The 130,073-nt window shown below is 42.1% G+C and overlaps 1 protein-coding gene across 3 annotated transcripts; it reads left to right on the top strand.

Moving 5' to 3' along the window:
- Positions 1–12,179: 12,179 nt before the first annotated feature.
- LOC105475100 (uncharacterized) lies at positions 12,180–103,604 on the top strand. Of its 3 annotated transcripts, none has more exons than XM_071097888.1 (6): positions 12,180–12,349; positions 89,753–89,927; positions 92,376–92,439; positions 93,500–93,550; positions 95,385–95,535; positions 102,085–103,604. In XM_071097888.1, exon 6 carries the CDS (start codon positions 103,073–103,075, stop codon positions 103,589–103,591), a length of 519 nt encoding a protein of 172 aa, XP_070953989.1. In that variant the 5' UTR covers positions 12,180–12,349; positions 89,753–89,927; positions 92,376–92,439; positions 93,500–93,550; positions 95,385–95,535; positions 102,085–103,072; the 3' UTR covers positions 103,592–103,604. The 3 variants fall into 3 exon arrangements, 2 of the variants coding, with proteins under 2 accessions (XP_070953989.1, XP_024646542.2); XR_003016496.2 differs by lacking the exons at positions 12,180–12,349; positions 102,085–103,604 and adding exons at positions 89,113–89,202; positions 101,424–101,996; XM_024790774.2 differs by lacking the exon at positions 12,180–12,349 and adding an exon at positions 89,113–89,202.
- Positions 103,605–130,073: the final 26,469 nt, after the last annotated feature.

Below are 130,073 nucleotides of genomic sequence, written 5' to 3'. Positions count from 1 at the left end.
GAGCCAATAATATGGAATCATAATTGGAATTATTAGTTCCTTAACTATTTATCTAGTTAAGGGCCCTTAACTAGACAAATGGCATAATGGAATATTCCATAATTAATAGACTATAATTATATTCCATAAATAATGGAATATTATATAGCTTTAGAAGGGAATATATACATGCTTTATACAGAAATATAATATATAATAATATATAATATTCCTTATATATAAAATAATATAATGGAATATTATTTAGCCTTAAAAAGGAAGGACATTCTGGCACATGTTACAACATGGATGAACCTTGTGAGGACATTGTGCTAAGTGAAACAAACCAGTCACAAAAAGACAAATCCTGCATGATTCTACTTACAAGAGGTATTTAGAGTAGTCAGACTCATTAATAGGGACAGAAAATAGAACGGTAGTTGCCAGCATCTGGACAGAAGAGGCAAGGAGGCAATGGGGAGTTGTTATTTAATGACAATAGAGTTTCAGTTCTGCAAGATGAAAGTTCTGGAGATTAGTTGTACAACAATGTGAATATAGTTAACACTAATGAATTGTACACTTAAAAATGGTTACGATAGTAAATTTTGTGTTTTGTAATTTAAAAAATTTTAAAAAGAAGTCCCTTCCTCCTTCTTTCCTTCCTTCCTTTCTTCCCTACTTCTTTCTTTATTTTCCTTCCTTCCTTCCTGTTCTTTCTCCTTCCTTCCTGCTCCTTCCTTCCTCCTTCTTTTCTTTCTCCTTCCTTCCTTCCTGCTCCTTCTTTCTTCTTTTCTTTCTCCTTCCTTCTATATCTCTCTCTCATTACACAAGTAAAATATGAATGCAATCTTATGGGTAAAATATTTTTGCAAAATGTAAGTTATCCTCCTTCATTCCTCTCCCCAGGGATAACTACTTTGCCATTTGATGTGTATTTTCCAGCCTTTATTAGGAAATTTACATACATTTTCATTCATGTACACACAGACACATGTATGTATACCTACATTCTTACATATATAACATACACACACACACACATATATATATGTAAAATTTTAAATGGGCTTGAACTTTATTTATTGCTCTGGGGCTGGCTTCTTTGCTTGAAGAAGACATTTAAGGTTTGTTCTATTCTATAGGATTTCTTCAAGATACAAGAGGTCCCCTTCATCTCACTCTGGTGACTCCACTGTGGCTGCATATTCTGGGGCAGAGTACATCAATTGTTTCCAAAGGTGCTTGCTGGCTCCACAGGTAGAAAGAACGCAATGGCTGCTATCACCAAACTTCAGGGCTGAGCTGGAACTTCAGAGCCCTTGTGCTCAGCAGCGCCGCCCCGTCACCGCCGGAACCAGATCATTGGCAACAGAAGGATTTTCTGTTGGAAGCTACCCATTTCCATCAGTGCAGTGGGCTCCAGCACAAAATGTTGTCTCCTACCACATGTGGTGGTGGGGACTTTGGGAAATGATAATCAGAGACAGGGAACAACTGGGAGGCAAAGGGCAAATCGTATCTGGGAAGAATTACCAGATAGGCTTTACCACGTTTATAAAATATGAACAACTGTATTGATCTGAGAAAAAATCCTCAGCCTTTTAGCCTCTTCTAAATTGAGATGATAGCACTGTTATGCATTAAAAGATGTTATCAGTCCCAAAGAGCAAGTATGGTCTTATACCAACTAATATCTGCTAAAATGTACCTGACTGCATTGGAAATGTTGCAGCAGATTGGTATAGCCGGGAATAATGAACCGCTGCACCCCATTGAAATGTAATTACACAGCCCTCTTGTTCTTAAACCTATAAGGTGAAAGAAAGATGAATAGTGAAAGTAAAAACCGCTGACCCTTCAAACTTTAATTTACGTTATGCATTTGCTCGCCCTTCTGATAGGTTTTAGAAAGGTCATAATTTAGGGTATTTTGCAGTTGATAAATGATCTGTATGTTTGTGTTCACACGCACCGATTGATTTGTTATAGCCAAAATATTGTTTCTATAACAACCCAAGGGCCCTTAACTAGACAAACGGCAAACCGGAATCCAAGGGGAGGCAAAGGGAAATCTAGGCCTGCCCAGAAGGGGCTGGCCTTTGCCCGGGGACTCTAGGATGATGGAGTGGAGTGTATGGGTGAGGATGCAGGGGTGAAACTGTGGGAGGGGGAGGTGGTGGTGGAGCAGATGGAGCAGCGGCTTTGATTCTTGGCAGGCCTGCGGTCGTGGTCTCTCCAGCCCGGCGTGGGTGGCTTCCACTGTAGCCAAAGCAAGTCTTGTCAAGACTTTCAAGTTGAGCTCCCTTTGGTGCAGAGTGGGCCAGTGGGGTTGTTAGGGCAATTTTCCCGCCTTTCCAGCCTTGGAAGAGGCTCCCGTTTCTGGGCCCAGTTGATGCATTATGCATCAGGGCTGCCTGCAACTGACAGCCCCTCAGCCAACGTCGACTTGAAAAGCAATGGTGCTAATCAAAGCCGACACATTTGAATGTCCAGACACACACACAGAGAAATTTACTAATCAAAAAGTGTATTTCCTAGGGCTGTCTCCAGAGAAATCCGCGGGAAGAAATTGGAATAATTTATTAGCTTACAAGTTTTCGTTGACAGTTAGCCCAAAGCTATTTATCTCTGTAATAGAGAACGTCTCCAATGTGGCAAAATTGACCAAATCAAACAGCTTTGATCAGAAAATGAATCTGGCAAGCCTGCCTGTCGGAGGGTCCCAGGAGAAAGGGGGGAAACAAACAAAAAGATTTAACAAGTGGTCAATAGGAAAAAGAGAGCGAGAGAAAGATTTAGGAGAAGAAAAGAACGAGGGAGAAGGAGGCAGAAAAACAAATTTTGCAAAACCATGGCCCCAGCTCTGGACTGAATTGTTGAAGAAATAAATGATGTTTCACATCATAACATTTAACGTGGTGCTTGTACATTTTCTGAGCCCTGCAGCCCAGACTGAGATGTGATTTTTATGGTAACAAGATGATGACAAACTGCAGAGGGATGGGGCTTGCTGCTGGTGGTGGTGATGGCGGTGAGGAAATAAGCACAGGAAAATCCAGAGAAATGGTTCTGCCTCTCCTGGACCCAGGATCAGCATTAGCCCATTAGAAGCAACAATCATACTAACTATCCAGTCTGCCTCAGCGGGTGTGAGGTGCTTGCCCATCTAGTGCTAAGCTGGCTTCTGTGAGAGGCACTGTAACCACGTGTGAGTTTGAAGATAGGGCCTGTTCAGAGGCTCCTCTCCATCTTCTCCCATGGGCAGTGCCAGGGAGACTGTAGTGGGAAGACCTATTCGATGGGAGAGTGGACCTGGGGTGCCCTGCTTTCTACCTTAACCTCTTCTTTCAAAATGTGCAGGTATACACAGTGCAGTCAAGGGAGGCCACCAAATACAGCTTTGAAGCCCACTGTTAGATGGATTGATGAGATAAGAATTGTAAAGTAGGAAAATACCTCAAATCATCATAACATTACTTTCCATACTAACCATGGTCTTTCCCTATCATCCTGGTCAACCAACTAACCAGTCTCAGACATCCTCTGCCATGGGCAACAACTCCACACGCTAATACCCCAGTGCATTTACTGGCAAGAGAGTTTCTGTATCCAACAGTCAAATAATTAGAAGGATGCTCCTGCAACCAATATATTTGTCCCCAAAACAAGTGCTGAAAAATCATCATCAACATCACCACTTACTTTATTCTACAGAAGAGTTTGTGGGAGCTTTTTACATTGAAATACATTTAGAAAATCATGATGGAAAGCTGCCAAGACTGTCAATAAAGAAAAATAGTAAAATGTGGAGGAAGGCTTTCACCACAGCACCCTCTGAGTTAGAATTATTTAGTGAGGACATTGTTGGATGAAGGCTTGAGAGGGTCAAGTTGACTTGAAAGGGAGCACCAACTCTGAAGTCTGAGGACCCAGGTGATTCCTTGTGTGTCTCGGGACCCACTTTCTTTCTCTCTGGAAACCCCAGGCTTTGGCCCTGATGATCATTCCTGGCATTGCAGGGGTTGTCATGGGAATTAAGAGAGACAGTTACCAGAAAACACTTTGTCAAATAATTAAAGCACTAGACAAATAGTAGAGATTATGACTACTGTTTTGTCCTGGTAGGAAGAGAATGATCAGCAACTTAGCTTGATCAACCAAATTCAACTTAATTGCAGAAGATCCATGTCAGGAAACCAAGCTACGCACTCCAAGAGCTCACCTACCAGCCATGATTTTGGCATTCTCCTTAGTAACAGGCATTATGCCTCTTTTTTTCTTTTTCTTCCCCCAGAGAACTGAGTCACAATCTCACAAGAAGAGGCTGGTCAAATATCCAGGGCTTCTAGGGACTATCCCTTTCTGGCCACACGCCCTTCCTCAGACATTTGCAGGAGATGGAGTTGGCTTTAAATCCTTTCGAGCTCCCAATTCAGGTTTAAGTCCCCATGTCTGATCCATATGTCTGTGTATTCTTGGAGCTATAACCCCTGGCTAATTGAGTACTAAAGGTGGATCTGCAATTTCACTTGATCAACCAAGGCCAACTTAATCTGCTTTGTAAAGGACTTAGTGGATGGTATCTGAAAGTGAAACTGTATCTAAACCATTCAAACAAAGACAACTAGGTTTTGTTGATATTTTATACAGGCACAGGGAGAATAACATTTTAGCCAGTCTCGTTTTTTTGTTTGTTTGTTTGTTTTCCTATGACAGCAAGTAAGGCAGTTTAGCTTTATTTGACTAAAATTTTCAGCCTGTATGTCTACATCGTACAGGGTAATGGGTTAGCTTGAGTGTTCGGATCAGGTCCTCCTGTGAACGCATCAAAATTGACTCTCATTTACAAGAATTACATTTTAATACCCATCCTGACACCGTGATGGCCACACACTACAGATCTGCACAGTGTCTCCTAGCAGTTTCCCTTGGAGCTGCTCTCCAAAGCAATCATGCCTGTGATCCATGTTTTATGCTCTGCCTGGGAATGGGAGCAACACACTGCCCCTTCGCCCTAGTCCCTCAGCAGCCCCGCATCTCGTCTAGTTGGGACCCCTGCAGTGTTGATGAGTACTCTTTTGTTGTTGTTTTGTTTTGCTTTGCTTTTTGAGACAGGGTCTTGCTCAGCTGCTCAGGCTGGAGTGCAGTGGCATACTCACAGCTCACTGCAGCCTCAACCTTGTGGGCTCAAGTGATCCCCCCACTTTAGCCTCCCAAGTAGCTGGGACTACAGGTATGCACCACCTGGCCTGGCTATTTTTTTGTTTGTGTGTACTCTTCTCTTTGGCAAAACAAAGCAGTCAAGTTCAGTTTAATGGCCTTTCTGTGTAGTGTGGCTGAGGACATGACAGGGAGCTTCTACAGCACATCAGGTCTAAAATGGGTTAAAAAGGTTCAAGATTTGTCACAGCCAGCTTTCTTCCTCCTCCACCTCAATGTATTCTGAATTGTGTAAAAGCCATTGGCTTACCAAATAAGGAAACAATTTAAATGATTCCTAGTATGAATTCATTTTTTTTTTCTCTTGTGTAACAAGTAAATTATCTATTATTAGAGGCCCGGAATGAAGGCCTCAAGATTTTGTGGAGGAAAAAGCTACAGCTCTCTTACTCAAGGCATTTCTGAAATCTTGGCCATGCAATTCTGTTAAATCTTTGCCTAAGGAGGAAACAAAGCTTAGGGGACCTGAGCTTGGTCTTAGGAACTAAGCACTTGAACTAGTAATTCAGGAATTTCCATCTTGGATTCTGAAGTTCTAGAAATGCTAAGTTTTTCGAAAACTACCTTAATGCTGCCTGTTATTCAGAGTTAAAGGAAAGGAAGGAGATTAGAAGGTAAGGAAGGTTAAGTGGGAGAGAGCCAATGATTTGGGAAACCATTTTTCTTAGAAAACACAATTTGACTTTTTTGTCCCACAAACTTTTTCCCCTATAAATTCCATCTTCCTGTAGAATTGGATTGAGATTGGAATTGTAGCATTTTCTTCCGCTTAAAATTTAACTGAAAGCTATAAATGACATTCTCAAAATCCTGATCTCCCTGACAAACTTCACCTGTTTTGTTAAAGCATTATCATATATATATAATATGTATATATATATTCCACCAGGACTTTAACTAGATTCCAGGTGTTCACATTTTTTTGACCTTAAGGATTCTATTTCAAAGCTATTAAATTAACTACAATGTGTAAATGGCCTACGTTAGCTTTAATTATATAATTATATAGTCAGTAGGAAATGAATCTGTATGAATAAGAACCTAATTGAAAGAAAGTACCCATTCTAAAGCTTGGCATGGATGAACACTTTGAAAGATACCACGGGAAAACTTACCTCTGCCTCTTTAATAGGGTAAATCGACTCTTAAAAATGACAGCAATGCTTTCCACAAATTTTGACTATATTGGGGATCACTGTAAATAAACAACTGAGCAGAGACTCTTCTCTGGATCAGGGCATTCTTGTAGGGAGATCCTTACAGTTTATCAACAACTATGTTCTGAATAAAAGAAGTTCACCCCCAAATCTTGCTTCTGACCCTTCAAATGAAGTACCTTTTAAAAGCTTGGTTCACAAAGAATCTTCCAGTTTCTAACATTCTCCTAATCAGAAAAAAAAAAAAAAAAAAATACTAATTCTGCTCAATCATCACCCGCCTTCTTCATCTTCTTTTTACTCTCACAGTTAAGCATGTCCAGTGGGGACTGAGAAAGTGAAGAAGATCCACTCTAATACCTCACATCTACTATGAGAAACCTGAGTTTCACAGAATCCCTAATGTATGGGCTCTCAGGCCCCATGAGATTCTTTTTCTTTTTCTTTTTTCTTTTTTCTTGAGATGGAGTCTCACTCTGTCACCCAGGCTGGAGTGCAGTGGCGTGATTTCGGCTCACTGCAACTTCCACCTCCCAGACTCAAGTGATTCTCCTGCTCCAGCCTCCCGAGTAGCTGGGATTACAAGTGTGCACCACCGTGCCTGTAATTTTTGTATTTTTAGTAGAGATAGGGTTTCACCATGTTGGCCAGGTTGGTCTCAAACTCCTGACGTCATAATCCCCCGCCTCAGCCTCCTAAAGTGCTGGGATTACAGGCATGAGCCAGTGCGCCTGGCCTTGGCCCCCGTGAGATTTTAACATAATTCCTTCAAAGATGGCCTGAGGGGCTGAGTAAAGGCTGTACAGGAATTTTAGGGTTTTCTTTTCCTTTTTTTTTTTTTTTTTTTAATGTCTTTGGGCAGGACTCTGCATGTGGGATACACCAACGAACGTTACTCCCCCAACAGACATTTTTGAGTTCTACTGTGACCTCTGTCAGAAAACTGACACTCACAACAGGCCTGCGAGTATGAACTTGTTATCCCTGCTTCACAGATAAAGGGGCTGCCTCACAGGAGGATTCACTGATGCAGCCAGGATCGCATCACCAGCTCAGAGAGGTCAGTGAGGGAAACCCCACTCTCTCTGACTCCAAGTCCACTCTGCCGGGGGCTGCTGGGGGACAGGAAAGAGGTCCTGCCTTTTTTTTTTTTTTTTTTTTTTTTTTTTGAGACAGAGTCTTGCTCTGTTGCCCAAGCTGGAATGAAGTGGCATGATCTCAGCTCACTGCAACCTCCACCTCCCAGGATCAAGCAATCCTCCTGCCTCAGCCTCCCAAGTAGCTGGGATTACAAGCATGCACTACCATGCCTGGCTGATTTTTGTATTTTTAGTAAACATGGGGTTTCATCATGTTGGTCAGCCTGGTGTCAAACTCCTGACCTCAAGTTATCCGTCCACCTTGGCTTCCCAAAGTGCTGGGATTACAGGCGTGAGCCACTGTGCTGGGCCAGCTTATTCTGAGTGAGTTATTTAGCTCTCCTCTTTGCCATAGTCACAAACACTACTCTGCACCTTGGTCCATCCTGTCACAATGGGCACTAGCAATAGTCAGGATGAACTAGTTAACTAGTTACACCATGAAACAAGTCTTATTCATATGACACACCCAAAGCAGATTGGCTAGGAGGCTCTACTAATCCTAGTCACTCAGGGACTCAGGCAGACAGAGACTCCACCACCTCATTATTAGATCTTAAGTTAACATCACAGTACAATGCTTCAGGATCCACCATCGCACAGAAAGAGGGCATGAAAAGTTACAATATGGCTCTTAAATATGCTTGCCCAGAAGTGACATAAATCCCCTTAACTTTCTTTTTTTTTTTTTTTTTCTTTTTGAGACAGAGTCTTGTCTTGCTCTGTCACCCAGGCTGGAGTGGTGCAGTGGCATGATCTTGACTCACTGCAACCTCCACCTCCTGAGTTCAAGTGATTCTCGTGCCTCAGCCTCCCGAGTCACTGGAACTACAAGCACGCACCACCACGCTCAGCTAAGTTTTGTTTTTTTAGTAGAGATAGGGTTTCGCCATTTTGGCCAGGCTGGTCTTGAACTCCTGGCCTCAAGTGATCTGCCCACCTAGGCCTCCCAAAGCGCCGGGATTACAGGCCCCCCTCACCTTTCACTGGCCAAGGTGAGTCATATGGCCACACCTGACTTAAAGCCAGCCCTCCCATATGCCTGGAGGAAGAAGTGAACTGAAAATCTTAGAGAGCTGCAGTCATGTCTACAATAGTACTCTTGATCACAAGGAGGAAGGAGCACTGAGTTGAGAGTCACAGGGCCTTTATCATAAAACTGGCTGTGCCGCTGTATAAACTCCATGGCCTTGTCCTCTCTCTTAACCCCGTGGCTCCTGCATCCTGCTCTGCTAATGATGGCTTGAGATAGATGGTTACCTCTCCGATTCTGCACCAGAACAAATCTATTACCTTTGCTAGATTTCAGGTCCCACATGCTTGGGAGCAGGTCTGTGAGGTCATCTCCAATGAAAGCCAACAGCGCAGAGAGGATGATGCGGGTCCTCGTGGAAACAGACTCCTTGGTACACATGATAAGGAAGCTGGCTAGAGTCCACCAGCTCTGAGTTTTGAGATAGTCCACACCAGCACGATGAATGTGTCAAAGATTCCATGTCACACAATAGACTTTGTTAACTCGCTTTGACAAAGGCATTTTACTTTTAACTGCTTGTGACAGCAGCTCACAGTTTACTCGTAAATGTGCCTCCCATACAGGTGTTTCCCACTTCATATAATAGATATGTTCCTTTAAAAAAAACAGGGTGGAAATTTTAAAACCAGAAAATCACTGCTTGAGTTTATGGAGAATCACATTAGTTACAGGAATCCAATGACAAAAGTTTTTGAGAAAGGATGAAAAGATCATTGTCGTTTTACTTTTTCTCTTAAGTCATTGCTTCTGATAATACCGAGAGTTATCTGGCACAGTACACAAAGCACAGTAAAGGCATTCAATGATATTTGTGAATGAATGGATAAAACTCAGTTTTCTAACTGTGATTGAGCTGCATTTTCATAGAATGATACTTGTATCTGTATCACACTTTCTAGTTAACAAGCCTCATATTTACAGGAGAAGAAAGAGCATAAACTTTGGTGTCAGACTGGCGTTCTCATTGTGGGTCTGTTTCTTAGCAGCTGTGAGCTTAGACACATTACTTCACCTCCTGGAGCATCCATCATTTTATTTGTAAAATATGAGTGATGCTAGCTTCTCAGGATTGTTGAAAGAGTGTGATGAGAGCCTTATGGGTTTTTTCTTTTCTTTTTTTTTTCTTTTTAGAAATGGCATCCCGCTTTGTTGCCCAGGCTGGTCTCAAACTCCTGACTTCAGACAATCCTCCTGTCTCAGCCTCCCAAAGTGCTAGGATTTCAGGCATGAGCCACTGCACCCTGCCCGGAGCCTTACGTTAACATGTCTATTACAGGACCTGACATGAAGAAGAGACTTAATAAAAGATGATTGTCCTTCCCTTTTCTATGAAGCAGGAAGGGGAGCTATTATTATATTCATTGTACAGAAGAGAAAGCTGAGGCTCAGGGAGATAAAGTGGCTTGCCCAAAGTCTCACAAATACAGGATTGGAGCCCCAACTTGTGCCTAGCTCTTTAACACGCTACCTCACCAGCCCACACAGGAAGACGATGACTGTGCACTGCAGATATTTGTACAGGATGAGTATATTATATGACTTAGGGCTGACACAACTTGTCTTGCACATATTGTTTTATGTAACTTTACTCTGCTTTCTGCCTGTGCTGACCATCTCCCAAGAACTGGGGTCAGGCCTTGTGCCCTTGCAGAATCTGCCTCTGCAGCTCAGTGGTAGTTGCTCAGCAAGTGCTGATCCACTAGCCCATTTCTTTCCTTCCTTCCTTCTTTCCTTCCTTCCTTCTTTCCTTCCTTCCTTCCTTCTTTCCTTCCTTCCTTCTTTCCTTCCTTCCTTCCTTCTTTCCTTCCTTCCTTCCTTCTTTCCTTCCTTCCTTCTTTCCTTCCTTCCTTCTTTCCTTCCTTCCTTCCCTCTTTCCTTCCTTCCTTCTTTCCTTCTTTCCTTCCTTCCTCCCTCCCTTCCTTCTTTCCTTCCTTCCTTCCTCCCTCCCTCTCTCCCTCCCTTCTTTCTTTCCTTCCTCCCTCCCTCTCTCCCTCCCTCCTTTTCTTTTTCTTTCTTTCTTTCTTTCTTTCTTTCTTTCTTTCTTTCTTTCTTTCTTTCTTTCTTTCTTTCTTTCTTCTTTTTTCTTTCTTCTTTCTTTCTTTTTTTTTTTTTTTTGTCAGAATCTCACTCTGTGGCCCAGGTTGGAGTGCAATGGTGAGACCTCAGCTCATTGCAACCTCTGCCTCCCGGGTTCAAGCGATTCTCCTGCCTCAGCCTCCTAAGTAGCTGAGATTACAGGTGCACGCCACCATGCTCAGCTAATTTTTGTATTTTCAGTAGAGGCATAGAGGTGAAATTTCATCATGTTGGCCAGGCTGGTCTCGAACTCCTGATCTCATGACCCACCCGCTTCAGCCTCCCAAAGTGCTGGGATTACAGATGTGAGCCACCTTGCCCTGCCGCCCATTTTCAAGTTCTTGCAAATCTGTCCACCCAGAGAGGACATAGTAGCACATTTAATAATTAAGAGAAAATTTGGTTTTCAGGAACTTTATCATCTGAGTTTGATAATTACAAAGGGTATAAGAATTCATTTTATGGTATGGTAGGAAAAGAATAACACTACCTCAAATGCTCAGATGATTAATTAAGTGTTCATATTTGTAGGGACAGCCTCCTATTTTTCTCTCATGTGATGTCCAGCAGGCGGTTCTGACCTGACTAGTACACATTCTTTAACAGCTAGAGACAGAGCACTGCTAGGCGGCAGACACAGACCTACGCCCCAGGCCGTAATGGTGAGACAAGCATAATCCCTGCTCATGGAACCTATGGGGACAAGGCAGTCAACAGTTAAATACACACAATATTTATAATTTACAGTAAATTAAACAAAGGAAAAGACGAGGAACTAAGAGACAGCCTAATTGGAGGATCTCATTTAGATTGGGAGGCTGGGGAAAGTCTCCGTGAAGAAGTGTTATCTACACTGAAACCTGAGAAAAATCGGTAGAAGTCAGGCCAAAAGTGGGAGAAGGAGCATGTCAGACAGAGGGATCAAACTTGTGGACGCCCCGTGGTGGGAGAAAGCGTAGAATTGAAATGATGTTAGGGGCCACCGCAGGGAAACTGGAGACACATAAGTGATGGGAGCTCGGCTAGGACCAACTTCCCATAGGCATTCCATTTGCAATTGCAATTTACAAGTTTTTGGCAGACAAATCACATGGTCGAACTTAGGTCCTAACACCTCTCTACTGCTAAATAGAAGAATGGGTGCCACTTAAGAACGGATTCAGTGTAACGAGGGCAAAAGTAGACGTGAGGAGACCAGCTGTGAGGCTATTGCAGTGGTCCTGGTGTAGGATGCGGGTGACTTGGACTTAGGTGGTGGCAGCAAATTGAGAGACCTGAGTGAAACTGTGAGATGTTTTAGGAGTAGAATTGATAGGACGTGCGGATCAAGTGTATATACAGAGTGAGAAAGGGAAACGGGACTCTCATGTTTCAGGGTGTCTGAATTGGTTTACTGATATTTGGGGGGATCAGAAGAGTTCAGGTCTGGCCAGTTTGCAATTGAGTTGCATCTGAGGCATCCAATAGGAGGACATCATTGGATACAGGAGTTAGGAGCTTAGATACACACTTGGGAGAACTCGGCACAGGTGGTATGAAAGTGGTGGGCTGGTGAGATTGCCTAGGGAGAGAAAACACGGAGAGGAGTCCCAGGGCTGAGCCCAGACCTCTGAACAGAAGATGGAGTCATGGAGAAACCCAGAAGAGTGAGGTGTCACAGGCAAAGAAAAATTGGATGCTTGGGAAGGAGAGGGGTCTGTCTCACGAAGAGAGATAAAAGCAGCTGGGACCACATGGAGGTAATTGTTGATGCTGATGAGAGCAGAGGGCAGGGAGTGGAAATGGAAGGGAGCCACTGAGCTGAGAATGGAATACAGGAAAGAAACAGCGTTCTGTGGTCAGCCTGGTGAGAAACGTGGCTCTCAGAGAGCACAGAGAGAACAGCTAGGGGAGCGCATGGGCACGGGGGGGTGTCTGACTGGTTGTGTTTACTGTTGGAAAATATCAGAGCTCCTCTGTGTGTTAGGGAAGGGTCAAGTAGAGAGGGCAAGGGAGAAGATGCTGGAGTGAGGAGAGCCAAGGCCCTGAGGCCACCTGATCTTGACACTACCCAGGACCTGCAGCCTAGACACTTTCTAAGCAAGCCTCTTGCCTGGGGAATAAAGAGCTGAATTTTCCAGTGACTTCATGGGCACTGGGGTCCTATGGCGCCTCTAAGGGGAAGCGGCAAGAGAAACAGATGTTCTTTCTTCACTGTAGAGGGAGGAAGAGGGAAGAAAAAGATGAAAAAAGGAAGAGAGCAGGAAGGAAGGAGAAAGTAGAAAACAAAGACGGCCAGTTTTCTCCCCTCCTCAGGTGGTCGGGATAACAGTGAGGCTGAATCCCAGATGATATGGGGGTGCTGCAGCCTCTCAGGAGGGCCATCTCCTCCAGGAAAAGCCTAAGACTTACCCAGACTTAGGAGGTTGTCATCAAGCCTTGTCTTTCCAGCAGACCTCAAAGTCTTGTCAGTCCAGAGAAACTTCAAGGGCAGCAGCCAGAATCCTAGGGCTGAGAAACCTGACTTTCCTCTCTTTGTACCTCTCAATTCCCCACCTAGTTCCTGAGTCACAGGGGATTGTGTGATTTCAATGAGCTATGGCAAGAGCATTTTCCCTTCCCATCAACTCAGTCGTGTTTCCTGTAGTGGAGATGTGAGCATGGGGAGGGAGGAGCGGGAGAAAGAAGGCTTGCCCTGGCAGTATTCATTCACTCTCTGAGTCATGATATTTGATTACCAGTCTTTTTAACATGCATGACAGCAAATGCTAATATTTGCCACAGAATTATCTAGCCCTCTTTTAAATCCGTCTACAGTGTTAGGCTCTTTGACCCCTAGAGGTAGGGAATGCCACAGGCTGACTTCATGCTACTGAATGTTGTTGCTTCCTCTATAGCAATAAAGCTTTGCTTGAAATATAAAGCATAAGAACAAAGAAAATTCCAGATTTTTGGGAGTAAATACTACAGTTCATTAAAGCACCTGCTTACTTCATACAACAAGCTAGCAATGACTCTCCAGTCTCCCACGTAAAACTCCAGTTAGTCTTCTGTGCATGAGATGTCTTTTCTATTGTGATTGCCATTCTTGGCTCATTGTTCTAAAGGGGATATTACAAATAAAAACAACAACCATCCCTGGTTAATATGCTTATTACTTTACACATCTTTCTCAACTTTTTCCAAACTTACTGGTAGACTAGAAAGAAATCTAACTTCTTTTAGGCTTGAGTTACATTGTCTAAAGGTATGACCATTTTCTTTCTTTCTTCTTTTTTCTTTTCTTTTCTTTTTTTTCAGATGAAGTTTTGCTCTTTTTGCCCAGGCTACAGTGCAGTGGTGCAATCTCAGCTCACTGCAACCTCTGCCTTCCAGTTTCAAGTGATTCTCCTTCCTCAGCCTCCCGAGGAGCTGGGATTACAGGCACCTGCCACCAAGCCCGGCTAATTTTTGTATGTTTAGTAGAGACGGGGTTTCACCGTGTTGGCCAGGCTGGTCTCAAACTCTTGACCTAGTGATCTGCCCACCTCGCCCTCCCAAGGTGCTGGCATTACAGGCGTGAGCCACTGCGCCCGGCCAGGCATGACTATTTTCTACTGTTTAGGAGGCAGGGAGCTTGGGGTCAGTATCTAAAACTGTCGGTCGGAAGAGGGGCAATCTTGAAGTTCAAAAGCAGGAGGCACCCCGGATCTCCTTCTCCAGAGCTTTAACATCCCACCTCTCACTGCTTCTTGTAATATCCATTAGAGTTGTAAAAACCATTATCCAGTATAATATCTTTTAAATTGTTATCAAGGAGTCACTTTAGAAGAGTGGGCTCCCTCTGCTCCCTTTCTGCCCCCTCCCAGATGGACCGGTGCTGTTTGTTAGGACGGCTTTGTTCCTCGTTGTTCAACTACACCTGGCATAGTGCTTTGCTCTGTCATAAGGCCATTTCAAAACACTCTCTCTTTGTAACATAAGCTTTGCTCGTGCTGAAACCTTGCCTTTCATTTGCTCTCCACAGCACTTGTCACACTGCATAATATAACCTAGACAATAGCGGCATACAAAGAAATAACAACTGAACATAAGCATCCACTATGGAACCACTAATGAGTGCTCTACCTTTTGAAGGCTTCTCACAAACTAATGTGTAGACAAGGATAAAGGGCAAGGCTGCAGGAAAAGTCAATAGAACCTCACAATGTGAAGACTTAACCTCTGTCGCTATCAACTCAGATTTTCGAGTTGTATCAACAGCCAGAACCTTCTCTAGAACCAAGTGCCACATCAGAGCCTGGCAAAAAAAAAAAGAAAGAAGAAGAAGAAAAAAAACAAAAATTGCTTTTTCTTCATGCTGAGTGAAGATATAAACTTATACGTCATAGTTCATATTGAAGGTTGTTTCACATTTTCTAAATACTAAGAAGACATTAAAATCAGTATGGTCACATGAAATCAGCTCAGTTTCATAAATGTGTAATGAAAAGAATCAATTTTGTTGTAACCATTTTTTAAAATTACACAAAGATAATATCTATGGTTTATGCTATTTCTGCCACTTTGATTAGTATTTTTATTTCTTGGTATATTAGGTTAATGTTTAAGATCCATTCTGTGTTTCAGCTTATGAAATTAATGTCTAAGTGCCAGCATGAGGCAAAGCAAACCTTACATTGGAGTCTCCCTTGCTTCCAGTGACTGGAATCAACATATCCAGCCATTCACACAACACTTCTCAAATGTCAAAATAATGGCATTTGTTCTTCTAATGTTTGTTGAGGGCTTACTATACCAGGCATTGCCCTAAATGCTTTGATGCACTAGTTTTATCCTCATGATAACTTCATGAAGTAGTAAATATTAGTAGCCCCCGATGGTTAGATGAGGGAACCAAGCTCGGAGATGGTAAGCAAGTTGTCCAAGGTTGTAGCATGATATTGCCTTCAGAGCCCAGGCTCATCTTGACTGATCCCCAGCACTGCCTCCACGACAGATCTGTGCTGGAATGGAGGAATAACCTGAGAAATTACTGGTGACACATGGAGAATATTGAAATTACATGGCTATCAAGAGGTTGATAGTTACAAATAATTGCAAAGCCAGATTTGTAGACAAATTTCCCAGTTCTGCCTACTGAATGTCTGTGTTCCTAGCAGGTTCTCCTCCTGGAGACAAAATGCACTCCTCTCTCCACACATCCCTAATGTGGTTATTGAAGGCCTCAACATACTCACAGGACCCAACACCTCACTTCCTGCCCTGGCTACAGGATTTGGGGCCACGGACGAGCACCTTCACTATTTCATTTAGCAAATATTTAGCTGTTGGTGTGAGGGACAGCCAAGGGAGCAGCAAGAGATGCTGCTGAGGGGGCTTGGCTGGGGTTGCGAGACCCTAAAGGGCCTATAATTCAGTTTTGCCAATTTCGCATCTTTAACCCAGGGCCAGGCATGAACGCAAAACTCGAAATTTATATTCAACTTTCTAGTATGATTTCATAAAGCAAAACAAAACCGAAGCAAAAAATCTCATTTAAGAACATATAAGAAATTTTCTTATATGCAAAGTATCTTGAAGTAGAATATTAACTAGAACAGAAGTTTTTTTGGTAGTTTTTTTTTTTTTTTTCTTTTTTTTATGGAGTCACACTCTGTCATCCAGGCTGGAGTGCATTGGCGCGATCTCAGTTCATGGCAACCCCCGCCCCCCGGGTTCACACCATTCTCCTGTCTCAGCTTCCCGAGTAGCTAGGACTACAGGGGCACACCACCATCCTTGGCTAATTTTTAGTACAGACGGGGTTTGGCCACTTTGGCCAGGCTGGTCTTGAACTCCTAACCTCAGGGGATCCCCCTGCCTTGGCTTCCCAAACTGCTGGTATTACAGGTGTGAGCCACTGCGCCCAGCCAATTAACTAGAACAGAAATTTTATTACCTTCTATGAATATGCCTCTTTTTACTGTAAGGCAAATTCATAGCTTTGCTGCAAGTTCAGAACAAAATTTTGTAGAAAGGGCTCCTGATAGCTAGCTATCAATCCCTCTTTTAAAAATGCTTCACAGGGTCGTCTTCTACATCCCCTGGCTGCCAACGACTAGACAAGTGAGGGCTTCTTGGGCAGTGAAGGGCTATGCATTGAGGTACCTAGAACTATCCATACACTATTCATTTAGTAACATTGGTTCTGCTGGGAGAGATCCAGAGAAAAGCAAGGACCTGTTTCCTGCCTACAGGCAGTAGATGGGAACACAAGGTAGGCTTTTGTGGCCTAACTAGAGAACAATTCCAAAACAACATATATGATTAAGAGTGTTTGGTTCTGGCTTTTAGTGGATTCAGGGTTAGAGGAGTACTTTAGGCATGAAAGTTGCTTAAAGACAGGGATATAATTCTTGGATGATTATACTAAATATCTATCTTTAGCAAGAAAGTTGAGTAATTTTACTTCCTACATTTGGGAAGAGTGTGGACAGGGTGAATTGGCTCTTTGTAAATCAGCTAAGGGCACTGGGAATGATTTACCATGTACTCAAGGCAAGCTCATTTCCCCTCTGGGCCTCAGTTTCCTCATCGGTAAAAGATGGATTTCAACTGGAAAATTTTGTGGGTTTCGCCACCTCTGCCATCCTGAGGACAGGTACTCTGGCTGTGTCTCCATGCACAGCAGTAGGCCAGGTCTGCAAACTGGTCCCGTTTTTGGAAGAATCTACTCCGCAGAAGAGGGTGTACACTGACTACGCCCTGACAGGCAAGTGATAAGGACATTTTTCAGCCAAAGTTCCTGGGGTTATTTTCATATAATGCTTACAGCAACCTTTCCTTCCCTTGGTACATCTTCCCTGAGGGGCTTCATCAAATTTCAGGACAGATGGCATCCCTCACTTTTGCTAATTTGAAATCCTAGCAACATCTTTACGTTCTCTCTGACTTTTAAGTTGGATTTGATGGAGTTGCCTAATTTTCTTTCTAAACTCATATGATCTCATTTATCTATTTCCCTAGGATCTCTGTCTCTCAAATTCAGATTGAGTTACACAATCAGTTTTATTATCCTCCACTCTCCACTCGACTAAAACCTAAATTTTATAATCAAAGTATTTCTGGGAGATATTAATAATATGTTATATTATAACATATATATTATAATATGTTATAACATATTATAATATATATGTTATAATATATTATATTATTATTATATTATTATATTATAACATATAATATGTTATATATATTATAATATGTTATATATATATTATAATATGTTATAAAAGTTAAAGTCATTTTTTTTTTCGAGGCAGAGTCTTGCTCTGTCTCCCAGGCTGGAGTGCGGTGGCATGATCTCGGCTCACTGCAACCTCTGCCTCCCGAGTTCAATCGATTCTCCTGCCTCAGCCTCCAGAATAGCTGGGATTACAGGCACCCGCCACCACTCCTGGCTAATTTTTGTATTTTTAGTAGAGACCAGGTTTCACCATGTCGGCCAGCCTGGCCTCGAACTCCTGATGTTATAATCTGCCTGCCTTGGCCTCCCAAAGTGCTGGGATTACAGGTGTGAGCCACCGTGCCCGGCCAAGTTAAAGTCGTTTTTCATTAACAACATACTATGCTCATAATTCTATTTTCCATAAAGTTTGTTAAGCTTATGAAATCCTAATCAAAAGCAGAGTGTGGACACTTTTTGTTGTACTTTTTCCAGATTCTAATATGATAGACCTCTCCCATTAATGAGGTATGTTCTGTAGCTGCTTTTTCTATGAAACTAGGAGAAATAATATTGATACATTTTAGCATTTCCCAAGTATATCCCAGATAACACCACGCAAATACAGAACAAGGGGAGTCATAATTTCTGTAGTAATTTGTATGCAATATTTGATATTGGGAAACAAGTTTCTAGGATTACACTAATTAATTCAATTCATGAAATATCATATAGTTAAGGTACAGGTCTCTGTCCTGTTAGTTTAGTTCAAAACCACAACATTTAGTTTTAACTAGCATGAAAGTCATAGGCAACAATTTCTCAAAACACATCCCTTTTAGACAGAAAACTACTCCGTTTATGCAGTCCGAGAGCTTATTTGCTGATGAAGATGTGTTTATGGCTGCTGGAAAAAGGATGAGAATCTTTATGCTGCAGGGAAGATTTACCCAAATCCATTTGGCTCTTTTGACCGACTTCAAGGGTCAAGTCAATAAGGAAATATCAAGTCAACCAAAAAACTGCTTAATATATTTGTAAACCAAGTTAACAATCAAATGGGCTAAAACCATAAGCCATTTTAGGTTTGTGGACAGTCTCTGTTTAAATCCCAATAGAAGAGAAGCTGCTCATCACTCCCCATCACTGCAAATAACAACAAAGCTTGGCCCAAGCTGCAGCAAACTTCAGAGACGAAGCTTCCCGTCTAACACGGGGTCTAACACAGGAGAGGATCCTAAGCGCCTGGCAAGGAACAGTGTGGGGGAGCTGGAGGAGGGTCCCTGTCTCTATTAGCTTCAGGGCACCATCAACCTCAGGCCTTCCTAAGGGCACCTTTTGATTCAGAGGAGTGAGTTGCTGAAAGGAGGGGAGGCATTTCTGAATCTTAACATCTCTGTTTGGTGAATGTTTTCCAAATAAATGCTCTATTCTCTTGTCCAGTAATAATTCCACAGCCCTTGTATATACTTGTGAACAATCACACCTGTTGACACTTCGATAGTCACAAGAAAAACCCTGAAAGATGGAAGGAGAAGCCATTGAATTTGTTTGTGCTTTTAGTTATTTCTGAGAGAAAGGCGGCATTGCAGCAATCCATTAATGCCACGTACCACATCAAAGCTAAAAAGCTGTCACATAAAAGCACCACCTGTAGCCACTCCTTTGAAAGGAAAGTCCTTGGCAAACGATGGCCTGAGTGAGCCAGTTTAATCAGGCAGGAGTCAAGACCACTGAGACATAAATTAAGCATTCATCCTTGAGTAGCAGCCAAGCAGCCAAAGCCCCCATAATCCCAATTAATCCCATTTCGTGCCGTTGCCCTTGGGCCAAGGGCAGAGGGGAAGGGAGTCTGCACACGCTGGTTCCGCATCAGCTCTTTACCTTTACAGGGGGTGGGGCTGTAATAAAGGAGAGCACCTATGCAAGTGTTCCTGTTCTGACGTTGGAGCAATCAGAGCCTTCCCCCGCCCCGCTTCTGTGATCTGTCAGCAAGAACTTACTTCAAGGGCATCCTACACTTTTGGAGTTAGGTGCTTGGGCTCCTTTGAAGACACACATGACTCTGTTCCATTCTCCTTTGTTTGTACAACTAAACTGACTTCCCATCATGCACTCCTGCAGTCAGACTGAATGAACAAATGCTCTACAATCTCCCTGGAACTCATTTTTGCCATTGATCCTCTGTTCTGGTAGAAAAGTTACCTAGCTTCCCAGGGATAGGAAATTTCCTTCCAGAGAGCAGCAATTCTGTCTGCGGAGTCAGCCTGGTGAGGCTGCTGCTTACTTCTCTCACACCTTGTGGGAGGGACATGGCAGAGTCTGAGCTCTGAAAGCACACCTCCCCTGGGCTGCAGATTCACTGTGCTCAGGCCCTCGGGTCCCCTTCCCACTTTATGAGAAGCCCTCACAGGTACCAGCAGAGTGCTAAGGGCTCTGTGGTGGAGACTGCTGCATAATTGGTCACTTCTGGCCACCAGAAATCTTCCCTTCTGTGGCCACACTAGTAGGCCTTGTCTCCCAGATTTCCTTGTAGTTGGAGGGAAATAAGATGACATGAAACTAGGTTTTCCCGGTAGAGTGTGAGCATGAGTGATGTGTACCACCTCTGGCTTGGGCTCATAAAGTCCTCCTGGACATACTCATCCATGCGCTTTCCCCCTTTCTGTCTAACTGAGATGGAAATGCCTCCCCTTCTCTGCCCTCCTCCAAGTGTTCTCCTGGAAGACAGATTTTAAAGGTCCCCATCAGCCTGAGTCCCAGGGTGACTGTCTGGAGCAGAGCCCTCCCTCCCAGCCACATCTCTGTTTCTCTACATGATTTTTCAATTCCACTATAATGTGAGGTGAGCAAGAAATAAACTTCCATCGTGCTGAGAAACTATATGTTTGGGTCTATTTATTGCTTCAGGTTGACCTATCCTAACCATACAGGCTCAAAACGCGTCGGTCTCCTGACCCTCTGTGGGCTCTACCTCCAGACCACCAATCCCAGGACACAGGTCAGGAGAAAAGGAAGAGAGGCCAAGGTGACCAGGGCTTCTGAGCCCAACAGAAATTTTTGCACTCTGGGCTTTAGCATCTCCCTGATGACAAGGGGCCTCTATTCTAGTAAGTCTCTGTCCACAGTGACCCTTCCTGGATATGAGTACTTTGGTTCTTGGCGGGCTGGCTCTGAGGGTTCTCCATTCAGAGGACAGTCCTCTTTGGCAGTAGGCTCTGCTGAGTCACACATGACTCAGGCCTATGAGTAAGCCCACTAAGACTGATGGAGAGAAGTAATGACTCTTTGCAGGAATTGGGGCTGAGAAGAAATCTGCATGCATCCTACTCACTTCTGGAAAGATGGAAAAGCACTGCAACTTTTCACTCCAAATCAAATTTAGGAGAATGAGGGTCTGTGGGCTCTTGCTTTCACTGCAACGAGTCCTTGTCACTTGAAGTTTGTTTTGTGAGGAGTGTCAAATTTAATTTCCAGACTTCAGTTGTTTAAATAAATTTGATAAAAATGAACAAAAATTGGCTGGGCATGGTGGCTCATGCCTGTAATCCCAGCACTTTGGGGGGCCAAGGCAGGTGGATCACCTGAGGTCAGGAGTTCAAGACCAGCCTGGCCAACATGGTGAAACCCTGTCTCTACTAAAAATACAAAAATTAGCCAGGTGTGGTGGCACAGGCCTGTAGTCCCAGCTACTCAGGAGGCTGAGGCAGGCGAATCACTTGAGCCTGGGAGGCGGAGGTTGCAGTGAGTCGAGATCACGTCACTGAACTCTAGCCTGGAGACAGTGCAAGACTCCATTTCAAAAAAATAAAATAAAATAAAAATAAAAATTATGTCTCCCATTATATTTATCTTTGAAGATGCCAGGCATTACATTTTAAAAAAGAAAAAGAAATAGATAATATTAACAGTCTCATGACCAATATACTGGCATCATGAGATGAGATTTAGGAAATCTAATTAGCATCAAGAATAGGACAAATAGGATATTGTGCACTTCCATCAATGTTAAGTTCAAAGAAAAACCACCTGTATTTCAAGTAGATAGGGCTGTTTTCTTTGAAAGAAAAAATATATACTATGATTTGAAAGAATCAGACTCGTTAACAGGCAATATAGAGAGGATACACGTACGATAAAAATCATCATTTAAGAAGAAAGTGTTTTACTCAAACTCATTGTTGCTCATTTTAGAGTTTTTCCAAACTCCGCAGTTGTTGATTAGAAGTTAGAAAGTAAGGAGAGAGGCAGTCTGCTCCTACAGAAAAGTCAGCTCCCTCTAGATACATAATCCAGTTAAAATTGAGTTTCTTCTGGGTATCTTGTAACATTGCTGGTGGAAATGTAAGTTTGGCAGTTTCTAAAAAAAAGTATATACTTACCATATTACTCAACAATTGTACTTTGAGCATTTATCCCAAATAAATAAAAACTGATGTCCACACAACAACCTGTATACAATTGTTCACAGCAGCTTTACTTGCAATAGCTAAAAGCCGGAAACAACTAAAATGTCCTATAATAGGCAAATGATTAAACAGACTGTGGTACGCCCCTACCATGGAATACTACTCAGTAATAAAAAGAGAACCAACTATTGATACATGACACAACTCAGATGAATCTCAAGGACGTTATACTGAGTGAAAAAAGTCAATCTTGAAAGTCAATGTTATTGTACGAATTTGCTGTATGAATACTGTATGATTCCATGCATATAACATTCTCAGAATGACAAAATTATACAGATTAAGAATAAACTAGTCATTCTAGGGGTTAGGGATGTTGGGGGATGGGGTAAACTTGCAGAAAAAAATGAGTTCCTAATTTCCATTTCACATGCCACAGGTAATTTTTAAATTAAACTCTTAATTATTTCTAACTCTGCATTTTCATGTGTGATAAATGTCTTTGAAAAAGAGTAACCAGCTGGGCACAGTGGCTCACGCCTATAGTCCCAGCACTTTGAGAGGCCGAGGTGGGTGGATCGCTTGAGTTCAGGAGTTTGAGACCAGCTTGGGCGAAACCTTGCCTCTACAAAAAATACCAAAATTACCTGGGCATGGTGGCCCATGCCTGTGGTCCCAGCTACTCAGGAGGCTGAGGTGGAAGGATCACTTGAGCCCAGGAGACGGAGCTTGCAGTGAGCCGAGATTGCACCACTGCACTCCAGCCTGGGCAACAGAGTGAGATCCTGTCTCAAAAAAAAAAAAAAAAAAAAGAGTAACCAACATCATTTTCAGAATAATAGCAATGCAAAACATTTTTTCCTATGTGAAGGAGTAGTCAAATTATCTCTTTTATTTGGGGAATTCAAAAGTGAGACAGACACTCCCAAGGATAAATAAGACAATCTGTTGGAGAGTGGGAGAGAAATAGTAGAATGCCTGTTTCTATTTATTGCATATCCTTTGTGTTTAAAATATCTCAGAGTCGGCCGGGTGCAGTTGCTCAGGCCCATAATTCCAGCACTTTGGGAGGCCGAGGCAGGCGGATCACCTAAGGTCAGGAGTTCGAGACCAACCTGATCAACAAGGTGAAACTTTGTTCTCTATTAAGAACAAAGCTGGGCATGGTGGTGGGGCCTGTAATCCCAGTTACTTGAAGGCTAAGGCAGGAGAATCACTTGAATCTGGGAGGCAGAGGTTGCAGTGAGCCGAGATCACTCCACTGCACTCCAGCCTGGGTGGCAGAGTGAAACTCTGTCTCAAAATAAATAAACAAATAAATAAATAATATATATACACACACACACACATCTCAGAGTGTGTTTTATAATATATATGATTTGTTAGCTTCATAGTACCAGGATAACATTGACACATGTGAATATGGGGATACAAGCTAAAAAATGTTTTCCTAATGGGAATGTGTGAGCCAAGGAGTGGTGTGCCTAATGCCAGCCATCAGCCCATAGGATCTAGCTCAACCATCTCATTTTTTGATTTGTATGGTCAGCATTTGATAGCTTAAGCCTTTTCAAATATTCTCTGGTAGAATGTAGATTGCTTTTTTTTTTATCTGGAGGGAAACTGTACATGTAAGTTAAAACGGGCAGCAATGTGTTTGGAAAATGTAAGACAACTGGGTCTATATTCTTTATCTCCAACTCACCCCAGAGACCCTCCAAGTGGGAGAGAAACAGATGTTGTTTCTGACATCTAAATAGTCAACCGTCTCTCACTAATTTATTTACAGATAAGAAAGCATCACTTCTTTCATTAGAAAATTCAACATTTGGACAAGCACAGTGGCTCACGCCTGTAATCCTAGAACTTTGGGAGGCCAAGGCGGGTGGATCACCTGAGGTCAGGAGTTTGAGACCAACCTGGCCAACATGGTAGAACCCCATCTCTACTAAAAATACAAAGTTAACTGGGCATGGTGGCAGGTGCCTGTAATCCCAGCTACTTGGGAGGCTGAGGCAGGAGAATGGCTTGAACCTGGGAGGCAGAGGTGCAGTGAGCCGAGATCGCCCCATTGCACTCCAGCCTGGGTGACAAGAGTGAAACTTGGTCTCAAAAAAAAAAAAAGGAAAAGAAAATTTAAGATTTTTTCCTTTAAATATCTGTATTATTATTATTATTATTTAGAGCAAGGCGAAATTGCCTTTGAATATCTTATGGCGAATTGCTATGGCTGTTGCTTTAAATCTAAAGGAGAGAATATTCCCTGTAAAGATGTAAGGAAAGCTCTGTCTGTTGGTCCTCTGTTTGCCCTCAACTGTTGGTATATGTGGCAGGGAGTCCTGCTTTTGGTCTTTTTTTTTTTTTTTTTTTTTTTTTTTGAGACGGAGTCTGGCTCTGTCGCCCAGGCTGGAGTGCAGTGGCCGGATCTCAGCTCACTGCAACCTCCGCCTCCCGGGTTTGCGCCATTCTCCTGCCTCAGCCTCCCGAGTAGCTGGGACTACAGGCGCCCGCCACCTCGCCCGGCTAGTTTTTTGTATTTTTTAGTAGAGACGGGGTTTCACTGTGTTAGCCAGGATGTCTCGATCTCCTGACCTCGTGGTCCGCCCGTCTCGGCCTCCCAAAGTGCTGGGATTACAGGCTTGAGCCATCGCGCCGGGCCTGGTCTTCTTTTCTTCTCACCCAGCTTGCATTTCCTAGGTACTCTCATCAATTTTTATAGTTGTGACTGCTTCACTATGATAAAAGGGTAAGGCTCTGTCTCCAGACAGATCATGCTCCTGAGCACTCCTCAAATGCAATTGCCCACAGAGCATGTTCCATCAGTATGGCCCCAAGAAGCAAGCACACCTCCACACTCAGATTGAGCTCACTATCTTTCAGGCCTCCTCATTTCAAACCTTCTCCTTCTACTATATTCCTCATCTTTGTCTGTAATTTACATGTTCATCCTAGCCAGAAATATGGTGGTGATCTGAGATTTTTTTCCTCTCTCTTGTATTTTACATTGTTAAATTTTACTTTTTTATTATCTCTAAATTCCTCTATGCATTAGACCTATGTATATCAACATGGATAAATCTCAAAAACATAATACAAAGAATGCAAGTTTCAAAAGCATACATGGGATGATATGTAAAATTCTAAATATACAGAAGAGTAGTGTATTTTGTTTGTGGATACATACTGCGTCTAAAAACTAAAAATCATGTATGGAGGCCAGGCGCAGTGGTTCACGCCTGTAATCCCAGCACTTTGGGAAGCTGGTCAGGAGTTCAAGACCAGCCTGGCCAATATGGTGAAACCCTGTCTCTACTAAAAATACAAAACTTAGCTGGGTGTGGTGGCATGAGCCTATAATCCCGGCTACATGAGAGGTTGAGGCAGGAGAATCACTTGAACCCAGGAAGCGGAGGTTGCAGTGAGCCAAGATTGTGCCTCTGCACCCCAGCCTGGGTGACAGAGTGAGACTCCATCTCAAAGAAAATAAAAATAAAATAAAAATAGAAATCATGCATGGAAATAATACACTCAACCTCAGGACAGTGATGGCCTCTAAGGAGGAAGGAGAGGAGTAAGAATTGGGGATAAGGCTATATCTCTTTTTAAAAAGTGGAAACACGTTGACGCGTTAATTCTTGGTTATAGTCACATAGGTGTTAGGTATGCTGTTTTGTGAATTTTTCTGTATGTTTGAAATATTTCAGAATTAAAACTATTTTAAGGGCAAAAAATCTTAATTCCTCCCCTCACCTCCCTATCCATGGCCAAAGGGCCTCGTTCAAGTCCTCACATTTCTCCTTGGATTACTACAATAGTCACACTGTTTTCCCAGCCTCCCTTTTCACTTCTTTTTAACCTATCCATCACATTCAGATAAAATACACATTGTAAAACAAAAATTGGAGCATGTTATACCCATTTGTGGCCCTTTAATGGCCTATATTCATTAGCCAAATCCATAAAAATGCTGCAGAACAAAAGACCACAAAAATCTCAAGTGCATGCAACAATAAGCATTGAGTTGGCCTATGAATCTGAATGGTCAGCTGAGCTGACCTAGACTGCGCTTGGCAGGGGTGAGTTGACTCTGGTCCACAGTGCTGTTATCCTGCTAGCCTGGGCAAGCTCCTCTAGTGGTGACGGCACACATGTAACTAGGGAAATGGAAATGCACAAAGCCTCTTAAGGCCTAGGCTTGGAGCAGGCACACCAACACCTACACCTCATTGTATTGGTCAAAGCTAGTTACAGGCCTGTTGGGAACAGTTGCTCACACCTGTAATCCCAGCACTTTGGGATGCCGAGACAGGTGGATCACTTGAGGCCAAGAGTTCGAGACCAGCCTGGACAACATGGTGAAACCCCATCTCTACAAAAATTACAAAAATCAGTCAGGCGTGGTGGTGTGCGTCTGTAGTCCCAGTTACTCTGGAGGCTGATGTGGGAGGATTGCTTGAACCCAGGAGGCGGAGGTTGCAGTGAGCCATGATCACACCACTGCACTCCAGCCTGGGTGACAGAGCAAGACCCTGTCTCAACAAACAAACAAACAAACAAAACCCCAAACCCCAAAGTCAAGAAGCAGGGCAACATATTCCATTTCTTTAGTGGTAAAAACTACAAAGTCACACGGCAAAGGATATGGCTGCACAGAGGAGTGAAAATTTGGGGCTGATAGCACAATCTTCCATAGACCCTAGCATTTAAGGACAAATGTCCTTCCTTAGCAAGGCTCACACAGTACTCTGCAGGCACCCTGAGTCAGCTGTCCAGCCTCATTTCTGTTGCCACATCCTTTATTCCTTATGCTCCCGCCATTCTGAACTATCTGCACGTGTTCTGCTGTTTCTTGTCCCTCTGCCTTTGCATATGTTATTCCCTCTGTCTTCACCAGGCAAACACCCACTTATTCTTCATGGCCTTAACTCAGATCTTCTTGATCAACTCTTTCTCACGTGGATCAATTTTCAGCTTCCATCTTCATCCCAGCAGAATCGACCACACCTCCTCTGTCTTTGTCTTCATTGCTTCTTGAATACACAATATGGAAACTCAGCACCACTCTTTCTAGACTATGAATCCTTCCAGGGCGGAAAATATATTTTATCATATTTGCATCTTTGGTACTTAGTACTTTATTGAGTCTCCATAAATGTTTGTCAAATTAAATGCAACCTTTTGACTATTGATTAAACTTTCCTAGTTCTCAGAAACTAAGAAAGGTATACTGTGAACAGAAGAGACTAAATAGTCCAGTTTCCAAGACAAGTGAAATGCTAGATCTAAATTTTTGTTTGTTTGTTTTGAGACGGGATCTTGCTCTGTCACCCAGGCTGGAGTGCAGTGATACAATATCGGCTTGCTGCAACCTCCGCCTCCTTGGTTCAAGCAATTCTCCTGCCTCAGTCTCCCGAGTAGCTGGGACTACAGGTGTGTGCCACCATGCCCGGCTAATTTTTGTACTTTTAGTAGAGACAGGGTTTCCCTATGTTAGCCAGGCTGCCCTCGAACTCCTGACCTCAAGTGATCTGCCCACCTCAGCCTCCCAAATTGCTGGGATTACAGGCGTGAGCCACCACACCCAGCCCTCTAGTTGTAAATTAATACATCAATATTCTGCTAAAATATTTATCTGGCTTAGAATCTGATCATTTTCATTTGAGTTAGGGTGGGGATCCAAACATTGAATCATGGAGCCACCAATAAGATGCTGCATATCGGCTGGGCGCAGTGATGATGAGGCAGGTCAATCACCTGAGATCAGGAGTTCTAGACCAGCCTGGCCAACATGGTGAAATGCTGACTCTACTAAAAATACAAAAGTTAGCCAGGCATGGTGGCAGGCACCTACAATCCCAGATACTCAAGAGGCTAAGGTATGAGAATCACTTGAACCTGGGGGGCAGAGGTTGCAGTGAGCCAAGATGATGCCACTTCACTCCAGCCTGGTCGAAAGAGAGAAACTTCATCTTGGAAAAAAAAATAAGACGCCGCATATCCTTGGTAGGTGTGGTGTTGGAGCTGGCTGATCTTACTCATTATATTACTAGGCAGTGCTCTGTGAGGATAGAAGAGACTAAGGTTTGTTTGCCTTGTGAAACTGCACATCAGCAGGGTGTGCTAACGAAATCAGAGGGCAAATCCCTGACCACTGTGCTAATAGCTAGAGTCACCTACCCCCAATTCTTGGAAGAGGCCCTAGAATCAGACTCTGATTGAGGCCTTTTCCACTGTTGCAGGAGAACAAAGGGACGGACTGAATCCAGGATCATCACACTTAGGGGTGATGTGCACCAAACTATTCTTTAAGGCATCATTGGGTTTTGTGTTCAAGGACAGCCCCCAAGCAGAAACACTCTATTGTTACACCACTCAGACTCATAAACAACCAGAAGACTGAGTCAGTTAGGGACAAAAGTGAGCATAGAACATGCATCTAGAAACAATGGAATCACTGTTGTTTGTTTGATAGTTTATTTGGAAGAGAAAATGCAAATCAAAGAACAAGAAGACAACTCTTTAGTCAACCAAGAAGCACAAATGTCACCTCCAAGGCTTTATATATTCAAGTGAGAGCAAATTCCAGCATTAGCAAATGCTTTACTACTACCGGGAGAGAGGACTAGCTGCTTCATCTGCTGATTCCATTTCTAGTTTTCTTAAATTCAGGAAAATGTGCAAAATGACTTTATGCCAATATCACATGCTACAAAGCAGAGTTCATTTGGGTGGTTCTGGCGAGAGGTTGTTCATGAATGTTGTTAATGTACACTAGAAGACATCTGATGTGAAGTTCATAATTGAAATGTTATGAGCAGTTTAGCATATGGATCCTTCACATCCACTTAATTGCCAGTTTAGTAATAATTTTATGTAATGAGGCATTATTAATAATACGTGAAATACTAAATTGACGTAATGCCCTAAAAACGTAGTATGACATTTGCCACTGCAAAAGCATTATGATTCCAGGTGTCTTTACTGATTTCAAAAACATATGTGATATTATATAAAATATTAAATCAGTCTTTAGAACAGCTTGGTTATGATGTATTTCAAATTCATTCTCCAAATTACAGTCCATTTTTGACAAAAAGTGCAGAACTTTGCTTGCACTTGTGGACTCGCATTTCAACTGCTGCTCAAAGCTCTTGTGCCATTTGATGTTAGCCATCCTGTTCTTCCATGGCTGAGGGGGCATCTGAGATGGCAGAGAGGGAAGCCAGACACAGAAAAGTCGGATTTGTTCATGATCAAGCATGAAGAAAATATGAGGAAACAGAAGCCAAATGCTTGCTATTGACAGACTCCTCAAAATTTCATCACACTCAGGGACTGTTTTTTTGCATCTCTGTACAGTTCTTAAAACCTTATGATTGGAGCCATGCTTATCATTTGCAAGGCCTGAGGGAAGAGTGCAATTGGAGGCCCATACACCATATGTTTACATAGTTGAAAGTTATAAGTGAAACTAACAAACTAGTAAATAAAATAGGATCTTTTCTACCTTGACAAATATTCCGTAATGGCAAAATGGAAAAATATGTAAAAAAACTTTGTTTTTTTATATGACTTAAAGTTATATCAAATACGAAAGACAACCGAATGATTGTCTTCGATTATTGTGTGTGTGGGAGTGTCCCATTGTTGGGCTGGTAAAATTTGAATGGGGTAACAAGATAAAAACATACATAATTCATTAAAAAGTAAAATTTAGCCAGTAAAATTTCTTTTTTTATTTCAACAGAATTATTAAAGATGTTGTAATAAACATTTTAACATAATTTATATTCTATTAATAGCAGTGACCTAAATGAATAAAAAATAGAAAGTATATAGCAAGCAAAGTCTAATATATTTTTATAACAAGTTAAATATTAAAATATTATTTTTGTATATTTTTTTCTAAAAATTATTTTTCTTCTAAAATACTCAGAATTATTTGTTAAACTTAAAAGGCAGACTGAAAACTATAAACAGTACATACAAAAATTGTTAGTCTCTCTACTTAAGCAATGCTGAAAATTTGGTGTTTTTTCTTTTTCTTTGAGACAGGATCTACTCTGTCACCCAAGCCAGAGTGCAACAGCAACATCATGGGTTACTGCAGCCTTGACTGCCCAGGCTCAAGCGATCCTCTACCTCAGTCTCTTGAGTAGGTGAGACTACAGGTGTGTGCCGCCAAGGCTAGCTAATTTTTTTTCTTTCTTTTTTTGTAGAGATGGGATTCCACCATATGGCTGGCCTCAAACTCCTAGCTTCAAGTGATCCTCCCACCTTGGCCTCCCAAAGTGCTAAGATTACAGACATGAACCACCATTCCCACCTAGAAAACTTTAATATTTTGAAATTTTAATTAAATTTTACTGAGTATTTTATAAAGATAAGACTATTTCTAGTTATAGAATTCAACCTCCATTTGGTTGCCAATTTAAAGAACAGGCATCATGCTTCCACATATATGTCTAGACAAATATCTGTATGTATGTATGTGCTTGTATATATATATATAAATTAAAGAATAATATAAACTATTTAATATTGCAAAACATTCTAAGCTACCATGTGCAACTATTAGAACTACTGCAGTACCTTGTGAACCAGGGCTTGGAACTCAACTAGAACACGAAAAGAAGTAAGAAAGTGGATGCTTAGCACTACTGGAAACAATATTTCATAATATAAGAGTCTATTGCATTCATGCTGACAGGAAGGATTTAACAAGTTAATTAATTTGTCTTTTCTCTTACTAAGTGCTTCAGCCACTTAAGTTCCTCTGCACTCAAAAGCAGAGTCCATCTCTGAATCTAGCAGTGGCACAACCCACAGGTTTTCTCAGCTTTGGGATGCAGTCAAGTTTTGTTTTGAGGACATAGGGCAAACCATATAGAAAAATGCGTCTTGGGCTGGGCGTGGTGGCTCATGCCTATAATCCTAGCAATTTGGGAGCCCAAGGCGGGTGGATTGCTTGAGCCCTGGAGTTCAAGACCAGACTGGGTAACATGGCAAAACCCCATCTCTACAAATTTACAAAAAAAAATTGCCAGGCATGGTGTTGCGTGCCTGTAATCCCAGCACTTTGGGAGGCTGTGATGGGAGGATGGCGTGAGCCCAGGAAGTTGAGGCTGCAGCCAGCCAAGATGGCACCACTGCACTCCAGCCTGGGTGAAAGAGCAAGACCCTGTCAAAAAAAGAAAAGAAAAGAAAAGAAAAGAAAAGAAAAGAAAAGAAAAGAAAAGAAAAGAAAAGAAAAGGAAACTGTGTCCTGAGGTCAAAAATGTATGTCACATGAACTGATGTTTAGGGATTCGGGTGCCCTATGTCAGCACTGTGCACAGATCCCAAGTGTTCCTTAACTTAGTGTGTTTGTTCACATGCATATGTGTTTCATTGTAGGGCCCTCTAAAGTACAGGCCCCAGAACAAGGCCACCTCTTGCCTGGCTCTATGTGCAGCACAGCATGTGATGCACACACACAGAAGGAGTTTAATAAATGTTGCTTTCACACCAACTAATAACACTGCCTCATAGACTGTTAAATTGTCCCCTACATACTTTCCTGTTTGAGCTAGACTATAGCTCAAGTCATCCTCTATCTATGTCCAAGGCTGGTTCAGCAGGCTTACATAGACGCTGCCATACTGTTAAAGCATTGAAATACCTCCATATTTGTTAAAAAGTAGTTGTCCTAAACTCCAAGAGTGTCTCCCACCTCCAAGTATCCCCTCCTTCCTTCCCTAAAACCCCTTCCCAAGAACTCCACACAGACTCTCTCCAGCACTCTGCTTCAGTGCCTGAGTTCAATATTTTTTATATCATCCTTGTACATGTCTTATAGCAAGGCAGACAAGCACAGGTGAAAGAGAAAATGCATTAACACTGTGCGCACTTGTATCAAATAAATATATTTTAGAAAGCATGATTACTTGATAGTATATTTCTGGATGCACCAACGTATCTGGATAATAGGAGAAGAGATGCCTTTTCATTGTTAAGGTTGGCTGTTGAAATCTGATTCCATACCGACAGATGCTCAATGGCTTTTGACAAGTGAATTGGTGGCCTTTTTCCAGTTCCAAATACCTAGATGTCTAAATCACTAAAATCACTATTCTAAGCTGATGTGTGATCTGATTAAGGTTCTCGTTGGGCTTTTTGGCTCAGAGTTCATAACCAAATGGGAGTGGAAACGGAGACAGTCTATAACATATTCTGGTTCTAAGGTAAAACTGAGTGCCTAAATGTGCTCAGTACTAACCCATTTTGCAGAAAAACCTAGAATTTAACCTTCATAAATTTTATTTTGGCACCTTTTAAAAAGTCTGCAACAAAATAATTGGTTATTAAATGTAGCTGAAATCACTTGTTTTGATTTCCAAACCCCAAGTCAGTCTGACTGCTCCTAACCCCAGGTTGAGGGCAGCCTAGGATTTCTTCTAGAACTTGGCCCTGTGTCCATAGTTCACTTATTATGAAATTGATTCAGGCTTTATGTATTTTGACAATGTCCATGTTCAAAGGAAGATCCAAGTTTGGTGGGTCCTTAAGCTCATACAATTTGGAAGTCTCTCCTTTAGAAAAAGAATACAAAATCATAAATTTAAAATTGTTGGGACTCCAACAGCTGCAGCTTACTGCAGAGTAAGCGTTGGCAGCCTCATGGTAAGCCCACCTCTGTCTAGATGGCTCTTCCCTGTGTAGTAGACACCAGTGACCATGGAGCTATCATCTTCTGTTCTGCTTCTTGTAGGTTGTTTTTTGTCGCTGTTGCCTACCTTAAGGGAAATATAAGTTGGGCAAAAATCTAGGTTTATGTAGCAGGAGAAAATGGATTTTCTGTCATTTAAAAGAGATCTGACTAATGAGCCACTCCTGCATAAAGTCTTGATAAAATGTAAGCTGTGTGGCCATATGAAAAAAGGGTAGAATTTGGGCTGTTTTCTTCAAACTTAAAATGGGGATAGCTGGGACTCATATCTGAAAAACTCTTTCAAATCAACGCTGCAGTGAAAACCCCTGTGTATTTTGGAATGGTAAGGGACAGGGAACGGGCAGGTTATTGTACAGTGAATGCCTTCCCTCCCTTATTGCGCAGGCAAAGCAGAAGCTGTGGTGGGAATTGACATTATCATAGCCTCTCTCAGAAATTTTAGGCGAGAAGTTGTTTCTGAAGGTTGATTTCTACTTGGTCTTAAAAAGAAATACTATCATTACAATCTTTCCTCTTTCTAGGTTTATGGCAGATGATGGTTTTGAGAGTCAAGTGGAGTCTCCGTTGGCGCAGTGTGACATTATAAACAATATATATTTGATCTCAGCCCCTGGTTCCTGGCAGAGAGCCCTTAAAGCCATGTTTTTTCCTAAGTAACATGGATATTACGAACATTTTTTATTCTAATATTTGCTCTTTGACATTTTGGTCTTTGAGCTCCTACAGCCCTTGGAATCTCCTGGGTGATAGGAGTGCCTTTTGTCGAATGAGGTAATTCTTGGTGGGCTCCTGGAAAGTTTCAGGATGGAGACTGGTCGCTAGAAAATCCAAACCATGATTAGAAGCTTGAAACCTACAGCTGCATTCCCCATCCTCAGGAAAGGGGAGAGAGGCTAGAGACTGTGTTGATAATTGATTGTGCTTATGTGATGAAGCCTCCATTAAAATTTCTAAAAGGTGGTGTTTGGGGAGCTTCCAGGTTGGTGAAGGCATTCATGTGCCAGGAGTGTGGCATAATTCAACTCCACAGGAACAGACGCTCCTGTGGTTGGGATCCTTACACACCTCATCCTACGTTCCTCTTCATCTGGCTGTTTGTATCCTTTCTTATATCTCTTAGAATAATAAACCAGTAGGCCGGGCGCGGTGGCTCAAGCCTGTAATCCCAGCACTTTGGGAGGCCGAGACGGGTGGATCACGAGGTCAGGAGATCGAGACCATCCTGGCTAACACGATGAAACCCCGTCTCTACTAAAAAATACAAAAAAACTAGCCGGGCGAGGTGGCGGGCGCCTGTAGTCCCAGCTACTCAGGAGGCTGAGGCAGGAGAATGGCGTAAACCCGGGAGGTGGAGCTTGCAGTGAGCTGAGATCCGGCCATTGGACTCCAGCCTGGGTGACAGAGCGAGACACCGTCTCAAAAAAAAAAAAAAAAAAGAATAAACCAGTAAATATAAGTGTTTCTCTGAGTTCCATGAGCTGTTATAGCAAATTATCAAACCTAAGGAGGGGGTCATGGGAACCTCTAATTTGTAGCCAAGTTGGACAGAAGTATGAGCAACTGGGGGACCCACTGCTTGTGATTGACCCCTGAAGTGGTAGCAGTCTTGTGGGACTGAGCCCTCTACCTATGGAGTCCCCACTAACTCCAGGTAGTGTCAGAATTGAATTGTCAGACAACTGGTTGGTATCTGGAGAGTTGGAGAATTGGTTGGTGTAGAAAATCCCAGACTCTTGCTGTCTAATTGTATTGTGAAGTACATTTTTGGCCAGAATTGCAGACATCTGATTCCCTCAGAACTGCTGGCAGACTATATCCCAAAGTGGAAGCCCGGAGCTGGGTTGATGGTAAGCAGGTCCAATGCTTACTTTCACAGAGCAGCAGATACCTTCGATTCTCTCAGGTTCAAGAGCAAGCTGGCTGTGAGGCTGTCAACTGTAGGGCGAACTCTTTCCCAGGCCTCCTCAGCCCCTGTCCAGTCCCTATCATGACCAACTCTTGGCTCACTGATGAGGGCAGAGGCCTTAGGAGAGGGATGTAGTCAGCCTTTAATGAGTCAGCAGGGAAGAGCTACGGAAATAAATTGCTCATCTTCACTCTCCTTCCACCTTCACGTCTTCCCATCCTCTCATTGATCTCACAAAGCAAATGATGCTGCAGCCTCCTGTGGAAGTGGGATGGCAAAGGAATCCACTGGAGCAGCCACACAGGTCAGCCTCCGTAGGCACAGAGCAGGATGTGGGACAGCAGGAGTCGGCCTGGAGAAACAAGTAGAACATCAACAAGGAGATAGGAACAAGGCTTCTGAGCAAGACTTCTGAGGACACTTTCGAGAGGGAGACTGGGCTGGACACAGTGGCTCATGCCTGTAATCCCAGCACTTTAGGAGGCCAAAGCAAGCAGATCACTTGAGGTCAGGAGTTCAAGACCAGCCTGGCCAACATGGTGAAACCCTGTCTCTACTAAAAACTACAAAAAATAGCCGGGCATGGCGGCATGCACCTGTAATCCCAGGTACTCAGGAGGCTGAAGCGTGAGAATTACTTGAGTCTGGGAGGCGGAAGTTGCAGTGAGCCAAGGTTGCGCCACTGCACTCCCACTCCAGCTTGGGCCACAGGGTGAGACGCTGTCTCAAAATAAAGAAAGAAAGGGAGACTGACTTTTCACCATTTTTTCTCTTCTTCGAAAATCAAACAAACCTTTACTTGTTTAATGTCAGGCTTCTGTTACATGCAGCCAAGTGCAATTCAGACACACTGCCAGTCTCCAATCAGATATACTGAATTATTAAGTAATTTTCTGCTCCTTTCAGTGTACTAAACATTTTTGGAATAATTTGAATTAATGTTAGATACATCTTAAAAGAAATTCATTCAGATTCATTTTTAAAATTTAAAATTATCATAATTTAATTGACACAGTAGAAACAAGCTGAAATTCAATACTTTTTCTTTCCTTCCTTTTTTTTTTTTTTAGATGGGGTCTTGCTGTGTTGCCCAGACTGGAGTACAATGGCATGATCACAGCTCACTGTAGCCTTGACTTCCTGAGCTCAAGCGATCCTTCTACCTCAGCCTCCTGAGTAGCTGAGACCACAGGTGCATGCCACCATACTCGGCTTTTTATTTATTTTTATTTTTATTTTTGTAGAGAGGGGTTCTTGCTATGTTGCCTAGGCTGGTCTCAAATTTCTGGGCACAAGTGACCCTCCCAGCTTGGCTCCCCAAAGTGCAGGGATTACAGGCATGAGCCAACATGCCCAGTTTAAAAGTCAATAATTTTTCTTTTATCTGCATATTACTTGACAGCAACCCAAAGTTTTTCTTCATTTTTCTGGCCCATTTATGATAGCTCAGTTTGTGAATAAATAAGGTCAAATTTGTAAAAGACTATCACTTAAAATACACACTTTTCAAATAAAAAAAATTTGATTTCTAATGTACCAACTTGTAAAAAGACTTGATACCTGAAAAATAATTACAAAAATATGGCAAGAAACAGAATAACACCACAATTACTCTTGTGATTAAGTCAAGTCTGTCTCAAAGACAAAAGGAAACAGCTTTCTCATAGCTGCAAAAACAAGGAAAGATAGCATATAACAGGTTACATAGGTATCTATTTATGTTTCTATTAGTATGACACATTAGATATTACTGAAAAACCATACAACTTTTCAGTACCATCTAAAATGTTTAAATATCAATATTTTGACTATACTAGAGAAGTTTACCACTTAAAGGAATTCTACTGGTGAAATTTTGAGCACAAAAATAATTAACTTTGAATGTAATTGCTTTATAAAATTGCCTTCTTTTTATGAACTTCTTATGGAGCAACTGTCCAGGGAGAAACCTGTGGTTTGTGACCAATCGGAGCCCTTAGTTAGAGGACTGTGAAAGACTTCATACCTCTTTATAGACCAGTTAGCATCTGTCAGTCTCACAGTCACCAGGGGCCTATTTAATTGCATCTTTAAACTCTAAACTGTGGCTGTCTATGCTCAGAAAAATGAGGTGTGGATGGGGTGAGAGCACTTCAGATGGTGGGGCAGGGGCAGGATCTGCCTGTGTCAGGGGCATTCAAGGGAGGTGCAGACAGAAAGACTCCCCATGCCCATGGCCCTTGGCCTCAGAAACTGATGAAACTGGGTTGACCTACCACTACAGTTTAACAACACGAAATTTCCCCTGGAATTCTTATTGTATTATTTTGTGCAAACCTTGTTAGGCAGATTGGATTTCACTTCATAAAATGTCTCTTAAGGGATATCTAGCAAACAATGTAGCTTTTGTTGCCATTTCAATGTAGCCACGTGCGGAAAAGACATTATCTTTGGTCACCAATTGTATTAGTCCATTCTCACACTGCTATAAAGAACTGCCTGAGACTGGGTAATTTAGAAAGGAAACAGGTTTAATTGACACATAGTTCCACATGTCTGGGGAGGCCTCAGGAAACTTACAATCCTGGCAGAAGGCAAAGGGGAAGCAAGGCACCTTTTTTACAAGGTGATCGGAGGGAGAATGAATGCAGGAGGAACTATCAAGCATTTACAAAACCATCAGATCTCATGAGAACTCACTATCATGAAAATGGCATGGGGGAAACCACCCTCATGATCCAATTACCTCCATCTGGTCTCTCTCTTGTCACATAGGGAATATGTGGATAATGGGAATAACAATTCAAGACGAGATTTCGGCTGGGGAAACAGCAAAACCATATCACCAATCTTTCTCTTAGAGATATTGTTTGGGCCAAGGTTATACAGGAAAGACTGACTAGCTGTTCGTCTATTTATTTTTCTTCCTCCACGCCCAGCTAGACTATTGTTCCCAGCTTCCCTTGGAGTTAGGTGCAGCCAGGTGATAAACTTTGCCCAGTGGAATGTGGGCAGAAGCCATGTGTACTACGTTAGGCCTGGATCATAACAATCCTCCCTTCCCTCTATTTTCTTTGTATGTCAGCCCAACATGAGGATCAAACGGAGGACTCTGAAATGGAGCCGCTAGCTGCAAGGAGCCTGGGTCTCTGAAAGACCCTGTGGAGCAGAGTCTCCCTGTTAACCTTCATTGAGCTCTGATGTGAACTAGAAAAACAAACAAACAACAACAAAACCCATAGATGTGTTACACCACTAAGATTTTAGGACTATTTGTTACAGCAATGAACTCACCTTGATTAATACAGCTTATGATCTTTATATGAAAAGAATACTATTATAATTATCTTCTTAATTTATACATACAAATAAAAACAAAGGCACAAGAGATGTGCTGATCATTACAGGAAAAGTCTAGAAAATGCCTGTTCCGTAATGACTTTGACAGATGTTAGCATTTAGTTTTATAGTCTTATAAATAGTAGACTTCATTTTTGGTGGATAAATGTCATAAAAACTTAGGGCTAAGTACTTATTTCATTTGTTTTCTTCACCTGGAATCCATTTTTGAAAACCTTTCAGTTTTCAGAAAGTTTTTCACTGACCAAATGATCACATCAATGTGTCAGAATACAAGGAGGGGTGCCCTGTCACTCCTCCTTAAGGAAGAAAAAGAAAATTGCATATGGAGTTTTTCATTATTTTAATTTTTTAAATCTATTCTTACCTTTTGTTACAATAAGAATAAATGCTTGTGCCATTGGCACATGCCCACAAGAAATGCTTTTCTGATGTTAAACACTAATTATGGCATTTATGCAATACTATCATGAATATCCTGCTTTTAAAATATATGCTCAGTATATTCAGATAAACTCTCACTTGCATAATTTGCCCTTGGAAATGGCTTATTCCATTTCAAAGTGTCTTTAGTCACCCCAATCCTGCATTATTCTATTTGACCAAATTAAGAATGTTTGGCTCGTAAGCATAGCCTCCAGTTATTTTTCTCTTAGATGCTTTCAATATACCATTCAGAGATTAGTTTTCCCCACACAGAGTCATTGAACTCAGTAATCTCAAAATAGCTAAAACAAAGCAGTATGGATCAGCTCCAGGTTCAATGGTCACACTGTAGGAACACAATTCATTTGTTAATTAAATGCACACTAGCTACACCACTGCCTCCTGCTAGCTTCAAATTTCTGTTTGTGGGAACTCTCGGCTTGTCTAAGGAATGGAAATAAAACACACCTCCCTCTGCTCTTGCAAAAGAATCTTCCTTGGAGCTTTTCTCCCATGCCTACTTTTTAAATGTTTGTTTGTAAATTAATCTAGTGGAATTTTTCTGAATGTCAACTCCTCCATTTGTTTCCAAAAAAAAATTAAAAACATTAAATCAATAATTTCATTTGATAGTAACACCAGTCTAGTGATAGCAACCACCAACTACCACTTTATGGTTCTACCCAGAACCTGCAGATATCAGCCTACTTTGAACACAAACTTGGAGACAGATTTTGTCCTGGATATGGCTCAAGTCTGTGCAATAGCGAGCTCTTCAAAGCCAGGGACTGTATCTATTTGATGTATAACAGCACCTGGTACAGTCCCTAGAACACAAAAATATCTCAAAAAATGTTTTGTTGAAAGAGGGAAGTATCAAGAGATAAGGCTGGAAAACTTTCTATACCATGTAAAAAACTTGGACTTCATCCTGGAGAAATTAGTAATTTTAAGTAAGGGAGGTACACAAACAAATGTTCATCTCTAGAGCGCTTCCTTTGGCAGCATCTGCTAGATGCACTGGGCCCTAAACTATGTAGGGGAGGGGACACTGTCTGTCTTCTTCATTGTGGGATCCCCAGTACTGAACACAGTGCCTGGAACATCGGAACTACTCGAGATATATCCACTGAATGAATAAATAAAGAGTCCGTGAAGCTAATCTCTAAATCTTTCAGAATAGAAAAGATTCCAGGACCTCATGGAGAATTGTGATCTCCTCAAGGTTTGCCCTGTGATTTGATTTCTGAGCTAGTAGCAGGTCCTTGACCCATCTGAACTTCTAAGAAATTCGTCAGAGAAGAAGGAGACATCACCCTGACCTGCAGAAATCTATTTACTCCAACCTACACATATCTTTTGGGGCTAAACTGGAACTGATTCATTCCCTAAGATATAGAGAAGAATAAGCCATCCTCCTTGAGAACATTTACCCAAGAGACATTTCCAGGATGCCCAGATGTCCTCTTCAGTTCATTCCCAAAGTGACTGCTCCCAAGGAAGGGTACCAACCGTACCACCGGCAGCTAATTTTATGGTTGATAAACATGTTTCAACCTTGAGCTCCTAGATAATGTGTTTCTATGGGTCAACTGGGCAGCCCCGGGAGTGCTGACCTTTGAAATGTGGGCATCACAACCTGATACGTGAGATGGTTTAGTGCCTCTGGTGTCCACATAGCTCAGTAAGTCCTGCTTCTGACAAAGCCGCCTCCCCTGCTAACCCTGACTGTTCCCAAATATAAATGAGAAGATTAAACATTTACCTTGATGAGAAAATAGTGCTCTCTCATTGACACTTCCTCACACCCTCACCAATGTGATTTAGTTGTAGTTTTTAGTAGCTGTTTTTACACTTTTAATTATTTTGTAGTGTTAAATATGTAATAATGGATAACTGTGCAATACATTAAATACTTATGGGTATGTTGTGCCTTCTGTTATAATATAAAATCCATCTATTCTGGTTGATGGGTTTTAACCTCACACAGAATACTTTAAACTCCATTTGGACTTGTGCCTACAATCACCTTAGCAAAGTCTCTTAAGTAACTGCACACAGCCTAATTAGTATGCATTATCAATTAACAAACTTAATAGCCGGCAGATTGATTAGATCCTCTGTTGCAGGGGCAGAGCTGAAGCGAAACAGAATGAAAAATCATTGCACGCATACACTGCAGCTTTGTTATTTTCTCAGATCCCCTCCTCCTCCTTCACATTCCTTTAATTAATGCATGCATATGGTTCTGCATATCTGGTGAACCCGAGTCTTCCTGACTCTTTCATAAAGCCCTTTCTTAAACAGAGGGAGTCCATGCCTCCCTTTTCTTTGGGGGTTTCTGTATAGATCATTTTCACCCCTTTTCTTGCCCTTTGCATAGCACTGAATTTTAAAGGGCTGCTTCTCCCAGCCTGATTATCCTCCCGGTGGTGGAAATGGGAGAGGAATACAAAGATGAGTGGGAAGCGTGTGCTTTTTAACACAGAGGACCGCTAGGGAGTCACATCGGTGGGGCTTTGACAACCGTAAAGCGCTTCTGGCAATTATTTCCAAAAAGAACGGTACAAATGGACTGTCCTGTTACATCTTGTCTATTTTTGATGGACTGGAAACAATATGAATAAATGAAGGAAAATCCACATTTCTTGAAAGCAGAGATCAAGCTAAAAGGAATTGCCAACTGCACTGTTCATAAAATGCTGGCATTATAAGAATTTTACACCTTCTATAAACATTCAACACAGAACTCTAAAAAGACTTCCAAAGGCATTTCCAACACCATAAATTGCCACCTTGCAGTACTGGTTTGAGTTTTATTTTTCTATTTTAAACTAAATAATGGTTCGTGCCAGTTTTTTAATTTATTAGCTGTTCTCAGATATCGTATCTTTTGGTTTCTATGCGGGAAGAGTTATAATTAGGTGTGGAGGAAGCACAGAGAAGCTTTAATTTCTAGTTTTGAGAATACCCAAATGCTTGTGTTTTATTGGCTGTTCCCTCCAAACTCGTATCAGGGATAACCCCAAGAACCGCAGGTCTAGTCCAGTTTCTCCTGATGGTTCTTGGGAAGAAAGGCCCTGCCTGCCTCTCTGACCTCAGCTCCCGCAAGCTCCCCTTTGCCCCCATTGCTCCAGCCATGCTGGCCTTTCTCATCGCCTTTCTCATTCCTCCTGGAACACACGGAGCTCATTCCTCTCACTTGTTTCCCTCTCCATGGGAGGCTCATTCCTAGCCATCCTATGGCTTTGCTTTTTCTTATCATGTCAGTCTCGGCTCAAATGTCACCTCGCAAGAGAAGTCTTCCTTGACCACTCACTCTAAAGTGACGCCGACCTGCTTGCCCAACCATTCACCCTATCATATGGATGTCATGATTCTTGTGGGGGATGAAGATATTAAATAAAGAAGCAAATGGTTGCATTATCTTACCCGTTTGCCTCTTTATTTACTGTCTTCATTCCCTGTAAGAATGCAAGCTTCCCAGTAGCAAGGACCTCATCTGTTTACTTACGGTATTTGACTTCAACACTGAGCACAGCGCCTGGGACATTTAGAAGCTTAATGAATATTTGTTGAATGAAGATATGATTGGATAAATGAGTGGGGAATGAGAAGGAAATGGACATTCGTGTGTATGTGTGAGGGAGAAGAGAAAAGGGGTCAAGACTAAACCCAGAATTATACCAAATTCACAAATGAGCCAATAGGTAAATGATTTGAAGAGACGTTTCTACAAAGCAGATATACAAATGACCAATAAGCACATAAAGAGATGCTCACCATTAGCCACTAGAGAAAGTAAACCAAAACCACAATGAGACACCAGTTCACACCCACTAGGATGGCTAGAATTAGAAAGACAGATCATCACAAGTGTTGCAGAGGATGTGAAGAAATTGGAATCTCCATATATGGCTAGTGGGAATGGAAAATGGTGTATCCTTCATGGAAAATGGTCTGATAGTTCCTCAAAATGTTTAACAGAGTTACCACATGACCCAGCAATTCTACCCCAAACTACATCCCCAAGGGAAATGAAAACATATACCCACACAAAATTTGTACTTGAATGTTCAAAGAGTTTTCATTCACCACAGCCAAAGAGTAGAAACAGCCCAAAGGTCTATCAACTGATAAATGGATAAATAAAATGAATGTGGTATATCCAGAAAATGGATTACTATTTGGCTATGAAAAGAAATGAAGTGCTGATATGAGGTTCATGAATAAACTTTAATATTATCCTAAGTAAAAGAAGCCAGTCACACACAAGCACGCACACACACAAACAAACAAACAAAAAAACCTACATTGTTAGACTTCACTCATATAAAGTGTCCAGAATAGGCCAATGTAAACAAACAGAGAATAGACGAGTACTTGCTTAGGACTTGGAGGAGGGGGAAATAAGGAAGGGTCTCAGGTTTCTCTCTGGGGTGATGAGAGTGTCATAAAATTGACTGTGGTGATGGTTGTACAACCATGTGAATATACTAAAGAACATTGAATAGTCTGCTTTAAATGGGTGAACTGTATGGTATGTGAATTACATGTCAATAAAATGATCTTGGAAAAAAAAGGAAAGCCCCACAAAGGTGATTGGAAAGGAATGGCCAGAGATATAGAGAGCACAGTGTGTCACAGTGTTTCATGAAGGAGGAGGTAGTCATCAGTGGTCAATTCAGTCAGAGAGCAAGTAAGACAGAACCAAAAAGTGCCCAGCAGAGCTACAAGCAGGAAGGTACTCAGCGACTTTGCAAGACTAACATGGACTGCAGGGAGCCGTCTTAGTTTGGGTTCTCCAGAAACAGATTCTGAGATAAAGAGTGCATTTGTTTACCACTAGTCGAGCTGTCAACCAGAGCTGAATCCCTCAAGGGACTCTGGAATGTGGGTGTGAGCACACACCTCAAAATTGTCCTGCCCAGGCAAGAAAGCTGGGGTATTTATACACCAACTCTGGAGTCACTGGTCAAGGCCTGTCCCCACAGTGTGAACTCTCTCTTCAGCATTTCCATTGCTGGGGCAGAGTGGCCTTCTGTGGGCCAGGGAGCAGGTGTGGCCTAGAAAGCACCAAAATTCCAAGATGCAGAGAGGCGTGCATGTGTCGTACCAGGAGGGTTGGCTTGTTCTTTGAGGTGGAAGAGTGACCAAGGCTGGTAAGCAATGCAGAGCACAGATGCAGGGGCCAGGAGACTACTGTCCTCCAGTCTCACCTGGGAGGGGAGGCCAGAGGTTGGGGGAGGATGCAGGGGAGCGGGTGGGCTTGAGAAAGGAGGGATACAGCTGCTGACATGAAGCTGGGGTGTCTTCTGCCTGCTGAGAGTTGGGGAGGTGGCAAGGTCAGAGGCTTGAGGAAGGTGAAGCGGGCCTCACTCAACTGGAGCCTGGCCTGCTCTGGGACAAATTCTCCAGGTTCCAAGCTGACTTGGAGAACGTTCCCCACCTCCTGCAGCCCACCGTGATCCCATTATATCTCTGCTCACCTCCAATGGAGCCCTTTTGTTTCCCTTTCATGTATCCATCCACCAGCAATCTGTGGGCCCCAGAAAGGTGCCGGCCACAGCCGCGTAATCCCAGTGCCAGCCTGCTCTCAGGAAACACTCCCATTCATATAGTTTGGACATTTGTCCCTGCCCAAATCTCATATTGAATTGTAATCCCCTGAGGAGGGGTCTGGGGAGAGGTGTTTGTGTAACAGGGGCAGATCCCTTATGGCTTGGTGCTGTCCCCACACCTGTTATCCCAGCACTTTGGAAGGCCAAGGCAGATGGATCATGAGGTCAGCAGATCGAGACCATCCTGGCTAACACAGTGAAACCCCGTTTCTCCTAAAATTACCAAAAAATCAGCTGTGCATAGTGGCACGTGCCTATAGTCCCAGCTACTCAGGAGGCTGAGGCAGGAGAATCACTTGAACCTGGTAGGCGGAGGTTGCAGTGAGCCGAGATAGCGCCACTGCACTCCAGTCTGGGTGACTGTACGAGACTGCGTCCAAAAAAAAAAAAAGTGTGTGGCACCTGCCCCCCAACTCTCTCTCACTCTCGCTCTTATTTTCATCATGTGATATGCTTGTTCCCCCTTCACCTTCCACCAGATTGGAAGCTTCCTAAGGTCATGTTATACTTCCTGTACAGCCTGAAGAACCATGAGTCAATTAAGCCTGTTTTCTTATAAATTACCCAGTTTCAGGTATTTCTTTATAGCAAGCCAGAAATGGCCTAATACACCCATCTAAGAATGTATTAGGTTGGTGCAAAAGTAATTGCAGTTTTTGCCATTACATTAAAAGTAATGGCAGGCCGGGCACGATGTCTTACACCTGTAATTCCAGCACTTTGGGAGGCCAAGGCAGGTGGACTACTTGAGGTCAGGAGTTCAAGACCAGCCTGGCCAACATGGCGAAACCCCATCTCTACCAAAAATACAAAAATTAGCCTGGCATAATGGCACATACCTGTAATCCCAGCTACTCAGGAGGCAGAAGCAGGAGAATCGCCTGAACCTGGGAGGCAGAGGTTGCAGTGAGCTGAGATCATGCCACTGCACTCCAGCCTGGGCCACAGAGCGAGACTCCATCTCAAAAAAAAAAAAAAAAAAAGGAAAAGTAACGGCAAAAACCGCAATTACTTTTGCACCAGTGTAGCTTATAGGACAACATGGAGGGCAGTAAAGTTGTTTTAAATTGTTTGTCAGTTTATCTACTTTATGCCCAATTACTACAGCACCATTCTCTCTAGGGTGAGGCGGGGGAGGGTGCAATAAGGGAGCAGGGTGGAGAATGGGCACAGAAATGGAGGGGGAGGGAATGGAAGGGTCTCCCCTGTCCTAAGTACCATGGTATACCCATGCCATGCCCGTCATGCAGGCTCTCACAGCAGCCTTCTATGTGACCTCCTCGAGAACAGAACTGTATCACACTCATTCTACAGCCCCAGCTCTTGGGTTCCAGATAAACGCTTTTCAGCTGGATTGAGCTGATTGAGGGCAGCCTGAGGTGGTCTGGTTGTTCCCAGGCTTCCTTCCCCAGCTAGCCTCCTCCTGGCCGTCTCCTGGGCCTGCGGTTTGGTGTAGGGCCCGTTGCCAGCTTCTGTTCAGCCTAGGCTTAACCCCTTCCCATCTTCTTCTCACCTTCATCCTCCACACTCCAATGTATATTTTGTCCTCTCAAACCCGAGGAGAATCTCACCTTTATCCTCTCCAACCAGTGCACTCCCTTCTTTCCCAGGTGGCAGGAACATTTCAGAGAATGCCCCAATGGGTCTCACCATTTTAGATTTCCCAGACCATTTATATTCCAAAAGACAGATTTGTGAAATAATGATTTGCCAACTTAATAAAAACACCAAAAATTGTCATCTCATCATTTCATATGAGAAAAAACATTTAACAACAACAAAATCTCCCCACAATACAAAGCACAGGTTTTCAGAATGAAGTTGGAAGGATGCTTTCCATGAGAACCTACTTGGTAAATCCATAATTTTTCTTATTTTTTTGTTCCATTGTGCTGCAGACTGGTGGAAATTTTGCGAAAGATCATTATTGAGAACCACTGGTCTATGTGACTTTAAGAGTAGAAATTTGAGACCAGATGAAACCATGGTTGGAAGGGAGAAGTATTGGGGGCCATAGTGGGCCACATGTAGACGTCTACCAACATTATCTGAGCATATGTGTTAACAATATCCACTGAATCTTCTGCAGTGCCCAGCACACAGCTGATGCTTCATAAATGTTGCCTGAACTGCATCACATTTATTAAGATCAAGGTGAAACAAACCACTGCTTACAGTCAATATTTTTTAATACACTATATAATTATTCCCCCTTCATTTTTATCCAAGTAAAATAGTATCTAGCACATTGGAAATCATTGTTTGGATGTGTTATAGCCTGAAGAAAAGTGTAGTTTCATCAGGACTGGCTGTTGGTACAAAACCATAAATGATAATGTGCATTTTGGCAAGTTCAGCTCAGAAACCTATGACATTTTGAGGCATAGAAAAAACAGTAAGTTCTTTTTTTTTTTTTTTTTTTTTTTTTTAGTAGAATCTGGGTCAAGTTTATATATATATATTTTTAAATTTATTTATTATTATTGTACTTTAAGTTGTAGGGTACATGTGCATAACGTGCAGGTTTGTTACATATGTATACTTGTGCCATGTTGGTGTGCTGCACCCATCAACTCATCATTTACATCAGGTATAACTCCCAATGCAATCCCTCCCCCCTCCCCCCTCCCCGTGATAGGCCCCTGTGTGTGATGTTCCCCTTCCTGAATCCAAGTGATCTCATTGTTCAGTTCCCACCTATGAGTGAGAACATGCGGTGTTTGGTTTTCTGTTCTTGTGATAGTTTGCTAAGAATGATGGTTTCCAGCTGCATCCATGTCCCTACAAAGGACGCAAACTCATCCTTTTTGATGGCTGCATAGTATTCCATGGTGTATATGTGCCACATTTTCTTAATCCAATCTGTCACTGATGGACATTTGGGTTGATTCCAAGTCTTTGCTATTGTGAATAGTGCTGCAATAAACATACGTGTGCATGTGTCTTTATAGCAGCATAATTTATAATCCTTTGGGTATATACCCAGTAATGGGATGGCTGGGTCATATGGTACATCTAGTTCTAGATCCTTGAGGAATCGCCATACTGTTTTCCATAATGGTTGAACTAGTTTACAATCCCACCAACAGTGTAAAAGTGTTCCTATTTCTCCACATCCTCTCCAGCACCTGTTGTTTCCTGACTTTTTAATGATCGCCATTCTAACTGGTGTGAGATGGTATCTCATTGTGGTTTTGATTTGCATTTCTCTGATGGCCAGGGATGATGAGCATTTTTTCATGTGTCTGTTGGCTGTATGAATGTCTTCTTTTGAGAAATGTCTGTTCATATCCTTTGCCCACTTTTTGATGGGGTTGTTTGTTTTTTTCTTGTAAATTTGTTTGAGTTCTTTGTAGGTTCTGGATATTAGCCCTTTGTCAGATGAGTAGATTGCAAAAATTTTCTCCCATTCTGTAGGTTGCCTGTTCACTCTGATGGTAGTTTCTTTTGCTGTGCAGAAGCTCTTTAATTTAATGAGATCCCAATTGTCAATTTTGGCTTTTGCTGCCGTTGCTTTTGGTGTTTTAGACATGAAGTCTTTGCCCATGCCTATGTCCTGAATGGTACTACCTAGGTTTTCCTCTAGGATTTTTATGGTATTAGGTCTAACATTTAAGTCTCTAATCCATCTTGAATTAATTTTCGTATAAGGAGTAAGGAAAGGATCCAGTTTCAGCTTTCTACTTATGGCTAGCCAATTTTCCCAGCACCATTTATTAAATAGGGAATCCTTTCCCCATTTCTTGTTTCTCTCAGGTTTGTCAAAGATCAGATGGCTATAGATGTGTGGTATTATTTCTGAGGACTCTGTTCTGTTCCATTGGTCTATATCTCTGTTTTGGTACCAGTACCATGCTGTTTTGGTTACTGTAGAAAAAACAGTAAGTTCTTAACCATGTGTTCTTTATCTGAATTTGGCAACTTCCCCTCTAGATTCTTTAAGATCATACATAGCCACTCTAGCCCTTTGATATGGTTTGGCTCTGTGTCCCCACCCAATTCTCATCTCATATTGTAATCCCCACATATCAAGGGAGGGACATGTAATCCCCAAGTGTCAATGAAGGAAAGTGATTGGATCATGGGGGTGGTTTCCCCCATGCTGTTCTTGTGATAGTGAATTCTCAGGATATCCGATGGTTTTATAAGTGTTTGCAAGTTCCTCCTTCATTCTCTCTCTTGCTGCCTTGTGAAGAAGATGCCTGTTTCTCCTTCCACCATGATTGTAAGTTTCCTGAGGCCTCCCCACCCAGGCAGAACTGTGAGTCAATTAGACCCCCTTTTCTTCATAAATTACCCAGTCTCAGGCAGTTCTTTATAGCAGTGTGAAAATGGACTAACCTTTTTTAATTTAACCCCACTGATAAGACGTAATTGTTCAAGGTGGAAAAGAAAAAAAAATCACTCTTTCTTATTTAATGCAAATGAACCAAATTGGAAAAATTACATATTTCCTCCTCAGAAAATCTACATCTCTTATTTTTACCATCCTTGGTTCTTTGTTTTATATCATTTACTTTTGTTTCAGAAAATGACAGTCTAAATTCACTTTCTTAGCTTAAGTTACTAAACCCTTGTTCTTGTATTTGACACTAACTCAAATAGCCTTGAAACAATTATCCTCTCTACTCCCTTCAGAATTGTCTATACTTTAATGAGTTCCCACTTAATCTCTTCTTTGCCAAAGAATACCATGCTGAATAACTAAGATCCTTAAATCCCCGTGTGGTTCTCGTTGCCCTCTGCTGTGCCTTCTCCATTTCTAGAATACCCTTTTACAGTAAGGTGACTGGAGCTGTGCATAATATTCCAAATGTGGCCTCACCAACCCTTACAGATAACTGGGATAATTTTCTGGATTTATATTCAATCCATCTTCTTAAGCATTTCTAAATGGGAGTGTTTATGCTGTCTTTATTGCTTTCAAACTCTGAGAGTTTAAAATGTTAGGTTTTCGTCTCCTTCCCTTTTATTCATCCAAATTTCTAGTTTCCAAACACTGAGAAATTCTGGACCATTTTGGTGGCTAAACACATATTTTTGTTCAAGGATTCTGGAGTGTAAAGTGTATTTAGTCAGGTTCACTTTAAAGAGTAGGTGCAGGCAATCCTGGCTGTTTCTTCAGGAGGCCAATAACTAAAAGGAGATCTATCCTTTGGGAGATTAACAATGGATTTGTTTTACAGGGACATCATCACTTACTCTTCCCCAGAACTTCCTTCAGAGGAGAAGGGGGGTTTTCAGCTGAGAAGGAGAAACAGCAGAAGCTACCCAAAAATGCATTCTTGAAAATAAAGTTTGGTGAACTTGGGTCTTTGGAAAAATCTCTAGGACCCAAAGAATGCGGATGTTTCAAATAGTTTTGCATCTAATCTGAAACATGCACACCTGTGCACATGGGTACACACATAAACACACACACACACACCTTTTATATCCCAGCTATTCGATGTAAAACATAATCCCAGGGCTTCAATGTAGTAGGGGATACAAACTTTAATAAAATGAACACCTAAAGGAGTACATAATTACAAACTGAAATCAGCTCCTAGAGAAGCCTTATTCAATCTGGTGCCTGGGGGTGAGGGTGTCAGGAAAGCTCTTTTCCAATGGAAGGAAGTGTTGCTTGAACTGAAATGAAAGGAAGGAGTAGAAGTTATCTAGCTACCTTGGAGATGGGTGAGGACTGGGCAGAGTGAACCACATGTCCAAAGGGCCTGTGGCTTCTGGGGGGAAATGAAACAACGCTGACATGGTTGGAGTGCAGAGTGAAGGAGATTGATATGAAAGTAGTTGGGAGTAAGCAGGGCCAGACCACGCAGACTCACAGTAAGGATTTTCACTGTTTCCCTGTGAACGATGAGGAATCACTGAAGGATCAAAATTAGGGGAGTGTTCTGAAAGCATATTTGTGTTTTGAAAAGTTCTTTCTAACTGGTGTATGGAGAATGGATCAGAAGGTGTGGCAGAAACCTGGGATTTAAAGCAACATTTACTGGACCCACCTGACTTCAGCACAGCTATTGTGGACAGTTCCATGCACCTTGGCCGGAGTCCCACATTGAGCATGTGCAGCAGGGTGCCTACGCTCTGTCTTCTCCTGAGCTGCAAAAGGGTTCCCAACTGTAAGAAAGCATAGCCCAGCAATGCAGAGGAGCTAATGCCCCTACCAGCAATCTCAATCAATGAGGACGAGGGTGAGTGAGTGATAGATGCTCCAATCTCCCTACCCTCCAGTGTGACAATTCTGAGGATCCCCAGTGGGACTGGGCCCCAGCTTCCCACTGTAGTAAGCAACATATCTGCAAACATTTGTTGGCTTTCTTCCTGCACTTCTCACTTTCTCTTCTACTTTACTTCGGCTTCATGTGATCACCTCCTAAATCAACTGCATCCAAGCCCTTATCTTAGGTCTGCTTTTGGGGAAATCTAGACTAAGAGAGTGCTAACTGGGTGGAACTGCAATTTTAAAGAGCCAGCTGTGAATCTACTCATAAAATGAAGACCCGAACAAAATTTACATCATTTTACATGATGTTCCAGTAATCTATTGCTATGTAATAAATCATCCCCAAACATAGTGGTTTAAAACAACAATGATTTTGTTATTATGTTCTCTCACATATCTAGTGGCTGACTGGGCTCAGCTAGGCAGTTTGTGCTTGGACTCACTCACCTGATTGCAGATACAGAGGAGCCATAGGATAGATCATGACTAAGGCTTCCTGACTTCTGTGTCTGGAATTTGATGCTGGCTGCCAGCTGAGACCTCCACCTAGGCTGTCAGCTAAGATATCTATACTTGGCTTCTCCATGTGGCCTGGGCCTCCTCACAGTATGATGACTGGGTTCCTAGAGCAAGCAACCCACAAGAGAGTACCGAGAAGAAGATGTGCTGTCTTTTCTAACCGTAGCCGCAGAAGTCACACAGCACCATTTATGCTGCATTCTGTTCATTTAAGTGAGTCACTGGGCCAGTCATGGTGGCTCACGCCTGTAATCCCAGCACTTTGGGACGCCGAGGCAGGTGGGTCAAAATCAGCCTGGCCAACATGGTGAAACCCTGTCTCTACTAAAAAAATACAAAAATTAGCTGGGTGTGGTGCCACGCGTCCCAGATACTTGAAAGGCTGAGGCAGGGGAATTGCTTGAGCCTGGGAGGCAGAGGTTGCAGTAAGCCAAGATTGTGCCACTGCACTCCAGCCAGGGTGAGAGAGCAAGACTCCAACTCAATAAATCAATAAATAAAATGAGTTCTTGATATAGTTTGGATGTGCGTGTCCCCTCCAAATCTCGTGTTGAAATACAGTCCCCAGCATAGGAGGTGGGGCCTGGTGGGAGGTCTTTGGGTCACGGGAATGGGTCCCTCATGAATGGCTTGGTTCCTTCCCCATGGCAATGAGTTATCAAAAGATCTGGTTTTTAATCAGAGTCTGAGACCTTCCCCTTCACCTCGCTCCCTGTCTTGCCATATGACCTGCCTGCTCCCCCTTCACCTTATACCATGAGGAAGAGCTTCTTGAGAAGCTGAGCAGATACTGGTGCCATGCTTGTACAGCCTGCAGAACTGTAAGCCAAATAAACTCTTTTCTTTATAAATTACCCAGCCTTGGGTACTTCTTTACAGCAACACAAAATAGACTAACACAGTCACTAAGGCCAACCCATATTTAAGAGGAGGAAAATGAGACTCTATGTGTGGACAGGAGAAGTGTTGAAGAATTTGACGTGGTAACATGCTTTTGAAGGACTCTGGAAATGAATTCCTAGCCTGATTTCATTTCCATTGTCGAGACACTAGAAAGAGAGAACATAACTTCTTGCAGAAAGTTTCTGTGAGGGTCTTACCTTTACCCACCACGTCAAGCTACGTGACCAAATCTGTCTCCCCAAATCCCTCCTGCTTACTCTGGGGGAGATTCCTACCTTGGCACTAAAGCAGGAAGGAGGAAGAAAAGAACTGGGACTGTTAGAACATCCAAGAGTCAGGGGTACCAGGGAAAGCAGCCAATTCCTCCCCCCTATAGATGCTGCCTTAATCTAGAAAGAACAAGAAAAAATATATTAATGGCATATTCAAGCTCTTTAAATCGAACTTAGAAATAGGTTAATGATTTATTTTCCAATAGGAAATTCTCTTTATATTGACTATTTTGCCCTCACAAATGTCAAGCCATTTATTCTATTGCTAAGGTGCCCATATTGTCAATGGAAGTATTTCCTTTTAAATGTTAAGAGATATCAACCCTGAAATCAATTCATTTTTCTCCGTGTGCTAAAAATTAGAATATCACAGCAGGGCACAGTCTAATTGATGTTAACAGGGATCAGTGAAAAAAAGGAGACCCAAAGTCTTCTATTTGATTTTCCTTTTAAGACCCACAATTGGATAATAGTAGCTATTTTTGAACTCATCTGTGCTCATTGATCTAACTTGTCAGAAATCAATCAATAATCAATGAATTTGTTCTCTGAACTAAGCAGTGAATTTGGGAACATTCAATTGAAATCATAGCACCAGCATAGTGACCCCACTCCAGCCACTTATCCTTAGTTAAACCATATCTCAGATTTTTCATCTATCAATAATGGCACTACTGATTTTGCCATCACAAAAATAAGTTGATTAACAAAGTGTAACCCCTAATGTCTAATTGTTTTCTCCAGAGACTCTGTGCCTATAATTCCAGAAGCAGCTAAGAGAGAGAAAGGTAGTGTAGTTACAACACGTAGATTTACTGAGTGTGAACACTTGATGTCTCAGGTATAATATAGGCAGTTGTGTCATTTACATTTTTAAAACTCTATTTGTTATTTAAAATAATATGACTTTGTTAATATTCTGGCTACCTATTACTGTGTGACAAACCACTCCAAAATTTAGTGGCTCTAAACAGTACTTTATTAGTAGTATTACATACATCATTATTTTGTGGATCAAGAATGCAAACCGAACCAGTATGGGCAGCTCATCTCTGCCTTATGATGCCTGGGACCACGGCTGGAATAACTTGGAGCTGAAAAGCTGCATCTCTCTGTCTCTGTCTCTCTTTTCTTCCCTCGCTCCTTCAAGATAAAAGCCCAAATCTATTTCTCCCCATAGCATCTCCACACGACTGGTTTGGGTTTGCTCACAGCATGGAAGCCTCCAGGTAGACATATTTCTTACATGGCAACGGAAGAGTCCAAGAACTTGTTCCCATAAACAGAAACAAGGTGTAAGACTTTTAAGACATTGGCCCCAAGTGGCACAGTGTTACTTCTACTGCATTCTATTGGTCAAAAAAGAGTCTACTTAGATTCAAGGGGAAGGAATATAGATCCCGTGACTCAATAGGAGAAAGTTTGAAGACTCTGAGGCATCTTTAACCCACCACAGTTAATTATATCCTGGCATGCCTTACGATGTTGCAGACACTCGAGTTTCTGATGGTGGAAGAGAAGCCCTGCTATGGTTTGAATGTTTGTTCCCCCAACCCCACAAACCAAATTTCATGTTGAAATTTGATCCTGATGTTGGAGGTGAGACCTAACGGGAGGTGTTTGGGTCATGGGAGTGGATCCCTCATGAATGGCTTGGTGCCGTCCTGGTGATAGAGAGCGAGTTCTTCCTCATTTAGTTCCCACAAAAGCTGGTTGTTTAAAAGAGCCCAGCACCACCCTTGATTCCTCTCCAGCCATGTGGTCTCTGCACATGCCAGCTCTGCTTCACCTTCTGCCGTCACCAGATGCCCAGCCTTCCAGTCCGCAGAATCGTGAACCAAACTAACCTTTTTTTCTTTATGAATTACCCAGTTTCAGTTTTTCCTTTATAACAACATAAAATGGACTAAGACAAGCACTTATTGGACCAACTCTCCCAAAGATAACAATATAAATACTGGACAAAACATAAATAAATACTTGAAAGTACTGAAAATCAGCCAAAAGCAGACACTAGAGGAGCGTTGATACTTGGACAGGGGAATGGCATTGGTTAAAATTTTCACTTTTATGGCTTTCTACCTTACAGTAGGCCCTAATCTATGCCAAGCAGTGTAACTAATACTAAGATAGAAAGTCTTATGTCTTACTGGCTTGAAAAATAAGAAAAAATAGTTCAGAGCAGCCACAGTAGCCTAAAAGTGCAGGTGCAATGCCCCAAAAGACAGCAAGCAAAAGAAAGAAACAGTCTCAAATTCTGAACTCTGCCCAAATCTCTAGCTGAACACTGAACTATTCAAATATAGGACAGACTCCAAGCAGCCCAGGTAAGACAAAAGTGTTAAGTGAGATTTCACCTTCTTTTTAGTGAAATTAGCTGACTGTTTTATTTTTTTTAAAACAACAATGTTCAGAAGGATGAAACAGAATCCAGAGTATTAGCAATGTATCATTCAATGTTCTGGATACAATCCAGATATGTAAACACGTTAGAAAATGTGACCCAGACTCAAGAGAAAGTGAAGTCAATTGCAATCGTGACCCACATATTGAAATTAGCATAGAAGGAGTTTAAAACAGCTGTTTTAACCATGCTTAAGGGTATAAAAGAAAATATGCTTTTAATGAATGAACAAATAGGAAATCTCAGCAGAGAAATGAAAACTATAAAAAACAATCAAATGGAAACTTAATGAAAAAGAAAATATCTAAAACAAAAATCTGGGCTTAATATAAAAAGAATAGAAGTGACAAAGGAAAGTGTCTGTAAGCTTGAAGACTCGCCAGGAGAAATTATTCATTCTGAAGAACAGAGAGAAAAAAACTGAAAAGTTTGAACAGAACTTCAGAGATCTGTAAAATGATATTAGAAAGTGTAACACATGTGAAATTTGAGTCTTAAGAATTAAAGAGAGTGGAAGTACGAGGGGAGTCTTTGAAGAAATAACGACCAAATTTTCCAAAATCTGGTTGAAGAAACAAATCTACAGATTCAAGAAGCTAAGCAAACCACAAGAAGCGTACATACAAAGAAAATCACATCTATATACATCATAGTCAAACTGCTGAGAACAAAGAAAAGGGGAAAATCTTGAAAGCAACTAGAGAAAAATAACAGATTACCTACAAAAATAAAAAACAAACAAACCAAAAACCCAGTAAGAATTAAAGCTGCCTTCTTGTCAGAAACAACAGAGACCAGTCAGGTGCAGTGTCTCATGCCTGTAATCCTAGCACTTTTGGAGGCCAAGGCAGGTGGATTACTTGAGTCCAGGAGTTCAAGACCAGCCTGGCCAACATGGTGAAACCCTGTCTCTACCAAAAATACAAAAATTAGCTTGGTATGGTGGCAGGCACCTGTAGTCCCAGCTACTCAGGAGCTTGAGGCAGGAAAATTGCTCGAACCCAGAAGATGGAGGCTGCAGTGAGCTGAGATGCCACCACTGCACTCCAGCCTGGGCAACAGGGTAAGATTCCATCTCAAAAAAAGAAAAAAGAAAAGAAACAACAGAGACCAAGAGAAATCTTCAAAGTGGTGAAGGCACAGTGGCTCACCCCTGTAGTATCAGCAATTTGGGAAGCTAAGGCAGGCAGATTGCTTGAGCATAGGAGTTCAAGACCAACCTGGGAAACATGGCAAAACCTTGTCTTTACAAAAAAAGTCCAAAAATTAGCTGGATGTGGTGGCAGAGGTTGCAGTGTGATGAGACTGCACCACTACACTCCAGCCTGGGCAATGAAGTAAGACTCTGTCTCAAAAATAAATAAATAAATAAATAAAAGTAGTGAAAGAAAAACACCACTTTAACTGCAGAATTTTATATCCAGCAAAAATACCCTTCAAGAATGAAGACAAAATAAAGGCGTTTTCAGAAAAACACAATGGAACACTAAGAAATGCAATACCTTATGAAATATAATATCTTGTTAATTGCAACTGAACTGATTAACAGTGTTTAAGATATAAACTTACTTTGCTCTTTTAATATTCCCAAATTTTCTGCTACTTCATTTCACTTCAGCTGCTTTAATCTGTGCACAATTTTGCCACTTGCCTAACCCCACTTCTGCCTCTCTTCTCCTCCTATGTACCAAGGAACACTGACAGTCGACTGATGGAACAGTAATTTTAAAACTGTTATTTTGAGCAAGTACTCTTCTAGAATCCTTTCACGGCTATTACATTTAATCCTTATTCTTATCAATAATTAGGGATGGTATTATCAGGAAAAGCTTAACAGAAAATAAACCGAGAGAAACTAATTACCAGTCGTCTGTCCAAAGTCATACAGCTAGTAAGTGCTAGAATCAGGTCCAAGTAGTAGTTCTTTACCTATTTGAATAATATTATATGGACGCTTACATATAGCTTGAAAATGGACTAAGATCTTATGGACCTCTTCTAAGATCTTACACTACACTTAGTGTGATATATTAGTATGTGCTTCATGAATGCCATTGACCTATGAGTGGAGACAGAGAACCTACAGTGTAAAGACTTAACTACACTGTTGGAGTAGCTAAGTCGTTTTTCATTGTAAAGGCAAACTTTCAGTTTAGCACTCTGGTAGCATCTGTTAACTGCCGTTCACTGCCTGCCCTCTCCCACAACCCACACCCTCCTTCCTTTAGCAATAAGGAGCACCCTCAACAGCCCCCAAACACAACATTGACTGCTGTTTTAGCTGCGCTCATAGCTGCTCAACTAGAGACTATGCTTCCCAGCCTCCCTTGAAGCTAGGTATGGCAACATGACCAAGTTTGGGCAAATCCAAACTATGAGTAGACATGGGTATGATCAGAGTTCAACTTCTGGTCAAATTCATAAAGAAAAATACACTTGCCTTAGACTCCCTATCCTCCTTTTCCTGAGGGCTGGAAAAATGGAAACATGAGCCCCTCTGCTTTGGACCTGGAGATGGGAGCCACATGTTAAAAGGCAGCAGAGCCCACCTGTCTACCAGGGAAAGAAAGAAAGAAAGAAAGAGGAAGAAGGAAAGAAAGAAAGAAAGAAAGAAAAAGAAAGAAAGAAAGGAAGAAAGAAAGAAAGAGAGAAAGAGAGAAAGAGAAAGAGAGAGAAAGAAAGAAAAAGAAAAAGAAAGAGACAGAAAGAAAAAAGAAAGAGAAAGGAAGAAAGAAAAAGAAAGAGAAAGAGAGGAAAGAAGGAAAGAAGGAAGGAAGGAAGGAACGAAGGAAGGAAGGAAGGAAGGGAAGGAGAGAAGGAAGGCTAAAGACATGTATTGGACACCTGGATGTATGACCATCTATCTCTCTGTGACTTTGGGATTCCACTTAATTTCTCTATGCTTCTGTTTTCCCATCTCTAAGATGGAGTGATCCTTTACTTCTTCATAGGGCTTGCCTGAGAATTGAGTAAGACGTTGTATATAAACATTAGCACTGCACTTGGTTGGCAGAGAGCAAGAGCCCAATACACATTGTATTTATTGTGTCACTGGGCTAGATGCTATGGAAGATTTGAATACAGACAAAGCCTTTCCCTTTGAGTACTAAGTGCCCTCACATTGTGAAGAGAGTATCTGCTTCATAAATGCCATCGACCTCTGAGTGGAGACAGAGAACCTATTGTTTCTAGGACAGAAGATAATGATGGCATAGGCTGTGTTTTAATCTTCATTTGACAACCCTTCTTTCTCAGCATTCTCAACTCATCTATCTTAAAAGAATGAAGGTAAACAACAAGAACACATGGACACAAAGAGGGCCCACTTGAGGGTAGAGGTAGGGAGGAGGAGGAGGATAAAAAAAAATTACTATTGTGTACTATACTTATTACCTGGGTGACTAAATAATTTGTACACTAAATCCCACAACATGCAGTTTACCTACATGACAATCCTGCACATATACCCCTAAACCTAAAATAAAAGTTAAAAAGAGAAAGAATAAAGGATTTCTTTTTTAAAAAAACAAAAGACACAAACTTTCTTTTGTTGTTGGGAGGGTATGTATGTGTGTATGTGTGAATATATATGTGCATGTATGTATATGCATGTGTGTGTATATATATCATGTTAATTCTTAGAAAATTATGAATACCTCACTTTGAGACTGGCTCATTACTGGGTTATTAGGATGATAAATTCCTTTCAGTAAAAGAAATTACTATTTTTCTGCTATATTACTAGAAACTTCCCTCCCCATCCTCCACACGCCCCCAAGTCTGAGCGTTTCTCAATTCTCTTTTGAAAGGGTATGTAATACATTTAGTAAGCGATAGCGTGGTATGACTGTTCAACATTCAATTCATGTCTTCAGCACCAACAGAGGAAAGGTTAGAAATATAAGCGCGGCCCCTTGTTTATTGCAATTTCACAGCTGTGGCAAATGCCACAGAACTCGGGGCTGGCAGCGTGAATTAGTAAAACCTGGCAGGAACGTTTCCTTTTTCCCTCGCTGCCTCATCTCTTTTCAGGGTGGCTGCTAGTTAATGCTTATAATATGTTAATTTGTGAAAATAGAGAATAAAGGGGAGGACAAGGAGAGGAGGGCTTGGGGAGAGCCAGGGAGGGAGGGTAGGGCCAGGCTGGCAAAGGAGGAGGAGATGCCAGAGAGAAGGGGGAGAAGATGGGAGAGAAGGGCAGGGGCAGAGGGAAGGGCAACGCAGTTTGGGGAGAAGGAGACTGTTCAGACAAAAGGGGGGAAGTCAGACACATGAAGAAGAGGAATCATTTCCGTTTTCTCTCTCTGGCGGTGAGATAAGGATGATGGGAGAAGAAATATAGTGATAATCTCCAAACTAATGAAGGAGTCAAATCTCAGTCTAGACTCTTTTTAGCACCTTGAACATTGGAGAGTGCTATTTGCATTAATATTAAGGCACGCATCTCCCCTCATGCCCTCATTCCTGCTTCCGGTGATAAGTTACCGCCAACATCTCTGCATCTATGAGTAACTCCGGAAAGGCCAGACTCCAACTCTCAAACCTTAAATTCCAACCCATCCCCTACAGGGTGTAGCCACACTGAAACGGTAAGGACCTAAAGATGGGTTTAAATAAGGGAGGTACTGGGGGTCTAGGTGGCGTGCTGGCCCTCCAAAGGAGGTACTGCAGGTGGGGCCCTCGTGCTGTTCCTGACATATTGAACAGTAGGGCTTCCTGCCTGTTGGCTTCCTCCCTTACCTGGAGTCTCTGCCTCTATACACAACAGCCTGCCACCCAGGGCGCTGCTCCACTCCCATACAAAAAGCAGGGGTTGGTTGACTAGGAGAAGGGTAAAAAGGAATGCAAAATTTGGGAAGGAAAACGGACTAGATAAACAATGGATGACAACAGGTTGTAAAATCTGAACTCTAATTTCTAGCTATGTCTCCAACCAGTTCTGTCTCAGCAAGTATAAAGTAACTGCTTTTGGAATAAGCAATTTATTTTTCAACAAATCTTTTGGGTCCAACAAGACCTAGAACAGGAGAGTATTAACATTGAAGTAAGTACATTGAGCTCTTTTATCCAATTTAACAGAATTATAATTTTTGTGAAAGGCTCTGGATGAATAGCTTTGGATAATGTCTGGGTGCACCACAGGGCCCTAGTGTCCACACTTGAGCTGTGTGGCTTCTCTTCTCCACCCTTCCAATACCTATTCTTTAAACTACTGCCAGCCAAATGCCTATTTTCCAGTCCCCTCTTCTACTTTCGTATTGTGATCCAAACTCCCTTCATCTTAGTAAAACACTAAGAAAGCCAGGAGAAAACCTTGTCTTCAGCCCCAGTCCCAGCTTTGCTACCACAAAAAAAGGCAAACTCGGTGCCAGCTTTCATCGGCCACCTTCCTCCTACAGAAGGGCTGTCAGAGGGCAAAGTGCCTTTCCCCATTTCCAAACCAGCCAGACTCATTCCCAGGAACCAACCAAGGAAAAATGTTCAACTCTCCATCAGTGGCTTGAACCTTTCAGTTCCATTTTCGACAGACCTGAGTTGACTTGTCAAAGACTGAGTTATAGTTTATAGTTGAATTTCAAAGGAAAAAAGAAAAATAATAAAACAAGTTGTCAGATATTCTCTCCATGTGCACTGAGTTTTAAAAGCTTTCTCTGCCGATTTCTTACACCTGCCCCAAGTAGAAATAATAGATATCTCCTTTAGGAAAACCAGTCATCTGGTTGAAACTGAGCAGATTTGTGTGGAAAGAGCCCATCTGACGTGAAGGATAAAGTCAGTATGGTATATTAGTATGAGCACAAGCTTTGGAGCCAGACTCCTTGAGTTCAAATCTCAGGTCCACCATTTACTACTTCCGGGACCCTGGGAAAGTTATTTAATCTATGTCTCAGTTTCTTCAACCTCAAAATGCAAGTGTTAGCAAAGGTATGAATTTCATAGAGTTGGGAGGATAAAGTAAGTGATAATTAGTTGGCACACAGTACACTCCACTTGAATTAACCATTACTACTACTACTATGATTATTATTATTATACATTCTTTGAAACAAGAGTCTCTAGTATGAAACTAGTCTTCCCAGTTGCTAAGAGAACTGTGTCCAGGAAGAAGAGCCCTGGGTAAACCACTTCTTTTTCCAATTGTATTTCAACTGTGATTATTCACTACAGTAAAGAGGACAGATTAGAAAAAAAGGTGAGCAAATAATTAAATCAGTACTTTCCAGCCCTGTTGGTTAAACTTTTCCTACCCAAAAACTAGAAGTTGACTGGAATTTAGGAATTCCTAAGAGGGGCTTATGCTGGGCAAAAGGAGTGCACAAAATACAGTTTTATTGGTTATGTAATTGTGAGTTTAGAGTTGTATATGACACCAGCTGTCCCCAAATGAAACATTTGGAGCAATAGTTGCATTTATTAGCACAGAATTGATTTATAAAACTCAAGGAGGGCACAGAATTCCTATGAACTGTAAATTAGTAAATTGCTTTTTAATCTACCATAAAAGATCACTAAAAAGTCCTTTTAAAATCAAAGGTCTGCTAATTCAGTCATGAACACATTTACCCAATGGTGCTCAAGGTAAGGGGAAATCTTAAAGGCTGCACAATTACCATTAGAAACATATAATTTCAAAAATGATTTAGTTTAATTACAATATCACATACAGGTATATGTTATTCTGAGGACACATTGGCCTTGACACTAATATTTGTTTTAAAAAATGAAATGGCACTTTTTGTATCATGTGTCTCTGATTGTATCTACTTCTTTGTGAGCCAATGAAGACAATGGGAAACACAAAGATACTGTGGACAGCCTTAAGGCAGAGTGCATGATGCCACCCAGGCTTCAATGTACAGAGAGGACAAGTGAAAGAGAGGTCAAGTTGGCCTGGTGTAGGAATTGTAGGATACACCCTACATCAGAGATAGAAGGCGTATAGCCCAGCAATCTCCCTCCCATGTGATAGATGAGGAAACTGAGACTCAGAAAGGTGAAGTGATTTGCTCATCTTTAGTTGGGGCAAACATAAAGACTAGAACTCAGTTAATTTAATTCAATGCTCTTTCTTCTTTACTAACTGTTCTTAAACTTTAAAATGCTTAAGAATTACCTAGAGACCTCATTCAATGTGGTGATTCCTAACCCCTTCTATTCTAATCTGATAGGACTGCGGTGTAGTTACATTTTTAACGAATTCAGGAAATGTGAATCAAGTAAATCCAGAGAGCACACTTCAAGAAATCCTGCTTTATTCAAGTGTCTTATGGCTTATGATTTTCAGTTAATTAAGCTATTTGAGTAATTGATCCAGATGTGAAAACCCTTTGAAAAGTTGTATAAATGTACCTCCACTGTGTCCTAACTGGTACACCTTACTCCTCAGCGTACTTCTCTACTCACAGTATGATCCATGGAGAAGGAGCATCATTATCACCTGGGAGCTTGTTAGAAATACAGGATCTCGGCTAGGCATGGCGGCTCAAGCCTGTAATCCTAGCACTTTGGGAGGCCGAGGCGGGCTGATCACGAGGTCAGGAGTTCAAGACCATCCTGGCTAACATGGTGAAACCCTGTCTACAAAAAATAAACTGGGCGTGGTGGCGCGCGCCTGTAGTCCCAGCTCCTCGGGAGGCTGAGGCAGGAGAATTTCTTGAACTTGGGAGGTGGAGGTTGCAGTGAGCCGAGATTGCACCACTGCACTCCAGCCTGGGTGACAGAGCGAAACTCCGTCTAAATACGGGATCTCAAGCCTCTCCCCAGACCTACTAAATCAAAGCTTATATTTTAACAAGACCTTTAGGTGATCTGAATGCACAGCAAAATTTGAGAAGCTCTGATAAAAGGTCCACCCCTCGCCCCAACTTGTTCTTATCTATTGCTTTATTATAAACTATCACAAAAGCTTGTGCTATATAAAAACAATGACATTGTTCTATCTCCTGATTTGATGGGTCAAGAATTAGGTCAGTACTCACCTAAGTGACTTCTTCTGTCCCACAATGTCAGCTGGGGTGACTCAAACATCTGGAGATGGATGGGCCAGCTCAGCTAGATTCATGTGTCTGTGTCTTTGGTTCTTCTCAACATGGCATGTGCTGGAACTGAAATGTCCAATATGGTGCTTCCATTCACATGGCTGGTGTCTGATCTGGGATGAGTGGAACAGCTGGGGACTGGTCAGCATCACTCTATTTCCATGCAAAGTGGTACATGGTGGCTGACTTTTCCCTCATTGAGGGGTTCAAGAGACAGGAAGTGGAGGCCGCCAATCTCTTAAAACCTGGGCTCAGAAACTGGCACATCACTTCCTCCACAGATCCTTGTTCATGGAATCACAGAGCCTGCCCAAATTCATGGGGAGGGAACATGGATCCCAATTTTCAATGGAGGATGAATTTGTGACCATCCCTAATTACACACAGAGCTTATTAACTGTGCATGGCAAATGGGTAGGTTTGTGAAGCACTTCAAGCCAGTCCATGGTCAGAAAACCAAACTGGGAGGGCTTCATCATAAATAATATTTGAGGTGAGACACACCACCACCACCACCATAAACACACACACACACCCCACCACCACAATTACACACACACACCACCACCACTACCATAAACACACACACACACATACCCCACCACCACAATTACACACACACACCACCACTACCACCATAAACACACACACACACCCCACCACCACAATTACACACACACACCACCACTACCACCATAAATACACACACACACACCCCACCACCACAATTACACACACACCACCACTACCACCACCACACACACATACACACACACACCCCACCACCACAATTACACACACACACCACCACTACCACCATACACACACACACACACCCCACCACCACAATTACACATACACCCCATCACTACCACCACCACACACATACACACACACACACCCCACCACCACAGTTACACACACACTCCATCACTACCACCACCACACACATACACACACACACCCCACCACAGTTACACACACACATCACCACTACCACCACCACACACACATACACATGCACACACACCACCACCACAATTACACACACACACCACCACTACCACCATAAATACACACACACACACACCCCACCACCACAATTACACACACACACCACCACTACCACCACCACACACACATACACACGCACACACCCCACCACCACAATTACACACACACCCCATCACTACCACCACCACACACATACACACACATACAACACCACCACCACCATAAATACACACACACAGCCCACCACAATTACGCACACACCACCACCACCATAAATACACACACACCCCCCACAATTACACACCCACCACCATAAATACACACACACACCCCACCACAATTACACACACACCACCACTATCACCACCACACACACATACACACGCACACACCCCACCACCACAATTACACACACACACCACCACTACCACCATAAACACACACACACACCCCACCACCACAATTACACACACACACCACCACTACCACCATAAATACACACACACCCCACCACCACAATTACACACACATACCACCACTACCACCATAAACACACACACACACCACTACCACCATAAACACACACACACCCCCCACCACCACAATTACACACACATACCACCACTACCACCATAAACACACGCACACACCCCACCACCACAATTACACACACACACCCCATCACTACCACCACCACACACATACACACACATACAATACCACCACCACCATAAATACACACACACACCACCACCACAGTTACACACACACACCCCACCACTACCACCACCACACACACACATACACACAAACACACCATACATACACACACCACCACTACCACCACCACACACACACACACACAAACACACCATAAATACATACACTACCACTACCACCACCACACACACATACACACACACACAAACACACCATACATACACACGCCACCACTACAACAACCACACACACACATACACGAACACACCACACATACACACACCACCACCACCACTCATACACCACACACACACAAACACACCATAATACACACACCATCACTACCACCACCACACACACATACACACACAAACACACCATACATACACACACCACCACTACCACCACCACACACATATGCACACACGCACAAACACACCATACATACGCACACCACCACCACCACCACCACACACATACATACACATACACACACAAACACACCATACATATACACACCACCACTACCACCACCACACACACACATACGTGAACACACCACACATACATGCACCACCAACACCACTCATACACCACACACGTTTTTCTCCCAGAATGGGACTGAATTAACTACAAATAGCTCAATCTGTAAGATGCTTGAAGTTAGGAGCCCGCTGTTACCTGTCTTTATGCCTCCTCCTACTCTGCTCTACCTCACTTGTATTTAAAACAGTTGTTTATACACAGTAGGTACTCAATAAATATTTGTTAATTTTGATTCGTTAACTAAATGTTGGCTAATTTAATTTTAATTTTTCAATGTATGGACTCCAGAAAATGTGATCAGGTATCTTCATGGTAGGATTAATACATTTGAACTGAAAAAGAAAATAATAATAGTATCTGAGGTGAGAAAAAGGGAGATTAACTGGAAAAGGCTTTACAGGAGATAGGACTCAAATTGAACCTGGAAGCCCGAATAGGGGCTGGATAAGCAGAAAGAAATGGAAAGGCATTCAAGAGCAATTTCTAGGCCTAACCCCAGCCCGGTTTTGTGTCCTATTTCCCTATCCCTCTCCACCCTGGACATTAGGTTTCCACCACACTATGAGGATACCGACATTTTAATCTTCCCATGGTAATCTCGAGTGTACATTTGCAAAGCAGAAACTGCCTTTCCGATGGAAGTTTCTGGAAAATTTCCCACAGGCTCACCACCATATGAGGCATTCAAGGAAAATCAACAACTTGCATCTATACCAGAGAGAGTGGTTGTCTTGCTTCTGTCATGTCCTATCTTTTGTTTTGTTTTGTTTTTGAGATGGAGTCTCATCTGTTGCCCAGGCTGGAGTGCAGTGGGGACATCTCGGCTCACTGCAAAGTCCACCTCTCAGGTTCCAGCCATTCCTCTGTCTCAGCCTCCTGAGTAGCTGGGATTACAGGCACCCACCACCACGCCTGGCTAATTTGTGTATTTTTAGTAGAGATGGGGTTTTACCATGTTGGCCAGGCTGGTCTCGAACTTCTGATCTCAAGTGATCCACCCACCTCGGCCTCCCAAAGTGCAGAAATTACAGGCGTAAGCCACCACGCTGGGCCTCATATCCTATCTTAAAAGAATGGACAGTTCTAGGCCTCGAGTTTCCTCGGCTCTTACTGGGAATATTACAGCCATTCTACAGGAAACCCCAATGTCCAGAATGACCCTTGGATCCAGAGAAGCAGCCAGAAATATACCCTGTACAAACATGTAATTTTTAAAAGCAGAAAACCAATTGAATATAAAGTAAGGTCTAAAATACATAGAAAATAAATGTAGACATAAAATACTGGAAAAATAAGGCATAACATTAATTATTTCTTAATTGTAAAAATATGTGGGGTTTTTTCCTCTTATCTTTTCCATATTTCAGTATGTTTCCACAATGAGTGGGTGTTGTTTTCAAAATCATAAGAACATTTTGATATAAAGATCCATTTTTATTTCAAAGAATATTCTAAGAATTCACATGGCGATGAATTCTTCAAAAACACAGTTTTCACAAGCCCTGTCACAGATCCTTCTGGAGACCCGCATACTTCTAGTGTTTGCCCTGACGAATGCCAGTTCTGTTCTTCAAGATTTACTTGTCAGAAAATCAAGACACACAGAATGAGTTATTTCAGCAGGAAGTGTTCCAGGATTCTGGAAACAGATGATGCTTTCTTTCAGCCTGTTGTCATTCTTCTCCTTCATGAAGATATTGTCGTCATCACTCTGGGTTTAACTCAGCTTGACAGTAGCCACATTTCTGTGTTGTTCTTCATCCCTTCTTTTGGTAAAAGTCTGCAAATTGAGGCTCAGCTAACAGCTATTTCATACTAATCAGACACTGGGACTAAATTAGAACCAAGAAAAGGCCTGTGGTGAGATAGGGTGAGGCCACAGCAGACACTTTGTGCTCTGGATCACCCCGCATGAATGCTGACGAGGCCGTTCGCTCTCCCTTTTATAGGCAAGAGGGTTGTGGCTCTCACTACCTATCGTAAACGACTGCAGCATAACCCTTCACTTGCTTTTCTTATTCACTTCCAGTTTGTGCTGCTGCTAAAATATTCTGCTTCTCAGCTGCCACTATCAGTGTCTAAATCATCCCCAGTCCAAGGCGCCAGCTCTTCTGGTGCAGAAACCACAGACTCAGCAGCCAGGATGTCATCAGCATACTCGAGATTACATCATCTCCTTCTGCCAACCTTAATACCACTATGGTAACCATCAACAGCAATACCCATGATTATTTCAGTAGAAATATTGAACAGATGTGACAGCCTTGTCAAACTCCTTTGCTGGTGTCCAACCACTCTGTTATACCTTTTGCAATTCTAAAATCTCTCTTCTGGCCATAAGAGAGACAGCACGTGCTGACCTCCCGCTTGGGAAACTGCTCCCGTAGCGTCGGTTGGCATATCAAAGACTAACTACCAACACCACCTTACATACACAGTGCTTTGCCACCTGCTAATCATTTTTGCAGACAGTCTCCTTTTTGACTCTCAAGCCAGCTGAGACAGCCGTGGTATAAGTTGAAAGGGCACTGGACTTTCTGTCAGGAGTTTTGACTTTCTTGGTCGCTTACTACCTTTGAAATCTTAAGCAAATCACTCTGAGCTTGTTTTTTGTCAGTAAAATACTTCTTCTCAACCCAATTTGAAAAACAAATGAGGTGGTAAATTTAAAAATAATAAATTATGTAGATAGTTATTCAAACTAATACTTGTACTTGAATGTTTCTATCAGCACTATTCACAATAGCCAAAAGGTGAAAACAACCAAAATGTCTAGCAACAGATGAATGGATAAGCAAAATGTGGTATACCCAGACAATAGGATATTTGTCAACCATAAAGAGGAATGGGTCAGGCACAGTGGCTTATGCCTGCAATTTCAGCATTTTGGGAGGCTGAGACTGGCAGATGATTTGTGGTTAGGAGTTCAAGACTAGTCTGGCCAACATGGCGAAACCCTGTCTCTACTAAAAAATATAAAAATTAGCCGGGTGTGGTTGTGTGCACCTGCAGTCCCAGCTATTTGGAGGCTGAGGCAGGAGAGTCATTTGCACCTGAAAGGTGGAGGTTGCAGTGAGCCAAGATTATGCCACTGCACGCCAGCCTGGGCAACAAAGTGAGACTCTGTCTCAAAAAAAAAATAAAATAAAATAAAAGAGGAACAAAGTATTGAAACATGCTATAGTGTGGATGAACCCAGAAAACATAATGCTAAGTGAAAGAAGCAAGACACACAAGATCACATATTATATGATCTCATTTATATAAAATACTCAAAGTAGGTCAATCCAAAGAGGCAGAAAGCAGATTGGAGTTTGCCAGGGGCTAGGAAGAAGCAGGAAGAGGGAGTGACTGCTTAGTACAGGGTTTTCTGTTGGGGTGATAAAAACGTTTTGGAACTAGATAGAGGTGTCCCTTGCCCAACATTGTAAATGTACTAAATGCCACTGAATTGTACACTTTAAAGTGGTATATTTTGTTATATGAATTTTACCTTAATGAAAAATAATAATAAATTATAAAGCATGTGAAAATCCTAATTAGCATTTCTCAGGGACAAAACAGCCTCAGGAAGATTAAGCGACTTATGAAATAACAAAAACTTTCAAGATGAAACAAAGAAGCTCATTCTGAGGGGAGAATGCTGGTCTTTTGACAGGCCGGGAAGGGCTTCTATCCTGTTCTGGGTAGGAATAGAAGTCTAAGCTCTTAAGATGTCACCATTCTCAGCTCTGAGCTTTCGTTCTGACTCCCATATCTCTTGCAAAACCCAATCCCCATAGCACTGTTTCCAGCCTCTTCTACTTATCATTTCACAGCAAAAGGAAGACAAAATGATCATTTGGAATAAGGAGGTAAAGGGTCTTTGGAAGACCAGAGAACTTCTCTCTTTATCTTGTCTAAAGAAAAAGAAGATTCCTGAATACTGAATGATAAATTGAGAAGATAGAAAGCTTTGTTAGAATAAAAGGGAATGAAATTAAAAAAAGAAAGAAAAGAAAGCTTTGTTAGAGATGCCTATCCCTCCCTAGTCCAACCGAAGCAGAATCTGCATTTTACCGAGATTCTCAGGTGATCCGTGTGCTTAGGAAAAGTTTGAGACACAGTGCTCTGGGCCACTAGACATGTAACAGAGTCTCTCCATAATGAAATATGAGGGTGTCGGATATGTAAACAATAAGTCATGTTGGGCCTCTTAGGCCATTTGTTCTGAGTAGAATGTTAATTTCCATCATCTTTACCAACATCTCTGAAAAGCTTATGAATGGTGGAGAAAGCACATGGGCTGTTCATCCAGTTACAACAAATTGCACAGGTATTCTTAGCTTCCATTATTCTGTACCCTGAAAACCATGATGCTACCTCTCCAGTTTCTAGTAATCCCTCTAGTTCACAGCTAAATGTCTAGCAAGGCATTACTAAATTACTAAACATCACAGTTACTGGGAACTTTAGGAGTCATCTGGCCAGCGTTCCCAAACGCTGTTCCACGGATCAGTTCTGAGTTAGCTACATCAAAATCACCTGGGGTGCATTTCAAAGGCAGATCCCTAGAATGTAGCATCTTCTCATTAAGTCTGGAAAGAACCCATGAAAGATGTTTTTAAAAAGCTCTCCAGGTGATTCTAATGCACAAATCTGGACACAATCTGTCTAGCTCTGCTCAGGCATCCACAGCCACAGCCTAAATACCTTCAGAAACAGAACTTTCATTGCAGAGAGCTAATTGTCAGAAAGTTCTTTCCAACACATTGAGTCAATACCTGCCTCTCTATAGTTTCTACCTTTTGTTCTGTCCTTTTGGGCCATACAAAATCATGTGAGTGTGTTTTTGATGTAGAATCTCTGTTTCATATGATACGACAGCTTTTCAAATGTCTGGTTCCACACACTGTGTCCATATGTCTTCTCTCTAATAATACTTTTTGCCTTGAAGTCTATTTTGTTTGGCAATAATGAAGCTACCAACTTTTTTTCCCAGTCTTTTACTTTTAGTCTTACTGTTTCATAATAATTTTGCTTTGTCTCTTATAAGCAAAATACAGCTAGATTTTTAAAATTCAGTCTAATAATTTATTTGAACTGGCAAATTTAGGCAAATTACATACACATATTACTAACGTGTTTGAAATTATTTCTACCATCTTATTCTACACTCTTTTATCCTGTTTTTCTCTCTTTTTCTTTACTGCATTCTGGCAGATTGATTGAATTTTCTTTGCCTTCCTTCTCTCTCCCTCCTTCTCTTCCCCAACTGCCCTGGTTGTGGAAGTTGTATCAGTGTCAGGAGGCATTTATAGAGGTCACTTTTTTAAAATGTTGAATAACATGAATATGTAACAAAATCTCAACTTAAACTTTAAGAATAGTTAACTTTAAGAATAGTTATTATTCTTAAAAATTTGGCCTATGTGCTTACCAAAATCTAAAGTTAATCACTATCTATTCTGCCTCCTCAACAAGTCGTGGAGCTTAGAACCCTTTACCTTCAGGCCTGGCCAACATGGAAACCCCATCTCTACTAAAAATACAAAACTTAGCTGGGCGTGGTGGTGCATGCGCCTGTAGTCCCAGCTACTCGGGAGGCTGAGGTAGGAGAATGACTGGACCCAAAAAACCCGAAAGGCAGAGGCTGCAGTGAGCTGAGATGGCGCCACTGCACTCCAGCCTGGGCGACAGAAGGAGACTCCGTCTCACAAAAAAAAAAAAAAAAGGACACTTTAACTTCAAATAATCCCCTCCTGCTTTCCATATGTCTGTTGTTCAATAGTTTAGATTTAGGTTTTTATTTTTTAATCCCCAGTGAATTACTATTGTTGTTGTTGCTTTATGTCAGTTTTTCTTTGGATTCATTCACATACTTATTTGCTTCCTTTTTTTTTTTTTTTTTTTTTTTTTTGAGACAGAGTTTCGCTCTTGTTGCCCAGGCTGGAGTGCAATGGGGTGATCTCAACTCACTGCAACCTCCACTCCACAGGTCCAAGTAATTCTCCTGCCTCAGCCTCCAGAGTAGCTGGGATTACAGGCGAGCGCCACCATGCCTGGCTAATTTTTTCTATTTTTAGTAGAAATGGTATTTCACCACGTTAGCCAGGCTGGTCTTGAACTCCTGACCTCAGGTGATACTCTCTCGTCTCAGCCTCCCAAAGTGCTGAGATTACAGGTGCGAACCACTGCTCCTGGCCCTGCTTCCTATTCTTTCATCTCAATTCTTCCTTCTGGATTCAATTTTCTTATTCACCGAGGATCTATTGGTAAAATATGCTCTCAGGGTTTGTCTAAAAACATTTTCATTTTTCTCTCACTATTGTATGATAACTTAGCTGAATGCACAGTTCTTGGTTGGCAGTTATTTTTCTGAGCACTTTGACTATATTATTCATTTTCTTATGGTTTTTGTTGTTGCTATAAAGAAGTCAGCAAGTCTAAATGTAGTTCCTTTATAAATCACCTATCCTCTTTTCTCTAAATGTGGTAAATATTTTCTCTTTGACTTTGGTGTTTCACAGTTTCATTACAATGAATCTAAAGGTCTTAAATGTCTAAAAGTCTTAAATGCTTCCTGTTTGAGACCTAATTTTATAGTAGGCATCTCAATTCTTGAAAACAGTAATAGAGTTTTTCTTTCTGTCTCTATGGGCCGACCTATTTATGAAAGTGGCACAGAACAAAGAATCAGAAAACTTAGGTCCTACCTAAACAAGCCCTGTCAAAATAAACAGCCTCCATTAAAGGGCTTGCACCGAAATGTGTTATATGTGTACTTAGTAAAAGTCTTCAAAGCTCCATCCTATAGGAATTGTACATGAGTCACCTCATCTTGTTCTGTGGCTACTGTATCTTTTAGTAAACTCAAAGTCTCCCTGCCTTCGAAGCATTCTAAACTGCACTCACTCTGCATCTATCACTTTTCTGACAGATATTGGTGACAAGATTTTAAAAGGATATGAGCTATAAAATAAATATCCATGAGTTCACACTGATGTAAATACATAATTGAATAAATGGGAGGATAGGAGGGTGGTGAGGGTTGAAAAATTACCTATTGGCTACAGTGTTCACTATTCGGGTGATGAATATGCTAAAAGAGCAAGATTTTACCACTACACAATATCTCCATGTAACAAAACTGCACTTTTACCCTCTGAATCTATTAAAGTAAAAATAAATTAATAAATGGGGGAAAGAGATAAATTTCCTTATAGAAACATTCCAAATAACTTATGTAGATATTCCTCCAGGAGGCGGAGATCAATTCTAGCATCTCCCACCCACGCCCATCTTGGCTGTGGCTGAACTTAGTGACTTGCTTCCAAAGAACAGAATAGACAAAGGGCAGTGGAAAGGACCTTTGCAGGGGGGAAAACACGATCACCACCTCAGCCAGGTGATCAAGGTTAACATCTCCAGTGATGAATCATGGTGGTAGCAGGTACTGCCTGATGTAATGTGATGAAAAGGGCATATCTCCTCCATGGTATTCTTCCCCAGACTCCAGTTTAGTCATGAGAAAAACACTGGATGAACCCAAATTGAGGGACATCCTACAAAATACCCAACCAGTAGTTTTTAAAACTCTCAAGATCTTGAAAAACAAGGAAAGACCAAGACCAAGAAACTGTGACAGACCAGAGGAGACTAAGGAGATTAAATGCTAAATGTGGACTCCTGGATGGGATCTTGGAATTTTAAAAAAAACAAAAAAACCAAAAAAAAGTTACTATTGGAAAAGCTATTGAAATCCAAATGAAGTCTGGTGTTTAGCAAATAATGTTGTGCTAATGTTGGTTTCTTAGTTGTGGCAATTGTACCATGGGTATGTAAAATAAGAATAGGGGAAACTGGATGATGGGTATATGGGAATTCTCTGTGTTATCTTTGCAGATTTTCTTTAAATCTAACACTATTCCAAAATAAAAATAATATTTAAAAAAATATGATCCAAATAATTGAAAACAGGTATTCAAATAAATATATATGAATGTTCGTAACATCTGTATTCATGATAACCAAAGGTTAAAACAACCCAAATGTCCATCAATGGATAAATGGATAAGCAAAATGTGGTTTTTCTATACAATAGAATATTATTCAGTCATAAAAAGGAATGAAGTATTGATACATTCTATACTGTGAATGAATCTAGAAAACATTATGCTAAATGAAAGGAGTCAGATACACAAAGTCACATATTATATAACTCCATTTATATGAAATATTAGACTAGATCCATCCATATAGAAAGCAGATTGGTGGTTGTCAAGGGCTGGGAGGAGGGGAAAAAGGGGAAGTTACTGCTTAAAATGTATGGGCTTTTTTGAGGGGGTAATAAAAATGTTTTGGAACTAGATAGAGGTTGTAGTAGTACAGCATTGTAAATGTATTAAATGCCACTGAATTGTTCACTTTAAATAGTTAATTTTATGTTATGTGAATTTTACCTCAATTGAGAAAAAAAAAAAAGAATATGGCTGGGCACGGTGGCTCACACCTGAAATCCCAGCACTTTGGGAGGCTGAGGTGGGCAGATGACTTGAGCTTCAGGAGCTCAAGACTAGTCTGTGCAACATGGCAAGACTCCATCTCTACAAAAAATCAGCAGGCATAGTGGTGCGTGCCTATAGTCCCCTCTACTCAGGAGGCTGAGGTGGGAGGATCATCTGAGCCTGGGATGTCGAGGCTGCAGTGAGCTGAGATTGTGCCACTGCACTCCAGCCTGGGCAATAGAGCAAGACCCTGTCAAAAAAAAAAAAAAAAAAAAGGAATGTTACCTAAATGTTAGGTTTGACAAGAGTCTCAGCCAAGAAACAGAGAAGGAAAAAACAGATCTAGAGTAACAGATTGGCTAACTATCTGCCAGGCACATCCTTAACAAGAAACTATAATGAGCAGGACCTAGGAGTCTATAGACCTAGGAAATAAAAATGCTGACATTTAGAAACGCAGATATCAAAGAATGTAAGACCATTTTTCTAGGATATTTTATGTGGATTACAATGCGAAAATAAAGTTCTTATTTAAGTCAGGAACATTTCTTCATTCTTCATGCTTTCCAACTTTTCTCATGACATAGTTTTCCAATGATGAAGGACAGAATTATACACACCTAGAAGATAAACTCCATAAGGGAAACCGTATCTATCTTTTTTTGTACTGATCTCTTAGGGCCTACCATAATGCCTAGTACATGGTGGACCATCAATAAAAGTTGGTTAAATATATTAATTTTGAAAAACATGGACGATACTAATGAGAAAATATTCTATTTTATTTTAGTAACTTTAAAAATAAACGTTGTGGCTGCAATGATTATTGTGCTTTTGTTCATCAATATACACATTTTAAAATTACAATGAAGGCCGGGCGCGGTGGCTCACACCTGTAATCCCAGCACTTTGGGAGGCCGAGACGGGTGGATCACGAGGTCAGGAAATTGAGACCATCCTGGCTAACACAGTGAAACCTCGTCTCTACTGAAAATACAAAAAATTAGCCAGGCATGGTGGCGGGCGCCTGTAGTCCCAGCTGCTGGGAAGGCTGAGGCAGGAGAATGGCGAGAACCCGGGAGGCAGAGCTTGCAGTGAGCCGAGATCGCGCCACTGCACTCCAGCCTGGGCAATAGAGCGAGACTCCGTCTCAAAAATAAAATAAAATAAAATAAAATAAAATAAAATAACAATGAAGTCTTCTAATGCTATGGCAAGGTTTTGATAAATGTTTTTAAAACTTTTGTAAACCAAACTATAGGATTTTATTTAATTTCAGCCTGGGAAAAATCATTAGTTTTTAAACTCATTTACTCATACTGTTGAAATTCCATATCCCTTATTAGCATTCATAGGTTTTTGTCCATATTTACTGATATAGTAGTTAGAATTTTTAAACAAAAAAAAATTTAGATTACAACGTGGGTAAAGTACTACCTGAACCTTGAGGATGCAATTTTTAATATTATAATTCTACTTGCCATTATGTGGCAGTGACTATAAACAGTAGCCAGTGATCCCGTTTTAGTGATTTATACAAAAACACTGCATCTAGAGGAGATAGGTTAAACTAGCCTGGAGAGTTTAAAAGTTAAAACATAAAAAACTCAAACTTTCCTTTATGTCTATGCCTGTTTTCAAAGAGAGACTAAAGATAGCATTAAGTTGTGGCTTTTAAATACTTTTAGAGTAGCAATGTACTTGGAAGGCAGGCTCTGCAAACAGACTGCCAGAGTTTGCTTCTCTTCTCCATTCATCACCGTGTGACCTCTGGCAAATGTCTGATCCTCTAGACTCATGTCCTCAGCCTTCAAGAAGGATGACAACAGTACTGAACTACAGGTTGTTCATAAGGACTACTAGAAATAATTCATCTAAGGCATCCAAAACAGGGCTGTCAACTAACATCATCCATTTCTATTACTATTAACAAGATTACTTTGTAGCTTTCTGATAATTAAATGGAAAGGAGGTATTTTAAAAAGTGTTTCTTGGCTGGGCACTGTGGCTTATGCCTGTAATCTTAACACTTTGGGAGGCCAAGGCAGGTGGATCACCTGAGGTCAGGAGTTCGAGGCCAGCCTGGCCAACATGGCAAAACCTCGTCTCTACTAAAAATACAAAAATTAGCTGGGCATAGTGGGGGGTGCCTATTTTCTCAGCTACTTGGAAGGCTGAGGCAGGAGAATTGCTTGAACCCAAGGGGCATAGGTTGCAGTGAGCAGAGATCTTTAAAGCACAAAGTGTTCCTCAAAAACTGTTAAGTTGATTAATACTAAGCTATATTTTTATACAAAGAATTTCCTGCCAGGCTTATGAATATTTCCCATAAGGAATCATTTCAAGGATTTGAACTAGAAAGAAAAGTCAGTCCCAGTTACTTGGGAAGCTGAGGAAGAAGGATTGTTCGAGCCCAGGAGTTTGAGGCTATAGTGCACTATGATCATACCCGTGAATAGATTCTGCACTCCAGCCAGAGCAGCAAGCAAGACCCTGGATTGAAAGACAAAGAAAAAAGAAAGAAAGAAAACAGAGAGAAAGGAAGGAAGGAAGGAAGGAAGGAAGGAAGGAAGGAAGGAAAGAAAGAAAGAAAGAAAGAAAGAAAGAAAGAAAGAAAGAAAGAAAGAAAGAAAGAAAGAAAGAAAGAAAGAGAGAGAGAGAAGAAAGAAAGAGAAGAAAGAGAGGAAGGAAGGAAGGAGAAAGAAGAGAAAGAGAAAGAGAAAAGAGAGAAAGAAAGAAAAAGAGAAGAAAGAAGAAAAGAAAAAAGAGAAGAAAGAGAAAAAAGAAAGAGAAAGAAAGAAAGAAGAAAGAGAAAGAAAGAAAGAAAGAAAGAAAGAGAAAAAAGAAAAGAAAACGAAAGAGGTTTTAATGCAAAAATGAAAATCACAATGGTGGAATGGTGGAGGGAATATATTCTTCATGTTTATGCTTCATAACAGCCACGGATATCAGCCCCAATAATTACTGACCCCAAAGGATACCAATTTTAAAAATCACTCATTCTTCCACTTAGAATTTTTTAGTATAAGATCCGGAACCTTATATTCTTTCTGAGATACAGGAAAAAATTCCCAAATGACGTTGTTTCCTTTAATATTAATTTCAATAATTTAAAATGTTCTCAATAACATAAGTCCATGTAAATAATTATTCATAAATAGATACCATATGTCAGTAAGTCAGTAACATATGAATCTACAGAAATAATTGTTCTATAGATGCAAGTGCCTTAGGAAGAATAACCTGAAGATACTTCTGTCAACTGGGGGTGGGGTTGCTGTCTAAGTGAGACCTAGAACTGTAAGCCAGTCAGCAGGGATCTTTTCACCAATTGCACCGTTTTTCATGTGGCCCAGGACAAAGCTCTCAATTTTGCTATGGCTGTGTATCCTTGTCTCTAACAATTAAATAAATATTTGCCACTTATTCCAATAACAGAGGTGCTGTGAGGATTCAAGAGGTAATATTTAAGAGCCATGACATGCTCATAAATATAAAGCATTATCCCTGATAGAGATGATGGTTGTTGCCCTGGCAGGCTCTATTGAAAACATATGGTGGATTGGTAGCATCAAGGGCGAGAAGGATAAGCCACCTCTGCAGCTCCAACGTGACCTCAGCCCAGGGTCTGGGGTGGACACAGCCAGGTGGCCAGAGCAGGGCAGTGGCCCTACACATGAGGTTCCTGAAGGCCATCGATGAGAACAAAGCTCTCAGGTCACCTCTTGTCTCCAGGTTCCAGGATAGCTGGAGGTCAGCCCACGGAAGATTCATTCAGCACTGGACAGCACCCAGCCCAGCCAGTCCTTCTTGATGATTCCCAGAAGCAGCTGACTGTCAACAATGGCCTTTGTTCATTCTTCCAGAAAAGCAACACTGAAACCATGCTAAGCCCTTCAAACTCTCCTAAATATTGAAAATAGGAAAAACAGCAGAGGAGATTTTTTAATCACTCACATACCAGTATTTGGAAACAGTCACTTTTTTAAAAAAATGTAAATGTGCTCCTCTGGTGCTGTGCGTGGCAAAATAGAAAACTTTTCATTTTCTGTCTTTTGTTTTCATGAGGATAAAATGTGAAATAAACTTCCTTAATTTTCACTTCAGTGTTTGCAGCTTAGGATTCCATTAATATATCCTTTTCCCCTCGGTTGTGCAGGGTCCTCGTTTGCAGTCAGTTCATTCTGCACTGATGTATATTTCATTGCCCAGGGCTTAATTTTGATTTATTGTCCATCCATAAATTAGAAAAATATGCTCTGGAATTCCATCCCGCTGAAAAGCTGTGCCTGATGTCAGGGGACTGGGTGATATTTAAGATGTCAGAAATACATATTGGATTAGTGTGCTTTGTTTCCCCACAACAGCAGGTGTTTAATCATAGCTGATGGCTGAAGTTAAATGCATTAGGACAGCAGCAGCCAAGAAGATGGAGTTTTTCTAAACCATACAAACTCCGGGATAAATAACTCAAAACTAATTGTGTGTCCACATCTTAGATACATTTTTATTTACTTAATACATTAAACAATGAAAATAGCCTCTGGCACTTAACTTCATGTTTAAGAGCCTGTACAAATATTTTATGTTAGCGAAGTGTTGGCTGTTTAAACATAATTACTATTTTCCTTACTGGCCCTTTGGCGGCTTTATATAAAACATTTCTTAAAGCAGAAAAGAATAAAGGCTGAAATCTCTCAGTAATTCAGGGACAAGGAATTTTCAGGGGTTGCTTTTTTTTTCTTAGTATGATTTGAATGCTTATATCTGCCTAAATGCCCATTTGCCATCATCCAAATGATGCTTCACATCCTTACTGACCAGGCATTTTCCTTTCCTCTCTTTATAAAGTACAGGTTCTCACTGCCATTATGTTTATATTAATTAGAGGTCTATGTGTATAGAAAAATGATCAGGCTTGGTGTGGAGCAATTTAGCTGGAGGCTGGAGAGAAGTCGCTTAGGAGAGCAAACATTTTCAAGGTGCAACCGGTGACCTGTAACAAGCTGGGGAGATTCATGGCGAGAATCGTATATTTTGACACAACAGTGATTTGATTAAAAGAGAAAGTAATGGGTTTAAACAGTCGCTATGAGGATGTAGCCAGACTTTGGTAGCTTTTTGCAATTTACTTTACAGACCAGTGATGGAGCAGGAGAGAGGACCTTTGCTACTGAAAAGGAAAGGCTACGTGGATTTGAAAACAAATATAAGCAAAATTGAATGGCTGAAACTAGTTTTTTCCCTTCCAGCCTTCCTTTAACACACATCTATGCAGGAGGCAGGGTAATACCAAGGCAAAAAGAAAATGTTAAGTTCATTTTGAGAATCAGATTAGAACTGGATTTAATTTTGCTTGGATATTTTTTTAAAAAAATAGTTCTGGTGTCAGGCTCAACTGAACCCATCTGAAAAGAAAAGGGAAAATGTAATTCTCTGCATTTTGAGAAAAATTAGAATTTATATTAGAAAACTGAAATAGTTAATTTGTTCACTTACATAAGCAGTTTGATTCCTCAAAATAGTTAACATCCCTAGGGTCAATGTAGCATCAAATTTAATTTTAATATAGTAGTTGAGAATACCACAGTGTGAGTTTGAATTTAATAGGTTAAAAAGAATTTTAATAAAACCTTAACAAGTACAAGTTACAATACAATAGAATGATTCTATTAATGTAAGAATACAAGAGAAAACACAATGAAAGGCATGCTGTGTATGTATATAGATCCTAGAATAACCATGACCCCCATAAAAAAGGATCTGAAAATGAACAGAACAGTGATTACCTCTGAGGAGGGGATTTTAACTGTTTACTCTGTATACTTTGGTGTTGTATGATTTTTATTATTATAATAATGATAATAATATAACATTATTATAATGTTTTGAATACAACTTATATAAATTAATTTTCAAAGAGTTCCAGTAGCCGGGCGCGGTGGCTCACCCCTGTAATCCCAACACTTTGGGATGCCAAGGCGGGCAGATCACGAGGTCAGGAGATTGAGACCATCCTGGCCAACATGGTGAAATCCCATCTCTACTAAAAATACAAAAATTAGCCAGGCACAGTGGCGTGTGCCTGTAATCCCAACTACTTGGGAGGCTGAGACTGAAGAATCACTTGAACCTGGGAGGCAGAGGTTGCAGTGAGCTGAGATTGCACCACTGTACTCTAGCCTGGCAACACAGCGGGACTCCATCTCAAAAAAAAAAAAAAAAAAAGAGTTCCAGTAAAGGCTTGTTTTTTAGGAAAAAAGATGACTATTCCCTATTTTGATACATACATTGTGCCTGAAAAGAAATCAGTCATGATTATTTTTGTTATAACTATGTGATGAATGAGATAGTCATCATTGAATGTTGTTATAATAAACTACTTGAAAAAAAGTTTTAAAATTACAGTCCTGATAAGGTGTGCATGTAGAGCAAACTGTTAAAACAAACGTCCCTTGGTGCCTTAGTTTTCTCATTAGAAGCTGATTTCTTCCCTTCATCCCCCACCCTCTCTGACCATGGTAGGTAGCTGCTTTAATCATCAAGCATTTATTATAATAGGCAATTCACTCCTTTAAAACAGCACTAAAAACATCAAGGTACTGAGACAGCTCTTTGTTTCAGAATTTCTTATAATAATATTCTAATTGATAAAATTTATGTTTTTCACAACTCTGATTTCGAAAGTGATAGTTTGGTGTTTTTGTTAAAAAAAAGTTCTAAAATGAATTTCTCATTTGTTGACATCATTTCATACACTTTAATATATTTTTTCTATTTGGCAACTGATATCGCAAAGTTCTTCAACACTTCAAAGTTCTTCATTGTATTTTAGCCCAATGAGTGTAATATTACTGGGAGAAAAAAAAGTAAATATGGGGACTTAAGACTCACTTTAAGCTGCTTCATATTATCTCTAACACTTTTAGTCTGAGTGTTGGAGGTCAGGCTCCCCAGGAAATAGACTCTGAGATGAAGATTTCTTGCAAGAGGCTTACTGGAGGGTGCTCTTGGAGTTACCTCTGAGCAGGGAGGGCAGGAAACAGGAATGGGTAGAAGAAGTTGAGGCCATGTGGTTGCTTCAGCTGGTCTGCAGAGAGCTCAGGGGCCCAGATGATCTTGCAGAGCTGTTCCCCCTTTGACAGCCACTGGATGCAGGCTGACTCCTGGAAGGGAGTGCCACTTTTGGCAAGGCAGCTCTCTTTGGCATAGGACAATTCCTGGAGAGATATTTTGTTAAGAGCTTTCAGCAAACAACACTTCCAGCAGTTCTAGGAATAAATGCCTTGGTCTTAAAGAGGGGCTCAGAGTGGTGCACCCCGTATCCACCACACCAAGCTTCCAGATCTCACTTTCTGCATTTCCAGTCACAAAGAACAATATTCTTTCAGTTGTGGCTGGACTATCTCTCCTAAACAAAGGGCAGAAGGGAGCAACATTCCTTGTGGAAAACCATGAAAGGACCATCATGCCAAGGCATTTTTCATAAAGGAGGCTAAAAGTAGAAGAGGAAAAAACCCATTCCGTTGTTATCAAGGAAGCAAGAAAGAGAATGACCTACCGGTTGTCTTACACTAAAAATCTGAGATTTTGTTCCAAATTTGCTTGATTCTCTCATACTGCATTGCCAGTGGTCCGGTTATTTCTTGCATTTGTATCATAGAAATAATTAACAACATCCTAAGAAGGGGCCTGGAGACTATTAAGTGTAATTTTCTATAGTGCATGACATAGTAAGGCTCATAGATGAATCCCATAAAGTAGTTGATATTTGGTCAGTAAGGCAAGACTGGAGGACATCAGCCACTCATGATTGTTTTCCCGGTTTTCTGTTCCAAAGATACCTGGTTCCAAGAGGAGATAGTATATATGAAGTGAATTTACAGAGCAAATGGGGAAAGTGGGTTTTATCAAATGCTCAGGGACCAAGGAGGATATCTTCTGGACAGGGAAGAGGATTGTCGACCTGTTCCCATCAACATATGGTAACTTGAACTCTGACTTTGCCTTGGCAGCCTGGAAATGAACTGGGCATATTCTGAAGCAAATGACACTAATTAAGATTTGCTTAGGTATGTGGGAAGGAGAAAATATAAATGTTTTAAAGAGCTTGTTCACAGGAATGTTTATTTAACCTGTGGTAGCCTAAGTAGAAAACACTTAAATCTTAAAAGGAAAATGCTTCACATGTTATGTATTCCTAATCCACCACAAAGAAAATAAGATTCCACAAACATTGCCAAAACAGTAGTCCTCCTTGGCCAGGCACGGTGGCTCACGCCTGTAATCCCAGCACTTTGGAAGGCTGAGGCAGATGGATCACTAGGTCAGGAGATCGAGACCATCCTGGCTAACACGGTGAAACCCTGTCTCTACTAAATATGCAAAAAATTAGCCGGGCGTGGTGGCGGGTGCCTATAGCCCCAGCTACTTGGGAGGCTGAGGCAGGAGAATGGCGTGAACCTGGGAGGCGGAGCTTGCAGTGAGCCGAGATCACCCACTGCACTCCAGCCTGGGCAACAGAGCGAGACTCCCGTCTCAAACAAACAAACAAAGTAACAGTAGTCCTCGTCCAGAGAGTCTTTTAAGGAGAACCCAACCCTTACTGTTCTAACGCATAGAAAAATGAAGGTACACAAAAGAAATATCTGTTCCTAAACATCTCCACAACATTAATACCCCAACCTACATGTTTGTAACCATATAAATGGTTTGATGGGGGCAGTAGATATGCAAATACTATATGGCAAAAAAAAGTGCAGGGAATTGTTTACAATTCTTGTGGTGCGATTTCAATGTTTGTCCCCTGTAAAACTCATGCTGAAATGTAATTGTCATTGTGATGGTATTGGAACCTTAAAGAGGTATTTAGGTCACAAGGACTCCACCTTCATGAATGGACTGAAACTGTTATCACGAGAGGCAGTTTGTTATCATGGGAGTGGGTTTGGCCCCTCTTGCACTCACTCTCTCTACCCTCCTTGCTTCTGTCATGTGATGTCTTCCACCATGTTATAGCACAGCAAGAAAGCCCTCGCCAGATACTGGCACCTTGATACTGGATTTTCTGGCCTCCACAATTGTGAGCAGATAAATTTCTGTTTATTATAAATCACCCAGCCTTAGGTATTTGGCTATAGCAGCATAGAATGAACTAGTACACCTTGAAAGATCTAGGATTGGGTCCTGGAATCAATCATCCTTGAACTTGATATTGGAATCCCTCATTTTTGGTTTCTTTAAAGTTTATCTCTTGAAGATGGTTTGTGCGGTAAAAGTAAATTTGAAAAGATAAGTGATGAAAAGTAGGTGGAGGCAAAGAAGGAGAGATAGGGAGCAAGGAGGAAAATAAGCAAAGAAAAGTGATTACAATGAGATGGCCCAATAATCATTATAATAGCTCATATAAGTTGAGTGCTCACTGAGATTTCCTTCTCTCAGGTGCACATGCATTACCTTAAATAATTCAAGCAATTAACTCTATGAAGTTGGTACAGTCCTTATCTCCATTTTTGCTGATGAGAAAGCTGAGGCTTGATGAGGCTAAGCAGTTGTGTAGCACAGATAGGAGGTGGTACCAACGAAACTGTAGCTCAAGAAGGCCACTTCTGTGTAAGAGCTTCATCTCCCTATGCATCTATAGACTCTGGAAGGGTAGGGCTAAAGAGCCCTTCAAGATCCAGAGACCATTCTACCCAGGTCTCTCCTACTGCAGGCAAGGAAACTGAGGCCCAGAGCAAAAGACAAGCCAGCTCTAAATTGCCTCTTTGGTTGTGTGTGTTGTCTTCCAGAAAGATACATAATTAAATGATAAATGATATTGTGGTCTGCAATAATTCTATTTGCCCTGGTAATAAATCATCAGGATGTGGAAATGTCCTAGGTTTTGTGACCAGACCCACAGTCTTTTCTGGTGCGGGTGGCAGAACTAAGCACACTGACCTAGCTTGCTAAAGAATACACTTTGGATGCCCAGGTCCCCTTGAATGGGGTTTCTGGGGATCGGCTGAATCAGGGCCTAATTTGTCCTGGAGCTCTGAAGTTATTGTAAGCTGGAACAATGACAGCAGTCCCAGCCACCTACAGAGAAGACCTGATAATACTATAAAGTCTGGGATTGATTTTTAGGAAGACTCTTGATGTTTCCAGGGGCCACAGCAACGACATGACTATGTTAGTCATGCATTCATGGGATTAGAGCTGCCTCAAGCAGGGACTCAGATTATGGATGAGGCCAACCTCAAAAAGACCCTGGCCAGTTATTTTTATTTCTGGAGCAAGAAATATTTGAAAACTTATAATTTATTCAATTATGGAACTGGGTTGCCCTATAACCTGCTTTACATCACCCAGAATGATTTCTGAGCTTGACAAGGGTAACTCTTGGTTAAAAACTTAAGTGGTGAGAGAAAACAGAATTACATTTTATGGCTTGACGGTTTCCATTCAAAGCCTGAGAAGCATTGCATATGCTAAACAAGGTCAGCTTTTCCTATTCCTCTCTTATAAGGGATCCTTAGCAACTCTGAAAAATCATCATGTATTTATTCATCAAACATTGATGCAACCTAAGGCTGGAGGAATTTACTTCGGTAACTGATTTGTAGTCATCCAGTGGTTTGGTAAGACATTCTGTGCTACAACTTATATATTCAGAGTCCAATATTTTACATCTTGAAAATATGCCAGCTCTGTCTCTTAAGCTTCATTGTTTCAAGATCATTTCCTGTTGCTAAGTTTCAAGCGTCTGCCCTTTGCTTACTCCAGAAACATCCTGTGCTTTATGAAGAAAGAAGTCAGTAAGAGCAGTCACACTATCCTTCCTGCTTTGGAAAAACCCCAGGTCTCTCTGTTTAGACAGAGTATCACTCTGTCACCCAGGCTGGCATGAAGTGGCGCGATCTCAGCTCACTGCAGCCTCCACCTCCCAAGTTCCAGCGATTCTCCTGCCTCAGCCTCCCAAGTAGCTGGGATTACAGGCTCCCACCACCATACCCAGCTAATTTTTTTTGTATTTTTAGTAGAGACAGGGTTTCATCATGTTGGCCAGGCTGTTCTTGAATTCCTGACCTCAGGTGATCCACCCACCTCAGCCTTCCAAAGTGGCAGGATTACAGGCATGACTGTGCCCAGCATGTGATGTTATTTTATATTGTTCAAATTTATATAGCCTTAAACAGACACAGAATGTTATATAGTGACATGACCTTGGACTGTGAAAATGACATAATGACTCCTATCTCGTAGTATTGTTGTGAAGCATAATAATATAAGTATACACTGCCTGGCATATACTAGACGCCCAATAAATAATAGCCACCATTATTATCAATTTTCTAAAAGATAAAGGATATTTGCAGAGAAGATGTTCTATAAAACACTCAGCATAAGAGGATAGAAAAGCAGGTATAAATTGTAAATGAAACTTTTAGCTTAGACTTCCTTGGGCTGTGGACAAGCATCTCTAGGCTGTAGCCACCCACCTGGGTCCTGAAGAAAGTTCCAAGGGGAGATGAATAGAAGTAAAAGGCTTTTTTTTTTTTTTGAGACGGAGTTTCACTCTGTCACCCAGGCTGTAGTGCAATGGTGCGATCTCGGCTCACTGCAACCTCTGCTTCCCAGGTTCAAGTGATTCTCCTGCCTCAGCCTCCTGAGTAGCTGGGATTACAGGCACACGCCCCCATGCCTGGCTAATTTTTGTATATATATATTTTTTAATAGAGACGGGTTTTCACCATGTTGGCCAGTCTGGTCTCGAACTCCTGAACTCAGGCGATCCGCCCACCTTAACCTCCCAAAGTACTGGGATTACAGGCATGAGCCACTGTGCTCTGCCTGTAAAGGGCTTCTAATGAGGAGGTGATTTCCCCAACTGTCCCAGCACCCTCCAAAACCAAAAATGAATCAAAACGCCCTCTCTACCACCCTTTCCTACCCCCTCACCCTGTTCTTGAGCAGAACTGAAGACACAGACTTTCGACTGTGCTCCCTAAACAAAAATGTTCCAAATCACAACTTCAGGGCTTTCTAAATCGCAGCTCAAGACCCCATTGCCTCCCGTACGCTTCTGACTTACGTCGATGTTTGATGATTCTTTAAAAAGTGAGCTGCTAAGTTCACGTGACAGTTCTACCTCCTTTCTATAGTGATCACTTTCTGTAAGGCTTACAAAGATTTCAGCCCGCTTGTCAGCCCACTTAGGCAAAGCTGTATGGAAGATGCTCGGTTGCTTGTTTTAGTTCAATTGCATGTGCTTAAGAATAAATCCAGGCTAACACCCATTTCTAACAGAGAACTAGAAAGAGTCGTAGAAAATTGGGCATGCAATACGTAAAAGCCTAAACAAAAAGTAGAAGCTGTGGAAGGAAACATGGAGAAATAAAAACAGTTATGTTAAAATGGCAGGGTTGTGGAAAACTTCTTATAAAACATACTTAAATTTGGTACAATATTATTTTTAGAATTGACAAAATCCCAGCATTGAGAGTGGGGAAGAGCAATCTTCTAAAAAAAGACTTTTAAAATAAAAATCAGGCTGGGCATGGTGTCTCGCACCTGTAATTCCAACACGTTGGGAGGCCTAGGTGGGTGGATCACTTGAGGTCAGGAGTTCAAGACCAGCCTGGCCAACATGATAAAACTCTATCTCTACCAAAAAAATACAAAAATTAGCTGGGTGTAGTGGCACACACCTGTAATCCCAGCTACTCGGGAGGCTGAGGCAGGAGAATCATTTGAACTCAGGTAGTGAAGGTTGCAGTGAGCCAAGATCACACCACTGCACTCCAGCCTTAGCAACAGTGTGAGATTCCATCTCAAAATAAATAAATTAATTAAATAAAAATCAAACATTTCTGACAACATAAAAGGAAGTGCCATTACAATGCACACTGCCTTATTTTTTCAGCTCTAAATATGCAATGATATACACACCAAACTAATGGGACTTTTCCTATATACACTAGAAAGTTAACATATTCCTATTATTACTAGTGACATAGCATTGGCAAAAGAGGCCTCTATCTCAGTTTTCCTTTTTATAATTAATTATAACATTTTGACATGCAGGTGACAGAGAACTAGAAAGGAAAGCTTATGAATTCAAAGACAAAATTGGTATCTAAAAACATCTAGACAAAGCCGGGATAAAGGGTCATCTTCAACAAGAAGGCATTTAATAGGTACTAATGTAAAGCCCTACACTTCAATATAAAAAATTATCTGCCTAAGTACAAAGGTCAAACATTTTTAGCCAGAACAAGTAGAATAGATTTAGGATTTTTATTGATCACAAGTTGAGTAGAAGTAAACAATGTGTTAGGACCGCCTTAAAGACTAAAGTAATTTAGTTTCCACTAGAAAGTGACTAATTTCCTGCAATAACCAAATAAACTCAAAATTTGAATATAGTCTTCTTCAGACTCTGGATGAGCTGATTTTCCTCAGAGGATCCAGGTAAGGTTCTATCCTATTCTATGATTCTAGCCCTTCAATTTCTGCTGTACAAAAGGGTTTAGAATTCAGAATACATAGACTTGATAGGGGGTCTATGAATGGGTTTTAAGAGGCCTGCAAACCCTCTAATGTCATATGTAAAATGTTCTGCTCTCCATAAAGCAAAGAATTTAGAAACCAATGTTCTAGACCAGCGAGTTTCAAAGAGGGTAGGTCCACCCCAAAAAGGCAGTGCACTCAAACAATTGTTCCAGGTCCTTCAGAACACATTCCAATGTTCCATCAGATATTCATGTAAGTGAAAAAGCCTTTGATAATTATCTCTAGCTCCATTTTTCATATGAGCACAAAGTGTTTTTACCTAGTTTTAATGTACATTAAATTTTCCAGGAATACAACTACCACGTACACAGTTTTGTCTGGAACCTGACCGAGAGTTGCTCACCATTTTGGAAAACCATGTTATGGACAACAATGCAATGTAGCTCTTGGGCTTTGTGTTCTCCCAACCATAGCTGTCACATTTGGATGATTTTACATGTGTGAGTAAATAGCCTTATTTAGCCCTTATTTCATAATGTTGCTTATAAAGAAAAAGAGTCAACAACAATCAACTGAAAGCTTTCTCTTAAATCAACATTTGTTATAAAGTGATGTGATCATCTATAATCCCAGCACTTTGGGAGGCTGAGCAGGAGGATCACTTGAGCTCAGGAGTTCAAGATTAGCCTGGGCAACATTGCAAAACCCCATCTTTACAAAAAAATACAAAAATTAACTGGGCATGGTGGCACGTGCCTGTAGTCCCAGCTACTCAGGAGGCTCAGGTGGAAGGATCACTTGAGCCCACAAAGATCGAGGCTGCAGTGAGCCAAGATGACACCACTGCACTCCAGCCTGAGCAGTAGAGTGAGAGCCTGTCAAAAAAAAAAAAAAAAAAAAAAAGGGCGTGAGATTTGATTACTTCATTCCTTAGTTGTTGTGATGGAGCATGTACCCACTGAAACATGTATTATACTATATTTTTGTTATATTATACCTTATGTGTTCTTGTTTATAGTTAGGCCCTTATGTTTTTGCCTTTCTTTGTTTTCTTCCTTCTATCTTCTCTTTTTCTAAGTCACATGTAGGATATATTATTCCATATTTTTATTTGGAATAGTAAAAGATATTACAACTTTCTTCTTTTTTTTTTTTTTTTTGACACGATCTCACTGTGTTGCTCAGGCTGGAGTGCAATGGCATAATCACGTCTCACTGCAGCCTTGACCTCTCAGGCTCAAGTGATCCTCCTGACTCAGCCTCCTGAGTAGCAGGGACTACAGGCTTGCATCACTATGCCCAGCTAATTTTTGTATTTTTTGGGTAGAGACGGGATCTCACTGTTTTGCCCAGGCTGGTCCTGGGCTCAAGAGATCCTCCCACCTTAGCCTCCCAAAGAGCTGGGATTACAGGCGTGAGCCACCGCGCTGGGCATTAGGAAGGATTTATTATAAAACCAGGGTTGCTGGCACCCAACGCTGTTGAGAATCGCTGCTCAAGACTCGTGTCCTAGAGTTTAATTTCCAAAATTTCCTGGAAACTGTTCTACGTTACTTCACTGTCAGAAGACCCAGCACTGGTATGCGAAGAGAGGTCTGAGAGCCTCAGAAACAACTTGTAAAACACACACACACACACACACACACACACACACACACACACACCCCAAACCACCCCTTCCTCTGGGGAAGAGGGTCCTTCTGCCTGACTCCCTGGAGGTGGCTCCCCGCCCAGGGGCCAGCTCTCTTCTGGACGCCACTTGCCGGGAGCTGGGGGTCTGGGCTCCACAAAGGCTGCGAAGCTTCACCAATGCCGCAGGCCTAAGGCCACCCTTGGTCCCAAACCCAGGGCCAGGGCGCGCGCCCCAGCCTCGTCGAAGCTGCCATGGCCCCATGATTAGGGCCACGGTGGCCCCTGACTTTCTCTTATTAATTTTTTTTTAATTGTAAATCATTACTCAGCTCAGCTCAGTCACCAGGCAAACTGTGTTTAATAAATTAGCTTAATCTATTCCGCAAGTGGTTTGTGAGTGCAGTGTTTCCTCTGGTTAAGGAAAACATTTATATTCTCTCTCGTTGCCCTGCGTTCCTGGGCTCCCGAAGTCGCTACCCGGGCCGGGCGCACCGGGAGGCCAGGAGCTGGAGGCTCTCGGCCCGCCGCTCGCGGGGACCCCCACCTCGGGCGGCCAGGAGGGCAGCTGGTGGCCGCATGGCCTCTTTGTCCCCGTCAGCCCGAGGCGGCGCTGGTGCCCACCCGGCCTCCCCGTGGCCCAGCCCGCGCCTCCGCCCCGGGCCGCGCGCATTCCCCTCTTCCAGAGGGGCCTCTTTAACGGCTCCCCATGAAATAATCATTCATTATGTCACCAGGAGGGAAGAAAGGGAGTGTAAGTGTCTTGATGGGATTAGAGGAAACCCCCGCAGAGATGATTTAGGGGCCGTGATAATTCATTTAATAGGGGCCTGGGGCAAATTGCTAGACAGGGAAATGGAACTGAAGCAGCTCGAAAGGGCGCCCGCCAAGGCTGTGGCGGGGGAGCCGGCTTCATTAGCAATATTTAAGAGATTTCATTTAAGAATGAGTCATAAAATGCAGTACTATTTTATCCACCTGGTTTGGTGGCCTTTAGCTTTCCTCTGCATGAATATTAAATTTGAAATGGCACTACAGCAACACATTTTGGAAAGTGTTCTTTGGGCTGTTATTTGTATGGTTGGTTTAGTTTCTCGTTTGTTAACCTTTTAAAATGAATATCATTGAAAATGGATAACTGTACAACCAGAACTCGAAAAACATTAGGGGGAATATAATGCTTTAGAATAGGTTGTTACTAAACTGGGTAAAGGATTTAAGTTTTTATTGATCAAAACACAAAAGGCATAGAGAGCAAGTCAGTAAATGGCAAATTACTTTGACAATTCCCAATTTTCATGCAGATTTTGTGAAGCCGTCCCATTCAAAGCCACCCCCAGAGGCCGGCAGGAGACCACAAAGCTGAGAACACAGCCGGGACCTGCCCACTGACACACTGAAGACTCAACACGATTCAGGAAAGCACTTTCAAAGAGTGTTTTTTCTTGGACAGATAACATTCCGTTTTGTTTCTGAGAGGCAAGGACAATCTCTAGTTCGATTGTAAAACTATTTCCTTCAAATGTACATTTTTATCTATGGAGAGTGGTGATAATTGGGGTTTTACAAACCTAAGAAGTTTACATTTGGCAACAGTGATTGTTGCCATTACAACTACAATGTAAAAACCAGATTCTCTTTTGGTGTGCATCCTCCCCTCTTTGGTTTCAAGGGTGACTTTCCCACGCATATCTACCACTCACTTGGAAAGTCCGAGTCTGGAAACATTTTAGCACATAGGTAACCTTCATTCCATTGTGGCCCACACATTTGCCTGACCTGATACTCTCCCCCAAAACTCTTATATTTGCAAACTAAAACATTAACTCTTGATTCCTCCTCCCCGACCTTTTAAAAATAAAAATAGCTCTTCCAGATAGGCTGTATTCATTCTTTTTTTTTTTTTTTTTTTTTTTTAATCACAGCTGCACTCTGTTATTTTAACAAAACAACTGGCAGGTCTCTATTCACAGAGCTGCTTTAGCCACATAGGATACATAAGATGCATAATTAATATATTCTTTAAAAGACTCTCTTAATCAGAAAAGACACTAACTATATGTAAAATTATTCACTTACATATATTGGTTTATGCAATTTTCCACAGTGACAGTAAAGTTGGTAGCTAAATATGTTTATATATATAACAAAACTAAGCAAACATCTTTTGTAAGGCATGCATTGTGAAGGTAGTATTAATATTTGTGTTTCTACTGTTTATGTTCCACCATCCCCTAGTAAAGATGTTCTATTTTATACAGAGTTGTAAACCACTTTGAAATATAGTGAGACGCTCTATTTTGAATAAAATAAGGTTACTAATGTACTAAATAGGCTGGGTCTGGACAAAAGCAAGCCTCACTGAAGGTGGGTTAGTTTCCTCTAGAGCCTGTCCCCAGTCCTGAGTTCTCAGGCTTTTCTCAGTGTTTCCCTGTAGGGCAAAGGAGCCAGGATTAGCCATGAGCAGTCATGGTCAATGTTCTGAGAAGTTCTGAGAAGGAAACTCCTCTTCAGCAAAAGAACTTTCATTCTCTCCTTCTTCCTGTGAAAAGGCACTCTAAAGGTGACCAAGGCAACCCAAAGAAAGATACCTGTTTGCAACATCTATTTTTGCTTTTCAGAAATAGGATTTAGTTGCCAATTAGAAAGCCGGAAAGCAAAGAAGATCCCTGCACTGCCACTTAGAATGATGATAGATAGCCATACACTAGCAGAAACTGAAAGATTCATCGGAAAACAACCCCCACTCCTTGGCCTTGCATTTAAGTGTGAATGGGGCTGTGTGTCTACCCTGCCTTCTTGCTTTCCTTCGTTTACATGATTCCTACTATGTCCAAAGCACGCATACCCATACTGTTGAATCTTGGAGTAACTGACAGTGTCCTAATGATACCCTGGATTTAAACAGTTCAAGCGCAGTAGACACATTGTCACCAGACAGCTGGTGGTGGGAAACCAGTGTGTGTAGGATACAGGGATCACGAGGGAGCAGCCACAGAGTCAGTGACTGCTTTTTGCCTTCAGAGAGCCCAGCCTCTGCACACAGGCATCCACAGGCACAAAGCCACATCCTTATCAACAGAGTGGACAGGAATGTGACATTCTGCACACAGCCAAATACCTCAGAGGACTGAGGTACTGAGGACAAAATATTTAAAGTCAGTAAAGCTGGAAGTTGAGTGGGCAAAAAAGCATAAATACTTTTATAGACCCATTTTTCTAATAATAAATTCCAGGTTTTTTTCTCATTACTACAAATATACATATACAAAGGCAAAGAAAATATATAGGCCATTATTTAAGTTCTCTCCTTTTTCAATTAATATTAATGTTTAAAACATTAAATACTATTTCTGAGGACCACATACTCTAAAAAAATAAAGAAAAGAAGAAGAAGAAGAAGAAGAAGAAGAAGAAGAAGAAGAAGAAGAAGAAGAAGAAGACCTTTATGTGAATTAACCAGAAGAACTAGCACTCCGTAACAGCAGACAAATAGGCCTCTGCAACACTTCTTCACATCTTCCTCAGGGCAACCACAAAGGAACGTCATTACCAACCACAGGACATCACTGCTTTGGAAACCTGAAACCACAGCCTTTTCTTCATGTGGGCAAAGTACATCAACTCTGATTAAAATAAGCTTACACTGTAAATTGGCCTAAGCTTTGTGGAAAGTGGTTGGCAATAGGTATCAAAAGCCTTAAAAATGTTATTCTACTTAATTCATTAATTCCGTCTCTGGGACTAGCTCCTGGGGCAGTTATGTGAAATGCCAACAAAGGTTTATATAAAAGATGTGTATCTTTTATATTTATAATAGGAAAAAACAGGAAACCATACAAACATCCAATTATAGGAAATAGTGAAGTAAGTTCTAGGATCCTACAATGGAATTTAATAAACCCGTATTCAATTTTATACATACAGGATCCTCTAAACTATGTAAAACAAAACAGAGGAGAGAAAATGTTAACATGATTATCTCTGGGAGGTGAGTATTTTGGTTTTTGTCTCATATTTTGTAGATTTTCTATATTAAGGATGTATTACTTTTAATAATCAGTAAAATATATATATACATGTGTACATATTTGTACATAATATATCAATGTTGTACACATCTACAATTCATTAATTTCTTCAGTGTTTATAACATAATAAGCTGACAGGCAAACAAGGAATCTCAGAATCAAAATAAAATCAAAATTGCTTATATAATGTTCCCTTTAAATAACCACATTAAAATAAATTAGCACATATTTCTTTATTCTTGCCAAGCATTGCATATCTACACATTTTCTTTTCTGTCCAGTAAGTATTTCCTGTGTTGTTATCACTGTGATGTTCTTTTGTGAGCATATGTAGGTTGAAAATGTTCCATGTTTAGATTAGAAAAATCAAGCTGTCAGGTGAGAAGTCCACATTTCATCATGATCATCTGCAGCTCACATTTGGCACCCAATATATTTATTTTACCTACCTGGCCATACACAAATAATAGCACATGGCAAATTTGCAAAGACAGCCCTGCTTTCAGGCCATTGTATTATCTGCAAAAATCTGTTTTCAGCAGCAGACTATCCATAAATTTGACCCCCTGGCTCTTTTTTCTTTCTTTAACTAGGTCAAGTGGCTGTCCCCATAGCACCATCAGTATATTTAATAAAAATCAAGTATATCTTGTGTTTGAAACATACATTATAAATAGATGTATAGATGGAGCAGATATTGAGAAAAGAAATGGTAAAGATTATGAATATTAAGATTTATACTAATCTATAAGCCTATTAAAGTACAGTAAAACCTGTCCTTCAGACCACCTTTTTAAAGATATCACCTCCCTGATGGGACCACTAAATTTCGGGCCAAATTATTTTCCCATAAAGAACAATGAAAAGAAAATGATTATATTAAGACTACTTCTACTATGGTTTCTTTTCATTGTTCCGCCAAAAATGATTCCAAACAGTAAAATAACATTGATTTTGACCTTGTTAATGAACCTGAAGAACTTCGTGGAATACTCAAGCACCGATTTCCATTTTTAACAGGAAAAAAGAGATGGACCCTCCGCCTCACAGTTTTGAAAACACCAGCAGCAGGTAGGGATAATTTCATTGGTATTCTGCAGATGTAGCTTATCTTGATATTGCTAATGTTCCGTAAGGTTTGTCATGTGGATTTTTCTTTGTGCCAAAAGCTGGAGATGATTGTGTGATTTGTAAAATATTGAAGAAGCCTTCAAACTGAGAGATTTATTGCATTTCTTTTTGGTTACAAAGATTCTCATATACAATATTACTGAAGTGATTTTCAGTTTTCCAAAATGCCACTCTCTCCAAGGGAACAACTTTCTCTCCTTTGGCCTTACAAGGACTCCCTGTGGCTTTGACCGGCTTTTCTTCCAAACAAAACTGCCGTGTGATCTATGCTCCACTCAATCTCTCGAGGAGGGCCCTGTTTCCCTTAATCAGGTTCTTCTTCAGTTCACTCATGTCAGTCAGAAACACCAGAGGCCCTACTCTCCTTGTGTGGTATTTCCAAGGTGTGCTTCCTAACAGTGCAAACCTCTGGAGTTGTCCGTCACAGCTTTCCAAGGATGCAATGTGCATCTGTTTAAGGGTAGAATGTGCTCACCCTATTGGGACACAGAGACACCCACTCAATGTCCATCCGTCTATTTAAATAGGGCTTTTTCCCCAATGGATAGAAGGAAGAATTAATCACATGTAGATATATTTTAAATTACTCATATTGTGCAAGGGACACATCGCAAAATTCACCAATACAAGGTAAACATGTGAGCAGTAACTGCCAATCATGCAGGCTCCTTTGGGAAGGTTTCGCTAGACTCCATACCCCTGGAGGGCAAGAACTATGTCCTGTGTGAGTTTGTGTGCCCAGCTTCAAACCAGTGCCTACCATCATCTCTCCCAGTAAGCCAGCGTGGATCTGAACTGAGTCGCCAGCTGTGCCCACCCCAGTTTGCCTCTTTCTTTAGCTGCAGGTCAGTGGACTCTCACCAGCTTGCTGTCATAGGCTGTCGGTGCTGAAAGGAGCCTTGGATCACATTGGTTCAGCCCAGCCCAGCCCTCTCATCCCAGAGATGGGGTTACCAAAGTGTCAAGGATGCCCCAAGTAGAGTCAATACACGTAGCCGTGAACGTTATGGGCAAAAATCACACGTGTTTATTCCTGTTCCTAAAAAGAAGGCCATGAAATAAAAAGTGGTGTGTGTTAGTTAATAGCCTAGGGTAGTAAGCCAGCTGGCTGTGGCTGTGTGGTCTGAGCTCAAAAGGAAAATATAAACATAACTTAATTGTTCAAATGCTGGAGTGTCATAACAATACAGTTTCTCTTTTGAATCAGGATTTATAATTTTTTTTTCTGTTCGAGATGGAGAAAGCAAGGCACAGTGGACAGTGAGTGAGATGTGGCCTGTAGTAACCTGGGTTTGAATTCCAGCTCCACCATTTGCTTGCTGTGTGACCTTGGGCAAGTCACTTATCCTCTCTGGGCCTCAGCTTTTTCATCTGTAAAATGAGGACAAAAATACTGTGGGCCTCTGTGGGTTATTTGAAGAGCCAAGGACACTTGATAGTTCAATGTCCTGTGTAAAACAAAAGTAAGTTATTTACTTAAAAATGAATTTAAAAGCTATGGCCATACATATAAAGAAAAGAAACCACAGGTGAAGACGAATGCACACATTTTAATTTGGGTGTTCCTCACCTCTTTTGAGCAAGCTAACTGGGTGATCAGATGCATGACACACCAGACGTCTGGGTATCCGTTCAGCTGGAGCCAGAGGATGTGACCTGCCAACTCTTCCTCCAGAGTCACCTCACAACTGCCACTGCTCTCCTCCCATGGGGTACAAGGGCGTGTATGAGCCCAGCGGTCTCAGCGTGACTTTCTCCTTCTCTCCCTCCCCAGTTATCCTGCTGCTCCTTGCTAGAGACACTAAGGAAGTTCACATCTATGAAGATGAGGGCAAGAATAGTCCAGATCCTAAGAAGAATCATATGGCCTTCTTTCTGTTCCTTCAATGACAGGTTCCTTGTTGCTTCAAGACCTACTCAAAGAGGTGAGGTCTCTCCTTCCCCCCCGGGAGACTTTCCCCATCTCTCCTCCCTCCAATTCATTTTTACTGGAGGTTAACAGATCACGCTTCTGAGCTTAACGTTCATTCTTTTTACCTTATCAATTTGCTCCTTCTTTCCTCACCCCAACCTGCAGATGAAACAAGCAGCTTCACTTTGGCATCAAAACGAGGTAGAAAAGGACCGGAGAAAAAAGACCATTATTTTTGTCCCATTTTTGCTGCCTCTATGGGGACAGGGCTGGCTAATTTTGCATGCTTATTGCTAAAGTAGACAATGCTAGGCCCTGAGCACCCCCCAATTCTGGACTGAAATCTGTCCTTCTCTGACACTGAAAGGACACTTTTCATTTTTACACATCTATTCAACAAACATTTATTGAGGGGTTATTATGTGTTAGCACTGTGCTAGGTGTCAAAGAAGTAAGCAATGTACGCTCCTTCTGAGGGCAAACACATCATGCATTTCTGCAGATGCCCTCTTGCTTGTTTTTGCACTTATCTAGTACTAAAGTCAACCAAGGAGTATTCTGTCTCCAGAGCAGATGCCCGGCACAATCTACTTTTGAGCCTGCACCTCCTCGAGACTCAAAAAATACCCTGGAAATTGGCTGGGTGTGGTGACTCACACCTGTAATCTCAGCACTTTGGGAGGCCGAGGCAGAAGGATTACTTGAGTCCTGGAGTTTGAGACCAGCCTGGTCAACAGAGGAAGATCCTGTCTTTACAAAAAGTAAAAAATGAGCCAGGTGTGGGGGCACATGCCAATAGTCCTAGCTACTCAGGAGGCTGAGGCAGGAGGATGGATTGAGTCCCGGAGTTCAAGGCTACAGTGAGCTATGATCATGCCACTGAACTCCAGACTGGGTGACAGAGCAAGACCCTGTCTCTGAAAAACAAAAAATTTTTAAAAATCAGGAAATAGAATCTTAGAACTGCTGACTGGACAGGACACCAAATCGACCTACCATATGGAACCCATGAGGAAATAAAGGATTCAAGAGTAAATGACTCCTCTGAAGCCACCAACAGTGGCCAATCTTATCTATCTTGAGTGGCTTAGGGGCTGGTCAGGGTGGATGGAGGTCAAGGAATATCCTCAAGGACAGCTAGATGTCCTTTCCAGTCTGGAGATTCTAGGCAGACCAGAGGGAATGGTGGCGACCTGGCTGCCAGCTCTCTGGAGTCGGGAATCTGAAGCAATGTGAGCCGCCGCTGGTTCGTGCCACTGCCAGTGTTTGCCTACGCCATCACTATCAGCATCAAACTCACTCCCTGCTTTGTTAAGTGCTTTGGGATTTCTCAAGTAGAAAAGGTGCTATATAAAATCAATCACAGGAAACCCTGCTGCTGGCAGCTCAGAACAGCTACAGTAAGCGGTGTCCACTCAATCAATAGTCCCTCACCAAGAAGGGGAAAGAATACCATTAAAAAGATGTGCTCTCAGAAAAACTTCCCTTTAAGTAAGGGGGGAGACTCCTACCTTACAAGGAGTGTATATATACAGAAAGCACACAATATATTGTTCCTCCATGACCAGTATTAAACATGATGGGAGAAGGAACTTACTGCTTACTACGTACTTTTGCTTTTATTTTAACCATGCAGGGACACAAACTGATACACATTGAGCCTGAAAAACCTTGTAGCCCCCATGCAGGAAATGCCTATGGATTCATTTATAAAATGAAAATGGAATTAGCTCTAGGGCACTGGGGTAGAAAAAAAGTGATTTCTATAATTCGCTTGCCAAAGAATAATATGCATGTGTGTTAGTACATTTTCACACTACTATAAAGATACTACCTGAGCATGGGTAATTTACAAAGAAAAGATGTTTAATTGGCTCACAGTTCCACAGGCTATACAGGAAGCATGGCTGGGGAAGCCTCAGGAAACTTACAATCATGGCAGAAGGCAAAGGGGAAGCAGGCACCTTCTTCACAAGGTGGCAGGAGAGAGAAAGCATGCAGGGGGAACCGTCATTTTTGAAAAAACCATCAGATCTCATGAGAACTCCCTCACTATTATGAGAACAACATGGGGGAAACCACCCCCATGATCCAATCACCTTCCACCAGGTCCCTCCCATGACACCCGGGGATCACAATATGAGATGAGGTTTGAGTGAAGACACAGAGCCAAACCATGTCAGCATGTTTGGGATATAGTATAACTTGTCTGCCTTTAATTATGTTTAAATATACGGAATATACATAGATGCATATCGTTTTATGATGTTAAAGAACTGGGCTTCTTGGCTGGGCATGGTGGCTCATGCCTGTAATCCCAGCACTGGAGAGGCCGGGGCGTGTCATGACGTCAGGAGATCGAGACCATCCTGGCTAACACTGTGAAACCCCATCTCTACTAAAAATACAAAAAAAAAAAAATTAGATGGGCATGGTGGCGGGCGCCTATAATCCCAGCACTTTGGGATGCCAAGGCAGGCAGATCAGCTGAGGTTGGGAGTTTAAGACCAGCCTGACCAACATGGAGAAACCCCATCTCTACTAAAAATACAAAAAATTAGCCAGACGTGGTGGCAGGCGTCTGTAATCCCAGCTACTTGGGAGGCTGAGACGGCAGAATGGGGTGAACTCAGGAGGCAGAGCTTGCAGTGAGCCAAGATCGCGCCACAGCACTCCAGCCTGGGCAACAGAGTGAGATTCCTTCTCAAAAAAAAAAAAAAAAAAAAAAAAAGAACTGGGCTTCCTGCACAATCCTAAAGAATATTAATTTGGAATATTTTGGTTTTCATTTCATTTCAAAAGTTAAAATACAAAAAGTTCATAAAATTGCATTACTATGTAGATGAAATCATGCTACTTCTCAAAGGTGCAACATGGTAATTTAACTAGTTGAGAAAATTAGGAAGAGGATATCTTACAGTATTTTTAATCCACAAACAATTTTTTGTTAACTACAGAAAAGTATTGTGGTTTTTTAAGTTAGAGAGAACTTTAAAAAGCAAATAGGGGCTGGGCGTGGTGGTTCATGCCTGTAATCCTAGCACTTTGGGAGGCCAAGGTGGGTGGATCATCTAGTGTCAGGAGTCCATGACCAGCCTGGCCAACATGATGAAACCCCATCTCTATTAAAAATACAAAAATCAGCTGGACGTGGTGGCGAGTGCCTGTAATCCCAGCTACTCAGGAGGCTGAGGCAGGAGAATCGCTTGAACCTGGGTGGTGGAGGTTGCAGTGAGCCAAGATCACGCCATTGCACTCCAGCCTGGGCGACAGACCGAGACTTCACCTCAAAAAACAGAACAAAACAAAACAAAACAGCAAATAGGGACAACCATTGCAGTTCTCCATGAGGTAGGTGTAATCTAAGAAGAAAGTTCTTGAAGAGTTTGTCTAATGAAGTCTTCCTGTGTCCTGAAGGAATATTTTAAATCAGTGATCAGTGTCTCTTTAAGTCTTTTCCATGAACCGTAATAGACTTTAAATTGCTAAAGGGTAAATGATTAAAAATCTCACATTTACAAGAAAATGCATAGGTTCTTTGATTCAAGTGTTGTAAACTCTGGAGTGCATTAGAATCCCTTGGAGGGGCTTATTAGATGCTGACGTAATGGCTTGTGGACGTTACCTTAAGACATTCTGTGCCTAGTCCCTTGGTTGTACGTTAGGAAACTACATGGCTGTTTGACAATGACTTGCTCAAGGCCACCCCACTATATGATTCTAGGGCACCAACCATAACCATGCTTCCCACCTGTCCCACATCAGCCATCTTTTCCCTTCAACACCTGGTTCTTCTCTCCGAAATGGCTTTGGCCACTCTCAAATACTTCTGGAATTGTGTACCCAGGACAAATGATATTCCCTTCATGGAAATAATTCCTGAATAGCTTCTCTTTCTTCCTTTAAGAGTTATTTACAATCATTTTAGTCTATAAAATCAGAATTGTGTTTAAAACATTTATTATACAAAAATACCCAGTTATAGACCTAGTACTATTTTTTTATATATATAATGTTTGGTTATGAAATTCTCAAGAAGGCCGGGCACAGTAGCTCATGCCTGTAATCCCAGCACTTTGGGAGGCTGAGGTGGGCGGATCGTGAGGTCAGGAGTTCGAGACCAGCCTGGCCGATATGGTGAAACCCCGTATCTACTAAAAATACAAAAATTAGCTGGGCTTGGTGGCAGGCGCCTGTAGTCCCAGCTACTCAAAAGGCTGAGGCAGGAGAATCGCTTGAACCCAGGAGGCAGAGGTTACAGTGAGCCAAGATTGTGCCACTGCACTCCAGCCTGGACGACAGAACAAGACACCGACTCAGAAAAAAAAAAGAAAAAAAAAAAAAAAGAAAAGAAATTCCCAAGAACTCAGGGTGAAGCCGAGAGGAGGTGAGTGGATCTGGTCAGTGTACATTGTAGCTGAGACTCCAGATTTATAGCACCAATGATGTCCTCAGCTTAGATTTCAGCAATTTCACTAGAGTGACTATAATTCCCAGAGCTACCAAATGCTACCCAGAGTCTGACCATATTACCAGAAATTTCAGATTAGATCCGGATTTAAACAGACACACCTAAACTTGGGGCAGGGAGGGGCTAATTTTTTCTTGGTTAACATAATTTAAGTTCTCTTAAAAACCTAGCTACGCCAACAAGGTAGATGCTTAATAATTCAGACACATTCTGAAGTTTATGCCTCAAAGGCAATCATAGGAATTCCAAGATTGATTCATACACAAATAAATCTATAACTTTCCAGCAGAATTATTTTTAAAACCTACCAAATATTACCTTTTCTTCTATAGGCTAGATTATTTCTTGCTTACCCATTGTACTGATAGCCAGGGAGAGCCAAGGAGAAGTATGATAATCAAACTCCATTCTATCTGCTAGCTCTGTCCTATTTTCTTCATGAAATTTTTATCAGCAATGATAAAAATCACTCCTTTGAATCAGTATTCTCCTTGTAGAGCCGGGAGGAGAAGGCAAAAAGCCAAAAGAGCTGAGAGAGTGGGAGACAAAAGCAGCAGAAAACTTGAAAAGAAACAATATAACCCTAACCTCAAATAACCAAGACATGGCAACACTTTCAAATACTGAAAACTCCTTTATATTTGTAATTGTTTCACAATTCCTAGATATGTAATCAAAGAATAACACCCATTTAAAATTACTTCTTAAATCAAGAATTTGAAAAGGTTTTTTTTGTGCCAGAAAAATGTTAATGTTTATAAATGCCTCAATAATTAACATTGACAAGGTATAACAAAAACATCTGATGTTTTTCTCATATACTTACAATGCTTATGGCTTGACTGAAATAATGACAAATAGGAGGAATACTTGGTAAATTTCATTGTGTGTGTGGCTTTAAGCAAAACATTTAACCGTTCTGGGCCTCAGTTCCTCCATCTGTAAAGAGGGCTGTAAAGAGAGTATGATAATCTCTAAATTTCCTTCCAGTTCTAGGAGACAACAAAGTAAAATCTACAAAGTATAATAATTAGGACCAACAAAATTCCTGCATGAATTCCAACATTTGCCATAACAATATATGGTTTTTCAGAAAGCTTAATATCTCTTTGTGGCATTTTTGTTTTTAAGTATTGTTGTTCGTGTATAGCATTAACTTAAACGTTATGCTCTAATCAGCAGCTTGGATGAACTTAGAGTTTTACAACTAAAATGCATTGAATCGATCCAGTAAAACATACCTGGGATTTTGCCATTGCAAATCCAGCTTCACGATTTACTGACAACAAATGGACTAAAGGAAATCTGTGTTTGCAACATCCAACACTGGCTCTGCTATCTCTCTACCCATACTTGAGGCAATGAATGATCTTTCTGTAGCCAGCTATTGAAATTTTCAATCGTGAAATTAATTTCATTCTTTTATCCAGATATGCAGATATCCATGTCACCATTTTCTGAAAACATATTAAATGGAGTGGCACAGAAGTTTGTATAGCGCAGCAAATATGGCAATTTTGGACAATTCAACGAGACATACAGCCAGATCACAACTCTTTCACAGCTTCACTGTAAAACTTCCAGCCTCTAAAAGGAAAATCTCTCTTGATGCAAGAGAAATAAGTGGGAGCTGTACCAAAGTACCTTATATTGTGACACAAAAAGCATAAATTATGTGTGTATGAAAATCATAAGCCCTAAGCTTTAGAGCGAGTTGTGCAATTGACAATCAAATGGAGCTTAAAGGGAATTACGAGGTTTTCAACTAAAGTATTGAAATAAAGAAAGTAATATTTTACGGCAAAAAATTGCAAATGTCAAGTTTAAATCATAAGACTTTGCACCATTGAGCTACTAGCTAGTTCTATAGCTTCTTCAGTTCTTAACACAGGGAAAGACCAACTTTCATGCTCAATAAAACTTAAGAACTTTAGAAATACATTTAAGAACATAATTCATGTATTTGTGACTTTTTCCCTCCCTAAATGGCTAATTGTAGAAGAAAAATGAGTGAGCATAAGAACTTCTTGGATGGTAACCTATTCCCCCATTTGCTTTAGACTCTCATGAATTCTTGTGTTTTTTAAATAGGGCTGCCACCAATTTGGTCACTGGAAGAAAAGGCGGGTCTCAGGGAATATGGATGACTGTCGTCCCTTTCCCCTTCAGATGTCAGCCGCATCTACTCCTGCTTTCGGAAAACCCCAGGGCAAACGGACCTGCCAGGCAGCCAACCAACCACCAGCCCCCGTGAAAGGCTGGAACCCAGCTGCCCAATTCGGTTGCTCCTGTCCAAAGCCAGACAGGTGGCAACCCAGATTGAATCTGTTGTTGTGGGAATGATTTGATTCACAAACAAGGTTATTAAATTTTATATGGAGACACAGGCGAAAGTCACAAGATCCTGGAGAGAAAGACCTGATTCACATAAATTTATCTTAATAGCTGTGAATTCGGGCGCACAAAGCAGAAAAAAAAATTAATGGAAAGGCATTTCACCTCCTCCGTCTGCCTGCTCTCCTCCACTCCCCAGCACATAATATGCCCACACACACACATAGATCAACAACTGCCACGACTCCATCCAGCCCTTTGCAGGAGGAGCCCAACACATTGATCTGAGCCTGTTTTGACATATAAACTCCAATTTGGCCCCAAGTCACTGCGAGTGGACACTGCCACCAACGGCTCTGACACTAGGTTATTTGTTGTTGCTGTTCGCTGTCCCTGTTTGCACATTAATCCAGTGACAATTAGGTGTCAGCGAGCGTTGTTTCTGCTTAGCTGATAGCCTTGGGCTCTGCGCTTGAAGCCCTAATCAGGAGTGTAAACTCTGCTATATTTCAATTTGGAGAAGCGCTCTTCCGCTAAGAGGCCCCTGGCACTGCGATAAATAAAACGCCTATTTACTCTATTGCCACACTTAGACATCTAATGCACTTACTACCAGCCCCCTAATCATAGCCTACAGTTAAAACCGCCTATAAATCACTCCGTTCTCATCCTGCACATTAGTGAAGCCATTTTCCCCAAACCCCACAATGAGCACTGTTTCCTTTTCTTGTTAGTCAAAAGCTAGATGATTTTTATTAGGTTAAAGACCAGTTCACAGATGGTAAATCGCGTGGAGAGAAATGAGCTGGAGAGTTACACCGAGTCAGCGCGGGACACGGCTCCCAGGCCGGTCCGTGCCGGGAGTGGGAGGCGGTTCCCGACCCTAGGCGGCGGGACTCCCAAGCGCCGAGGGACCCAAGTCTCCGCTTCACCCACACGCACACCCGGCGTCGGGGCGCTGTGGCCTCGCCCCACACGCCCAGCGCAGGCCGCAGCCTGGCCTGGGGATCCGGCACCTGGGCAGGGTGAGCTCGGCCGGACATCCTCCACAGGACAGCCCGCACCCCGTAATCGCGTCAAAAGCGCCCCATCCCCCTGTCTCTCGCCGCGCAAGTTTCCCACCGACGCCCGCTCGGAAGGCGAGAGCCCCGGCGCGGCCCGGAGCTGCGCGGTCCCCGGGGACCGCGCGCAACAAAAGCCCGGCCCGCAACCCCTGCTCCTCGCCTTCCTTTTTCAATTCTCCCCTGATCTCAGGTGGAATTAGGAGGATTAAAGCAGCGAGTAAATGAGGCGAGTGTGCAAAATGACTCCTTTCTGAACCAAACGGCATGCTCCGTGCTGGGGAAATGAGATGCACATTTAAATCTCATCCATCCACCGCCTGCGGCCACCGCCATGTACCTGCCTACTTAGCCCAAGGGTTAATTAATTGAGGCTTCAATGCACTATTGCAAGAGCATTATTGCATTTGATACTCTACATCTGTGATTTAAAACTCTTTCAGTCCCTTGTCAGCAAGGGAGGGTTTTTAACTAGGAAATTAGCATTCAGATAAGGGAACGCTCTATTTGCTTCTGAAAGGAAGGAAATATTAAGGATGCTGGTGCACAAACCGGGCTGTCATATCCTGTCCCATCCTGGAGGGAGCGCGAGGGCCCGGCTCCCCTGGGAGCGGCGGCGACAGGGCGTCGTGCAATGGACGCCAGCGCGAGGGGCGGGCTGGAGGGGGACCCGCGATCAGGGAAACCTTACTCCTCGCAGGCTCCAACCTGCTGGGGCGTGTTTACGTCTGCAAAGTCCGATAATATATTTTCTCCCCACTTCTTAGGAGCTGATTCTTCTTAAAATGCATTGCCACGTTATCTCCAACGTTGGCTTTCTGACTTCCCCGTGGGGCTCGGAGGAAGTAACCCAGTTTCTTAAGGAAAAATGAGAGGTAAACATCACAACAGAATTCTAATGACACTGCAACAAAATCAGGCACAACATTGCTGTTAGTGATTATCTTTATTATTTTAAGTATTGGATTCAAGTGTTAATACACTAACGAATATGAAGAACAGCAATACAAAATAGTGGCTCACAAGCTAACATTCTGGATCAGAAACCAGTTAGAATTATGTGACCCAACCACGTTGTGTTTATTTTATTTTATTTTATTTTTTGAGACGGAGTGTCACTGTGTTGCCCAGGCTGGAGTGCAGTGGCACGATCTCGGCTCACTGCAACCTCTGCCTCCTCTGTTCAAGCAATTTTCCTGCCTCAGCCTCCTGGGTAGCTGGGATTACAGGCCTTGGTCACCACACCCGGCTAAGTTTTCTGCAGTTTTAGTAGAGAAGGTGATTTGCCATGTTGGCCAAGCTGGTCTTGAACTCCTGGCCTCAAGTGATTCGCCTGCCTCGGTCTTTCAAAGTGTTGGGATTATAGGCATGAGTCGCTGTACCCCGCTAAGTTTTCTGTAGTTTTAGTAGAGACAGGGTTTTGCTATGTTGGCCAAACTGGTCTTGAATGCCTGGCCTCAAGTGATCTGCCCGCCTGGGCCTCTCAAAGTGCTGGGATTATATGTGTGAGCCACCAGGGCGCCTGCCTGTGGCCTAATTCTGTTGTAATGTCAGATGTAGACATAGTTTTTTTGTAAAATGGCTACATGATTAAGTTCTGGATTCTCAGGCGAAAAAACAAACCTTTAGAAAAAAAGAAGAGAGAGAGAGAGAGAGAGAGAGAGAGAGAGAGAGAGAGAGAGAGAGAGAGAGAGAGAGAGAGAGAGAGAGAGAGAGAGAGAGAGAGAGAGAGAGAGAGAGAGAGAGAGAGAGAGAGAGAGAGAGAGAGAGAGAGAGAGAGAGAGAGAGAGAGAGAGAGAGAGAGAGAGAGAAAGAAAAGAAAGAAAAGAAAGAAAAGAAAAGAAAGAAAAGAAAGAAAAGAAAAGAAAGAAAAGAAAGAAAGGGAAAAAGGGAGAAAGAAAGAAAGAGAAAGAAAGAAAGGAAAGAAAGAAAGAAAGAAAAGAAAGAAAGAAAAGAAAGGAAAAGAAAGAAAAGCCTTTGCGCTTGCTCACTACAAAATGAACAAATTGCAAGTGGAAAGGAGAATGATTCCCTTTTTGAGTCCCTTCATGCCTAGTGGAATTTGGCAAACTCAGGAATCCTTCAATAACAAACACTTTGCCAAGTGCAAGGACTTGGAATTTCTTCTCTACTGACTCTACTGAACCATGGGCCTTAATTAGGTGAAACAGCATCACCTACAGTGGGATTTGATTGGGACCCCCAAGTCAATAAATTGATTGAATAAAGCTCTTTGGAATTTTCATGAGTTGGGCACAAGATGGGGAACTGGATTTGACGGGGTGTGTGTGTGTGTGTGTGTGTGTGTATGACATCAATTCTGTACTACTTTCTCATAATGGTCCAATTCTGTCTTTAGGTACTTCTTGCTGAATAATCTTACTGATAATTACCCAGAAGTCTCCCTGGCTAATCATCACCTACCTTGCTCAAATTTCACTCTTCTACTTCTTGGTAGCATTGCAAAAAAAAAAAAAAAAAAAAAAAGGAGAATCAGAAAAAGCTCGTGATAATAGCAAGAAATAATAGTTGGGCTGTGTGTTTGACATGGTTTCTTGGCTGTTTCCATTCAAACCTGGAATCCCAGTGCCAATATATGAGTTGCATTTTGTTCCTAAGGGCCAAGTACTCTAACCTTGTTATGTACATAGCATTTCAAGTGTTTCATAATACACCTAGTCTGTATAACTTTGCCTCATTGGTGGCAGTCACCTTTCTGCTTCCACACACAGAGAGACCAGATACTTTCCATTATTTTAAACCTGATTGATATAGTCCTTTAGAAGTAAGAAAACTAGAACTTGCTTTTTGGTCAGCTCTGCACCATATTTTCCCTGCATTGCTCACACTGGTTCATTATGGGAAGGCTTTTCCCCTGACTCCTAGGTGGCCTGCAATGGCGTCTTCGAAATAAAAGAGCACTGCAGGAAGAGTGCATAGTATTTCTGAAGAAAAGAAACACACAAGTGACTCAATAAGTTCTGAAGATTGATAAAATGAAATGGTGAAGTTTTGAATGTACATACTTGACAGCGATGCTTGGAGACATTCAGTGACATCAATCTGAATATCTAAGTCTGCAGAGAGTAAAATTAGTCACAGAATTCCTCTAAGTTACAGGTCCACTCCTTGCTGCCCCACACCCAAATCCCCTCCAGCTCCATTTCTCTCTAGGTCCAGCTGGAACTTCTCTTGCTGGTTCACACCCTCAGTGGTTCCCTTTGTAGAGTGAGAGGGAAAAAGGAACATGTTCCTCTTCCCCAACACCATGATGTTCCTGACAGAAACAGAGACGGTGTCTCATCTTGTCTCTCTTGCTGCTCCTTCACTGTGCAATTCACAAAACAGGCTCTGAGCAAATCATTTGTGGGATCAACAAGTGAAGTCCCATTATGATTCGAGGGACTGTTCCAAATGGCTGGAAGGCAGTTTTATTATACTGAAAAAAAAAATAGCTGAAAAGTGGGCCATAACCTTGGGTTGAGAGATTTTCAGTGCACACTAACGTGTTTGGTGAGCTTTGCCCTGTGGAGCTCCTGAGGGGAAGCAAGAAGAGAGGATGGATGGGAGGCGGCTTGGAGCTCCTGATTCTGAGGGGCCAACTGCAGCGAGACCAGTGCTATAGACTTTCTCAAGTGAAATCTGCTTAGCAATGTGATGGGAAAATAACAATTGATTTAAAAATTCAGCTTGGTCTTTCTTTACATAGGAACATAGGTTTTTTGTCCATGCATTTTTTTGTTTTGGCTTTTGCTTCTTGGTAGGATTTGATTCTCATGAAGGAGGCCAGATGGTTGGCTTGGATGGTGAGGAGTGTCACTCCATAACTCACCTATCTTAGAGCTGGCTCTAAAGGTGGTGCCTCACAAATGGAGAAACAAGGGTCTTGCCTTCTGGCAAGTCTGTTTTGTGAACTGTCCCTTTTGAACGTGGGTCCTTAGCTTCCTCTTGACTTGGAACATACCAGGTGAGACTACAACTCTTTTGCCAACCAAAATATGCTAATAATTAAATGATTCCCTGCTTTTTTTTTTTTTTTTCTTTTTTTTTTTTTTGGTGAGACAAGAGTCTCATTCTGTCGCTGGAGTAAAGCAGCACAATCTCAGCTCACTGCAACCTCCACCTCCCATGTTCAAGTGATTCTCATGCTTCAACTTCTCGAGGAGCTGGGACTACAGGCACATGACACCACACCCGGCTAATTTTTGTATTTTTTAGTAGAGATGGGGTTTCACCATGTTAGCTAGGCTGGTCTTGAACTCCTGGCCTCAAATGATCCATCCACTTCGGCCTCCCAAAATGTTGGGAGGACAGGTGTCAGCCACTCTGCTTGGCTGATCCCCTGCTTCTGCTGGCTGCATTTCCCCAGTTCAGAAGCTAAAGTGCGGATTAAAGATACCAATTCATCTCTTCCTACCTTGGGTAGAAGGGACATAACTCTATTATTTGTTCCTAGGCTACATATACATAAGAGACAGGTAGAGTTCAGGAAGTAGTCCCTGGAAGATTCATTAGCAAAAGCCAGAGGAAGAGAAATCCAAGAGTCACTTCAAATTTTCTCCAGAATTTAGTGGGACAGAAATATAAGTAATAAACACAAAGATTAATAGATGAGCAAGCATATAAATTTTCTTGGTAGCAAAGGAGCCTCATGATGAAAGGTTTCGGTAATAATATTCTTTTAAAAAGAAGTCTTACTTTGGTAAATATCAGTGGAAAGATGTGTGAGTGGATTAAGTCAAGGTGACTCTTTTTCAGAGTGGAGAGGGCAGTTTATTTGCTTTAAAATCAATGCAAATCGAATTGAAAAGTGCCAGATTCTCAATGGAAAAGAAAAATGCAGCAATTAAAAAGCCTTCAATTAATGTTTTTCCCCCTTGGTAAAAGAAAAGCAAACTCACACAAAAGCGTCTGCAGAAGTGCCCTGCTAAGCAGCCTGTAATAAAAGCAGCAGCCATCACTGGGGATTCAGAATCTCAAGGTTCTTCCAGTCAAGACAATCAGGAAAGAGATTATTTTATTAGCCACACCCCCAAAGTTGGCCCTGTTAGCAAGTGTAATGGGACTTTTTTCAGTTTCATAAAATATCTTGATAACTGGAAAGTGCCAGTTAATAGTACCCTGTTCCAACTATGAATTTCACAAAGATTAATATACCCCTTTCGGTTTCTTAAGATTCCATCAGGACGCCTCCCCTAGTCTTGGGTGTTTTACAATCTCAGTGGGCACGAAGCTCAACTGAAACTACCTTTCAACAGCTTAACTGTCATCTTCATCTTCTTCTGGCATAAAAATACATATTTTTTCCCATAATAAAGATTTTTTATAATAGCAATAAAGTAACTCCAGAGAACATGGTTGTCTTGAGATAGCTTAACTCTGTCTGGTGTCTCATAACGCCCCGGGGATACAGCAGGCCCATAATACTCCCTTTTGCTGCCATGTCTTTGCTTAATTAAAGAATAAAGCCAAAAGGTCAATGCTGGAGAAAAATGTAAATCTTCAAAACTTTCCTTTCTTGACCTAAACTCTGTGTTGTAAAACCTCAGTAATCTCTGTAACAAGCAGTACACCTACCCAGCACAGAGACACCAGAATACACATCACATCTTTAAAATATGGTTTTGACGCTATGAAAACAAATTCCTGACCTCAGGACTTGGAATTACAGTTCTGACTTTTTAGAGAGAGACCTTCACAAACCATCCACTGATCCCCAGTGAATGGGAAACACTATAGCAGAAGCCATCTCCTTCATCAAACATGATTTGTCACTGTATTTCTGAGCATCACTGTGTTGACTCTCACACAGCTAGAAAGTGAGAAAGTGAGGTGTGTGTGTTTTTGTAGGGAGGAAAAATGAATATGTATATTCACCTCTATGGCTTATTTGTTATTCCATTGCTGCTGTGAGTGCAAAATATGATTTCAGCTCCAATCGTTTTATGAGTTCTCTGATTATGGTCCATCATAATGAGCAAGGTGGTTTGGACATTGGTTTAGTTTACAGGAGCTGCAATCATTTGCTATGGAGATTTACAGACTATAATATAGGCACCATACTCAAAATGGATATTTCTGACCAATGATACTCATTTTAAATAGGAGCTATTCAATCTCAAAACTGATTTGTTAGAGCTGATGCAATGAAATAATAAATATTACTTGCTTTCAAGAAATAGAACCTTCTTACCGCATTTGTGGCTGTGCTAATTGAAGGAAAAGTGTTATTCCATTATGGAACTAATTAAATGTCATCTGCTTCTCTCTCAGATGAATAAATGGACAGACAGATGCTACGTTGATCAATTAATGTTGTGATAGATCAATCAATTGATTTGGACCTAGATAATATGTATTTATGGAAGATAGAGAATGATTTATTTATTTATTTCTAGCAAATAAGAGAATCCAAATGTGACTTTATCCTATAAATGGGAACAGATGATGAGCAAAGAGTTGCCATTGTAATCTTGCTGTGAAAAAGAAAATTCATCCTTCTTCTTTTGCTTACATATTCAGCAGACATTATGGCTCAATAAAAATGGGGTGTTTAAATATTTGATAAACATGGGTAGAGCAATGCATTGCTAAAACTGCTAGAGTAGCCTGGCAGATTCTCATGGAAACATAAATTTGCCTGCATACAAATGGAACTGTTTGGTAATTCTGGCTTTAAAATTACCCCCCTCTCTCCTCTCTCTCACATTTTTCTTTTCAACTGTTATTTGATAGGGCTTGGGCTTTCATGGATGGGATTTAAACTGTGCAAACTGTCAGCTTTGCTAACCACATTAAATGGATCTCACACTAGTGCCTAGACATTTGCAGGCTTCTCTTAGCTATCATTCAGTAGAAGCAACCAGAGAGGGTTCTCAAGCTCTATTGATTTTACATCATTGACACACTTCTTACATCAATCTGAAAGTCAAGTGTAGTAAACTTATCACCAATATGGAAGACTCTTCAGGTTGGTCTATACCCATCTTCTGCAGTGAAAACTGACTCTGCCATGCCCCAGGGGGGAGGCTGGCCCTGGCAGTAGGTTATGGGAGCCCCTTTAATCAATGTGGTGCTTCAGCTGGGCAGAGAGAAGTGGCATCTGGTGGACAGAGGGATGCCAAAGAGGGAGGTGCATGGCTGACCATGAGGATTGCCAGATGCCAGCATTTTATCTTGTTGGTCTCTGGATCTCAAGGATAGAATACAGAAAAACCCAAAATGGTACAATTTCTCTCTCTCTCTCTCTCTCTCTCTCTCTCTCTCTGTGTGTGTGTGTGTGTGTGTGTGTGTAATTTTTAACAGTTGTTGAGCATGGCCTCCCCTTCATGATACTGTAAGCCTGTTTGCTTCTAAAATCCATAAGCCACAAATGAAGCCATGGGATTTATAAAGGAAAGTGAAAATGAGTGACATGCTTGGCCAATGATCTATGGCTTTTAGTAAAATTCGATTAAGAGTAGGATTATTAGGGCTGGGCATGGTGGTGCATGCCTATAATCCTAGCACTTTGGAAGGCCAAGGTGGGTGGATCACTTGAGCCCAGGAGTTTGAGACAAGCCTGGGCAACATGGCAAAACCCTGTCTCTACTAAAAATAAAAGAATTAGCCTGGCTTGGTGGTATGTGCCTGTAGTCCCAGCTGATGGGGAGGTTTAGGTGGGAGGATTGCTGGAGCCCAGGAGGTCTAGGTTGCAGTGAGCTGTGATCACACCACTGCATTCCAGCCTAGGTGACAGAGCAAGACCCTGGTAAAAAAAAAAAAAAAAAAAAAAAAAGCATAGGGTTATAGCAAGGATCACAGAATGTGGAATTCACTCAGCAAACAGAGGCTATTGGAGAGGTTTGTGTTTAGGGAGTTGTCAAATAGATAAATATACTCGCTGAGTATCTGCTAGATGCCAAGCATGGAACAAAGCCTACACAAAAGCAGCAGCAATTGTACTGAATTATGATTATGAGAATAGAAAATGCTCTGTCTAGACCAGGGTGTCTCAAAGTTTGGGGCACTCGAATAGCAGCTTTATAACCACAGCAGCTACCTAGGGTCCACCACTCAGACTCAGTTAGGTTGGCAGGAGTAAGGAGGGAGGTAAGGGAGAGATAAAAAGGAAGGTGGGAAAGGAGGGGCAAGGTCAGAATCACACAATTTTAAAAAGGCATCTCAGATACTGAGTCTAAGGATGCTGATCTAAGTCATAGTCCTCATGTTAAATGAGAGCAAGACTGTCCCTTGCAATCTGTGTTCCAGTTTTATTTTGTTCCCTAGTGCAGTGGTCCCCAACTTTTTTGACATAAGCAACCATTTTTGTGAAAGATGATTTTTCCATGGATGTTGTTGGAGGGGATGGTTTCAGGATGAAACTGTTTCACCTTAGATCATCAGGTATTAGATTCTCATAAGGAGCACACAACCCAGAGCCCGCATATATGCAGTTCACAATAGGGTTTGCGCTCCTATGAGAATCTAATGCCACCACCGATCTGACAGGAGGCAGAGCTCAGGCGGTAATGCTTGCTCCCCTGCCGCTCACCTCCTGCTGTGCCGCCCGGTTCCTAATGGTCTTACAGACCATACCAGTCTGTGGCACAGGGGCTGGGGACCTTTGTCCTAGTGTATCCGTTTCCTATGGCCACTGTAACAAATTACCACAAATTTAGTGGCTAAAACAAGACAAAGTCATTTTTGGACAGTTCTAGAGGTCAGAAGGTCAGTGTCACTGAACTGAAGTTGAGGTGTCGGCAGGGTCATCCTCTAAGGGAGCATCTGTTCCCTGCCTTTCTCAGCTTTTAGAGCTGCATTCCTTGCATTGCTTGGCTCATGGCCCCTTCCTTCATCTTCAGGGCACCAGCACAGCATCTCCTCTTTCCAACGGTGCTTCCCTCTGCTCCTGCCACACAGCCTTCTCCTCTTCTGTGTCAGAGCTCCCTCTGCCTTGCTTGTGATTGCATCGAGGGCCCACTGGTCTAACCCAAGATCCTTCCCTCATCTCAAAACCCTTAATTTAATCACATCTGTAAAGTGCCTTCTACCATACAGGGTAATGATAGTCCATCACAGGTTCCAGAGATTAGGACATTGATATCCTTGAGAGCCTTATTCAGCCTATCACACCCAGTGGTGGTGTCTTTCTTAAAGTCACATTTATAAAGTCAGGTGTAACTAACACACAATAAAATTCACTCCATTAAAGTATACAGTGTACAGTTTGATGAATTTTGACAAAAGTATGCAGTTGTGTAACTGTTATCACAATTAAGAAACAGAACATTTCCATTACCCCAAAAAGTTTCCTTCTGTCTCTTTGTAATGATCTGTCTCTTGTCCCAGTAATTTTGCCTTTTCCAGAATGTCATATAAACAGAATCCTATGTATCCAGTTTTGTGTGTCTGGCTTTTTTCACTTAGCATGATGTTTCTGAGATTTATCCATGTAGCTGTGTGTCATTCATTCATTCATTTTTGTTGCTGAATGATACTCCATTGAACGGAATTGTGTATTTATTCACCAGTTAACAATATTTGGGTTGCTTCCTCTTGGGAACAGTTTTAAGAACCTACTAATCTGTTTTCCAAAGTAGCTATATGATTTTGCATTCTTACTAGCAGAGTCTTTCTTTTTAATTTTAGCAATCCTTACAGGTGTGTACTGAGATCTCATGGTAGTTTTAATTTGTGTTTCCCTGATACCCAATGGTTTTGAACATCCTTTCATGTGCTAATTAGCTATTTGTTTATCTTCTTTGGTGAAGTGTCTTTTCAATTTTTTTTTTTTTTTTTTTTTTTTGCCTATTTTTAATTGGCTTGTTGGTCTTCTAAATTGTCAAAGTTTTTTTTTTTTTTTTTTAATATATTCTAGATTCAAGTTCTTTATCAGATTTTTGCTGTGCAAATATTTCTCCTCACTTGTAGCTTTCCACTTAATATCATTTTTTAAGTTGGCAATTAGGATTAACAAAACCTGAAGTGGACTCATAATACAAAACTTTAGAGATGAAAGTGTTTTAAAAATAAAACTGTACATACATCATAGAATGCTATGTAGCCATAAAAAAGAATGAGATCTTGTCCTTTACAGGAACATGGATGAAGTTGGAGGCCATTATTCTTAGCAAACTAACGCAGGGACAGAAAACCAAATACCGCATGTTCTCACTTGTAAGTGGGAACTCAGTGATGGGCACGCATGGACACACAGAGGGAAGCAATATACCCTGGGGCCTATTGGAAGGTGAAGGGTGGGAGGAGGAAGAGGATCAGGAAAAATAACTACTGGTACTAGGCTTAATACCTGGGTGACAAAATAATCTGTACAACAAACCCCCATGACACAAGTTTACCTCTATAACAAACTTGTATATGTACCCCTGAATGTAAAATAAAAGTTAAGATAAAAGTAAAACTAAATCAACATGCATACATTTTTAGACTCTAATCTTTTTATTTATTTATTTATTTATTTATTTATTTTGAGATGGAGTCTCGCTCTGTCGCCCAGGCTGGAGTGCAGTGGTGCAATCTCTGCTCACTGCAAGCTCCCCCTTTCCCGGGTTCACACCATTCTCCTGCCTCAGCCTCCTGAGTAGCTGGGACTACAGGTCCCGCCACCACGCCCAGCTCATTTTTGTATTTTTAGTAGAGATGGAGTTTCACTGTGTTAGCCAAGATGGTCTCGATCTCCTGACCTCGTGATCCACCCTCCTCGGCCTCCCAAAGTGCTGGGATTACAGGTGTGAGCCACCGCTCCTGGCCTAGACTCTAATCTTGATCTTAAAGTTGGTTGCCTGAAAATGAAGTCATCTGGATCCCAACTCCCAGACTCCCGCTTTTTATTTTCCAGCTATATGACTGAAAAATTCCATTTCTGTAGCTGTAATTTTCATGTGGCCCAAAACAGCATTTGTTATTCTCTCAACATTTGGCTCTACAGCAACTGTAAAATACTAATCATGGTGCTGAGCCCACATTCCTCGGTGACATTGGCATACCACAAAAAAGCATTTGGCAGGATCTGGATCTATACATACTGAAGTTGTTTATTTTTGTTTAAGAAACAGACAAGTTAATTTCACCTCCATTTGGGACACAGAAAAGAGTCAATGTTTGCCAAGTCGAAAAACACAAAATTGGTAAAGGGAAAAAAAAATGCATTTTCAAGCCTCTAAAATGGAATTAGAAACAGGAGAGAGGGGGGAAAATGTTACACATATGACTAGAGTATCCCTCTTAAAATTGCCTCAGGCTTCTACTTGAAAATCTTATTTCTTGAAAGTTCCCTACCAGAAGATTCTGTCCCATGCTAAGAATAGAACGCAACTTCAAAATAGCTGGCTGGCATTTTCAATGACTGGGCACTGTTTTTAAAACATTCTGTGACTTGAGAGTTGGGGTGAAAATACTGAAAATTGGAATGTACAATTTGCTTCCTACTAGAAATACATCTTTGTTTGAAAAAGCTTTTACAGCTTTATTTTATTTTATTTATTTATTTATTTATTTATTTATTTATTTATTTATTTTTGAGATGGAGTCTCGCTCTGTCGCCCGGGCTGGAGTGCGGTGGCCGGATCTCGGCTCACTGCAAGCTCCGCCTCCCGGGTTTACGCCATTCTCCTGCCTCAGCCTCCCGAGTAGCTGGGACTACAGGCACCCGCCACCTCGCCCAGCTAGTTTTTTGTATTTTTTAGTAGAGACGGGGTTTCACCGTGTTAGCCAGGATGGTCTCCATCTCCTGACCTCGTGATCCTCCCGCCTCGGCCTCCCAAAGTGCTGGGATTACAGGCTTGAGCCACCACGCCCAGCCTTACAGCCTTATTTTAACACCCTGAACCTCAACAGCCTCTGTCTTCTTGGGGGTTAGGGTGAGAAATGTGGAAGTAATGTTCTGAAAGCCAGACCCCACATCCCTTGGGTGAGGGTGCCCCAATCAGGAGGAGGGGTAGAGGCCTGTTGTCCTATTTTGGTGCAAGAGCAGGGACAACCAGAGAAGACCCTTGCCTCAGACACTTGCCCCAATGTTGTTGCAAGGGTGCACAAAGAGAAATGTTATCAAACCATCTAATTCTGCCCTCCTGTCAGGCTAACAGGGACTTCGAATGCACAACTGGCCCAGAGCTGATTACCTTCAGGTGCGGTTAGGTTGAGTTAAAAATTCCATTAGCAGTGCACAGGCGTTGGGAACAAGGTTTCTCAGGGGTGGGCTTTTTCTACTTAACAAGGAAGAAATGGCTTCTCATGTCACAGTTATCGCAGGGAGAGGACCCTGGTTTGTTTACACTCTGCAGAGGAGTAGAGCCTCAGCTCTGCAGGCCTGGAGGCAGAGGCCAGCGCAAGTCAGAGAGGGAGCACACTTTTCAGAGAGGAGACGATGCTCCCAGCCATCACGCCAGCGGGAAAGGCAGGGCCCCCTTAAGTGCGACCTTGAGCCAGTCCCATGAATCACCCACCCACGGTTCTCAACCTAATTGTTTTACATTTTCTCCTAATAACCCTCCTTCCTCACCCTAAACTAAACATTGAAGAATTGCCCTCTATTTGCGAAGCTCCAAGGCGTGCAGAAGAGGCAAGTGCTGTTTACTACTCCCTGCCTTGCTTTTAATTTTATTCTAGTAGGAAATCATTTAGACCATCAGAGTCCCATCTTCCTTCTTTGAGGCTTTTGGGTTTGAATAGCTCATAGAAGTACTTCCCTCAGCCTCAATATTTCAATGCATGCTTGATTGCAATGGTTTTAAAAAGAAAAGAAAAAAGAGGAGGACAAGCAAACAGGCAAATTTGGAACAAAACTAGGCATTTGAAAAGATCCTTTAGGTTGAGCTGTTTTTTCACTCAGGCAACCTCTTGTATTGCTGATATTGTTTCATGATCAGGGCTTGCATTCTCTGTTTCCCTCTTCATCTGCACACTTAAACTGTTCATTAGTGGAGAATGGGACAGCCTGGGAAAGGAAGAAACCAACAAAGCAGCCCGGGGAGCTGGAGAACAGCTCTTTCTCCTGGGGTTGTTGCCCTGGGCTTTCCTAGGAGCCCTGGCCAGTTCCCCTGGGGTCCCGCACCGGTTTAAATGGAGAGCGAGTCCTCAGCAGCTAGGGGCAGCAGGCGGCATGCGGGTGGTGATGGCAGCAGGGGGATGGAGATGGAGGGAGAGAACTGGAACCCCACGCAGGCTCTGAGCAAACACCCTCTGTGGCTTCCCACCGACCTCATAGTCAGCCTGGCATTCAGGGGGCTCCATTGATCTGTCAGTTATTGGCATGATGGTTTGTGCACTTAGCACAAACATCGATCAAAATGTGGCTGAGGAGCTATGAGCAGTTGAAAGCTATGGTGTGCCAAGGTACAAGGGCCCAGAACCACTCACATGGCCTCAAGAGAGGTCCAGGAACATCTTTTGAAAAGGCCACAGGGGACCCCATTGTGGGGGGCCTTAGTGCTTCTGACTTCAAAAAAGTCACCATACACAGAACTACCTTCTGAATTCTTCCTGGATTGGCACCTTTTTTTTTTTTTTTTTTTATTGAGACAGGGTCCCACTCTGTCACCCAAGCTGGAGTGCAGTGACGCAATCATGGCTCACTGCAGCCTTGACCTCCCAGTCTCAAGTGATCCTTCTGCCCCAGCCTCCAGATTAGCTGGACCACAGGCATCTGCCACTATGCCAGGCTTTTTTTGTTTTTTGCTTTTTTAGAGATGGGATTGCACATGTTGCCCAGGCTGGTCTGGAACTCCCAGGCTCAAGCCATCCGTCCACCTCAGCTTCCCGAACTGCTGGAATTACAGATGTGAGCCAGGGCGCCGGGCCTGGATTGGCACTTTTTGGCATGTCTTGTTCCCCACTGAGATGTGAGCCCCTTGAGGTCAGGGGCCTTGCATCACTGTCGCTGCATACCTAGGCTAAAACACACCTGTCTTGAGAAGGTGTTCGGTGCCTGTTGCAAGGAAGATAAGCTGGCAGTGGAACAGGAGGAGGAGACCTCATGGTGCAGCTGTAGGTGGAAACATGGTTTTAAGAGAACACTGAGCCACCTGCTGGTGTCCACACAAAGCTCTGCTCCCACTGACCCCTCAAAGAACAAGGGACAAGAGAGGCTCCTCCAGGTCTGAGAGGGCAAGGGGCCAGCAGGTCAGGGTGTGGGAGTCAGCTGAGTCTGGCTGACTTGCCTTCAGGCCTATTTCTGGCCCTCCAGATGGCCTCCCGGGGGCATTACAGAAGATGCTGAGGATGATTTCTCAGCCCTCTCCCACTGTTATTTGGCCTCAACCACTGCAAGTCCTGCCTTGGGGGTTAGGCTTTTGCTAAGTTTTAATCTATGGCTATCAGAAGGGTCACTATGTTTTCAGGTGGAAATATGTACTGATGATTACCATGGATATTGCCAACAGGGCAGACCATCCTCTCAGTCAGAAGATTCTTCAGGAAACTTCGGGAAAGACAGCACCTTGGACAGGAGGAAGAAACCTCCTCTGCTGCCACAGCCCTGAGTATCCAGTGGTGCGAATCTCTGCCATGCCCATGGCTTCCTGTGCTGGGGTCCAGACACCTGCCTGAAGGAGATGTGGGGCATGAAGATTCTCTTTTTATTATCTTCTTAAATATGTGGCTGTCAGCCAGGCGCAGTGGCTCACGCCTGTAATGCCAGCACTTTGGGAGACTGAGGCAGGTTGATCACAAGGTCAGGATTTTGAGACCAGCCTGGCCAACATAGTGAAACCCTGTCTCTACTAAAAATACAAAAAAAAAAAAAAAAAATCAGCTGGTTGTGGTGGCAGGTGCCTGTAATCCCAGCTACTTGGGAGGCTGAGGCAGGAGAATCACTTGAACCTGGGGGCAGGTGGAGGTTGCAGTAAGCTATCACACTATTGCGCTCCAGCCTGGGCCACAGTTTAAGACTCTGTCTCAAAAAAAAGAAAAAAAAAAGGGGCTGTCTCCCCCATTCCTGGCATGAAAGGCGCCTACTTTCTGTGGGCTCACCTCCCTGTGTTCAATCCTTTCAGCCAGTTCCTCTCACACTCTGGGTGCCGTCTCTCCTCCCCTCATCTGTTTACATCACGGCTCCCCAGCCCCACCTCCACCCCAAGGAGTGACCAGCCTACAAACGCTCTTGCCAGCCAGGGCGGTCCTCTTGGCTGCCAAAGCTCTGTGCAGTTGCAGTCACAGACAATCAGATTAAATGTCCTATCACCCGGCATTGATCAGATTAGCAACCTTGTGACTATTCATTAATTGTATTTTCTCTCGGAGCCTGGTTCAACTCAATACCCAGTGCATTGTTGGTGGCATAAAAAGTAAATACAAATAGGGTGTTTGTTACATTTTAGAATAAACTGCCTGCTACCTTTTCAAAACAAAATAGAAGAGGAGAGGTTAATGCAATGTTAATTTTCCTGAGGCAATATAGTTAAACTAGGAGATTTCCCAAGAGTCATTAACATTCTGTAAAAGGCCTTTTAGAATTCCTGTGTCCTCAGAGCTTCAGGAAACCCCCTGCTACCTTGGTAAATTTGGCCAGGGTTCCCCGGGACCCATTTTTTTGTGTGTGGTAGAAGTCACAGAGGGTAGGCCCAAACCCTTGAAGTGAAGGGGAAAAGAAATCAGGGCGTTTATGTATGTGACTGGAGAAGTCTCACATACGATTGTCCTGGATTTAAATATATAGGAAGACGACAAAGGCTACCAAGGGTGTTTCCCCGCCTCAGAAGCCCAAAGCCCAGAGGCCCAGCCCCGCTCCCTGGGTGCACGCAGAGCCCCACCGAAGGATGCTGGCGTCCCATGGGAGAGGGATGCTGTGGGAGGAGCTACTTCGCCCTGATTTCCACACATCTCTCCCCTCTTCCACCTGACCACAAGAAGAACCCGAGGCCCTGGGCGGTCAGGAGACTCAGTGGCTATCACTCACTGGGCGGTAAAGCCGGTAAATCACCCACCTCCAGCAACATTGCCAGATCCCACCTGACAGTCTTGAGGGTCACAAATGCGAGCGCCCTCCTGTTTGTTCCATTTCAGGATTCGTGGCATTCCAGTCAGAAGAAATCGAGAAGAGAAGCTGCTAAATAATTATCCATAAACATTCCCGGACAGCAAAATCTGTTAATGAGTGGAAAGTCTTTGTGGGAAAATGGTTAAGAATCTCATCATCTGACATGATTAAAATGCTATTAGATAAAGAACTTGGGAAACTGGGGAGAAGCTTGGAAAGGCCGATAAACAGGGCAGCCTCACATGCGCTCTCCACACAGACCTTTCAGGAGAACATTTCCGTTTTTCTTATCTAACTTTCATCCTTTCCTCAGTTTCTAGGTGGAGAATACCCACTCCTTGGATTTTTTTAAATGTAAAATGTCCATAATTTAATGTTTAATGAGCTCCAGGCACAGTACCGGGCACTTTATCTCATCCCATCTTTAGGTGCCCTCCTCATCTCATACTGTCCCTGCAGGGCTAGGAGAGAAAGCAGAGGAATTTCTTGTAAGTTCTCAGGAGCCAGGCAGATCTTGGGCCATGCCCAGCTGCCCTCTCCGGCTGTCTGACTCTGAGCAAGCTGGTAGCTTCTCCAGGTAGCAGTTCCCTCATCTATAAAATGCAGATGAAGACAGCCTCTCTCAGATCTGGCTGTGGTGAGGTTAGAAGAAAACGTACTTTAAAAAGGATTAGCCTAAGGCCAAGTATAGGATGCCTTTCATTATGGAAGATAGCATTTATATACATATATATAGTTAGTGTGAATCTCTTCTCCCTCTTTGGTATTTTCCATATAACTTTGTTTATCATTTACTTATTGCCTGTGAATCTCATAGGCGCACAAACCCTCTCCAAAGCAGATTTAATTGGGGCGAAAAAGGTAGGAATCCTGTGAAAAAGAAATCTCTGTGGCTATGTGAAGGAGTAAACATTTCACTGATAGGCGCCAATGTTTGTTGTTCTGTGAAAATCTGCTTAATTTACAAGCAACAGTGATACTCCCAATAGATTAAGTTGAATTCACCCTTGAGAAATTTTAATTTCAGTGTCACTATTGTTATAATCTGGAGGTCTTCCAAGATGGACATGTCAGTAGAAAAACAGTGACTCATCTGAGAAACTCATTTTTCTTACGTACTGTCCAACTTCCTTCCTTTCCTCAGTATTTAAGTGGAGAATACCCACTCATTTGATTTTTAAAAATATAAAATAATACATATATATGTATATGTGTACACACACACATATATATTCTGCTTTATATAGTTTAGCATTAAAATGTATTTGAGTAATACCTAAGACCATGTCTATTTAATTTTAACCAGTGGGTTATGGGAATCATCAAAAATCAAACGCAATAAAAAGAAACAATATTTATGGCATTTTAAAGCCTATCCATTATTGGTTAGTGCTCCCCTCAATTGTTTAACTGCAATTGGTTCCACTTTCTCAGTGTGGATGATTTTTATACATCTGAGTTAAAAAATAATGCTGCTTGCAAGTGAAAAGTTAAAGACCAAGACAAGGCCTATTAGAATAACATTACACTTTTTTATTCCCTGCACTTACTTTGTCAATTACTAATTATTTCCCTTTTGCCATGCAACAAAATAGAAGCCATAAAATCTTTGATTTAATGAAAACTTCCTCACCAAATAGGTCCTCTAACTCTGCTGAAGGCTTATAGGTAATTTATCTACCTCAGTAGGCAATGACCTTTTGTGAATCATGAGTCATTCCTCACTCCGGATGAGAGGGATCCAGATGCCATCCCACCCGCTGCCTGGCCCCTCCTTCCTCCATCCAGCAGAGGCTGTGCGGCGCCTGTGCCCTGCCTCCCGACTTCCCCGAAGTGGGCTGTAATTAGTACTCGCACAGGGAACCTGCCAGGGAGTGGATTTCCCGCCTCCTGTGCTCCTTTGGCTCCTTCGTTAAGGTGACTGAACACTGAATGTTCTTTTCTAAGTGACCCTGAAGAAAAAGGGGTGAGGGATGGTAGAGGCCAAGGTAAGTCTTATTATTGTCTGGGAAGTAGGAATACTTCCTCGCACTTCAACAGAAGCCTCTCTGCCTACTCTTCCCAAAGCATAGTTATGGAGAAAATCTCCAGGTGCTCAGAATGGCATTTTGGGGTCAGTATTTTTATTTTTATTTTTTAATTTTTGAGACCGAGTCTCTCTGTGTCGCCCAGGCTGGAGTGCAGTGGCCGGATCTCAGCTCACTGCAAGCTCCGCCTCCCGGGTTTACGCCATTCTCCAGCCTCAGCCTCCCGAGTAGCTGGGACTACAGGCGCCCACCACCTTGCCCGGCTAGTTTTTTGTATTTTTTAGTAGAGACGGGGTTTCACCATTCACAGGATGGTCTCCATCTCCTGACCTCGTGATCCGCCCGCTTAGGCCTCCCAAAGTGCTTTGAGGTCAGCATTTTAGCGGCACATAGTAGTGCATGCTGGGAGCCACACGCAGTTCTGGGGTTTCCAGGTGGTTTTGACTGAGACTCTAACGTGCACGTTATTTGTAAATTGTATACATGTACTATTGATTGTACATTATATACATGTGTTACTAGTTATATACAGGGATCTCTAGCTATACATATGTATTACTGTACACATACATGTATTACTGCTCTGGACCAAAATATTAAGTGCATTATAAAACACATACAAATGTAGAAGTAGGAAAAGCATGAGACGAACAATGAAGACGAAGATTTTAAATATTTTCTCCCTATTGGCTTCTGGATCTTCTTGTAAATCTTTCTGCTTTCTGGAGGTCCGGAGAGAAGAATAATATGCGCTTGTTTTGTTTCAAAGTAGGTTTCTCTAAGGCCACAGGTAACAGTGCTGGGGGTTGGGGCCGTTTCATACCATGCTCCCCACGGATGTCTGAGGTGCAGGGGTAGTGCAGGGGGTTGGGGGAAAGGGGCATTAGTAACTGTCTGAAAGATCGGGTTGCTCCCCCACCCACCTCACCCCACCCATTTGTGCTTTCCATCCCTGAGAGTGGCCGCTGCTGGGAGAGTGAAAATATTTGCAGACCAATAGCTCTGGAATTCCTTTCAAAGTGGTTGAAAAATCTGTCTTCAAAATAGGTGGGCAATGGTGGAAGGTTTAGAAGCACAGCTGCAGGCCGAGGCAGCACTGGCACAGGCCTGGGTGGGAGGCAGAGGCGACTCCACTCTGCCCCACCAGGCGGGCGGGTGTAGCCGGTGACTCCACACGGTTGGAGGGGGCCTCACACAGGGGAGAACTTGTCCTTTCTCACTGAAAGGTCAGAAAGAAATTAGAGGTGGTCTTTCATTGCTGCCTTCACCAGAGGAACATCCCATCTGAATGTAAAAGACATGAACCTTGCAAATGTGAAAGTAGGTACAGTTTGTGGGGCAACGTCAGGCTGAACCTTACATCTGACTTTGATCACTTCTTGCTGCCATGTCTGGACAGCGCAAGAAATAGTGGGAAATAACAGACAAATCAGACTGCATAACAAATCCAAACTTTGAAATGCTTAGTCAAGTGCTTTATTTTAATTAATATGCACATTCGTATAACTAATTAAATGAGACTACCTTTAAATTATGTTCAACTCACAAGGTTGAATGAAATAGACTCAACACGCTAATCTTGCTGATAAAACTATATTTCTTTTTTCTGGGGCGGGGGAAGAAATCCAGTTCCTTCAAATGGGATATTTTTAGATATTCTTATTTAATTTCAAAGAAAATAAAGAGTCAATGGCAGAAATATTGTGGTTTTTTGAAAATATTTAAAAAAAAAGGAACAGAATTCCTTGATAACTTTCTGCATTTGAAATAAGTATGCTACCAGGAAAAGGAAACATTAAACCTATATTTTAGGGAAATAATTAAAAAAAAAAAAAAAACAAGAAGGAAAAACTCCTACCACTACATAGTTTCTTTCTAGGTCAATGATTTTGCTTCATTCAGTTGTCTGGGTGAGGCTGGTGACTGTGACCTGCCAAGGGAAGCCACTGGATTTGACACATTTCAGTGTCAGCTCTGGGATCTCTGTCTTAAATCTGTCAGGATGGCCCTGTGGCCACTTCTGCAAAAACCCTTGGGGACAAAATTTATTGTTATTCCTCAATAGCTTTTTGTTCACTTCCAAAATAGGGGTCCTGGGTCATGCTAACGATTGTGGAGAGACAAAATGCTCTTTCTATATTTTATTAAACAGATCTCTTAATAATTAATCGATTGTGAAAATTATTTTCCATCACTGTTGACACTAAAGCTAAAGCATTGGGTTTTGTTTTTTCTTTTCCTTTTTTTGTTTTTCCTCAGCCTTTTTCTTTTCCTTTTAAATTGCTCTCTGCGGATTTCCTCAGCTACAAAGCAAGTGAGTAGAGAAAGCCCGATTTATGACTTGGCTTTTTAAACCATAATCACCCCTCTGGGCTTCTACCGGAGAAGGGCTGAGGGATTTTGTAGGTTGCCAGATAAACACCTGAGAAAACGTGTTCTCAGATTCCCCGAATCCACCCAGGGACCATGATCCCATGGATAGCAGCAATCCCAAGAAGCCCATCTGGGCTGCACCACAGCATGGCGCCGCCAACGGGAGATGGCATCACTGGTCATTCTCATTCTCTCTCAAGGAGCGTCTGTGTTTCCAGGAGAAAATAGCTTAGTAAGAGTTACTGTCTTCATCTCCAGCTGGGGTAAGAAGGAAACATTGCCGAGCTGAGGTATTAGCCCAGAGTTCCATTTCCAGATAGTGGAGTTTGCACCATTTTCAGCCTCCAGCAAGATTGCATTAAAAGATGGGTAGTGTCTTAGTGAGTCGGGCCCCAAGTCACTGACAGATTAATACCAGATAAGGGACATTGCTAGGGAAATGCACAGCAAGCAGTTCCTCTGACCTTTCCTTACTAAAAGGTCAGAAAGAAATTAGAGGTGGTCTTCATAGCTGCTTCTCTTAAGGAATATTCCATCTGAATGTTTAAGATGTGAACCTTGCAAATGTAGAACTAGACAGCCCGCAGGTGGGGAGTGTGGAGTTGGGCTTCTATTAGGAGAGGGGCCCCTGAGGAGTGTGTGGGGTGGAGTAGGCATGGCTAGGTGCACAGCGGAAGCTACCAAACTAGGTGATGCAAAAGCCAAGTGGGCAAAAGTAACAGTTTGGAAACGCACGGTAGAGCAAAGCCTGCTGGCAGCAGCATCAATATTCTCCCTCTGAGCACTAATTACATTATTAAGCAAACAGACCAACACAGGAGCTGAGGGACGGAAACATGTATTTAGGATCCAGTCACTCTCCACTTGGCTGTAAATAATCACGTGCAGTACACAGTTCTTTCCAACCAAAGTGCACTATGGAGCCTTTTCCGTAACTTTTTAAAAATTTCCTAAGCTTGAGAAAGGGAAGTGTTGTGTTCCAAACAAGCCAGTTTTGTAGAAGTCAGATTCTCTACACTCAACGCTTCCCAACTCTATCAGATATTTCTGAGAGTGATGAGCAGAACAGCCAACATCTTCCCAGAGGAGATGCAGGATTCGGCAGTCACAGGAGATAGGTTCCTTGAGCGGCAACTTGCATTTTCTTGGCTGCAAACAGCACACACTTGCTAATTAGACCTTTGCAATACGCGAGAACCCAAATCTGCTTTGACGTAACTAAATCCAGTCTAAAGCGGTGGATGTAAACACAGGACTGGAAGAAACCAGGAACAACATGGAAAGGATTTATATGCAATGGGAATAAATCTGCTTTTTCAGAAAGTCTAAGAGGAGCCTGCAGAAGGAAATCTGCAGCAGGCTGAGCCAGCCGGGTGAATGGCAGAGAGAATAGAGGCTATTTGAATACTGATGTGGCCCTCACTTTCTTCCATTTCCATTAATGACATGCTCATCAAGGGCAAACAATGGGACCGGCTGCCGGCGCCTGTCACAGTGTGTGGGTGCTGGGATGCCAGGCTGTCATCCCCAGGCTGCATTTAGAGACCTGCACGCTAATAAGAAGTGCTCTGTGCCGTCAATGCAGACAGGTGCTTCCGCGGCTGGGACATGCTCCATTCCCTTCCCCCTGAAACCCTCCTCTCTCAGCCCCCCTGACAGACACCATGAAATGCACAAATTAACAGCCCCATCATGTTGGGCTGCTGCTGCCTGCGGTGAAAGCAGAAAATCAAGTTGTCACCTAGGGTGCAGTGATAAAGCCACAGCCTCATTTCTCTGTTGGTGCCCTATAATAGCAAATGCCAGACAGCTGGATGGATGGGAGGCTTTAGATTAAGGCCTTGATGCACTCTGGGCAGAGAATTAGTAGTTGCTGTTTCCATGTGGATATTCTGTTCAAAACAAACATCTGGAGAGAGCCAAGTTTCCTAGGACAGAAATGCCTTTTGCTTCTTCTAGAATCAAAGAAAGCAGCCAAGAGAGAGTGGTATTTCCTTTCTCATAAGATTCCAACTCTAAATTTGCTATGAACTTTATCAAGGACCTAGAGCTATGTGAAGGTTAAGAACTAGGCAAAAAGTCCAGGGCCAAGACCAATCTTGGAGATGCAGGGAACAGTTCCTGGGTCCACAGGGCCTCAAGCTACTTGCACCCCATCCAGCAAGCCCTCCTCTGCCTCCTGACCAAGAGGACCATTTCTTTCTAGGGTGAATTGTTAGAACTCTTAGAGTAGTCTGCCTAAACCTTCCCTCCCACTCTAGACCTTTTTCCACTCCTCACGATTACATCTGCATGTGTTGAAGGTACTTCTCATGAAATAGTAGATTTAAACAGCCCTGTCCCCCGGCATCATAGCCAGTTGGCTCCATGTGTCTAGTGACCTGAACTGGCCTGGGCTAACATTTGCCTTGGCCAAGTGTGCAAAAGGGAAGAAATGGAGGGCTTGAGCCCTTCAGACTCCAAGGAGTTTAATGACATAATGGCCTGAGAACTTCAACATAAAACAGGAAGAGCAACTAACGAAACTTACAACATAAAACCCCCCTCCTGTCATTTTTATAGTAACAGTAAAACACTTTATTGAATTTATGAGCTACATAATGACTATGAAGAATGTAACTTGAATTAGAACCAACTCGGAAGTATAATATCAACTATAAACGCTTTTCTAATACCCCATCCCTTTAGCTTTTTCTGTCCTCTTTCTTTTAACCAAGGGACATTGCCTTCCTCAGACTTACGCCTGAGACAGAGTTTGCAACTTGCTAATACATCCTGACTCTTCCTCCAAAGCTCTACAGCTGACAAACCTCCCTCCCAGGGTTAGACACTCTCTGGGGGTGACCATTCCCATTCAAAACCTCAGCCCCATTAAAATGCATTTTAGAAAAGAAACCAGTTAGTTTTTTCTTTGCATAAAGCCTGTCAAATCGAGAGGATCTCTGGGGATATATATCAGGTATTTCATTATCTGTAACTCTACATTGTAATGGGCTTTCCAAAATAGAAACTATCACCCCCTTGGAAGTTTATGAAAAGCATCTTCAGCCAAGGGTGCAGTGTGTGAGTGAGGGCGGTGGCCGGGTTTCTAATGACTGGAGGTGGGGCAAGCGTAGATCGTTCTGCTAAGCAGCATGCTAGACTCTGTTTTCTGTTTCCATTTCACTCCTTAAGTCTTTCTGCTCCCCAAGGATTTTTCCGAAGGGGTAATAAAATAAAATGGGTGAAACAAAGCCATAAGCCAGTTAAGTCTGAAAGACATGTCATCTCATCTAAAAGGAAGAAACGGACCATTTCCATGCCTAAGGCTGACAGCAACGCCTGAGCTGGCAATAGTGCTATTCCATTTGATTTATAGAATAATGGGGTGACAAATGATGACAAAAATAAACTTTTACTGCACTGAACTGCTCCTTTATTTATGAAATTTGGCCAAGTAGTGAAATCTTTTATCTGCAAGTTGTAACATGGAGTGGGAGCAAGCGATTATGGTGTGGTAATAGTAATCCAGCGATGGAGGCCGAGTCGGTTGGAAATGGATTGAGGTAAAATAACTCCCGCACCATGATAAATGTGAACAGCGCTTTGCTGACAGATGATCTAACAGGTGTTCATAACAACTATATAAGAGGATTTATTTATGACCAGCCACAGCCGCAGCACTGTAAATCAACTCCAGCAGCTGCACACCGCTGAAACCAGGTCCCTGATGGAGGAACGGTGCAGGAGCCCAAAGAACACAATTCACTCCAGAATCTTAATCATCAAATAACATTTTTTTAGGTAATTACGCCACAGCACAGAAATCATAATTACTTTCAATTAGAAAACTGGGCTGTCCATGACTTTGTTTACAAAATATTTTTATTTAGGCCCTATGGTTCTGATGAGTCCTGAATAAAATGAAGACTTTGGGGTCAAGGAAGAGGGCTCTTGGGTGATGAGGATTTCTGTGTGATGCCAGTAAGAGGCCCTTTCACATTGGCTTCATTTTTTAAGACTCAAAAATCAAACCTTAAGTTGGAAGGGCTTTTCGTGTCCCCCAGATTTCTACATTAGGGCCCCCTTATCAGCATGTTTGAGTTCATATCGTACCCTTGGTTGCCATTCCTAATTTTATATATGGTTTATTGACAAAATGAAATAAGCATTCAAAAGATGAACTCATTAGAAATGACGTTTAAATGTAGCTTGAAGGGCCTACCTTCATACGACCTTTCTTAACTACTTTGCAAAAGCAGAATTTAACATTTTTCTTTTCATAGGTCATGGTCTTAACAATTCCTTACCATCCATGGAGTTGGCTGACCCTATTATGAAATAAAACTTCTCATTCATCACATCACTAAAGAAAAAAAAAATGTAGTTCTTACATGGGGTGAGAAAATGCTCTTCTGGGGTGGCGGGGGGTGGGAAACAGGAATCTTGGTGGGGCACTGTTTGAGAAAGCTAATCTCCTTCATCTCTTCCCCACTATGTTCTGATACTTTGTCCTTGGCAACCACTCTCCCTCCCCTCCTGTCCAGGGCAGTGAATGAAGAAGGTGGAGGTGAGGTTCCCCTGCTCTCCTCAATTGCCCATGCATCATCTGCAGTATCCAAGGCCTGACATGATCGAGTCTACTGGCAGAATTATCTACCAGTTAGGTTTTCTAAACATCTCTAGATCTCAGGATTAAGATGTTTCTAGAGTTACACCTGGATCTTTGGTGTCTCTGGCTCTCAAGGTTGCAGATGTCTTAGACTGTTATCAGTGTCTTAGACTGTTATTAAAGGCAGGTTCAAGTCAGTTTCTGAGGGTTCAGAGTCTTCAGTGGCACATATTTACCGAATCAGCTAGGAATTATATGCACAAGTGACTGTGTACATAAAGCTGGCCCCAGAGAAAGACAAACACAAGGAAAGAAGATTAGAAATTTTAATATCACCTCAGCTCACAATCAGTGAACCAGTAAATAGACAGTAATGGAATTTAACATTCTTTTTTTTTGAGACAGAGTCTTGCTCTGTCACCCAGGCTGGAGGGCAGTGGCACAATCTCGACTTATTGCAACCTCTGTCTCCCAGGTTCAAGCGATTCTCCTGCCTCAGCCTCCCGAGTAGCTGGGATTACAGGTGCCTGCCACCATGCCTGGCTAATTTTTGTATTTTTAGTAGAGACGGGGTTTCACCATGTTGGCCAGGCTGGTCTCACACTCATGAACTCAAGTGATCCACCTGCTCGGTCTCCCAAAGTGTTGGGATTACAGGTGTGAGCCACCGCACCTGGCTAGAATTTAATATATATATATTTTCTTTCTTTTTTTTTTTTTTTTTTTTGGAGACAGAGTCTCACTCTGTCACCAGGCTGGAGTGCAGTGGCATGATCTCAGCTCACTGCAACCTCTGCCTCTCGGGTTCAAGCGATCTTCCTGCCTCCGCCTCCCAAGTAGCTGGGACTACAGGTGCCTACCACCACATCCAGCTAATTTTTTGTATTTTTAGTAGAGTTTAGTAGAAATACAAAACTAAATTTTGTATTTTTAGTTTCACCATGTTGGCCAGATGGTCTCCATCTCTTGACCTCGTGATCTGCCTGCCTCAGCCTCCTATAGTGCTGGGATTACAGGCGTGAGCCACCGCGACAAGCCAGAATTTAATATTCTTTAGCTACTTTGACTCTAAGTCTGAAAAGGATCATTTTAGAACCTGCAAAGGCACAGGAAATAACTAAAATCCCCAAGGAAATACCTAAAATTGGCCTTCCAGCAGAAGAGTAACACAAACAATGCCTGCTTCTCCTGATCTCTATGTAGTTCAAGGTTTTCCCAACTTTTTTTTCTGTCTCTACACTATTTACAAGTGCAGGCTATTCCCATCCATGGTATCTCAACCATTTATTTCTCCTCCAAACCAGTGGTCCCTAACTTTTCTGGCACCAGGGACTGGTTTCACGAAAGACAATTTTTCCATGGATGGGGACGGAGGGATGTTTTCGGTATGATTCAAGTGCATTACATTTATCTTTAGATTCTCACAAGTAGCATGCAACCTACATCCCTCGCATGTGCAGTTCACAGTAGGGTTTGTGCTCCTGTGAGAATCTAATACCGCTGCTGGTATCAAAGGAGGCAGAGCTCGTCTGTCGCTTACCTCTGGCTGTGGGCCAGGTTCCTAACAGGCCGAGGTAGTGGTCCATGGCCCAGGGGTTGGGGACCCCTGCTCTAAACTATCATAGGCCATTGAGATGGAGACACGGAGAATGGCTTTGAGAGAGAGGGACTGTGTGAGAGGGGAAAGAGGAGAAGTGAGGGCGAGGAGGGGGAGGGGA

This window comes from Macaca nemestrina, chromosome 6 (assembly GCF_043159975.1).
Source record: "Macaca nemestrina isolate mMacNem1 chromosome 6, mMacNem.hap1, whole genome shotgun sequence".
NCBI classification, from domain to species: Eukaryota; Metazoa; Chordata; class Mammalia; order Primates; family Cercopithecidae; genus Macaca; species Macaca nemestrina.
Note: the sequence above shows the minus strand (reverse complement) of the source record. Positions and strands in the feature narration are given on the sequence as shown.

Coding starts and splice junctions, on each gene's coding strand:
- LOC105475100 (XM_071097888.1), top strand. CDS start 103,073: ATGATTTTTATTAGGTTAAAGACCAGTTCACAGATGGTAAATCGCGTG.